A 144,179-nucleotide genomic window follows, 5' to 3' on the forward strand; every position below is an offset into this window, starting at 1 on the left:
TTAAATAAGATAGCGAAAACGATACTTATAGAATTATTTCAAGAAAATTCGTGACGAAATTTAAATTTTTAAATAATTTGGAATTTAAAAAGTATGAATAGAAGGATATTGGACCATCAACACGAAGAGTGTCAGCACTTCTTAACTTGTAAGGCATACTGTGACTCCAGTTCCCGAACAGAACAATGTGCCACCAAGCGTCAAGAAATTGATGTAACTGCTCTAACACCATCGACAATTAAGACGCTCCTTACGATGGCAACAATAAACAAAATTACATAATTAATTTAACAATCATATCCTGCTGTTGCAAAACACTTCAATTCCAGGTCCACCCTTCCTTGGTCATGATGTACAATATGTGCTCATTTTGTTTGATATAGAAAATGTTCATGGCACAAATAATAAATAATTCTTGTCTAAAGAATATTTTTCTTACTGATTTCATTTTCATACTTTTTTATGATATTACGTAAGAAAGAACAAACCCTCCCTACCGCTCAGATAAGAATTTGTAAGATATTTTGAAACTCCCACTCCCCCCATATGCCCTTACGTAATTAGTGTAAGACCCCTTACAGCGGGTTAGGGTATCGGTCGCCGAGGACAATCCACGGGTGAAGCAACCAAATAACAGCTGCGGAGCGGAAACATAGATTGTCAAAGTTCGTGATTTCGTCATTTCTCCGAATCAGACTCACTGATCGCGCTTTAATACGTTCAGCCAAGATACTGAACATTCTTTCTGTTCGTGAATACCAACGAAGTTAGAAGTTCGCGACGGTTCTAAATTTTTCTGTTTAAAACATTTTTTTAAGTATAAAAATTGTAACGAATAAAAGTAGGTGACAGATACATACGGTGTTAAAGGAAAAAAAAATTAAAAGTGTAAAATTGGCTAAAGCTAAAGACACGAAATTTGTTAAAAGCTAATTAAACAGTGTACTCACGATAAAAATGTTCCCAGTGAACCTTTTTGTCTCGGGCTTCGGATCAAGTTGGGAGGTTATTTCATGTAAATTGTTGGAAATTCCCATACAAACTTCGAACACATTGGTCCGGTAACTAGACTAGACGATTTCGATCAAATTTGGGGCAGACATTCCTGGTGGGACTATAAATCGACTCAGAATGTCCCGAAGGGGGCTTTTTCTCCTGTCACTAGTGTATATCCGCCTCACCAGAGTTAGTGTTAACTTATCGTATTAGGCAGGAATTTGCCTATGTTAATAATATTCGTCTTCGCTAGTGCAAATACAACATTCATAATCTCAAATTACTCAAGGAAAGCACTAAAGACCTTTGATAATTAGTTTATTGATTAACGCTATAACTTTATTAAACCCTAACAATTCCGAGAGATTTGCAAGAACAAGTAGGGGCTAGTTGGCGGTTGGGGTATGTAGGAAGAATCCCTTTTACTTCGTTTTTATTAAGCATATGGCGCTGTCTCTCGTTATGTACATCAAGTGATGTGAAATACATTTTCCGATGTGTTTATGCTACATAACGTTTTGTTTTGTAGAAGTTGTTGACGATATTTTCTTTTCGAGCACACTAAGTAAATTTTCGTTATTTTAAACATTTCGTGTTAATTAAGGTGATTCTTAATCTATTCCATGAATGATTATATTTTTCGATAGTGCGTGAAAAGAGCTTTTAATGTTGCTATAGATATTATACCTATCCACAAACGAAAGTTGTTTTTTCTACTTTTCTATAAAATATGCGGTTGGTGTAAGTTGGCGGCGACGAAAGTTAGCAATACTATTTGCAGTGCTAAAATAGTCATCAAATATATTTTATTTCTGGAATTCACCCCAATGTAAGAAAATCTTTCCTTGTGTATTTCGTCAACTCAGGGAACTTTTACTTCGTCCAATCACCTGAAGAATTCTAAAATTTGGAATATGAAGTACGCGTCTATGTCAAAATGCCGGGTATTAAGACTGAAATATAAAGCTAGTTAATATACAGTTTTAACGAGAAGACATTCAGCACATTGCATAAGAACGTTTGAAGTAATTGAATTTTTATTTGATTGCTTATTTTCTGGCGTACCGCTAACTTCCATACATAGCGCCAACTTACCTCGGGGTCAGGGTAAGTTGGCAGGTTATCGCGTCACATATTTTTGTCTATAAAAACAAAGACAATGCAACAAACACTTTGATAAAATCCATAGATGTTGCCAACAGTTTTCCCTTTTATGCAACGTGCTATATGTTGCACGATCTACCTAAATCAAAGCGGTAGAAAATGAATACTGAAAATACCGCTCTAGCTCCGGCCTCCCCTAATAATAAAAGCATTTCGAATGTTCCGGAATGAATTTCTTTTATACAGTAATGTTTCGATTATATCACGGTCGGTCAGTATTTTAGCGTGATATATTTGAAGCGTGATATATTCAAAACAAAACAAAAAATTACATTCAAGCATTAATCCATGTATTTCTATAAACAAAATGTAATAAAAAGTTAGAGTTAGTCAAAAAGAATAAAACATAGTAGGGTAATAAGCCTATTTTTGCCATGTTTCTATTTTTATACTACCCATTTGAAGCCGTTGGTTAGATCAGCGTTCGACATCTTTGCGCTCCCGTACCGTTTCTTAAAATTGTTGAACCACCCAAATCTAATCTAACATCAGTGTATTCGAAGGGACTACGATTCAGTTCTCGTTGTTTCAACATCCATATAAATAGTCTCATATTCAATCGTTGATGTTGTCCTTCCAAAAGAAAAGGTTTCACATCCATTCAAGAGAAAAAGCCATATCTCGGCATACCTACCATATCTTCCTATTTTGTTTTCCTCCTCATTGTTTTAGATTTTCCTGCGGATAACTAACAATTAAGCGAATAAAAAAGAAGTCGTTTTGTTACCCGCTACACCAGACGCCTTCTTAAGAACACGGCAATTAAGTTACGAAGAATTTAAAACAAAAATTAAAGGGTTGTGTACAGGACACGACCACGGTGACATTAAAAATGTAGCTTTTTTCAAGAGCGTGCAAATGAATTTTATCTATCACACATATCGACTCACGTTCTTGTTCACTCGCCTGTTTTCATATGTTACAATCAAAACATAATTTATTGAAGGTCTTTTAACGGTAATCTATTAATTAATCAAGTATCTCACTAGGTGATTGGCATTATTTGGCTGATCCATCTAGTAAAAATAGGCTGGTCTGTCCAGAAAATATATTCAAAAGAAAAGTTCCATATTGAGAGCTGTGATGAGGAAGCCCACGCCCGCCAACGGAAATATACAGATTCTCCATGAAATATGAAATTTCATTTTCCATTTAAATTTTCAATAATGTACTAATGAACTTAAGTAAACAATCTTAAGTTTAAGTATTTCTTGATCGATTAGTGGTGGAAAAAATGAAATTATTTGATAAATTACATTGTTATGCAACGTTTGCACTACCAGTTAAAAGGGGTTTTTATGCTAGCTTGGTGACATTTTTCTTGTTGCTAATTATTAAAACGTGTTATAACTCTGTAGTGTAAACATTGTATTACTAAACCAATTCTGCAGCGTTTTATGTTATATAGGTGTTTTATGTGGTAATAGGACTGACATAATTATATCTTCAGTACAGCGGTTTGTTTCATAATTTAAAACAGATTTATTTTAAAATTTAAATTAGTATACCCAACCGTTCTATTTGTTGTATACTTTAAAACGCAATTAGAACTGTGTTTTAAATACATAGGGTAGGACAGATATTCTGACTGGATAAACTGGGAAAACAATTTTAAGTCCAGTAACGCTTAAGACATGGCTTGAATTTGCATCGAAAAAGAACACCCGCTTCAACTGCTGCTGGGACGGTAAGTTCTGTTTTAAAATTTTCCGTTGTGTGCAGTACGAAACAAAAGTGTTTGAAATTAGAAAACAAAAAGTTCTGCTGGGAATGTGATTGTTTCCGATGCAATTAAACTCAGATTTTTCACGCAGGGGATACAGGCCGTGTAAATGAAAACCGCGTAAATTTACAAAAAACGCGTTAATGAAAATCGCGTAAATTTCAAAATCCGCGTAAAGAAACCTGAGTGTACTCTCCTATATTAAATACTACTCTGCTGAACAGTGCAATAACTACAGAAGCACGTTGTCAGATGCCTTACTGATAAAAAACATATAACCGAAATATGAAAACCAATAGGCTCTTTACCCTACGCAGCTACAAAGCACCGTAAACATGGATTAACAAGTTACAACGCACACGCATGCATAAAAATAAATATATTTTTTCAAACGCAACACTCTTAAGCAGCACACACCGTATTGAATTGAATCCAAACCACCCCGCCCACCCACTTTGCAAATCATTCTGTGACACCGTGCTGGTACCCGAAAAATCCGCACACGGCCACCGCTGCCGAAAATGCATAGCGTCTACCGCTTATTATAGTGCCCAGACGCTGCAGCCATGATCTTACCTAGGGTGACCATATCAGACGAGTAAAAAACCAGGACAGTCGAAAGGGTACTGCTTCCCCCCGTTACCTCTCAATCGACATTGCCTTCTCCGCATGTTTCCGGCAGTTAAAAGGTTCTGGGGTCTGGCAGGTAGAGCTTCGACAGTAAAAAATTTCTGGGAGTCTGGGAGAAAGAGCTCTGCCAGAAAGTCTTTCGTCGGAATTCGATCACCAAGAACTTTTTCGGATTTACACAAAGGCAGCTCTTGCTACACTACCATCAGCAAACGTTTCATGCTGAGATGGTCTGTGCAGGACCAGCGAGGTGTTTTCAGCACTAATAACACGACATTGACGTAAATTAGAAACATCAGCGATCCCAAGTAGCTTCCCTGCGCTATATCTGGCAATCTCCAATGACAACCATTATCTCTCGATCTTCGAGCTGCAAAACCTACCGCTGTTACCAAATTTCTCCGTTTTATCGATTTTTATAAGAAAAATGGCGGATAACATGGTGTAAATAATATCAGTTTGAGCCAGAGCTTGAAAAAAATTGACATCCCTGCATGAACTTGAAAGAAAGCAAAATTCAATACATGCCCGTCGCGATGAATGAAATGTTTGGTTCGTTTCCCTCATCATTCATTCTCCCGACACAGCGCATTAAGGTTCAGACATGTTCGGTTTCAGAAGCGAACTGGCTATGAGAGGCATTATTGAGCAAAAGTGAAGCAGATATAGATCATGTAGTTCACTTATACTCGAAAATATAGAAGATGCCAGCTTCTGCCTTTAAACTGTCCACATTATATCGAATGAATACTTTGGTTGGAATTTATATTTCCTCTGCACTCAAGCATTCGATTCTACATGAAGTTTCAGTCAGTTGGAAAGTTAATGAATGATGGAGGCGGTGAATCTGAATTTTGGTTACGGTAAATACAAGCAGAAATAAGTAGCTGATTTTGAAATTTCACAGCAGTGGTTTGAGCGCGACATTCCATACTCAACGAAATTATTCCACTATAATTGCTATTTTTCTTTTTATGGAATGGATTTCCAGTAAGACGAAAAAAAGCTACTAGCAAGAGAACTCAAGTAGAAGCAGAAACACCAAAACATCGATGTGTCTTTTCAGAGGTACCAAAGGGAATTCTTCGGGTCCCGGATTGAAAGACGATATAAGCCGAAAAGAAGCGCTGGTAATCATTGTTTCATCGATGTTGACGAGGCACTACTCTCGAGAGATTAAAAGAAACCATCGGAAGCCCAAGTAGCAATTTTGGTTTTATTGCACACTACAAGTGCATTCTAAGTTATATGAAGGGCTTCATAAAACCCCAATTGTTACTAGGGAGGTACATGTGACAGATTCGACTTATTAAGTTTTGTTTGTCGCATTCCGGTTGAGGATGAGTATACGTTGCAGTTATGGTTGCGGTCTGCCGTAACTGCGATCTGGAGCATAGTGCAAAGCGAAGACTCAATAAATAGAAATATATTAGGCTTGCAGGAGAAAAACCAGGACAAATTAAGTATTTTCCTCGACTTCCCAGGACACCAGGACAGTCAATGCAAAACCAGGACATGTCCTGGGAAACCAGGACGTATGGTCACCCTACTTACCCGTTCGACATAAGAACAAAAACTGATTCAAACGAGTACGCGTCACCTCTATTTATAAACTAACCGTATATGGTTTAGTCAAATAGGTGCGAGTGTGTGCAAATGCCAACGTTGCCGAAAATCGATAGCGCTTATTGCATCGCCCGGAGACGATGTTGCTCATATGGGATAAGAGGAACAACTGATTTGAACGGACATGCGTTGCTTCTATTTATGACTTTTCGTGTTTCATTGAGCAACTAAGCTGCCCTCTCTTGACGGCTGTGTCTGAGAAATCTGCCTCACGAATGGTAATTTTCCCGTTTTTCGTGAACTTTTTAATTTTACCAATTTCCAAAAGTCTACTTTTATTGGGGAGATATTAAATTATTACCAATATTTAAGTTAGGTGTTTCTGAATCGGTTGGTGTATGAATGATTAAAATCCAGCTAGTAATATCGGAGTTATAAGCGTGCAAACCTTACATAGTTTCGTTACATGGGAGATAGTTTAGATTTTAGAATGACACCTAGCCCCAGATAGTGGAGTAAGACATTTTTAATGTCAAAATTGGAAGCAGTCGAAAGATATTTCGACAATCCTAGTCATTGCAATAGCATGATATCGAGATTATTTACGTTTAAAGTTTCGCGCCGCGCCCTCCGTCCACGTAAAGGAACAAGATGAACAGCGCTATAACTACTGTTTCTACTACTTAGACCTCTAAAAAGATTTCAGATTCATTCTTAACAATCTATTCTTTAAGATAAAAGAATAAAAAAGTTCGACTTTTTGACCGACCCCATTGTATATAAACCTTTAACGAAATAGTCAGAAACCCAATAATAGGCTCATTACCCTACATGTAAATAAGCAAATCAATTGTAAAAATATCTTAAAAGTGTCAGGACATAATATGTGGCTTAATTGGATCACAACGTAATGTGGCTTGCCTTCCAAAAAGCGTGATATAATCGAGACAAAACCGTGATATAATCGAGGGTGATATAAACGAGTATTGATATAAACGCATAGTGATATAATCGAAACATTACTGTATCCTGTTCCAGAAGCACAAACTAAAATTTGTGAATACTTCTATGTAAAGTGTAACTGTGTTTATTTATATGTAACTTCGGGAATCGAATTTGCTTTTTTGATGCTGAATGTTGTAAAAATGTATGGAACGCTGGAGCGGATTTAGAAGAAAAAAATTCGGGAGGGGTCTGACATTTCGATTTTGGAACGAACATTGTACAATAAGTTATACCCAAAAACCTCATTTGATGATAATGAGTTATGGCGGTCAAATTTGGATTGAAATGATTTTGAGTTTGAAACTAATATAAAATTGAAACTAATTTAAAATTTCTCAACAAGTTGAAAATTTTCAGGGTGGATCCAGACCTCTAGGACCCTCCCCCTGTATCCGCCACTGAAGGAACGTCAACATCTTGTATAATAAAAATGTAAAAATGGTTCTATCTTTGGTGCAAATTTTAATTAAACAAAATCAGGATCTTATTGCTATGTAGTCTCGAAAATGACTTACTAGAATAGCACTGAAAAGTTACATATCTCTATATCTAAGATTCCACCCACTTGTGCAGCTTTCGTTTAATTATTTTTAATCACCTACATACATTTTCTTACGCTGGCATCCCTCAGCGATGGGTGTGTCAAGTTCAATGTAATCAGTTGCAAACGTATGCATATATAGGCAACAGTGAGTACACCGCAATCATCTTGACAAGTGCCGATAAAGATCGACGAATCAAGTTGTTCACCTTAAAACCGGTTCAACGCAACTAAGCGAACTTCACTTTTCTTCTTTCGTTACAGCATCGTATATGCGCATTTGCAATCGCGACGACCCTGAACTTGGACAGTGTATTAAGGAGTCCCTGCAACGGTTACTTCCGGAGTTGCATGTAAGTGATGGAAAGAGAGGGCAGAGAAGTGGCTGAGTATTTATCTATTGACGGCGTTGAGTTGTTGAACAGGTTTTACTGTAGTTCGAATTACTACGATGAAAATTGCAGGATATAGGATGTATCTAATGGAATTGTTTCATGTTACTAATTTCTGACAGGCCCGGTCCTGTCATACGTAATGGGAATGTTGAACAAATAAAAAACACCTTCTCATTCAGCTGGATCCTCGGGTGATACTTATAGTAGAAGACAATTGCAAGACTAGGTGCACAAAGATTTTCCTGACCTTATAAATTTCTTCGAGGCCTCGGATATTGCAATAAGATTTCAAATTCTCGTGAATGACATAATTTTAAGCAGTTCACGTATTTTCCAATATGGGCAAATGAATACACAAGAATTATTTTTGTCCTTTGCTTTTCTCTCAACAGACCGGAATTCCGTCAATTGATTTCCCTGCCATCGATCCCTTCAGTCGGGATAGCAGCTACTTTGAGTACAATAATCAGCAAATGCATGGTTCCATTCACATTAAAAATGCCAAAACCTTCGGCATGAGTAAGGCTCAAATTCGAAATGTTCGTGCCTTTGCCGATGATGACTCCTTCCGAATGGAGGTAGACGTTAGTTTTCCAAAATTAATCACTGAAGGCAAATTCAAGGGGGAAGGACGCTTCAACTCAATTAAGGTTGCATCAAAGGGATACTTCAATGTTACAACCAGTGAGTATGGTATTATAGCTTATATAATTCAGCAGTATCGAGAGAGCATTTACATTTGCAGCGGACGTTTCTACAACATGGAAAATTTCCGGCCGAACTGTTGACAGAAACGGCGAGCAGTACATGCTGATAGATAAATTTGATATGAGCCCTGAAGTGGGAGATATGAAGATCTACGCCACGGGATTGTTCCCAGATCCAGGACTAAGTATGAAAGCTGTAATTGTTTAGTGGATAATATTTATACAACCGATTATACTATTTTCAGACCAAGTAGCTCTTGATTTTGTTAACCAGTATTGGCCGTCACTTTACAAAGAAATGCTACCCGAAACGCGTCGATCTTGGGAACCGATCATGCTGGACGTAATCAACAAGATGTTCAACCGAGTCCCCTACCGGCGGATCTTGCCGAAAACGGAATCACTGTAACATGGTTATTGTATACTGACGTGCTATATAAAAACGGCGTGAATAAAGTCGAAGTTGATATTTTGATGTGGATGCGACTGCTTCCTTTGTCATTAAGGGGTTACATAGCTTTTGGGGAGAAAGTTTGAATTTATTTAAAAGCATAAAGAAATGTTTTTATTACATCAAAGTTATAGCATTCAAATAGTACATTTTTCAGTGAAAAAATAAGCATTAGTTTATAAAAATATATTGATAATTGATAATTGGCGGAATTTTCCTCCGAAGCCTTTTTGCCTTTCTCATATAAAGAAAGGCTATGCAATCACTCCAAAAATCGATTTTCCAACCGAGGCCTGGGGGACCGAGTGGCATATCCCATTCGAGTTCGTCGATATCGCAAAATGTCTGTGTGTGTATGTATGTGTGTATGTATGTGTGTGTAATAATGTCACTCAATTTTCTCAGAGTTGGTTGAACCGATTTACACAAACTTTGTTTCAAATTACCGCTCCCATAAAACGCTATTGAATTTTTAGTTGATCGGATTTGCGATTCCGGAGTTACGGATTGAAGAATGCGGTCACACAGCAATTTCCCATATAAACTGGTAACCCTATGATGTCCGAATGATGCAATACATATTCAAATACACATTGGTCACCCATGACGGATCTTGATGCCCTCGGGGAACTCGCCAAGTTCCCGAGCTTATGTCACACCTATTTTCCAGTAAACTCCTAACCAATTTTTACAAACTTGATTTCAAATGAAAGATGTAATACTCCCAAGGACTGCTGTTGAATTACATTTAGTTCTGACTTTTGGTTCTGGATTTACAGATTGGTTATTGCGGTAACATAGTAATTTCTCATATGAACCGGTACAATCGTAATACCTCATAGGTTAAAAATCTATTAAAATGAATATCAAATTACTTCGATTCGCAGGCCTAGATCACTGATGGCGAATCAAAGATTATTGGAATATATTATCTACTATCGATAATGCCGGAAGCCCCGGGTTCCGGTTATATTTCAGATCTAAAGCCACTTCGGTGATGACTGAACCAATTTTCACTAACCTAGTCTCAAATGGAAGGTATATTTTGAAGTTTGGTTTTGAACCTTCCATCTACTCCTCCGTCTCCTACCTCTCAACCCCCCCCCCCCCTCCCCTTCTCACACCATCCGCTCCTCTCAGACCAACCTTCCTCCTGCACTCCCTTCATCCACCCCGTATACTAAAATAAGTTAGATGATTCCCGACGCATCCTCCCCCTCCCACTAATAATACCCCTTCCCTTCTCCACCATGCAGTTAACATGAAGACAGCATTGAACTCACGCTGATTAAGCTATATAAATATTATATATTTGCTTATCAAGTGTGATAAGAATGTAATAGACATTTCCACAATGTTATTTTGAACCTAAACAGGTAATAAATCATAGTTTGGATAAATGAGAAAGGCACAATTGCACCGCTAGGTGGATTGAAACAGGTTTTTTATTTAAGATATAGCTTGCGGTGATCACGGTGGAAGTCCAACTGATCAACTAAAATCCCAAAACTCAAAAAAAAACTCATAAGTATTCCTCGTAACTTGACAATTAGTTGAATAAATAATATTTTTTCCTGCTCTCGGGAACGTTTTTCTTAAAAAATCAAAACATCGATTTTTTAGCTCTAAAAATTGATCAAAATTTTTTTAATTATAAAACAAAAATTTATACATTTAAAAAAAAGAGTCAAGGTGCGGGAAAAATTAATTACGAACAATTCAAAGAAAGAAGAAGAAAATTGGTTGAGTAGCTGTTCGGCAATCGTGATCACGGAAAGCCATTTTTGGAAAAACGAAATTTAGAGATAATCGAGTTTGAAATTTCAAGTTGCCACTGCTCTTGGTAGACGAAGCTCGCTTCGAACAAGCCAAGCAAAATTAACCCATTCATGCCCATGTTGTTTGTGGACAACAACGTTTTTAAACAGCTATAACTTTTGATTAAGGCAAGATTTGCTCACAAAAATAAGTAAGGCTAATAAATGTGACTATTGGCTTTTATTTGAGTATTAACGGTTACAAGGATCAGCTCTAGAACTGAAGTTATTGCAATTAGTCTGATTGAACTCCGATGGAGCAGTGCTGCCAGGGACCGTTTACGTTGACGACGGAAAATGAATTTTTCATATAACTTCGTTATGTTGCAATATTAGTGAAAACTGATAAAAATTATCAATTTAGACTATTTTTAGCTACGTTTTCCACGCAGTTGGACTACTTTAAATATTCTAGGAGAATTGTACTGAGCATTGGATGGTAAAAATTGAGCACCTTCTAGCACAGCAAGGAAAGTACCTACCTTTACGAAAAAAGGTTTTTCGAGTTTCTTGACCCCACCGTTTTAAAGGAAAAATAGTTTTGAAATCCTACATGCACTAGAAAAAAGTTGGGCATGAAAGGGTTAAAAACTTCTTTGTTTGATAGTTAGGAGTGTTAGCAAACTTTCATAAATACACGTAACATGATTGCCATCGAATGCAGAAATTACTAGGGAATATTATTATATAGTATAATGCCCTTGATAATGGTTTTTGAAAATTTGAATTTCGGCCACCTTTCTCGGTCAAATACTCCTCTGTGTGGTGGCAACTATATTGCCACCTTTTCATTTCGTTCATAACGCATGAATATGAAGTGATAAGTGTTTCAATCTTATGAAATCCATTTGTTGGGAGACTGGCAACTCTTCTTATTGCTTTTTATTGAGATGCAATGAAATTTTTTAGAATGGTGAAGAGTTTTTTTTAATATGGCGATTTCCTTTTGGACAATATAATACCACGAGCCAGCAGGAAGTGGTCTGTTGTTGAAGATTTCTTCTCGATAGCTGACATTGTCCCAATTTGTTGAGCTGTGCCGATTGATACAAAACAGTAGGCCTTCCAAACCAAAGAACAAATATTCAAGCTCTGGGCCTTATAAAGGGTTAATGTATGAACCCGTTAACAGCGTACTATTGACCTATCCATCGACTTCAAAATGTGCAGATCGAGATATTATCTGCAGAAATTGTATTGAAGAAATTAAATCTTGTAAAAAAATAAAAAAACGTTTTTTCCCGTATTCCCGAATATCGGGAAGTATTAAAAATAAAATCCAGGAAAAGCAAAAATCCCGGGATTCCCGGAAAGTAAATTCCTGGGTCGGAAGCTCTAATCGAGACCCGGTTTGGATTAGCATGTAGTAGAACAAACTGTGTTTTAACCCATTCATGCCCATGTTGTTTGTGGACAACAACGTTTTTAAACAATTATAACTTTTGATTGTGGCAAGATTTGCTCACAAAACAAGTGAGGCTAACAAGTGTGACTATTGCCTTTCATTTGAGTAGTAACAGTTACAAGGATCAGCTCTAGAACAGAACTTATTGCAATTAGTCTGATTGGATTCCGATGGAGCAGTGCTGCCAGTGACAGTTTTCGTTAACGACGGAAAATTGTTTTTTCATATATCTTCGTTACGTTGCAATATTATTAAAAACCGATAAAACTTACCAATTTAGACAGTCTTTGGTTTCGTTTTCCACGCTATTGGACTAGTGTGTATATTCTATTGAGCAATGGAAGGTGAAAATTGAGCAACTTGTAGCACTGCGAGAGAAGCACCTATCTTTATGAAAACGGCCTTTTCGTATTTCTTGATCTCATCGTTTTCAAGGAAAAATAGTTTTGAAACCCTACATGTACTAGAAAAAAGTTGGGCATGAAAGGATTAATTCAATAAGAAGGCAACTTTATCCTTCTCAAGAAGTGCGACCACAAACCAGCAATCTAAATGCAAGAGACATCGTTTTACGGGAACCTGCTGTGTGCATGCTACACCGTTCAGAATCTTCAACTTGTTCTTGTTACTTCACCCCAACTAGAACTTGGTATTTATCTCAGCGTAATGTTATTCAGCTCATGCACCTAGAAAATCGCATTCGAGCCCTTAAACCCAAGCGACGTATGTTAAGCATTTTACGCGGCACTATCATACATTATTAGCCTCTGTTACACTGAAAAACACAAATAGGCAGAGTTTGCATATTTTCTATTTTTTTTTTTTATTCTGCTGTGATTTTTATGCATTTTCTAGAATATACTTCTAGTAAGCATACAGTGAGTGGATAGACCAACGTTCAATTCATAAAATTTTACAATTTGCATAAGAATAAGCTAGAGGCAGATAGAACAATATGCTATCGATGATTAAATAAAGTTCTCCGTGTAGATGTTAATGTGCCTATAATATTCAGCTGGTTAGCACTACCTACACTCAAAAAATAATTCACTTTAATTTTACATGATTATTCACTTAAATACATATTTTTGCTTGTCAACATACATTATGTGATTCCTATAAATTACATTTGGCAGGCATCTAGATGTTATGTGAACACCACATAATCTTTATATGACGACAATACTTTATAATTCAGCTTACGTGAATTTCATGTGCGAAAAAATCAACCGTGAATATGGCCGACAACTTGCTGGTTGGTGTTTTATTTTCATAATTCTATGTTTTCAACGTAAGTTTTCCATTTATTTATTCTGATGATGGATAAATTTCATTTTCCTTTTCTATAATGTCAGGGATCGAAGGATTTATGGCCAAATTTTCGTTCAACAAGCTCCTGGATAAAATTTGCAAGTAGGGGATGGTGCTTATACTTTTCAACCAGTTATGTGCTATACGATATGTTTAAAGTGTAAGTTCTATTGTAAATAAATCAAAGAAATAAAATCAAGCAGTTTATTTTATTTGAAACGTTAAAAATTAAAACTTTTTATTACTTATTACTATACGAGTTTAAGTATCTGGTTCATCAGGTAAAAATTATCTGACTCATCAGATAAAAATAACGTGTTTTTCACATAATGCGCAACACAAATTCACGTAATGATTACATGAACACAATTATGCTTTATATGTTTGACGCCAGGTAATTGTTATGTGAATTTCCGTTCCCGAGCATGTGAAAAACACGTAACTTTGACCTGGTGGGTTAGATAACTATTATGTGATGCCCCAGATACTGATTTATCGGCCCATCCTATTGAATGTACGTGAAAAGTGCGGTGGATGAGATTCATATATGTTTTCACGTGAAAGTAACGTGATTTATTTTTTGAGTGTACCAAGCATTCATTCGGGAAGATTATTTCAATGCTTACCCGGGAGAAACGAGCGACGAACCTTGCGCGTACAGAATAAGGCGTTCCTTGTTTTGGTGAATGCATCGTCCGCAATTGCATCAGACTGCACAGCGTCTGTCGCGGCTGCTCTCTGCTAAACGGAATGAGTTGATCGAGGCTAGGTAAATAAAAACAAAGTGAAGATGTCATCGTGCTAATGCACTCATCGAGACCTATATTATTGAGCTGTCCGTCAGGTTGATTCTTTGCAACTTGCACCCTTTCGAGGATCGTTTGATTCACGGTTATGTTGGCATATGTATATTTAGTTGCATCGAACGATAAAAAAGAAGCATCAGTAGCTACGATAAATAGAGTAATACGCGTCATGAATTCTTAATGAGTTTCTCATATTGTATAATTTACTATTTTACAATGATTGGTCCTGTTATTCAAACAACTATTCAATATAAATTTATGTTATTATGCCCTAATATATAAACAAATGGGTGAATTCCTACTGTTTCGGTAATATGGGTATTCCCCATTATCATCACTCTTTAAATTTAATGTTATTATTCAAATCCATATCGTAAGCCAGCCAATGATAAACGACCTTGTCGGCATTCGACAATCGTTGACGTAAACGCACAAAAATGCTTCTACAAAGTTCAAAAACCTCCCCCATCCGCCAGCCACAAGGTATTTCTTTCTGCGACCGGCTTCTTATATATGGCAAAGTAAGTAACTTTCTGAATTGACTAATCGGATTTTTCCCTTTATAACAAAAGGCCACATTGAACAAAAAACTAAATTAACTCAACCTGTTTTGTTACTGCATGGTCCAGGAAGTTTATCTAGAGGGGAGTTTTGGGTAAAGGTGAACCAATTTGTCTACGCAATGGCGATAGAGTTGGTTCTCGACAGAAAACTCGTGAGGATTACTGTCAAACAATCTATTAACGATTTTTATTAAAAAGTAAATAATAGAAAAGATTGTCGATTGTAATTCTCGAAATACGAGAGAAAAATTGGTAATAGTCTCAGCGACCACATACGAGCTATTTGTTGCTAGTGCGCAAAATTTAAGCCATCAGTTGGCAATTTGTCTTATCATTTTTTTCTTACTTCACTTTATATACCGGTGCCGATTCCAGACTAATGAAAAGTCAAAACCGGGAAATAACAACTACAAGTCAACTTTTCGTCGTAAGCCTGGGCGTCTTTGTTCGTTGGGATGTTAAATGGGCCTTCTCATTCGTTGACGGTGCCAAGCCTTTTTTGAGATCAGTAATATGATCACACCGCCAATCGGCTTCCAATCCATGGTTGTTATATTGTAATAATATAGGTGTCATCTGTACAATCTAGCTACAACGGATTCTGCTGGGTGGATTTTCATGTCCATTCGTATCCCAATTAGACACGCATTCGATCCAGTTTGGCGAAATAGAGACAACTAGGGTGGTTTGTAGCCATTACAAAATGCTTAAGACAAACTTTATTGTGAATATTTCCTCGTTATGCAATTATATGTACAATCTTTGTTATGGCTTATATATATTGAAACCATTATATACAGGGTATGATATGGGTTATTGATAGGCAATGCAAACTAGGATAACAGGTATTTTGGCCACCTCATATATTTTGGCCCACCCAATCTCTTTTTTATGTTTATTAAACAAATTTACACAAAATTTTGAAAATCTACTAGTAGTTTTATTCAAAAACTCTTATTACCGTTATTGTATATCAAGATTATTGTTGCAGATACATATTACCATTATAAATTACAAAATTGTGGAAACTCATCAACCGCTATACGGAAATGAAGAAAAACCAGGAGGAAGTAGCAATACTGCGAACTACTTTCAAAACATATTGTAATTAAAATACGTCATGTTTTGTTGAACAAATTATGTTACTATAATAAAGAATATACGAAAAATTACATCACAGATCATACAATAAGCTATGACCACAATATATTGTAACACATTTCTGCCATATCTTCTGCGATTAACCTTTTCATCCGTTTCTTGACGTTATTGCTACTCAATGAAGAGTGTGGGCGGTGAAACTTGTTGTTTCGCATATTTTTTTCCTTCTTGTTTATTTGACACGGCTAAATCCCTGCCTATCAGGTCTTGTTGCCGCAGCTTGCCGCTGCGTGTTGAGATTCTCTTCCTTGGCTGTGAAACAATAGATGCGTTGTCTCCCGCACCTTGGTGGTCATTCGGTCCGTCTTGTCTCGCTGTTGTAAATCCGTTTCCATCGGCATTTGATTCTTTATTGATGGCGTTGGGTGGAGGCATTCGGTGTTATCGTTGTTACTTCACTCTTGGTAATGGCGGTTTGTTTAGTGGTTGTCGATCTCGTGTTTGTTGCTGACCGCGACATTATTCAGCTCAGATTTACCTTTGAATAAATACTGACTAAATGTAGAAAATACTTCTGTAAACAATTGAATGAATTCCCGTTGAAACACTTTCGCTGCCATACCAGTATATTCCAAAATAGCGGTATAAGCTATCCATACAGCAAAAAGCAGGACATTTGAATAATCCATTTGATCTTACACAATTCAATAGCTCGAGATGGATATTTACCCTGACATTTTTAATAGTAGTCCAGCAGCTGAAACTGACGTAAAATCGACAAAATTTGTGCAAATAGCCTTCTACAAGAAAAATAAGTATACATAGTAGATATGAGCATTTTTATTCAGTTGACGTCATCTTACAATGATCCATAGGAACTAAAGACGTTGAAGCTCTAGTAAGACGTCTTGTCATTTCAATTGTTTGTTTACCATTTACCTGACAGTATCATTCCAATCGAGAACGAGACGTGTCAATGGCCCAATGGTATCTTACGCGATTGGAATGATTTGACAGATACATGGTAAACGATTGAGATGGCGAGTCTTTATTCAGAGATTCAGTCACAGTAATAGGAATATCATGGATGAATCAAAAGAGAAAGCTAGTAGAAAGATAAAATTTGATAATTCTCTATTCTTTATTCTTATTATTGGTAGTTTACTACAACAATATTATATTACTGCGAGTATACCCGAAGTGAGCGATAATATGTTTGCCAAATTGTTACCATGGCCAAAACATATTTCCACCACGGGTCAAAATTAAATTTGGGTGGCGGAAATAAAAAAAAAATATGAAAAAACATTTTTTTTATTTCTTAGTAAATGATACGTTTTTAAGAGATCTGTGTTGATGGTCAATTTGTGCAAATATTTCAGATAACCTGGAAATTAGTTATAGTCTAGAAATCTGAAATTTGCGTATGCTCTAGACTGCCTTTTTAATGAAACTCTGGTCCTGTCTTGTACATAACCCTTTTCTCATATATCGAATAGCAGTTTTTCCATATATCGAATAGTAAATTATTATTCGACAAAGAATACAAGAAGAAATGTTAAAAAGATTACTATTTAAGTTGTAAATCTGACGTGGAATAACCTATATATAACGGCTTAATGCAACCCTTTCTTCTGTCTCTCTCTACACACTTAGTTTTGTTCTATCGAATTCCAACTTTTTTTGTAACTTTTATCGAGTTTTGCACATCCGAGCGCTAAGCTAACAAGGCGTTTTCGACATCTCAGTAGAAGTGACGTTTGTTTTGCTGAATCTCGGAAAATATATTGCTGAACATTTGTAAATTAAGAAGGGTAAGGGCTTCAGCGTAAAAAACACTTTTTAGCGATTTTTTAGAAATTTGGGTGAAGCGAATTGATTGAAAATTTTGTACATTATACTGCATAATTTCAATAACAGTCTGTAATTTTGTTTTTAATTTAATTAGTTGTTCGCGAAATCAACGTTAGTAGTACAGGGTGTTTGATTTATGGTAAAGAATCTCTCGAGGGGTCATAATTGAGTTTTCAAAAAATAGTTATAACGATTCTAAAACTTATGTTTCAATCCAAAAACAGAAATTCATTATTTCTTCCAACACCGTCAGTACACCACCGAAACCGATAGTTTTAACTTAATTAAATGAGAATGTAGTCATCGCAGAGACTTGGTACCATTGAATGAAATGCTCAGAATGAATTGGTGAATAACATAGATGTAGTCAGAAAATGAAAAGAAGAGGGGGGTGGCTTATGTACTCCCCAGTCCCCTTTTTAGATATTTTAGTATAACACAAGCAGTACATGTCAACGCAGGTTTATACCGCCGAATTAAAAATTAATCTTACGTGCTTGAGTGCTACTATTTAAGGACTCTGCTGCTATTTCATGTAAAATGGTACAACGGTTTATAAGTTTTACATATTTTGAAACTCTATTTCTTAGCCGTTCAGAGTCATATCCATAGATTCCTTGAAGTGTCGGATTTTTCTATTGACGTTTTCGTTTGAAAATCTAGGAACGAAACCAGGATGGTTACTTCGAACAAACGTTTTTGATTAAATTGAGTTAGGTTCACGCAAAATAGTGATGATGTTAGAAAAACTGAAATATACTTCAGGTCAGAACCCAAGACGATTTCCAGAACTGAGTTAGCAACAAATAAGTTTTTAGGTGTAAATCATAAATGTTGTTAATGTTATTTCCCAGAGCAACATATTTTGGTCTATCAAAATATTAAAGAAAACTTCAAAATGATTTAAACTAGCGGGCATAGCACTTTTTAAGTTCCTTTTGGGGTCCCAAATGCCTGTGCAAAATTTGGTCGCGGTTGATTGCTTTCCGGGTTCGCGCATTGCGTTCAAAGTTTGTATGGGATTTTATATGGGGAAATCAATTATGTTGCATTACGTTAATAAAGGCCGCTATTTCACTCAATATGAATAACCAGCTTTATAAAACTGTAGCTCAAACCTTGGCTAACAACTTTATCGAAGACGGTGAGTAGCTACGAGTTTTCAAAAAAATAGTTATAACGATTTTAAAACTTATGGTTCAATCCAAATGTAGAAATTTAGTTTTTTTTCAGCACTGCCAGAGCACCAACGACATCGACATTTAAAACTTAAATAAATGAGAATATATAATATAATACTATATAGTCAGAGACTTATTACATTCGAATGAAATGTTCAAAATGAACAACATAGACGTAGTCAAAAAATGAAAAGTAGAGGGGGGGGGGGCTTGTGTACTCCCCAGTTCCCTTTTTTATATTGTAAGACGAAAAATCATTACGTCCGCGTAAATATGAACGATTGAACTTTCATAATAATATGATAGACCAACATATGTTGCTGTGGGAAGTAACATTTACAACATTTAGGATTCAGGCCTAAAATCGTATATGTGTTGCTTTTGCTTGAGGCTAAAGCTAACTAAGTTCTGGAAATCGTCTTGGGTTCTAGCCTGAAGTACACACCAAAAAATAATGAAATTTAAACGACATGTAAATCAATACGAATGTAAACATACAATGATTGAGTCAAACATTTGATTGAAAACTACATTAAAATCTATTGGAGCATCAAACAGCATACAATTTTACATTTTCATTCGTGTAATATTACATGTCATTCATTTTACAGCAGTATTCGAGTAAAAATAATTTGAAGTGCGTTGGTTTTCCGTTTAAAGAAACAGTAATTTTCAATCCACGTGTAAAATTATAATACAAATCGTTGAAGAAAGCACGACAAGTCGTGTGTATTTGTGGTGGAACTTAATTTTACATTTATATTCATGCTCCAAATATGTGCATGAAAATAAACTTAAAATTACAAAAAATATTAAAAACATTTCTGTGTATATTTCAGTTTTTCTAACATCATCACTATTGTGCGTGACCCTAACTCAATTTAATCAAAAACGTTTATTTGAAGTAACTATCCTGGTTTCGTTCCTAGATTCTTAAACGAAAACGTCAATAGAAACAATTGCGAGTCTTCAAGTAATCTATGAATATGATTTTTTTTACATTCTGATTCTGTCGGCAAAGAAATAGGGTTCTAAAATATCTAAAACTTATAAACCGTTGTACCATTTTACATGAAATAGCAGCAGAGCCATTAAATAGTTGCACTGAAAAACGTAAGATTAATTTTTAATTTGACGGTATAAGCCTGCATTGAAATGTACTGCTTATGTTATTCTAAACAATCTAAAAATGGGGACTGGGGAGTACACAAGCCACCCCCCTCTTCTTTTCATTTTCTGACTACATCTATGTTATTCAACAATTCATTCTGAACATTTCATTTAAAGTCTCTGCGATGACTACATTCTCATTTAATTAAGTTTAAATTATCGGTGTCGGTGGTTGGAGGAAATAATGAATTTCTGCATTTGGATTGAACCAAAAGTTTTAAAATCGTTATAACTATTTTTTTAAAACTCGTATGTTTTGAAGCTTTAGTATATGTCGAAGAGTAGTAAAAAGTGATTACTTACAGTTTTGGACAATATTCTAATATATAATTATCGTATTAATCTTCCTAGCAGTGTAATGCAGTGCAAAAAACTCCGCGTTAATTTTGATTTCTTCAAATCTAACGATGTTATTGGAGATGACGGGTATCGGAAGGCTTCGCTCTTAGAGATTTTGATTTTATGAACGTTTTACCACGAATTAAAGCATTTTTAGGTCTTAAAATTGCTTAATTTGCGATCCAATTAGGGTAGTTTTTCTTTAGTGCAATTATTTTCTGCTTATTTTCTAAACTGCCAAACTTATCTTAGATAAACATATCAGGAAATTGTTCCAGAATTTGAAAACCATATCTTCTTGTGAGCCTTTGGTGCTTCTATCGGTATCTAGAAAATAACCTCGCTATGGATGGTTCAAAAATAGCATGCTTATAGGAATCAAAAAAATTAATATACCAATAATGAACTTTACAACATAAAAAAAGATTCAGATTGTAATACCGTTAGTCAAATGTTCGTGAGTGATCTACATAAAAATCTGAATAAACTTTCTAATTAATAGACTATGCACAAAAAAGCATCGATTTATAGTATTCAAATTCACAACGGCCACAGCCTGAGGAACATTTAGAACGTGTGTGTGACTATTTATATAGTAAGATTCGTGTTAGTTATATTTCCTATTCTTCAATAAGCAGAATGTGCATTCAATTATAAGTATAATTATCATAATGTATTGAATAGAAACTGCTATAAAAGCGATAATGGGATTAATTCGGAATGTTTTTTCGTGAAACGGGGAGACGAGAGCCCAAATAACCGTTTCCTTTAAACGGAACAGCCCGACAAGGTACTTTTCACTTTTGGCACTTTTTGCACCTAACTCAAAAGAGGAAAAAACATAAAAAATGGTCGAAGTTGTTGGTGTTTGTTACGAAAATCACGATTTTGTACCAGATGTGGACATTGTATACTTAGTTTTTGGACAATATGGAAGATTGTGGAATAATGTAATTCAAAGTTAAAAAAATCGATAAAAAAATCATCATTTTAAAATACTTACAAACAAAAGTTATCAATTGAAAAAGCTATTTTCTGAAGTCATTCATAAGAGTAAATTTTGAAAAACAATTAATTTTGTAGAAAAAAATGGGCAAAAACACAAAAAAAATCATTTTTGCTATTTTGGTCTGGATTTGGTAGTAGCTACGCCTTTGTGCGCCGTGCCGCGTTGTATTATGACAATTTGTGGCGGAACAATTTTTGGCCGATACTAATTAACATATTGCTAATACTGTCGTATCCCCCGAAATATTTTATAAAAATTTAAAAAATAAAGTATTTTCGCCAATAATGTGCCTAATATTTCAGACGGAACTCAAAGTTTCTTTTGCAAAAGTTATCTTCTGAAAATACTTCATTGCAGCGAAAATTGGCTGCAGACCACGGAACCTATCGGTTGGCTCATTGTGGAGACTAGATGTAGCACTGAAGACTACATCGAGTAGATCGCGACGAAGTGGCTCACTTGTATTGTGACAAAACTGGGAGCTAATTGGTTCACAAAACGGGCATCGCTACCGAGAGAAATTCTGCGGCCGGGGAACTCTCAGTCGGGGTAGGGTACATTCACCGCCTGGGAGCGTAATGGATAAAGAAAACGGGAATCAGATTTAGGAGAAATTCCGCTGCTGATGAACTCTCAGTCGGATTCAGGTTAATTTACCGCAGGGGACTATCCGAGTAGATCACAACAAAGCTGGGAACTAAATGGCTCACGAAAACAAGACCCAACCGGCCCACAGAAATGTCTTGCGGTAACTTACAGTTAGGTAATAACCGAGTGGAGTTCGTGGCTCAAGTGCGCAGAGGATCTATATAGCGTAATAGATGGAGAGAATGACAGAAAGCAGGAGGAATGATTGGCGAACACATCGACTGAGGAAACCTGCTGCAGCTCGGAGAAGGATGACAGGAGTGCGAAAATGGGAGACCTCTTTGTTAAGGCACTTCGACTGGAGAACGAAACAGAGAACGTTGATGTAGCTGATCTAACATGAAGGATTCTGACGGCTTGTGACACGGCACTTTTTTATGTGGTAAACCCTTTAATAGCGTTTTTCTCGAAACCGCGATTTTTAAATTGGCCAACACGATAACTCAAAAACTAATCAACGAATTGACTTGATTTTTTTAATGAGTAGCTTGTCGATGAACCACAGAAAATTGAATGAAAAAAATTCTCCATAGTATTTTGAAGAAAAGTGAGCGAATTTTACAGTAAAATATGAGATTTTTCGGGTTTCATGAAGCCACCCTAAGGTTAAAACCTCTTTCCACTTTTTTCGGTTCATCGAGTAACTACAAGTCTAAGCTTTACAAATATTATTGAATTTCCTGTGGCAGGCAATTTTATCAAGAGTTACCATGTTCGAAGCGGCGCATACACAGTGAATGTATAAATAGACATTATACAGAAGATCCATTGTTGCCATGCTTTCAAAATCATAAAACAAAATAACTATTGGTTTGAGTATTTTACAAAAGACGCCCCCTTAATGGACATATTATATGTAACAGTATCTTTTTTCAACTTAAGGCATTCGATATATTCTTCCTTTTTAACCGTTTTAATTGAATCGAACGACGAGTTTAAAAAAGATGCTTTTACTAATGATATATCAATTATCATAAGGCAACACTAAAAGCTACTGTTTTTGTTCGTAGTATACTATGGGTGTTAAAATAGGCTGAATAAATGTAATTGATTAAAAAGTTCAGCAAATGTTTTATTCGGCTTACACAGCTTATTATCGGCATTTAATCGATCTTAAAGCTCAGCTCCAAATCTTTGTTGGGTCGTAGTCAATGTTTGTAATAAAACCGGCATTATGATGAATAAGGTCGCTCTAATGTGCGCCGACACTTGAGAGGTAGTGTGCTCTGAATAACCAACACCTTTTTTAGTACTTTATTTCTCGATGCGAAAAAATGTTTCGAATTTTACAACCAACGCGGTGACGCATTAAATCTGAGAAGAATCCACTTTCCTTTTGACTATGCAATCAATTAGGGACATGTTTAAATTAAGTTGCCCAATATATGTATGTAAAAATGATGAAAATTATCAGGTTATAACTAACTGTGAATAGTATTTAAGGTTGGACAGAGAATACGCAAAATTCGCAAACGAAAAAAGCAGTTTTTTTCCACACCGTATATCAGATCTTCATAAAAATCAATCAGCGTATGTAGAATGTTGTTACAGTACTGCTGATTGATTTTTATGAAGATCTGACATACGGTGTGGAAAAAAACCTCCTTTTTTCGTTTGCGAATTTTACCCTTTCTCTGTCCAACCTTAACTGTCATAATAAGCTTTCAATAGAATGTTTTGATATATGTCGTATTATAGCAATTTATGTAATTCATTATTAAATCAATTTCCTCGGCGTATGAGTAATCCAATATAGCATCGGTGTGGCAAAATCGTGCAATTTTAATCCACCCTAGCACCACCGACCGTGTACTGGTGAAGCCGAAGAACGGGAACGCGGTAACGTGTGTATCCAAAAACAAGTAGCCACAACGGAGGAACATACCATGGGGAGCGTACTGGGATGGATCCAGGCGGCGACATCCCGGGAATATATAAATACATCATCAATAACCAATTCACATTACAGTTTGTTTTCAAACGGTTCCGAGCCAGTGTTGCGAACGGACGTCCTCGGCGGAACGCTGTTAGCAAGTCTTGGCGGTGCCACCATAGCAAAATCAGTTCCCAGTTCCCTCTTCCTGCTAGATACGAACGCGGTGCGCAAATGTTCGCCATAGTTTAGCCTATCAGATGGTTTTGATCGATGGATGGTGGAACACCGTTGGATGAAGAATATTTTCGGTCATTTTTGCAGTTTTATGTGATATTGTAAATTGTATAGTGCTTGATGTTTTGGGAATGGTTTCATACGAAACGAAGAAAAGTGTTGGAACTATCACATCAATCGTTTACAGTATTGTAGATTGATACATGTACAGTGACAATAAGAGGATTATATGAAAAAAAAAAATGAAAATTTTCGCGGATTTCTTCGTTGGACTTGTCATACTGAAACTTGTAGCAGCAGCTAGTTTGAATGAAAGTTTAGAGGATTCGGTAGTCGTAGAAGGTGGGTACATGGATTATGAACGCGTTTCTTGACTTCCCGTGTCTGATGAGTGATGGTAAAAATAATTAACACAGCAAGGTGATTGCACTAGTAATGAGTATGTTTCCCTGTTTGTTATTCTCAGATAGTGACTTCAATTTCATCGATTTCGTCGCGTTATGCAAATATGATCCAAACTAACACGTTTATTGGTTGTAAATATCAACAAGGTTATACCTGTTTTGTGTATTTGGTTTAAGAATATGTTTTTAACCTATAAGTAGAATACCGTGCTTTCTTGTGATTTTTTAAAGTATAAGGTAAATTAGGGAGAGATGCCGCACATTTTTAAAAATCGATCCTGCATCAAAGTAAACCATTCAATATTCGATGAAATCATTTTTATCAATTGTGACAAGTTTCTAAAATACTGTGAAATGGTTTTTGTCATGAAAAAAAATTCTTCGAATTTTCACGAACATTTTTTTAAAAAAAAGGTCATTGCGGGAGAGATGTCGCATGTGCGGGTGAGACGCAACACCGTGGTCACAAACTAAAAATGGTGCACAAAAGTATTTTTAGTTGATATTTTTTGTGATTAGGTGTACATCTGAGTTTCTTGAAGTTTGTTTATACCTATGAATCGGTTAGCACCTACACTTTTCTTAAGGGGGTACTACCATTTCTAGAAACATTTTTTATATTAAACTTTTTAAAAATATTTTTCTTTCGCAACCTTGTGTAACGGTTAAGTTTGAGTAACTTAATCAAGGGCACAATTTATCTATATGATTGTACGTGCGATATATATCTATGTGTTCGTAGGTGTCCCTTAAAAGCAGTTTTTGGCTGTTTCTCCCAACAATGAATTTATATGACTTAGGTTTCTTCTTGAAAGATTCATGTTGAAAAAAGCCTTGAAATTTTCGTTTTTATCCCAATATTTGCAGCACTACAAATCAATGCGGTCACAAAAATTAGTGCCTGAAACTTTAAAGAAAAAACCAAAGTAACTAATACTTAGATACCTACCGCCCGTTTGAATATATAGATAAATAGACTCATAATCCTATACGTCACTATGTTAGGTGGATATACCTTATTAAGAACCTATACCTAACGAAAATGTTCATTTAATGACATTCCGTTGTGAAAAAAAAAACTTTTTAGCTATGGATCCTCCGCCATCATGTGTGGCATCTTACCCGCAATTTTGATGTGGCATATATCCCAATTGTAGGGGAGAGATGCCGCACGACGACATTTTCCTCTGAAATTATGGATGACTGTACTCATGATCAGAATGCCTTCTAAAAGGTCCCAGTTATTCAACCGATACATGATACAATTTAAATTAACGAAATTTTAATGTGGTACTGAAAAATTTTCGACGCTCCGTGATGCAACTGGACGCACATAATTATTAATAAAATTTTCGTGAGTTGATAATGAGGATTATTTTACATCTCCAGTGCTGTAATTCTTCGAAATACAATCTCACAATACCGTATTACCGTATAAAATTGACCCCATATACGAGATATAGAGAGGGCGGCATCTCTCCTGACACGGCATCTCTCCCGAAATTACCCTATATCGATATCACAAACAAATCAACTGAGGCAGAGCCTCTCAATTTCCCATTTCGCGGACCATTTCGAAATCAAGCTAGGTTGTTGCGAGCCCTCTATAATTTAAGGGGGAGATAACGGTTTCAGCGCGAAAAAAATACTTTCTTGCGATTTTTGTTAGAAATTTGGTTCGAGCAAATTGAATCAAACTTTTGCACATTATAATTTATCATCTCAATAACATTCTGTAATTTTTCTATGCAAAAATGTTGACAAGCGACTCGGTGACGAAATTTCATATGTATCACAAACATTAATATTGACAAGAAAAATTGTTTGCAATTTTCCAGGATCCCCACATGTATTGGCTGTGTATGTAGGGTAATTTCGGGAAAGATGCCGCGTCAGGAGAGATGCCGCACTTTCAATATCTCGTATATAGGGTCACTTTTATAGGGTAATATGATATTGTGAGTTTGTCTTTTGAAGAGTTACAACACTGGAGATGTAAAATAATCCTTATTATTAACTTACAAAATTTTATCAATGATTTTGTGCGCCCAGTTGCATCACGGAGTGTTGAAAGTTTTTCAGTACCACATTAAAATTTCGTTTTTTTTTTAAATTGATCGATTTTTTTTGGTAAATCATGTATCGGTTGACTAGCTGGGACCTTTTAGAAGGCATTCTGATGATGAGCACGGTCATCCATAATTTCAGAGGAAAATGTCGTCGTGCGGCATCTCTCCCATACAATTGGGAGAGATGCCGCATCAAAATTGCGGGTGAGATGGCGCACTCGATGGCGAAGTATAAATGTTTTTTTTTCACTTCGAAATGTCATTAAATGATCATTTGCGTCAGGTATAGATTACACTAGTTTACAAGAAAAATGAAGCTTCAAGAAAAAGTATTTTTTAGACTAATTTTTGGTCGCTGAACACGAAAACAATATTCATTTTTTTGTTCAAAGAAACGATTTTGTGATTTTCTCAAAAAACTCGTTTTTGAGCACTTTTTGTAGTTTTTAATCAATATTTCGTGCCAAAATCATTCAATTAATTTAGTCAATGTGCAGGTCGAAAGGTGCCGATATGCCCTTTCCAAAAACATATAATATGTGTCGATCATATGTAAAATTTTTAATACTGCAAGCGACCAAAGTTTAAAAAAAGTGCGTTTTTGACCATTTTTAAAAGTTATTCATTTTTAAATGATTTTTTAACCGAAAAACAAATTTTTCTTTCGGACCTTTTAGAATCTAAGATGACAGATAATATGTTTACGTTAATTTTAAGCCTAATATCACTAGCATCGGATGGAAAATGTTGATGCTATTGCACATTGAGCGAAATGGAAATTTTATGATTTTAGCGGAGCCTGCCCTGGTGCGGCGGTTTAGAGGGTGTAGCACTGGTCTCATAAGCCAGTCGTCAAATATTCGAGTCCCTATCGGGAAGGAGTCTCAGTGTAGCACTAACCACGAAATATTCTGTGAACTGAGAATCTGCTGTGAAGCCTGTTGAAGCAGAAGGCGAAAATTCCTTTAATTCGTAAAATATTTACTCACCACAGAAAAAACAAAACTTTTCCAACGATATTTTCACATTTTAAAAAGAGCACTTAGTTGTACAATGAAAAATCCAAAACCATTCAAATGCTGCAGGATAGATAAATGCAAGCTCGAGAAGACAGTACCCAACACAAACAATAACTATCAAGTATTTCAGCCGAAAGTATGATTGTGCGAAAAATAAAAAGTTACAATTTTCACTCAGTGCTTCATACTATCTACATTTTCATCCGATTTTTGTGACCATTGGTTTAAAATTTATGCAAAAAGAATATTTATTTCATTAGATTCTAAAAGAATTTTTTTCTGTCCTTCATTTATTACAAAAAAATTACTGGAAATATGCATTTTTTTAAAAAAAAGGTCGAACATTAGACTATTTTTTACTTTGGTCGATTGTAATCATAATAAATGTACATTTCTGGACAAACATACGATTACGGTTTAAAAGCCAATTGTCAAAATTCTCTTTGAAAGGAAATTCCGGACAAACCGTTACTGGCTAAACGCAGTTCATAGCAGTTAATGCAAGAGAAAACTTTTTTTCTTTTGTTTACTATAATCATCTGTGATTGGCTGGTAACAGTTTGTCTGAAATTTCCTTTCAAAGAGAATTTTGACAGTTGGCTTTTATGCCGTAATCATATGTTTATCGAGATTTGATCTACGCATATTATACATTTTCGGAAAGGGCACTTCAATACCTTTCGAATTGTTTCAATCGGATCCTATATAAATACGATAATTGACAAATAACTAAAATAGTGCCCAAAAACACCTTTTTCAAAGAAATCTTGAAAATGCTTCTTTGAAAAAATGGACTTGGTTTTCGTATTCAGCGATCCAAAATTAACTGAGGAAAAACCTTTCTTCTTAGCTTATCGCGATTACCTTAAAATTGTTAAAATCTGTCACATTTGATTCTGAAAATATGAAAAATTCTTTTTCTCTAATAGAAAATAGAGCATAAACAAAAAAGCGGAAGCGAAAGAATAACGTTTTTTTTAAACTCGAACTTCTTTGAAAGAGAAATAGAGTATTATTTTCGTATTCAGCGACCCAAAATTAATCTAGAAAATACTTTTTCTCGTAACTTCATTTTTCTTGTAAACTAGTGTAATCTTATTTAAGGGACCACTTCAATGGAAAATAATGTGTTGAAAGTGAAAATATTCCAGGAACACTGTTGGTTACTTTGATTGCGTTGACAAGACAAGTCAAACAAAAATCTAGCGTTTCATTTGAAAAAGTCGTTTTTCACTAACGTTCTCAACATGCTCAACAACAAAATCGGTGTGCAAAAATAAGATTATATCCTATAATTTGAGTACTGCGTAACTGGAACTGGTAAAAACATCTTGTGGCTCATTTATTATGATAGTGCCATTAGTTTTATATTAGATTTTTCGGATTTATACAAGGCAAGGTAACGGTACACAGAATAGATGGTATGACAGGTACACGCAAAGAAACAGCAGAACTCTGCCCTTTTGGATGAGACAATCTTTATTTTATTACTGATCGTAAAATTGGAATCAGTATATATTGACTCGATTGGTACGCACCCCATGTTATTCGAAGATTTGTGCCCAGCCTTGTCCCCTTATAAGATTCCTAATAAGAAGGGAAAGGAGACAAAAGGAAGGGGAATGGAAAATGACAACACAATACAATCAACACAAAACAGTAAACAGCATGAATTCTTCATTCCCGGAGGAATAATTAACCCTACTGACAAAGCCTATAGCTCTTTGCCACACTGGGTTAGGAACTATAGCATATCCTTACTAGCTTCCTGTACAAAAGTTTGTGTATGTATATAGAACCAAAAATCCGATTACGTAATTGCGTTATTGTAGAGCAATTACATATCAAAAGATTTGAAGTTCCGTAATCGAATTCACTGTCACACAAATAATACTCAGCACGCTGAGTAGGAAACTTGTGATATTTGAGTTTACAATGTCCAGTCAGTGCTTTGACTAGAATAGTACAACCGACAGCAAAGTTTTTTTTGAAGAAGAGGAAATATCTAAAAAATAAAAGGTCTGGTGAATTTAGTGCGTCGATAAGGATTTTTTGTAGAATTTGCCATCGAGTGTACAGTAAAAAATATTCTGATGAAACACTCTTTGCTGTAGAGAGGAGGTAAGTTTTATACAGCCTCTGTTGTATTCAAATTATCATTTGGCTACCTAATTTTTATAAACGTTTTTTCACCGTCATATATCTAGTAATTTAAAAAAATTGTAACCATTTATTGTTATAAAAGATATTTGTAAAACTATTCAACTAGCAATCTAGTTGAAAAATGGCTTATGATCAGATGTGATTTCGTTTCTTTTGTAACGCAATGCTTATCTCTACGTTCTACTCATTTGATACCTTATAAACTGATATCATTTTATTGTCAAACATGTTATCGCAATATTTTCAACTTCTTCTAGCGAGGGTGGATTCATAAACTGTTTTTCATCAACAATCCTTTTTCTGTGTTTTCATTCTCTATTTGATTGCCCATTCTATGACAACCGCTGGCAGTTGTCTTTGTTTAATTTGATAACAGATTTCTCATCCTGATCCTATCTGATCCCACAGAACTTTTCTTTTTTGTGCTGAAAATAGTCCCGTAAAATTTTTGCAAATCTTTCCAGCAAAAGCTTACTTCGTACTTCGAAATTTTTTTTCTCGAAGTACCCCTTCTTACATCGATAAAATTTTATACCGGCTTTCACTTGAATGTGTAAGTTGCCTGTATAGCCGCTGCAAGCATTCGACTCACAGTCTGGATTTTCTCGTTTGTCGCTATTGGTCATTCAACGTTGATCCAGCCGTTCCACAGATGCCCTTTTGTATTTTTAACACTTTGTGACTGTAGTAGACCGCCTCGTGAACCTGATACCTTGCTGTGTTTAGTTTATCTCTTATTAGTAGCTCAATTATTCGTTCGTTGAGCTTTTCAACATATTCTTTAGCAGCATCCTGATTCAACAGTCACTGTTTGACCAAGCATGTAAATAGTTCTCTCCCAGCACATCATGGTTAGAATCGACGATTTTTGGAAGATACTAATATCGACGACATCAACGAAATAACCATTTGTCAAAACCTGGTTGTTTTGAAAACACGTTTCACCATTTGGATGTCTACAAATGCGTTTCCGAATATTTTGTTGTACTAAGTATTACACATAGCCATTTTTCTGCCTGCTGCAATATTGATGTTTACGCTGTCGTCGGTGGTTCTGGGGAGACTCTCATCACCAATAACTAGGCGAAAAAATTCTTCCCTACCGACCTTTGCATTTTCCACCCCGCTGATTAGCTTCACACTATGTTTTATGTACTCTTCGTACATCATGTCTACACGTTTGTTGAACTCCCTTTCATATCATCGGGTTTGTCGTTCGTTGGCGTATATACGTTGGTAGTTGAATAACTTGCTTTTTCTCTTCAATAAGTAACATAACTCTTCATCACACTTCTACCGAAGACTGTAATATATTTTTCACATACCATCGCCGGATGCGATCATTATTACCTTACGACGGTTGCAATCAGTTATTAGACTGAATGTAAAAAAATATTCTATTACAAATTCAGGCACTCCAAAAAACGATTGGCTACATTGCAAATGTTCTTTAGAGACAAATGATGTCTGCCTCATGCATAAGTTTCGATTATATACTACTTTTGGTATCTTTATTCACCATTGAATATAGAGTTTTACTAGAACCAGAAATACCGGCAAATGCATTTGTTCATGTTTTGCCGCATCGGTTCCATAAATTTGATATAATCCCTTTTCAATTAGCTCACTAGATAAACCGTTTGACAGCGATGAAAGTGTGTCAACAAATAAGTGAAACTATGGGTAGATGGCCATGGGATATAATTTTTATGAAACGTGTTTTCACACTGTAACAAACGAACAACCATGAATGGTCAAATATGTCAGCATGTTTCATTCATTAATTGAACGCAAATCGAAAAAATACGCTTCAAAATTGTTTTTTCATGACAAAATGTACTGTCGATGCATTGGTCCATGTATAAAGTTAATAATGTTTCGAAATTTATGTCTCAAAGGATTCAATATTGAATTCTGACCACATTACAACAAAATGCACACAGTGCGCGCTAACTTTGACAAATTCCATAGTGTTGCCGATATGAATGTAAACAAAAGGTTACTTTCATAGAACTTTCGGACAGGAAATTCCGATTCAAGGGCCTTTTTGATGGATTCTGCTGACTTGAAGAGCTTTCATTGGGTGTCAAAAAGGGATCAAGGTGAGTTGAGTACTATATATTTGGTAGAGGCTTAGATAAACTGCCCAGAAAATTGCGGCGTCATGTAATAATATGGCATTGCAATCTATACTAGGCCTTTAGTTTTCTGGACAGGATATCTTTGCTAATAATGAATTAATTAATTTTGTATTCATTTTAAAATATTTTCTATGCTCTATTTTAGGTATTGAAGTGATTTGAATGCCGTCAGCCCCGTATATACGGTGAAAAAAATCGTTATATGCAGTAAGTAAATATTCACAGTTTATTTTGAAGTGGTCCGTTAAGACCAACAGAGATATGTGAAAAACAGAGCAATTTTCACTCGATGCTTAATAACATCACCAGTTTTTGTCGGATTTTCGTGATCTTAGGCTTAAAATTCACGTGAGAAGTTTGTCTGTCACATAAGATTTTAAAAGATTTTTTTTATGTTTTTTTTATGGAAAATCAACCAAAATACTAGTAATTTTACCAAGCACTACTACTGCACTTAACCCTAAATTGTTGATATTTTATCCTAACATGTTATACAATTTTGAAATGGGCACATCAATACCTTTCAAATGGTGAGTCGTTTGTGTTTATCGGAAGATTTGTTCCTGAGATATTGACCAAATACTGCAAAAAGTGCTCAAAAATGCCTTTTTTAAAAAATCACAAAAACGGTCCTTTGAAAAAGAAAATGGATATGATTTTCGTGCTCAGCGACCCAAAATTGACTTAGAGAACACCTTTTTTCTTAACTTCATGCAATTAACCCAAAATTTGTAAACTAGTGTTATTAATAAGGTATATCCACAAACTAACGGACCTAAAACAGTGGCATATAGGAATATGAGTCTATTTATTTATATATTTGAACGGGAGATATGTATCTAAGTATTAGTTACTTCGGTTTATTCTTTAAAGTTTCAGGCACTAATTTTAGTAAACGCATTGATTTGTAGTGATGTCAATCTTGGGCTAAAAATGAAAATTTCGACGAATTGATGCTTTTTAAAATGAATCTTTCAAGAACAAACCAAAGTTATATAAATACATTGTTGGAAGAAACAACCAAAAACTGCTTTTAAGGAACCCCTACCAATATATCGCTCGTACAAACATATAAATAAACAGTACCCTTAATTCAGTTACTCCAACTAAACCGTTACACAAGGTTGCAAAAATAAAATATTTTTAAAATGTTGAATAAAAAAATGTTTCTATAAATGGTATTACCCCCTTGAGAAAAATGAAGGTGATGGCTGATTTATAGGTGTAATCAAACTTCACGAAACTCAGCTGAAGACCCTTAATCACAAAAACTGCAATGATAGTTAAAAATACTTTTGTTCGCCATTTTTCAGTTTGTGACCATGGTGCGGCATCTCTCCCGCAATGACCTTTTTTTAAAATGTTCATGGAAATTTGATGATTTTTTTCATAAAAAAAATCATTTCACAATATTTTCGAAACTTGTCGCAATTGATAAAAATGATTTTATCAAATATTGAACTTCGATGCAGGATCGATTTTAAGAAATGTGCGGCATCTCTCCCCTAATTACCCTACTAGACTAGACTAGACTAAGTAGTTTTTCAATAGCAGGTAACACCGCAAATCGTGATTTTCCAGAGACGTTCTACAAAAGCTTCGTCACCAAGTTGCTTGTCGATATTTTTGCATAGAAAAATTACAGAATGTTATTGAAATGATATTTTATAATGTACAAAAGTTTTGATCAATTCGCTCGAACAAAAATTTTAAAAAAATTCGTAACAAAAGTTCTTTTTTCACGCTGAAGCCCTTATCCACTCTCGATTTTAAATGCTATCAATACATTATTTTCAATCTGTTGACAAAAAATGCTTGAAAATCCAGTACACATATTCTTCTTCGTGTACTCCAGTAACTACTTCATTGTCTCCCAGAGGCCCCAGATTGAGAATAGCTGAACTAAGGAGTTTCCATTAAAACTTATTTACATGTTTTTGCACAAAACTATTAATGCAAAAAAATGAAATGCCCGAAAAAACCGATCCTGACTTGCTAAAGACAAACGGATAATTTCATTTGTCATCATTTTCCTTCTACTTTCCGAAATATTATTATCGTTGTTAATCACACTAAGTTTTTGTCTCAAATCTACGCGTTCTCGAAAAAATAATACATTTTTAGCAAATATTGAATTGTATGCAATCTTTCGGTTAGCAAGTTTATATTTATAAACATCAAACTGCGCTTCCCATTGGAAGCATTGTCCCTAATCCATATTTCAAGGCATCTTTTCAAAAAAGAGCTCGTGGTAATTTAACAAATTTTTTGTAAAAAATACAGTCTTAAGGCTTACCTAACAGCGAGCAAAACAAAAAAACTGACATAAATCGGATTAATACAACGGGAGATAATGCATTTCAATTATGAGTAGATTTGCTTCCATTCATTGTCATTTAATAATGCGAACATGTTTGCAAGTTTGGTCACCAAACGTGAACATTTTTCTTTCGTTTATATGAAAAAGACAAAGGTATATATACTGTTCTGACGGGAAAGAGGGACAAGTCTGTCTTTGCCATGAGACATGTTGGTAGACTTGAGCCATTCGTAGTAACTCTCCCTAAGCTCGACTCCTGCCAGAAGAAGCCAAAAGATTAGTCCGTAAGATTTAAAGCCTGTTTCTAAGAACTCTGCCAAGTCTAGTTCTCCGATCTGTATATTTCACAACTGTACTCTCGCTTGAGTACTATGACGCTAAAATTTTCAGAACTTTTACTACTTAGTAATCTCTAGCTAATTTAATGTCGTTAAAAAGTAAAAAAAAAAATATTAGTAAGAAATCATAAATGTTCGATCTTAGGTTGAAAATTCGTATTATTTCTAATTGAAATCAAATGACACCAATCAGTTTTTTCGCATTATTTTAACGTAAAGGTGAATGAGCTATATACCGGCGAAGTTTACGCCTACATCATGTCGCCCACAACAATAAAATCTCGAACTTGATTGTTTCCTAATTCACTGGTACTTAACATTTCACGTGTTTGATAGTGACCAGGCAGCGCAAACGGGCACCATCAACAAGGAAATGTTATAATAGAACCCTGTATGAAGTATAAAGAAAGCAGTTAATTACAAACAGCAACACCTCTCATTTCAGTTGAGGCCTTCCTTTACTATCGGTCTACCCACAAATGACTCATATATAGAGAATTCCATAGGTCGGGGTACCACTATGCGTAAAACGGCAGAAGATTCATAGTATATATAAGTCGTTAATAAAAAAGTAAAAAAAGATACATAGCAAATACATCGCGCTCCTTACCATAATGAATAACGCGGACAGGGAAGGATTAAAATTATCTTTTATGTGGTCGCCAACTACTCCACGTGGTTTCCACCTAGCGTATTCGCGTGTCTAAGCTGGTGATGCTAGCACAAGATTTCGATAGATATCAAATTGATATGAAATATTACATCCCGTTCTTGTAAATATTTACCTATTTTATGTCTGTCAGCTATGAAATAAGTAACAAGGAAGATTGAGATCACTACACGAACTCATTCTATAGGTGTCCATTTTGATATCAGTCACTGACATGTAAAGTCGTGCTTTCATCGCTATGAGGTTGGAAAAACCACGTAGGTTGCTCTCCGCATAGGGGAGAGCGACGTACGCACATGTTGAGTTTTTTCGAATCAATTGGTTCTCCAAAATTTCTTTAGCATTGAAATCAACTTTTTTGCTCATAATACACACTAAACATCAATTTTAATATTGTATGTTTCAATATTTCAAGACCGGTGACATTCCCCTATACAATACTGTTGTGAATGTTTGGTTATCCAGTAACAGCTCCCGTCCCGTCTCCGCTATGAAACTACTGTTTCTCGTGTCCGGCAAAATACAGCAGTTTTATTCATTGATGGCAGTAATTCGGTTGTTGGCGTGGTGCCTGTGCAAATTACTCCCCAGATTCGCATAATGATTAGTTTTGGTGGTTGACTTTTTGTCTGAAGCGGGCCGAGTATTGGAAAGTGGTATTCTCTGCGGAGCTTCTCGCGTACATGACATGAATTGAGTGGTTTGCCATTGAAAGTAATAAAACAATTTTTTTGGATTGAATTCAGAGTTAGAGACTGTTGATTTCTTAATAGCTGCATTCAAGTTCAGTTCAACGGAAATACTTGTGTGATGAGTAGGTCTCAAGGTGCGATTGATTTATGTCCATTGATCTTATCTGACAACGCTGATCGTTAAATGGGCGTATGGAACTGTTTCGGACATTCTTAATAACTGGCCTTAACATATTTCGAGAAATATGAAATAAAAAAGTCCAGATTAAAAACACTACTAAAAAGGTAATAACACTCATAAACTTGGACAGGGCCCAATATATGTCCATACTTTTGACCCAAATTCGAACCAGCCGTGATTAAATGAAAATAACATCTGCGCCTGTTTGAATTCCAAACCAAAAGTAATAAGGGACTGTTTGAAAGCAAACAATGAGCGTAATTAGTTTGGGTTCGCGAGTTCTACTGCACTGTCCGTTATGTGTCTAATTTGTATTATTTGTATTTGATTTGTTTTGATGTCGAAAAATAGAAACGTTACTGGTAAAAATATTTATTCATTATAACATACGAATGAATAATATATCATTATATTATTTATATTATTCACACCTGTTCCCAGCGAACTCTTAACCGATTTTTACAAAGTTGATTTCAATTGAAAAATATGATATTCCCATTGACTGAATTTGATTCAGTTCTGACTTTTAGTTACGGAGTAACAGGTTGTTTTTTACGGTCACATAAGAATTTCTTATATAAACTGGTATAATCGAAATACATCATAGGTTAAAAATCTATTGAAATGAACATCCAATTACTTCGATTCGTAGGACTAGATCACCGATGGCGAAACCCTTCATTTACCCCGCCCCCTCCTTCCTCTCCCAACCCCCCTTCTTCACTCTCTCACCCATCCCCTCTCTCAGACCTACTTCACACCTGCATTCCCTACATCCACCCAGTATGTTAAGTTAGTTGGCTCCCGACGCATCCATCCCCTCCCACTAATTATAACCACTGCCAGAAAGTGAACACATGTCAACTCAGACTCCTATCGGGTTAACTGGACTGTACTAATTGCAAATAATTGAGACACACAGCCTCCCATTGTAGCAATAAGGTTCACTGTGGGAAATGCTGCAGGAATCATGTGGAAGGGATTCCAAAAGTGTCGCTACCGTGAGGGAAATCAGCCTGATCTCCCGACATGTCCCGCGTACAAACAGCGCTAGAAGAATCATAAGCGTTTCCTTCAGGGGCGCTCAAAGCGATCTTTGCAGAAATCACGAACAAACGAAAAACCCATAATTCCTCCGTGGTCATAGTTCAAATTCTCCCCCACTCAGTTTGTCTTCACATCTCGCCCTGAGCAGAAGCTAAAAATCGTCCCGCACAAGTGAAACAGTCAATTCTACCTACAAGCCGATCGGTGCCTATCGCACAAGCAGTCCATATCATAGTGCACAAACAATATTATACGATTTCGATCAACTTTAATAAAACTTGTGTTAGACCCACAGTTCAGGAAGTGGAGCAATTAGTTAAAGTTAAAATGGAGCTTAATTTCGCTGAAGTTACGTACATTCAGCTACATCACGTTAAAAACTGTGTTTTGATCACGTTTAGAAGTTTAGCACAGGCAGAAAACTTCGTTGAAAAGAACAACATGCAACACGAGGTCGAGTTTAATAACACCAGATTCAAGATCCCGGTGCATATGGAAAACGACATGGTGAACGTGCGTATCCATGATTTGGCCCGGCGCACTAAGAAAGATTACATCAAACAAATCATGTCGCAATATGGAGAAGTAGAATCTATTACGAATGACACCTGGAGAAATTTTTTCACTGGCATTCCCAACGGCGTTCGTATTGTAAGGATGCGAGTGACTAAAGCAATACTTTCTTACATGACTATCGACTGCCAATCATCGAGGGCTGGCGTAACCTATAAGCAAACAACGCTAATCACATATCCCGGGCAGACCCCAAGATGTCAATTCTGTAACCATACAGCCCACTACGGAAAAACATGCGCCGAAGCAACTAGTCAAAACTCATCTACTACATCTAACTCTAACAAACAGCCACCGACATCTTCAGATAAACCAAAAACAACGATCCAATTAACCAATAATGCGAGTACAACGACCACGACAACCGCTCCCAAACCAACAACTAGCATCGCCAATAAAGAAGAAAATACCGATGAAGACGGATTTACAACAGCGAGCTGAAAGAACAAGAAACAAATAAGAACCTCTGATCGTGAACAGCAATAAAGCAGTACCGATGATGACATGATGACTTATTATAAAAAAATAAAAGACCCACGGCTCAATTGTGCTAACGCATTGAGCCGTTTCAAAAAAAATCTTTAGATTTAAAAAAATCCTCCCCCACTGTATGGTGTTTTAATAATGCTTAAAATAGGTTCAACTCATGAAAATACCGTCACCATGATCCGGAAAATCCCATAGGTATGAAAACCATATTCTGCTGCATTAATGGGTTTTTATGGTTTGATCATTTTATGGTGTTTTGATGGTTGTAAAATTTGCCACGGACCATATTCATGGTAGTTTTATGGGGTTTTATGTTGTTTGAGCCGCCGCACAGTGGCGTAACTAGACCAAATTCCTGGCCAATATTATTTTGCACGTTTTTAAGTCTTATTATAGGTCCAATAGTAGTAAAAAGTGATTCCTTGCAGTTTTGGACAATATATGAATAAATAATTATTGTATTGATCCTCCTAGCAGTGTAATGCAGAGCCAAAATAAAAACCTATTTTAATCCACCTAGCGGTGCAATTGTGCCTTTCTCAATCATGAATCACGAGAATGTGTGCGTTGTTTATATTCATTAAAAACTTTTAAATGCATATATTACATTTTATTATTATACATCACATGACAACTATATACAGGAAAATAAATCATTATTCGAGTTCTAAAATTTTGAAAAAGAAAAAACAGCCACGGTAATATTGAACTGAAAAAAGGTGCGAAATCGGCAAAGTCTCAAAAAGTCGATTTTTAAAAAAAAAAAATTTTCGAGATAACATAAAATCTCGACGATTCATGCATTTTAAAGATGTTTGGCATCAAAAATACGAATTCGATTTCTGAAATTTCATGGGGTCCCCCCATGAACTGAAAAAAGGTGCGAAATCGGCAAAGTCTCAAAAAGTCGATTTTAAAAAAAAAAAAATTTTTCGAGATAACATAAAATCTCGACGTTTCATGCATTTTAAAGATGTTTGGCATCAAAAATACGAATTCGATTTCTGAAATTTCATGGGGTCCCCCTTTGGGAAAAAAATTTGAGTTCCGGCTTATATGGGAATTTCATATGTGACCGGACGATTTAGTCTATATTTCCGGACCCATATAAGCGATCCGTACGAAATTTTATAAACTATAGCTATCAATTGGGACTAAGTTTGTGAAAATCGGCCCAACCATTTCAGGGAAACTGATGTGAGTTCGTAAATTTTGAAAGATGGCCGCTTTTCCCGGGCACTTCCGGAACCGTCTATGGTGGTCAATGTAGTCAACGAAAGTTTGTTTGGCCATCGGTGACCTAGAACTGCAAGTTATTTGAGAGACATTTTAGCGAAATTTTTACCTTTTTTGCTTCCATCGGAGTATCGGTTTGAATCACAATTTGCTATGTGATCGCACGCCACAACCAGTAACTCCGGAACCGGAAGTCGGTTGGGGATAAAATTTAATAGCCATTTACGGGGACGCAACATCTTTCATTTGGGACTAAGTTTGGTTGATTCAGTCTAGCCATCTCCGAGAAACCGATGTGACTGTTAGTCTGAATTTGGATACTTCCGCCGGGGCTTCCGGAACCGATGATGGTGGCCAATGTGACCAAAGAGACTTTGAATGGCTGTTAATGACCTAGTACTACAAATCGAAGCAGTTGTGGTCACATTTTGGAAAAATTTTCACCATTATACATTCATTGCAGAATTTCTTAAAATCGACATTTTCTGCGTGATCGTACTCATCACCCTGTAATTCCGGAACCGGAAGTCGGATCCATTAGAAATTCAATAGCAGCCTATGGGAACGTTGCACCTTTCATTTGGGACTAAGTTTGTAAAAATAGGTTCATCCATCTCTGAGAAAAGTGAGTGAGATTGTGTTCGCGTACACACACACAGACGCACATACACACACACATACATACACACACATACATACACACACAGACATTTGCCGAACTCGACGAACTGAATCGAATGGTATATGTTAAAAAGTCGGTTTTCAGAGCAATTGCAATACCTTTCTATTGAGAAAGGCAAAAATAAAAAAACTCACTTTAATTTTGATTTCTTCAATTATAAGTATAATTGTCATAGCAGATTAATGGAAAAAAGGTTTTAATTTATAATTATCTCGATTAAAAAAAGTATCCCCATCTCAATAGAAATGAAAATACTTACGGAGACAATAAATGAATAATTGTATACCTTCAAACAACCTAATCAAATTCTTCTTGTTCCTTGTATCGTATAGCCTCAACCAAGGCTTTGTTGCTTATTTAGCCTATATGTCAGCAAAATCATACGATTTTCAAACTGCTGTAAAAGCGGTGAGTATGTGTTAGAATTGAACGCTTGGTAGTGTGCGTAGGAAAAATTGTGTTCAGCTTTCCCACCGGATTATTCATTTGAACCTTTTCAGAACTCTAAAAGAAGAATATCAGTCGATTTATTAAATCATCACGATTTAAATCATGCAAAATAGCTGGTAAAAAAAAAACCATCAGCTTGGCTGAATGGTGCTTTTGAAAAAGTGGCTGTGGTTTTTTCACTACGCAGTTGTGTTGTGTGCCCTGGGACAGTGTGGTGGTGTGACGAAAAATCACAGTCACTTTTTCAAAAACTCCATTCCGCCCGATCAATTGTTTTTTCATCAACTATTTTGCATGATTTGAATCGTAATATGCTTTATATGGATAAACCGATGACAAAGTTGAACGCATTTTTCCAACGCATACTATCAAGCGTTCAATTCGTGTAGACGCTCACCGAAAGTTATTTGAACCTTAATTGGGAATGTTTTTTTTTGCGAAACGGGGAGAAGAGAACCCAAATAACCGTATCCTTTAAAAGGAACGGCCCGACAAGGTACTTTTTCCACTATCGAATTTTTAATATTGAAAAAAAAATTGGTACTTTTTGGCCCACCTCAAAAAAGCAAAAAGACATAACAAATAAAGTCTCCTTTACTCAAAGTTGTTGGTGTTGGTTACGAAAATCATGATTTTGTACCAGATATTGACTTTATATACTTAGTTTTCGGGCAATATGAAAAATTGTGGAATAATGTTATTCAAAATCCGTTCAAAATTCACCATTTTCAAATACTGACATACAAAAATTATCAATTCAAAAAGCTATTTTTGTGAAGTCATTTATTACAGTATGGTTTGAAAAACAACTTTGTTGACAAAAATGGGAAAAACACAAACATTCATTTTTTGCTATTTTGGCCAGGTTTTGGTATTAGTTACGCCACTGTGCGTCGTAAAGGCCAGAAGGTGTCTCTTCACGGCCCCCCTAAAATAACTAATCATAGAAGTACTGGTGCAAAACCGAAGCAAGTCGCTCCGGGTCTCAGAAACCTGAGCTCAGAAAAGGAGTTCCCAGCACATCTAGGAACATGAATAACCCCAAGTGTTTCCATATCTCAGCCAGAGAAAGAAACCAGCGCTGGCTTAATACATTTCTCTGACATTGTGGACTGTATTTTTACAGCAATAAATATCTCTGCCCCTCGTAAAAGTATCTTGATAAGCTTTCTCCCCGCAGTAAAAACATTTTTGTTACAGTTGACTGCGAAATGGGCCCCTTCTTTCAACAATTGTATCTTTCAATGGCTAATTCATCGAACGATGTTACGAATTTGATCACTGTTCTACTGTGGAATTACAGAAGCATTATTCCGAAAATCGATTCTTTAAAAACGTTAATAAATAATTAGAAATGCTTACTCAAGAAATAGATCTCAATTTCCACGATTTTAATATTATTTGCTTGGATAGAGAAGACTCTTAGGGAGGAGTATTTTTGGGGATAAAAATGTGCCATTCTTTCAATCGAATCGACCTCCCCTCGACACCAGGCATTGAAGTTGTCGCTTGCAAACCAGTATTAAAGGCAAACCTTTGCATTGCTTCCACCTACATCTCCCCTAGAGCCCCAGTTAGCCACAAACGGCTTGGAGATATTGCGGAATTCCTCCCCGCACCGAGACTAGTTTTAGGTAATTTCAACTCCCACGGTACGGCATGGGGTTGCCTGCATGACGATAATCGATCTACCTAGCTCCATGACCTTTGCGATAATTTCAATATGACTATTTTGAACATGGGTTAAATGACGCGGATTCCTGTCCCTCCAGCGCGTCCGAGAGCCTTAAGCTTGACCCTCTGCTCGACATCGCTGCAGGTAGTCCCTGATATCCACGGCAGCGACCATCTGCTAATCGTAATTACTATTGCTATCGGTTCAGGGCCACCGAATACATACAATGTTTCGTATGATCTCACACGAAATATTGATTGGAAGAGCTATGCGTCCGTGATATCCGGCAAAATCGAGTCCACACAAGAGCTTCCTCCTAAAGCCCTAGGGCCAGACAAAATTAATTTAATTTGTTAAAGAATCTGCCAGACTCTGCCAAGAGATTCTTGTTGAATTTATTTTACTTGAGGGTAACATTGTCGCTCATAACTGGAGGCAACTGAAGGCCATCACCATCCAAAAACCAGGAAAACCAGCCTCCAAGGACAACTCGTATCGACCAATAGTAATGCTGTCATGTATCCGAAAGTTGTTTGGGAAAATGATCTTGTTTCTCCTCGATAATTGGGTCGAAGTAAATGGCTTACTGTTAAATACACAATTTGGCTTTCACCAAGGTAAAAGGACAAATGATTGTCTTGCGTTGCTCTCAACAGAAATTCATATGGCCTATGCTAGCAAAGAGCAGTTGGCATCGGTTTTCTTGGATATAAAGGGGCCTTTGATTCAGTTTCTATCAAAATTCTTTCTTAGAAGCTGTACCAACATGGTCTTCCGCTGACACTAAACAACTTTTTTATAATCTTGTTGTTTGAAAAACATATGTATATTTCGTATGGTTTCGATGACGGTGTGGTCTTTATTACAGGTTCCAAAGCTGTCGATTTGCAAGGACCATTGCAACATACCTAGGACAAATTGTATGCTTGAGCCCTCCAACTGGATGTTGAATTCTCCACGGAGAAAACTGAGCTAGTCGTATTTTCAAGGAAACGTGAACCAGCGCAACTACAGCTTCAATTAATGGGTCAAACTATTGCTCAGGTTTCAACTTTCAAATATCTCGGGGTCTGGTTCGACTCTAAAAGTACCTGGGAATGCCACATTAGGTATCAGAAACAGAAGTACCAACGAAGGATCAACTTTCTCCGTACAATTACCGGAGCGGTATTGTCGGTGATGGAGTACGGGAGTCTTTATTTCAGCGCCGCTCCATACATTTCATCAAACGCGAGCGAATCCAATATTGTTGTTTGCGTGTTGTTTTGGGTTACATGCACTCGAATCATACGATGAGTCTAAAAGAGCTGGTGGGCGTTCTTCCGATAAAAAATCGATTATGGATTCCTCTCATATCGATTGCTCATCTGATACGATATCTTGAATCTGTTAGTAATTGCTAATCTCGACAGGCTTGTCGAGCTCAATTCTCAAACCCGACTTACGTCCTTGTACTTCGATTACATGCCACAAAATATCAATCTTTCTTCATATTAGTCCAACCGTGTCAATCTCCCTCATGCTTCTGATTCAACTGTATTCTTTGAAACATACATGAAAGACGAGATTCCTGGAATCTCGGATAACATACGTCCGCAAGTGATCCCAAGCATCTTTCATAGTAAGTTTCGAGAAGTCGACTGCAACAAGACGTTTTGCACCGCCGGGTCAAGCCTCCACGGCTCCACTGGATTCGGTATATTCAATCAAAACCTCACAGCCTCATTCAACTGCTTCAGTTTACGTCGCAGAACTTGCTGATATTCAGTATACCCTTGGGATTATTGATTCTTTGCCCACCGATCGTTACTTTACTGTCTTGGACAGCCTCAGCTCAATAGAAGCGCTCCGTTCAATGACTAGTAAGCACATTCCATATTTTTTAGGAAAATATGGGAGCTCCTGTACTGTAAGATCGTACTAGATTACCTTAGGTTGGGTTCCCTCGCATTGTTCAATCCCCGGTAATGAAGAAGCGGACTTTTTAGCTAAGGCGAGCGCTTTAGAAGGTGACATCTGCTTCAATGTATGCTTCAATATCTCTCTTCAGAAGACACTAGAATGTAGGCAGACATCGTGCAGCAATGGAGAGTTGGGACGGTGGCTACATCCTGTTATGCCGAAGGAATCAATGAAACCTTGATTCAGAGGAATGGATGTGGGTCTGGATTTCATTCGTGTTATGTCTCGGCTCATGTCCAATCATTATACGTTACACGCTCATCTCCGACTTATCGGGCTCTCGAATAGCGCTTGTGGCGACGGTTACCACGATATCGAACATATTGTCTGGGCATGCGCCGATTACTGTTCTGACAGATCTCAACTATTACCTTTGGGCCCGAGGAAGATCACCCAATGTCCCAATTCGAGATGTACTGGCAAGACGCGAACTCCTCTATATTTTCCACGTATACACCTTCCTCAAAACCTGCAATATACAGATTTAAATGCCTCTTTTATTTTCCTTATCATTCTCAAAAGTGCCCTCTTCCACCTGTTCCGTACACCCACGATGGTTTGATGCTACTCCAAGGCGACTACAGCACAAACATTACATGCGCAACTCGAAGTGTTACCGATCCGCATCTGAGTCGTACTACGAAATTGTTTGGAAGAACCCCTGCCAGCTCCGGCGTCCCAGTACATGATTCTTCCTGATGAAGACCGTTCGAGTCTTTAATCTATGCCGTTGATCTCCCGATGCTTAAAACTGAAAATACATTTTCTCCCCCCTGTCATCTTTCTCCAACTTATCTCCCTTGACTGAAGTATCAAACCACACCCCTCTCCCCTCGACATATCTTAGCATTTTGCTATTCCTATCGCTTCTAATTTTAACTATTATATTACATAAACTCGTTGAAAATGCCCAACTGTAATACTACTCATAAAAATTGCTGCAATTAATCTTCCCGCATCTCTACAAACTTCAATCGCGTCATCTAGTTATTCCTAGTTTTAAGATAGTTGTAAAATTTTCCCCCTTAGTTAATAATTATTTGCTCCAATAATCTCTTTGCTGAAAATGTCAAACCGTATTATCATTAAAAAAAAACTAAATGACTTCCCTAATCTTACAAAAATTATATTACCCTCTCGTGTATATAATAGACTGCCCAGAAACATGATGAATTTTTGAAAACTCAATCGGCCCACCCCTGGGTCGATTCCTAGTCCCACCAGGAGTACTTGTACCAAATTTGAAGCAAATCGGACAAGTCTAACTACCGGACCAACGTGCCTGAACTTTATATGGGACTTTTCAACAATTTACATGGAGAAAACTCACTTGCTCGTATTTTCGCCGCTAGGTACATCGTATTATCACTGTAAGTGAAAATAACAAAGATATTTCAATTGTCTACAACTTTGTCGAAGACTGCTAGTAAATCCGGCTATGTTAAAAGAAGTTATTAAACTTTTAAGGAAGTGATGTCTGAGTCAGTTTTGCATGGGGCCTAGCAGTGCATGGTTGTGTATCAGTACTCGAGTCCCGCGAACTATATATTTTTGTGAAATAATGGTTAGATTTAGCTGAATAGTATGTTTACAAGAATTATAGTAAATAATACGAGTTATGTTTTGGTTCGAAAATTTTAGTTCCACCTGTGACCGCACAGAGGGCGCCACTACTAACTTTTCATAGAAGAGAGATAGAGTATCAAGATGTTCAGAAGAAATACTGAAAAATGCCTGTTCTATAACTTTGTAGAAGACACCAAATTTCTATCTCTCTCCGTTGAAAAGTTGGCGCCCTCTATGCGGTATCAGGTGGGACTAAAATTTTCTAATCAAAGCATGACTCGTATTATTTACTATAATTCTTCTGAACATACCATTGAGCTAAACCTAACGATTATTTCACAAAAATGTTTAGTTTGTGTGAATCGAGTACTGATACACAACCATGCACTATTAGGCCCCATGCAAAACTGACTCAGGCACAACTTCGTTAAAAGTTTAATAACTTCTTTTAACAAAGTCGGATTTACTTGCAGTCTTCGACTAAGTTGTAGACAATTCAATTATCCTTCTTATTTTCACTTACAGTGATAATACGATGCATACAGTGCCACCTAGCGGCGAAAATGCGTGCTGGTGGGTTTTCTCCATGTAAATTGTTGAAAATTCCCATACAAACTTCAGGCCCGTTGGTCCGGTAGTTAGACTTGTCCGATTTGCTTCAAATTTGGTGCAAGTAATCCTGGTGGGACTAGGAATCGACGCAGAGGTGGGCCGATAGGGGTCATTTTTTTCCTGTCACCCTAATAAGATAGCTATAAAATCTTTTTAGCTTCATTACAAAAAATATGCATATCAATGTGTAATCCTCTGGTTTTAAGAATTGAAAATGTTAAAAAAAAAATTGTCCCCTTTAAGCTAACGCAAAAGTGACTTATCTAATAAATGAATTGAAAAAAATAAATAAAAATGTTCTTCCTATTAAAAATTAACATTTTTTCGTGTTTTTGTAGAAAATGATCTAAAATTCTAGTTATAGAAAACCATTGCTCAGCCACTCAATTTGAATACACCATACATATGACATTTAAGTGTGGCATCTTCTGGAAATAACGTGTTTCAATGAATTTGCGTTTCGAGTTCATCTCATCAGAATCTTAAACTAACTTAGTGATAGGTTTAAGGTAGTCTCGGAAAACGAAAAAACTATTTGTGTTTCTGAGCAAACCCCTTGTCCTGCATGATGTCCCGCAAGAAAAGGAGTTCTGCCTAAGCTGATGAGAACTGATGAAGTCGAAATTTGGTTTGCCTTAGCATAGCATAGTGCATATTGCATTGGTTTAAATATTCATTAACAAAAAATCACGATTTCGTGAAGTGTGCGGTTTACTGTAATCGTGACCAAGTTCCTGAAACCATGAATAATAAACCCCGTGTTTATGAAACTTTTTCCAAAAAACCCGTTCGCGCCAAAAGTATACCTGGTATTCAATTCGAATGTTTGGTTGGGTTAATGTGTTTGCTCATTAAACTTGTCTAGTTTTTGTTATGATCCTATTAATAATTTGTGGGTACACCGATTTGAAATATGTTGCGATTGTAGCGAAACTTTTGCAGATTTGAAAATGTTTTTGGTTAGAATTTAAACCATCAAATAATCAATTTCCCTAACCATGGTTAATGGAACCGTTTACTTGAAAGGTATAGGTAATGGTTATACAAACGAAAACACGTTTCGGAAAGTAAATCCACATTCCTTCCGTGTGTGCATTTTTCACTGGTCGAAGAAACTCGTAAAATTGCAATTTTATTTCAATGACGAGCACAATATAACGCCTCCTGTTTGGCCGAACAAAAAGAAAGGAATTTGAGGGTATTTTTAGTATCAATCAATTCGGGATTAATCGACACAGATAGAACGCACAGTTATGGCCATACAAAAATGTAACACCAATATTTTCATAACTGCCTCAGAGGATTTTGATAAATTAATACGAACTGAAATATTAACAAAACCACCAGTATGTCCTGTAAGTAAACATTGAGGTAATAGCACCACGTACGTGGTACGTCTACACACAAACACAAATTTTTGTCCATTATTTAATTAATGTTTATTCCAATATGCGGAGAATGATACATCAACCCTATATGCAAATAAAGAAGCGTTATTAATCTATCGCGCCTGCCAAAATGTCAATGGACTATTTTGGCCAACACTGTACCTATCGCTCACTTCCACCTTGTATACTTAATCTACATGCCCACGATACACAGAATAAATACAAAACCTATCGCTACTTTATATGCAAATTAATTCCGATAAATTCCAGACGATCGCGATGTAGCGAGAGTGAATGAACCCCGAAATCTTTGCAGTTCAGTTAGTATTTGACGGCGGTGAGATTGATGGCTCCGTGTGATTCATATAAGCTCTGATTGCGACGATGATTTATTACTTGTTCTTGTTGTTTTGATGTGCTCCTTTATTTTTCTGGTACTTTCAGCTAGCAGCGAGTTTAAACCACGCCAACCACGCCATATATGGCTGTCGACGCGTACAACCACATGGGCCCAGGCACTTGGAGACGGGAGCCCTTGTTTGACCTCAAAAGGACACCTCGGATTCTGTACGTCATTTAGAAAATGCTATCCTTACTTCAAGGTTCCTGATCTGAGTGTGTGGGAATCATGGGTGCTCGGGAATTACGATACCTGCAGTTATTTCAACGAAGAAGGAAGACAGGCATTCGGCGTATGTTGTACGAATCCAATCACACCGATCCCTTCTACAGAATCAAGTACCGAGTCTAGTATCACAACACTGGGTACCGCAAACGAAATAGGCGATGAATCAAAGCAGAAACCGCCAAAAAACAATAACTACCCAAGTTGGCCTCCACCAATTCCAACTCACCCGCCAGACCACACGCCCGCAACTCACCCGCCATCCTTTACCACATCGACTGTTGTCTCTCTGGTATCCGATTCGACCACCAAAAAACCAGCAAGTACAACATGGCCAACGAAACCGATGCGCCCTACAGGACCGAATCAACCTATGAATCCACCAATGATTTGGCCTCCACCGGTCCCCACTCATCCTCCAACGCCATCGATTGAGCAAACTACGACCAGTTCGATTGGCAGTCCTGGAGCTGGAAGTGGTTCGTTCAATGGTGGATGCGGTATGAAAAATGGAAACCCGGTGAGTAGGACTCATTTATACCTTTTATAGCTTACAATGGGCTTGAAAGCGCGATTTAAATGCGTCAGTAACGGAACATTTTATTTTGGTCGTATAAATTTGCACTACATGGGAAAATGGATAAAATTGTAAAACGCACGGGATAAAAAGCTTAAGAAACATTTTAAACGTTAAATTGACTGATGAATAACAGTAATACATTTTCGTGAAATCATTGTACTAACGTATGCGGAATAACATCCGTGCCAATGAATTGCAAATAAATGTTTGAAAAAAAAATTAAATTTCTTAAATTAGTTTTTATTTTTAAGAAATATTGCTCATATGCACGAAAAAATTCCCCTTTCTATATTTGGGGCCGTTTATAAACCACGTAGATCATAGTGAGTCTAGCAAAAGTTTACGTTTGTCTACGAGGGCACAGTGTTTTAAAATGTCGTTTTCGTGCTCAAAATTAATAGCGTCTACACCGTTAACTTTAGGAGTATAGTTTGTTCGGAGAAGTTGTTGTTCTTATGATTGTGCATCTACAGGAGTATACAGTTCAGTGATTAATTCACCTAGAAGTGACATACGAAATTTATTTACCAAACTAATTAAGATAGAGACTTTGTGTCTTTGGCAAAGTTGTAGCAAATATTACCACAAAAGAAATTGCTGAAGATACCATATATCTAACTTTAATAGTTTACAAGTTATGGAACATATTATATGGAAGACTCCTAAAATTAGTTTTTTTTATTATAACTTTTTTAGAAATTCTCCTATCTTCTTGGAATCTTCCACAAAGTTGTTTGCGGTATCAAAACACATATTTTTGTCGAACATGGTTACTTCCTATCTGTTGAATTTAAAAGGATATTCCAAATTTTACGATATTTTTGGGGTAACTTCCACCTTAAATAATTCGTTAAGGAGCAGAAAGGAGCAAACAACATCATAACATACTGAAAGCACTAGCTTTTTACTTTCATATAGAGGCCCGATTGTTAGTCTACACGATTCTCCCCGAGTGTTATGATCAATACAACATGCCATCGCAGTGGTATAAAATGAAATATTCAAGCGCACTGCGACAAACAGCTTCATGTTTTTATGGTAAATTGCATAGAACACGTTCGCCTATAACATGCAATGAATATGGTTTGCCTTTCAAAAATCGAAGTGTAGATTTGGATGTGTTTAATAATGTCGATATTTTCATTTTAAATTAGATAAATAAATTTATTTTTAATAATCGTTTTCTCCGTCATCTTCAAAGTTTTCTGCTTCCGCTAGAAGAGCTTTGGCGTCTTCTAAAAATCGTTTTATACTTTTCTTAGCCATCCCCGAGCTTCAGTCACGACAGGATCCACATTGTGAACAGGTGACGTTTATCAAACTCCATTATAAATGTCACGAAAGACATTAACAAACCTTCTCGTGGAATTTCCATCATTTTTTCAAGCGTACCAGTATCCACTGATTGTTTAAATTTCACTTGACACACTTCTCGAACGCACGATATGCTACGTTTCGTACTTTGATCTTGATTGTGGTCAAAGTTCCCTTTTCCTTTTTTTGGACATCGTTGAATATGTATTATGCAATTTACTATGAAAATATGAAGCTGCTTATCGCAGTGCGCTTGAATATTTCATTTTAAACCATTGCGATGGGATATTGTTTTGAACGTAACATTCGGGGAGAATCGCGTCGACTAACAATCGGGCGACTATATAAAAGTAAAAAGCTAGTACTTTGAGCATGTTATGATGTTGTTTGCTCCATTCTGCTCCTTAACCAGTTATTTAAGGTGGAAGTTATCCCAAAAATATCGTAAAATTTTGAATATCTTTTTAAATTCAACAGATATGAAGTAACTATGTTCGGCAAAATATGTGTTTTGATACCGCAAACAACTTTGTGGAAGATTCCAAGAAGATAGGAGTATGTCTAAAAAAGTCATCATGAAAAAACTAATTTTAAGGGGTCTTCCATATAATATGTTCCATAACTTGTAAACCATTAAAGATAGATATATGGTGTCTTCAGCAATTTCTTTTGTAGTAATATTTGCTACAACTTTACCGAAGACACAAAGTCTCTATCTTAATTAATTCGGAAAATAAATTTCGTATATCACTTATACGGAATTAGTTCGGAAAATAAATTTCGTATATCACTTATAGGTGAATTAATCACTGAACGGTATACTTCTGTGGATGTGCAATCATAAGAATAACAACTTCTCCGAACAAACTATACTTCTAAAGTTAAAAGTTTAGACGCTATTAATTTTGAGCACGAAAACGACATTTTAAAACACTGTGGAGGGGGAAGGTTTTTTGTTGCAAAAGTCTACGCAGACTTCGATTTTTGTTCTTCTGCTGTTACTTATAATAAATGGGATTGAAAGAGAGTTCTGTTCAACATAGCAACATACATGTTTAGCAAGATGCATTAATTAGATATGGAATTGGCGTTTCGCTTTCGTCTCATCAGAATTCGACACTAAATTAGTGACAGGAGTAAGCATGCGGGATCAGTGGTGCAAATTTTCATTTTCAAATGCCAACTTCTAGTTCAATTCAACCCCAACTGTGATTCAAAATCAAAGCCTCCCTTAATCATTCACTTTCAAGTTGGCGGGATTTTCATGACCAAACCGTACGTCTTCATTTCAAATTGATGCTTTTTCATTCACTAACCAAAGTTGTCATGTGCTCTGTAGATGCCAGTTTAGGTCAAATGTTGGAATGTTATGCGTTTTCAATCTTACATGAACAGCAAGAAGTATGTTCAGAGTAGTTTCGCTTGAAAAACCTAGTCGATACCCAAGTAGAGTGATATTCACAGGGTCGATGAAATTGAAAATGATTGGAAAATGATTGAGCAGCTCGGCTGTTTGAATGAATGATGCCAACTAAAGACTGCAAATTGAACATAGTAGGGCATGATTTGAGATTTGTCTTTCCATCAAGATCAAAACTACCTGTTGAAAATTTGCAGCTCTGTGCGGGATATCACGCATGACTAGAGGTTTGCTCAGAAACACAAATAGTGTTTTCGTTTTTTGGAGCTAGCATCAATCCGGCGCTAGCCTTGTCCTGTCACTAAGTTAGTATCGGATTCTGATTAGATGAAGTCGAAACGCAAATACCATAATTAATTTACTTATAAGTGTTGTACTCTTCACGCTCAAAGATGTTTTTAAAAAAAATTCTCCTTATTGGAGCAAACTTATTTTTTACCAAAATTTTTCTCCACTAAAGAGAAATATAACATAGTGCAAGATGTATTTATGCGGACACTTCGAAACTAGCACACTAGTACGCTCTTTAGGCGACCACTCGAACCCGTGATTTTTTGGGCAAAGTAACAACACCACATTGTTGTGTCTTGCGTATATTCAGATGTAAGTTTGATCTCCTGAAAAAAATCATCGGAAGAATGCAAAATGGCGGTTGTAAACATGATCTCTCAAAATTCATCTCCGTTTTACGGTAAAAATACTGCAGTCGCATATTATCATCTCAGCCTGCTTACTCACTTTTGAATTCACAAAGACTCCCTCCTCCCTTTCCACTTTATATTGTGACATATGTCAAAGAATGCTTAGATGCCAAATTTATCATCATTTGGACAATGTTTGATCCCCGCTACCTGCGATTGAAGCTTTTACTATTATCATTATAGGAAAATATGAGGAAAAACGGGGTGGGTAAATCGATTGCTTTGTACGCAGCGCACCTGGGTTTAATTCCCGACCCTACACATAGGGTTAGAAATTTTTCATAAACTATAACCCGAAGAGAAGAATAACCTTAAGGTTAAAACCTCTATAATCGAAATAAAAAATATGAGGAAAAAATACATTAAATGCTATAACTTACTATATATGAAGTAGCACACGGAAAATTTCGGCAACAATCTTAGTATTTGAATAGGGATGTGCTATAGTTCCTATTGAGCCACTGGAGTCCTGCTGCCATGTCGTAGGAGGCGACTGAAAGTAGGAGACCCTAAGTCAAGGTGTAGTTCCGTGCCGAGGACTTAATGATTGGAGGGTCTAAAATATGCCAGTCGCGCACGGAGCATTTTGGGTTTTGCCCTTGCTGTGTTATGCGAATCTCTGACACAGTGGACCATTATTTTCTTCGCAAATCGTGGGAATCAAATGATCATGTCCCATTTAAACCTGATATGGCTCGCTAAATGCGTTAACATCCCAACTCGCTTGGTGTCCTCTAGTTGTTGTGCAATTTGTGTTGGAGATGAAATGTACAGTTTTCTAATCAACAATGGTTAGAATAGCACAAGTCAATCTCCAACATAAACGTACAGCAACTATGAATTTATCTCGACTCATGCAGGAAGGTAAAGCTTCCATAGCATTGGTTCAAGAACCGTATTTCCATAAAGGAAACTTCTATTTTGGAAAGTTACTTAACACTGCCTTCATTGCTTACAACAAGACAGGCATGACTAACCCACGTGAAATGCCTCGTGCTTGCATTCTTGCAAATAAGGCTATTGACGCGTGTCTCATATCGGAGCTCACAACTCGCGATATCTGTGTTGTCACAGTTACATTGACTGTCGGAAACGTAGACAAAAAATATATATATTGTTCAGCATACCTACCGCATAACGAATCATCTCCTTCTGATGATTTCAAAAGCGTTGTATCATATTGTAGCAGAAATGGGCTTCCGCTCATTATCGGCAGTGATGCGAATGCTCATCACATCATTTGGGGCAGCTCAGACATCAATCTGAGAGGCTCTGAACTGATGGAGTACATAAGTAGTACAAATCTCCATATTCTGAATGTGGGAAACCGACCAACTTTTGCGAGGTCTGGGAGGGAGGAGGTGTTAGACATAACACTTTGCTCTGATAGAATTTTGCATGAACTGGGAAATTGGCAGGTTCCAAATGAAACTGAACCGTCTCTATCCGATCATAAATATATATTTTTCGAGCATTTTGATGTCACCTTCAATGTGGTGACATATCGTAATCCTAAGTCTACAAACTGGGACCTCTTTTTGGAAAACTTAGCGACTAAATTTCATGGATATTTTCCAACAATTAGTCATTTAGACGACTTAGATGACGTCGTGGATACGACAAACTCATTCATATTAGCATCCTACGAAGAAGCTTGTCCACTTCGTACTGTTAAATCGACTAGGGGAACCCCTTGGTGGAGGGCTGAGCTTGATAGAATGAAGAAAGTTATGAGAATAGCTTGGAACCGGCGTCAGCGTGATGACTCCAGGGCTTTCAGGTCAGCTCGTAGTGCATATAAGAAATGTCTTAGATCTGCAGAACGGGCTGGCTGGCAAAGCCTATGCACTAATGTCTCTAGTCTGAACGAGGCTAGCAGATTAAATAAAATTCTCTCCAAATCGAATGATTTTCAGATGAACTCCTTGAAAACCAGAGATGGTGTTTATGTGACAGACGAAAAAGATGTTCTTAATTGTCTCTTCGACACACACTTTCCAGGTTGTATCGATCCGGAGTTGATCAATGTTCACAGATCTCATTCTGGTGATTCGGACTCGTGGGCGTTAGCACGCACATTGGTTTCCACTGAATCGGTCAAGTGGGCAGTTGACAGCTTTGCTCCATACAAATCACCCGGAAAAGATGGAATACTTCCCGTGCTACTGCAAAAGGGATTTGATATTCTTAAACATGTCTTGAAAAAGATTTTGCTTTCCAGTCTTGCTACCAGGTATATCCCGAAAGCATGGTGAGAAATAACTGTTAGATTTATTCCCAAAGGGGGGCGCTCAAGCTATGAAGAAGCCAAGAGTTTTAGGCCTATCAGCTTAAGTTCTTTTCTTCTGAAAGCTTTGGAACGGATAATCGATCATCACATCAGGAACGTTAGTTTAGTTGAATATCCACTGCACAAAATGCAACATGCATATCAGTGTGGGAAATCCACGATCACTCTGCTTCACGTTGTTGTTTACAACATTGAGAAAGCCTTCTCGCTCAAGCAATCTAGCTTGGGTGTATTCCTAGATATTGAGGGTGCTTTTGACAATGTGTCCTTCCAGTCTATTCTGGAAGCGACGCGCGGTCATGGGATACCTGCATGTATCTCAGGTTGGATAAACGCAATGCTTAGTAACCGCATACTTTGCTCGTCACTGCGACAGGCTGAGATACGGAAGTTGAGTATTTGCGGTTGTCCTCAGGGCGGCGTTCTGTCACCTTTGTTATGGAACTTAGTAGCTGACGGCTTGTTGAAGAAACTCAATGAGCTTGGATTTCCAACCTACGGGTTTGCTGACGATTACCAAATACTAATTACTGGATTTTGCATCGGAACAATCTTTGACTTGATGCAACAGGCATTAAGAGCTGTCGAACAGTGGTGTCGACAAGTTAAACTATCAGTTAACCCAAGCAAAACTTCAATGGTTCTTTTCACGAAGAAGCGAATAACAACCGGGGTTCGTCCCTTGCAGTTCTTCGATTCTGAGCTGCTGTGTGCAGATCAAGTCAAATACGTTGGAGTCATATTGGATTCCAAACTGAATTGGTCTGCTCACATTGAGTTCAGAGTCAAGAAAGCGTGCATGGCCTTCGGGCAGTGCAGACGAACTTTTGGAAAGACCTGGGGTCTCAAACCTAAATACATCTATTGGATTTACACGACAATTGTACGTCCAATACTGTCATACGGATGCCTTGTGTGGTGGCAGAGGGGAGAGGTGGTGACAGTCCAGTCAAAGCTAAACCATCTGCAAAGAATGGCGCTCATGGCGTTGACTGGTGCTTTCACCACGACTCCGACTGCTGCTCTTGAGGCACTTCTAAATATCAAACCATTACACATACACTTAAAACAAGAAGCACTATCATGTGCATACAGACTGCAGGTTACTGGGCTTTGGAACAGTAATCATGTTGATCTTGCTACCAGTCATACACGATTGTGGTCACAAATGGTTACATGGGGTGAAGATATTCTTGCTCCCAGCGATATTACACTCACTTGTAGTTTTCCTTACAGGACATTCCATGTTAAGATTCCCTCTCGAGAGGAGTGGTTGTCTGGCTTTATGGAAAGACAACAACAAACGCAAGTGGTTTGTTACACTGACGGTTCTCTGATGGAGGGACGTGCTGGTGCTGGTGTCTACTGTCGTGAAATGAGACTGGAACAATCTGTCTCACTAGGTAGATACTGTACTGTATTCCAAGCAGAAATCTTTGCGATTATGTGCGGGGTGCAATCGGCCCTTCAACTGAGTTTGTCCGGCAGAGTTATAAACTTCTGCTCCGATAGTCAGGCTGCAATCAAGACCCTTAGCTCAGACAAATCCCGGTCCAAGCTAGTGATCGCGTGCCGAACCCAAATCGAAGAACTAAGCATTGTCAACACTATCTACCTTGTCTGGGTGCCCGGACATTGCGGTATTACTGGAAATGAATGGGCTGACGAATTGGCCAGGGCAGGTTCAGCGATTGACTTCGTTGGTCCTGAGCCCGCGCTGCCAATTTCGACAAGTTGGATAAGGGAAAAAATACGGTCCTAGGCTTCGTCCGAGCACCGCAATTATTGGAGAAATCTACAAACGTGTCGCCAAACAAAGGCGTTTCTAGAACAACCATGCCCAGTGGTTTCGAAAAATCTCTTACATTTTTCGAAGCTCCACTGCGGCATGCTGACCAGGGCTTTAACCGGCCACTGCAAACTCAATTATCACATGGCAACTATTCAGCGCGCTGAGTCTTTTTCATGTGATCTTTGTGAATCCGACTACGGAACCTCATATCATCTGATATGCAACTGCCCAGCGCTAGCGCAATTGCGATTACGAGTCTTCAGCCGTCCTTATATAGACGAAACCATGTTTGGTCGACTGAAACTCAGAGACATACTAAAGTTTCTTATCCAATGTGGTAAAGAGCTTTAGGCTTATTCGCAGGCAAGTTGAACTACTTGTGAGTTTAACTTACCTGTTGTTTATTTTTTGTTTTGTGCTGTTATTTTTCCCACCCTTCCAAGTCTACTTCCCCACACCTCCTTGTCCTTTCCTTCCGCTCAGGAAATGATGAAAACACACGGCAAGGCACAAATCCCCGACTATGTACGGGGAACGTGCCATTTGAGCCAATATATTCTGATTCCTGATAGTATTTGAATAGGGATGTGCTATAGTTCCTATATTCATAGTTAGACAGAGACACTGAGCGGAGCCAATTGAACATATCAAATGCCGAAGCCGATCAAGCATGACGTCACATAACATGTTCTTTTCGGTTTATATACAAAAGGTATTGGTAAGGTAAGGTACTCTTTCCTTGTGCTGTCGAACGTAGAGAAACGAAAATAAACAATATTTGTTCAGTAAGATCGAGAAATATTCGCACAAGTATGAAACCACATCATATCTTCCAATTTGTTTTGCTATTCGTACATGTAAAGTTCTTACTTACGACGATACAAATGAAACTATCAAACTAGAACTTGCACATTTGCATGGGATATCAGTGTATTCTTCCTGAAATAAGAGCTCCCAGTTTTCCGGCTTTTATATCCGCCTTACTATGAATATAGTATCTATAGGATGTGCTTGCTTTTTGCCTTTCTCATATAGAAAGGTTATGCAATCACTCTGAAAAACGTCAACCTAATCCCGGCCCGGAGGGCCGAGTGTCATATCCCATTCGACTCAGTTCGTCGAGATCGGAAAAAGTCTGTATGTGTGTGTGTATGTATGTGTGTGTGTGTGTATGTGTGTGTGTATGTGTGTGTGTATGTGTGTGTATGTATGTGCGTATGTGTCAAATAATGTCACTCATTTTTCTCAGAGATGGCTGGACCGATTTGCCCAAACTTAGTCTCAAATGAAAGGTGCAACCTTCCCATCGGCTGCTATTGAATTTTGGATCGATCGGAATTCTGGTTCCGGAATTACGGGTTTCAGAGTGCGGCCACACAGAAATTTCTCATAAAAACTATAGGAAAAATTAAAAATAGAATTTTTATTTTTGATGCTAAATGTATTCAAGGTGCATAAAACGTCGAGATTTGATGCAAACACGAAAAAAATTTGACGAAGATTCACTTTTTTGGATTTTGCACATTTTTGCCTTTCTCATATAGAAAGGTCATGCAATCACTCTGAAAAACGTCAACCTAATCCCGGCCCGGAGGGCCGAGTGTCATATCCCATTCGACTCAGTTCGTCGAGATCGGAAAAAGTCTGTATGTGTGTGTGTATGTGTGTATGTATGTGTGTGTATGTATGTGTGTATGTGTGTGTATGTGTGTGTGTATGTATGTGCGTATGTGTCAAATAATGTCACTCGTTTTTCTCAGAGATGGCTGGACCGATTTGCCCAAACTTAGTCTCAAATGAAAGGTGCAACCTTCCCATCGGCTGCTATTGAATTTTGGATCGATCGGAATTCTGGTTCCGGAATTACGGGTTTCAGAGTGCGGCCACACAGAAATTTCTCATAAAAACTATAGGAAAAATTAAAAATAGATTTTTTATTTTTGATGCTAAATGTATTCAAGGTGCATAAAACGTCGAGATTTGATGGAAACACGAAAAAAATTTGACGAAGATTCACTTTTTTGGATTTTGCACATTTTTGCCTTTCTCATATAGAAAGGTTATGCAATCACTCTGAAAAACGTCAACCTAATCCCGGCCAAATTTTTTTTTCGACTCGAATAAGGTTTCTGGATTTTAACAGGGGCGTAGTTGATGGTTTACGGAGAGGGGTTACACCCCCCTCTACTGTTCACTCCCCTCCTTTAAAAATCTCCTTAAATCACCCCTCAGACCACCACCTCATACCCCTCCCTTTCAACCCCATCATCTTTAAACCACCACTATATTACAAAGCATACCAATTTTAGCTGAGGAGTCGTTCGTTCATGGGACTTTCGCCCTCCTCACATACCCACCGCCGCATGACAAAATGAGTTAGCAAGCAGATAACATTGATCTAATGCTGATTAGGCTAATGGAGTATGATATTTTTTTTGTTTCAAGTGTTTCACCGTCGACACGTAGCTCATCAAGTTCGTGGCTGGCATGCCATTGTGTATAAGTACAAAGTGTACTAAGAATGTAATGGACATTTCCACAATTATGTTGAACATAAAAAGCCTCCGTGCCATAGTTTAGAGAAATGAGAAAGGCACAATTGCACCGCTAGGTGGATTAAAACAGGTTTTTTTAAAATTACGGTAAGTTTGGGGATATTTTGTCTTCAAAATCCTTTATATTTTATGATATTTCTGCCCTACGCCGCAAATCATACATTTTTGCGGTTTTTTTCTAATGTAAAAAAATCAGAAATCAAACATAACCTTTGCACCCTTAGTCAGAAAACGAGAAGTTGGGTTCCAGTGCCTTTTGTCAATCATATCATGATGAATTTAATTTTCTCGGAAAACTTGGTTCTGGGGTAAGTTAGCGGCACTCTATATAAAAGGTGTTCTCAATATACAAAAAAAATAAAAATTTTCCCAGCTAAAGTCCGAAGTAGAAAAAGAATTGGTTACTACTACTGATTCTGAAAATTTACTTATTACGTTCGAAGACACAAATATAGTCATCAGCTTCTAGAAAACAAAATGCAATACAATAAAAGCACATTGGAAAATGTATTTCGCGTTATTTGAAGTACACTGTGAGATACAGCGCCATATAACTACTCACAGCCAAATCATACAGCGAGATTCATAAGAATTACCTTATGATAAATAGAAAAATAACAAAACTATATTTTCATAAAATGATTATGAAAAAATACGACTTTATTGGGTATTGCATACGTTACTCGCTTGAGTTTCATAAGAGCATCTTATGATTCACATAAACATAAGAGAAATATATAATTTTGTCTTATGAAAAATCGAAGATATGTTATGGAAAATTAAATCAAAGCAAACCGATTTGACGATATAAATGCCGCTTCATATTCTTATGATTTACATGCGTCCTCCTTGTGGCTAATAAATATACGATATACTTATGAAGTTCACTGTATTTTTTGCTGAGTGTAATAGAAACAGAGAAAAGGGGTCCCCCAACCGCCAACTTACCCCAACCGCCAACTAGCCCCGGGCTCCCCTATATGATAATATTGGGTATGCTATTTCGTTAAATATGTAATTTACCGTTCTTCAAAAAGTGCTTTTTCAGGCGTTAAAGTTTTGGTTTTGAACTTTGATTTATTGGACGATTTATAATTTTCACCGATTGTCTTTTGACATGTTGTCTTTCTACCTTGCGTATTTTCATCCGTATGTCTTTCGACAATTCATCCTTTCATCCTTTTTGTCCTTTGATCTCCAGTTCTTTCGACCTTTTCTATTTTTGACCATTTGTCTTTTGACCGTTTGCCATAGATTCGTTGTTTTTACCAGGTTTTGCCTTTCTCATATAGAAAGGTTATGCAATCACTCTGAAAAATGGCAACCTAATCCCGGCCCGGAGGGCCGAGTGTCATATCCCATTCGACTCAGTTCGTCGAGATCGGAATAAGTCTGTATGTGTTTTTATGTGTGTGTATGTATGCGCGTATGTGTCAAATAATGTCACTCATTTTTCTCAGAGATGGCTAGACCGATTTGCCCAAACTTAGTCTCAAATGAAAGGTGCAACCTTCCCAACCTTCTGCTATTGAATTTTGGATCGATCGGAATTCTGGTTTCGGAATTACGGGTTTAAGAGTGCGGCCACACAGAAATTTCTCATATAAACTATAGGAAAAATTAATAATAGAATTTTTATTTTGGATGCTAAATGTCTTCAAGGTGCATGAAACGTCGAGATTTGATCTAATCCCGGCCAGGGCCAATATTTTTTTTGACTCGCATAAGGTTTCTGGATTTTAACAGGGGCGTAGTTGATGGTTTACACTCCCATCCCTTAAAAATCTCCTTAAATCACCCCATCATCTCTAAACCACCACTATATCACAAAGCATACCAATTTAAGCTGGGGAGGCATTCGTTCATGGGACTTTCGCCCTCCTCACATACCCACCCCCGCATGACAAAATGAGTTAGCAAGCAGATAACATTGATCTAATGCTGATTAGGCTAATGAAGTACGATATTTTTTTGTTTCAAGTGTTTCACCGTCGACACGTAGCTCATCAAGTTCGTGGCTGGCAAGCCATTGTGTATAAGTGCAAAGTGTACTAAGAATGTAATGGACATTTCCACAATTATGTTGAACATAAAAAGCCTCCGTGCCATAGTTTAGGGAAATGAGGAAGGCACAATTGCACCGCAAGGTGGATTAAAACAGGTTTTTACCATATAGGGTTACTGAGCCGTAATTCATCTTAGCTCCTGTATTCATCCCACCCATTTGAATACATTTGTTAGAGCAGTGTCTGCTCTCTCTATTCAACGCATTAGGTCAAATGGTAGCATGAACAAGGGTGTGTTGTGCTCGACATTTCACTTCGCTCAATCGTGAGTATTTTACATTTTACAAACCAGATTATTGATGTTACTGCTTCTTAAGAACGAAGCGAGCATACTGATACCTATTTAAGCGTAAACCAATCACTGTTATCGTATAACTGGCATCATTGGTTGTTATATTCCGTTCGGCAGTCGAGCTGAACTTTTTTTTTTCAAATTTTTAGTGATTTATTTTATTTTTGTGTTATCCATTTATCTTGTTTATCGGTCGTACGAGTGCATTGAAATTTTATAACTTCAAGCACGATTATATCTGGTTCGTGAATGCGATAATTTTGTTTGTCATGTTTGGTGATGTCATGACTGCGTACTACGTCATGCTCAATTTTTCCGCCAAAAGAGACATCTTATGTTTGTGACGTCCTGGGAACCCACCCACGGAATCTATTCTGGATGTGCAACGGCTGCGCTGATTTATTTTCGATTGATAATTTTCGCAGAATGGTTTCACGTTGTTGCGATTTGGTATTCGAGTTCCCTGAAATATTTAAAGAATGTCATAGCTGATTTGAAAGATGTCGTCAAAGCTCTCGGTTAAAGTTGACTCAAAACCGCTATCTCCAACCGTAAATACGCCTTGGAAACGGATTGAAACATATAATACACTTTCAAACATGCCTAAGCACAAACGTGAAGATGATCCGCTCAAAACAAAAATGCCTAAAATTCGTGGATCCAAAGCTGCGTTTGAAACAATAAACATAATTTCACCACCTGAGAAGCTGTTATGGGTTTACTTGTCAGCAGTCGATCCCAGCACGATGGATGATGAAGTTTCTACCCTTGTGAAAGATTGTCTGGGGGAGGATCTGCAACCGAGAATAGATCGTCTAGTTCCTAAGAACAAGTATCTCTCATCTCTGAGCTTCATTATCTTCAAAGTTGACGTTAGCATATCATACATGGAGAAGGCTCTGTCCAAAGACATTTGGCTGGAGAACATCTACTTCCGTGAATTTGTGACCAATTCAAAAATTCAACGACCAATCATGAGGATTGCTGCGGAGAAGAATCCATCTGATGGTAGACAGTTGCGCCAAGCTATCCCGGATAAACTAGTCTGTCCAATTTCTTGTACCCCGGCGAGCGACTTCGGACTACCTGACGAATCGGCGACTTCTTCAGTGCCAGGTAAAGCCAAGAAGGGTATATGTCCTTACGAAGCAATACAAGATGCTGCACGCCTTCAATGTGAATTTCACTTACAGTCTGCTGATGAAAACAACTCTACCGCCACTGTGAAATCAAAATGAAAATTTTGATCGCATCGTGACTGTCCGCTCAGCATCCAGCGTTATTTCATAAGCATACAGCTTTACTACGTCAGGTAGCATTAGAAGCAGTATATATCCTGTTGAAGCTTCGAATGGTACTGCTCGTGTCTCAAATAATGACAACTTCCAGGCGTACGGGTTATCAGACGATCATCTTTGAAATGATGTGTAGGAATTTCAGAAATCGAATTTTGACGCAGACTTGACTGGTAAACTGACGATTTTTTACCAGAACGTCCGAGGCCTACGCGCAAAAATCGATGAAGTTTTAGCAATCACTTCTTCCCATAGCGACATAATTCTTCTCACTGAGACCTGCTTGGATGAAAGGATACATTCTCGTCAACTTTTTGGCGATAGACATGCTGTTTATAGATACGAACGCAGTTTTGTGAACAGCCAGAAATCACGCGGAGGGGGCGTAGTCATCGCCGCATTATAGTTTCGTCGATCCGGCGATGTTGACGTTTCGCTGGAATAGCTGTTCGTTAAACTAAAGCTACCGAACCGTTTTGTCAGCATCGCTGTATTTTATTTACCACAAGATCGTAAAAGTGATCTAGTCAATGCAAACAACCATATCCGATCGATTGATGCTGTTTTTGCCTTGGAAGAAATAATTGCGCATTATTGTTTGGAGATTACAATCAGTCTGGCCTGATTTGGGACAAACATGACAATGTCGCACCTGTAGTCAATGTGCTTCACTCTTACATTGCTACCGCTATTAGATGGCTGAACTGTCTCACCCAAATTAATGGTATTGAAAATCGTTACGGTCGTATCCTGGACTTTGTTTTATTGAATGAGACAGCATTAGCTGACTGTCAGATCCACAAACCTGCTGAATCGATTACTGTGATTGATGCAAATCATCCTCCCGTAGAAGTTATTATCAGTCTGCCGAAACCTGTTATTTTTGAGGATATCCCGAATGATCGTGGTCTTGACTTTCATCGAGCTGATTCTTGGATCTTGCATGAGCCCTCCTTCATGCGTATTAGCATTCACTCGAGCATGCTGAAGATATTCACTGTACCGTTGAACATTTCACTGCCGTGATTAATGCCCACTTGGCTGATTATGTTCCTGTGCGTAGGCCATCTCGTAAGCCACCGTGGGGTAATGCATCATGTACGACACCTTAAACGACTTAGGGTGCTTACAGAGTGGCCGCGAGAAGCTGAGCTGGGGCTGGTACTGACATTAGAGTGCGAAATGCGAGAAACCTGCTTGCAGCATATCAAATGGAGCATGTCAGAGTAAACGCAGGCAGTCGGCGCAGCCCCAGCTCAGCTTCTCGCCGCCACTCTGTAAGCGGCCTTAGATTTAAGACACTTTGCTTGTGTTGCCGTACACGCTGGCGTTTCGCCAAACATTGTTTTGCGCTAGCGACTAATAATTATCGATCCAACATTTTCTTGTACAAACGCAACTTCATTCGAACAGAAGCAAACCTCGACAGTTTTGGAAATTTCTGAATTCCAAGCGGAAGGAGAACGGATTGCCTATTTTGAAAGATTGCTAGGCTGGTTTCGGAGAAGTGTAACCGATTCGCCACTTATTTTAAAAGCGCATTTAGTGATACTACTTCATCTGCTGATCAAATCGCTCGCACATGAAAAGACACACCATTAAATATCTATCCTCTGAGAAGATTCACGGTCACAGAGCAGCAGATTATATCAGAAGTCAGCAAACTAAAATATTCTGTCCCTCCTGGTTTTGACGACATACCTTTATGTTGTTTATTTCGATTATAGAGGTTTTAACCTTAAGGTCATTCGCCTCTTCGGGTTAGAAAAATCTCTTATAAAAAATTTCTAACCCTATGTGCGGGGTCGGGACTCGAACCCAGGTGCGCTGCGTACAAGGCTATCGATTTACCAACTACGCTACGCCCACCCCCATATACCTTTATGTGTACTCAAGAAGTGCGCTAACGTGTTAATTGCCCTGTTAACAATTCTATTCAATAGTTCACTTAGACATTGTTGTTATCCCTCCAGTTGGAAAAAGTCAATTATGTTTTCTGTGCTTAAAAAAGGAGATCGACGATGTTGAAAATTTTGAGAAATTACATCGTTGTGCGCATGTTCCAAAGTGTGTGTTCCAAGATCGTAGTGAACGATGTGCTCTTTGCATCCAGTCAAAGCTACATTTCCCCTGACCACTCAAAGCTACATGGATCAACCTCTACGAATCTCTATCAATTCGTCTCATTCTGCTTATGAAATATGGACGCTGGTTGAGCACAGTAAACTTTTGGAAAGATTGAAATTAATAGGCGTTTCTATTGATCTGATTCGTTGGCTCGAATCGTATCTGAGTGATAGTCAACTTATAGTGAAAATTGGAGGCGCATTTTCTGCCCCGTTTTCAAATAAATCACGTGTTCCTCACGGATGTAATTTGGGTCCACTCTTGTTTACACTATTTATTGGAGATCTAGCTACAAGATTACAACCTGGGTGTTGCATATTTTATGCTGATGACTGCTTGGACAGATTCGATGACTGGTGTTCCATAAACTAACAATCAGTACTCACAAATATCGTATATCGTATCACCGCAAGCATAAGTCCATTTCGTACGACCACTGCACAGTGGGCAAAAAGCGACCCCCAGAGGCACTTAATTAGTCGCCGCGGGATTCCTATCATAATTTATATATGAAAAGTTGCGGAATTTGATAAGAAATCAAACGCACCTAGCTTGGTCCACTGCACGCATCTGTGGCCAGAGCTAGGGGGGTTTGAGTACCCGGAGAACTCCCGGTATTAGGCAAAAAGTGATTTCCAGAGGCACTAAATTAGTTGCCGCGGGATTTCTATAATAATTTATATATGAAAAGTTGCGGAATTTGATAAGAAATCAAACGCAACTGGTTTGGTCCACTGCACGCATCTGTGGCCAGAGTCACGGGGGTTTCAGTACCCGGAGTATTCCGATATTAGACAAAAATGATTCCCAGAGGCACTTAACTGATCGCCGCAGGTTTCCTATCGTAATTTATATATAAAAAGTTGTGGAATTTGATAAGAAATCAAACGCACCCAGTTTGGTCCACTGCACGCATATGTGGCCAGAGCTAGGGGGATTTGAGTACCCGGAGAACTCCCGGTATTAGGCAAAAAGTGATTTCCAGAGGCACTCAATCAGTCGCCGCCGGATTCCTATTATAATTTATATGTGAAAAGCTGCGGAATTTGATAAGAAATCAAACGCAACTGGTTTGGTCCACTGCACGCATCTGTGGCCAGAGTCACGGGGGTTTGAGTACCCGGAGTTTTCCGGTATTAGACAAAAATGATTCCCAGAGGCACTTAACTGATCGCCGCAGGTTTCGTATCATAATTTATATATGAAAAGTTGCGGAATTTGATAAGAAATCAAACGCAACTGGTTTGGTCCACTGCACGCATCTGTGGCCACAGTTACGAGTGTTTGAGTACCCGGAGTATTCCGGTATTAGACAAAAAGTGATTCCCAGAGGCACTCAATCAGTCGCCGCCGGATTCCTATTATAATTTATATGTGAAAAGTTGCGGAATTTGATAAGAAATCAAACGCAACTAGTTTGGTCCACTGCACGCATCTGTGGCCAGAGTCACGGGGGTTTGAGTACCCGGAGTATTCCGATATTAGACAAAAATGATTCCCAGAGGCACTTAACTGATCGCCGCAGGTTTCCTATCATAATTTATATATGAAAAGTTGCGGAATTTGATAAGAAATCAAACGCAACTGGTTTGGTCCACTGCATGCATCTGTGGCCAGATTCACGGGGGTTTGAGTACCCGGAGTATTCCGGTATTAGACAAAAAGTGATTCCCAGAGGCACTCAATTAGTCGCCGCGGGATTCCTATAATAATTTATATATGAAAAGTTGCGGAATTTGATAATAAATCAAACGCACCTAGTTTGGTCCACTGCACACATCTGTGGCCAGAGCTAGGGGGGTTTGAGTACCCGGAGAACTCCCGGTATTAGGCAAAAAGTGATTTCCAGAGGCACTAAATTAGTTGCCGCGGGATTTCTATAATAATTTATATATGAAAAGTTGCGGAATTTGATAAGAAATCAAACGCAACTGGTTTGGTCCACTGCACGCATCTGTGGCCAGAGTCACGGGGGTTTGAGTACCCGGAGTATTCCGGTATTAGACAAAAAGTGATTCCCAGAGGCACTCAATTAGTCGCCGCGGGATTCCTATAATAATTTATATATGAAAAGTTGCGGAATTTGATAAGAAATCAAACGCACCTAGTTTGGTCCACTGCACGCATCTGTGGCCAGAGCTAGGGGGATTTGAGTACCCGGAGAACTCCCGGTATTAGGCAAAAAGTGATTTCCAGAGGCACTCAATCAGTCGCCGCCGGATTCCTATTATAATTTATATGTGAAAAGTTGCGGAATTTGATAAGAAATCAAACGCAACTAGTTTGGTCCACTGCACGTGTCTGTGGCCAGAGTCACGGGGGTTTCAGTACCCGGAGTATTCCGATATTAGACAAAAATGATTCCCAGAGGCACTTAACTGATCGCCGCAGATTTCCTATCATAATTTATATATGAAAAGTTGCGGAATTTGATAAGAAATCAAACGCAACTGGTTTGGTCCACTGCACGTGTCTGTGGCCACAGTTACCCGGAGAACTCCCGGTATTAGGCAAAAAGTGATTTCCAGAGGCACTCAATCAGTCGCCGCCGGATTCCTATTATAATTTATATGTGAAAAGCTGCGGAATTTGATAAGAAATCAAACGCAACTGGTTTGGTCCACTGCACGCATCTGTGGCCAGAGTCACGGGGGTTTGAGTACCCGGAGTTTTCCGGTATTAGACAAAAATGATTCCCAGAGGCACTTAACTGATCGCCGCAGGTTTCGTATCATAATTTATATATGAAAAGTTGCGGAATTTGATAAGAAATCAAACGCAACTGGTTTGGTCCACTGCACGCATCTGTGGCCACAGTTACGAGTGTTTGAGTACCCGGAGTATTCCGATATTAGACAAAAATGATTCCCAGAGGCACTTAACTGATCGCCGCAGATTTCCTATCATAATTTATATATGAAAAGTTGCGGAATTTGATAAGAAATCAAACGCAACTGGTTTGGTCCACTGCACGTGTCTGTGGCCACAGTTACCCGGAGAACTCCCGGTATTAGGCAAAAAGTGATTTCCAGAGGCACTCAATCAGTCGCCGCCGGATTCCTATTATAATTTATATGTGAAAAGCTGCGGAATTTGATAAGAAATCAAACGCAACTAGTTTGGTCCACTGCACGCATCTGTGGCCAGAGTCACGGGGGTTTGAGTACCCGGAGTATTCCGATATTAGACAAAAATGATTCCCAGAGGCACTTAACTGATCGCCGCAGGTTTCCTATCATAATTTATATATGAAAAGTTGCGGAATTTGATAAGAAATCAAACGCAACTGGTTTGGTCCACTGCATGCATCTGTGGCCAGATTCACGGGGGTTTGAGTACCCGGAGTATTCCGATATTAGACAAAAAGTGATTCCCAGAGGCACTCAATTAGTCGCCGCGGGATTCCTATAATAATTTATATATGAAAAGTTGCGGAATTTGATAAGAAATCAAACGCACCTAGTTTGGTCCACTGCACGCATCTGTGGCCAGAGCTAGGGGGGTTTGAGTACCCGGAGAACTCCCGGTATTAGGCAAAAAGTGATTTCCAGAGGCACTAAATTAGTTGCCGCGGGATTTCTATAATAATTTATATATGAAAAGTTGCGGAATTTGATAAGAAATCAAATGCAACTGGTTTGGTCCACTGCACGCATCTGTGGCCAGAGTCACGGGGGTTTGAGTACCCGGAGTATTTTGGTATTAGACAAAAAGTGATTCCCAGAGGCACTTAACTGATCGCCGCAGGTTTCCTATCGTAATTTATATATAAAAAGTTGTGGAATTTGATAAGAAATCGAATGCAACTGGTTTGATCCACTGCACGCATCTGTGGCCAGAGTCACGGGGGTTTGAGTACCCGGAGTATTCCGGTATTAGACAAAAATGATTCCAAAAATATTGGAACAACTTTAAACGTTATGTTATCGAAAATATATTATACATAAACATTTATTGTGGGCTTTTATATTACCAAATGAGATCTACTCAAAATTATCACTGAAACCCCTGAAACTTTTTCCTAAACTACTACATGCACAAATATTCTATCTAGTGATATACGCTGTTGAAAAGGAATTTGCGGTTAGGGTGAATCGTGCACAACCTGGTGGCGCAGGCAATTCAAATACGGGTAATAAGATGTCTGAATAACTTCTTATGTTTATTTGTTTTAATATTTTAAATCGCTATTATTACAGGAAATATGGCCAAACGACTACTATCTCAACCGGCATTATTTGCCAAACATTTAAAAATAGAAAATGGCGAGCGAATCGTTGAGGATATTAGTATTTTAAGTATACTAAGTACCACATCTCAATCACTAGACGATGACAAAGTTCTGCAGCTTTTCGAAACGGTTTCGAAGAATTTGCAGAAATCTTTACAACATGTTAAGATTCTACCGCCGTGTATAGAAAAATATCGTCACATGAAGGATATATCTGAGATGATGGTTGATATTTACCTTTAAAAATAATAGTAATAAGATTAATGATAATTACATAAACAATTTTTAGCCTCTCCCGTTATCGTTCTACTCCGAAGAAGCTGGAGAATCTGCTCATCGTAGGCACAAGATGAATCGATTGTATTCATCACGGAAGGCAAGTTTCCCAACAATAATTTAACAATAACAATAATTGAATTAGGTGTCGCCTGAAGCAAATCTCGAGGATATGCTAGTAGCTGCTCTAGCGTGGACGGATCCATGTATCGCGGATCGCATCATCTCTAAGTCTAGTAAAACCAAACGAACGAAGAATACGCAGTTTGATGAAAAAATTCGGCAATACTTAAAGAGATCAAATGATAATTTAGACACTTTGGTAGGATTAGACTTTGATGCCGGATTGAATTCAGATTCTGACTAATTTTAATCATTATATTTTTATTACTTTAAATTTTATATTTCTTTACAATTTTGACCATTTATCAGTGTTATCAGTGTTAGTTGAGGAGTTCATTTACGATACTCCTGTACCAGAATTTCAATCTAAAATTAGGGTAATACAAGTTTTAACTGTAATTTTCGCGAACATTTATCTGTCATTGAATGGTAACAAATAACACAAACCTAAAAAAGTCTCTAACTAAATTCTAGTTTGATTTTTTTTCTAAATTTTTTTTTCTGAGACACCTTTATGGGGAAAAACCCTACTACTGCCCTCATGGAAAATAGCAGCGAAAAAATAATTTTTATTGAATCGGAAAAAAAAAAATCAAATTACTCCAAATTTAGTTTATTCCTCACGAAAATACCCAAATACGCTACACTCTCCTATTACCACACTCTTCTAAATTCCATAAATAACATCCTCGAACAAAAATATTATCCTACCGTAATTGTTAACACTTGGAAACTAAAATGAAAATGAATAAAGTCGAATATTTTGGCAGTTTTACTACTTTACCCTAATACCAGGAATTTTTCGGATACTAAAACCCTGACTGGTGACTCTGGTCACAGATGCGTGCAGTGGACCAAACTAGTTGCGTTTAATTTCTTATCAAATTCCGCAACTATTCATATATAAATTATGATAGGAATCCCGCGGCGACTAATTGAGTGCCTCTGGGAATCACTTTTTGTCTAATACCGGAATACTCCGGGTACTCAAACACTCGTAACTGTGGCCACAGACGCGTGTAGTGGACCAAACCAGTTGCGTTTGTTTTCTTATCAAATTCCGCAATTTTTCATATATAAATTATTATAGAAATCCCGCGGCGACTAATTTAGTGCCTCTGGAAATCACTTTTTGCCTAATACCGGGAGTTCTCCGGGTACTCAAACCCCCCTAGCTCTGGCCACAGATGCGTGCAGTGGACCAAACTAGGTGCGTTTGATTTCTTATCAAATTCCGCAACTTTTCATATATAAATTATGATAGGAATCCCGCGGCGACTAATTGAGTGCCTCTGGGAATCACTTTTTGTCTAATACCGGAATACTCCGGGTACTCAAACCCCCGTGACTCTGGCCACAGATGCGTGCAGTGGACCAAACCGGTTGCGTTTGATTTCTTATCAAATTTCACAACTATTCATATATAAATTATGATAGGAATCCCGTGGCGATTAATTGAGCGCCTCTGGGAATCACTTTTTGTCTAATACCGGAATACTCCGGGTACTCAAACCCCCGTGACTCTGGCCACAAATGCGTGCAGTGGACCAAACTAGTTGCGTTTGATTTCTTATCAAATTCCGCAACTTTTCATATATAAATTACGATAGGAAACCTGCGGCGATCAGTTAAGTGCCTCTGGGAATCACTTTTTGTCTAATACCGGAATACTCCGGGTACTGAAACCCCCGTGACTCTGGCCACAGACGCGTGCAGTGGACCAAACCAGTTGCATTTGATTTCTTATCAAATTCCGCAACTTTTCACATATAAATTATAATAGGAATCCGGCGGCGACTGATTGAGTGCCTCTGGGAATCACTTTTTGTCTAATACCGGAATACTCCGGGTACTCAAACACTCGTAACTGTGGCCACAGATGCGTGCAGTGGACCAAACCAGTTGCGTTTGATTTCTTATCAAATTCCGCAACTTTTCATATATAAATTATGATACGAAACCTGCGGCGATCAGTTAAGTGCCTCTGGGAATCATTTTTGTCTAATACCGGAAAACTCCGGGTACTCAAACCCCCGTGACTCTGGCCACAGATGCGTGCAGTGGACCAAACCAGTTGCATTTGATTTCTTATCAAATTCCGCAACTTTTCATATATAAATTATTATAGAAATTCCGCGGCAACTAATTTAGTGCCTCTGGAAATCACTTTTTGCCTAATACCGGGAGTTCTCCGAGTACTCAAATCCCCCTAGCTCTGGCCACAGATGCGTGCAGTGGACCAAACTAGGTGCGTTTGATTTCTTATCAAATTCCGCAACTTTTCATATATAAATTATGATAGGAATCCCGCGGCGACTAATTAAGTGCCTCTGGGGGTCGCTTTTTGCCCACTGTGCACTGTATTGGAGATCAGAACCTTGAGCGTGTTCTACAAGTGCGCGACCTTGGAGTCACTTTGGACTCGGCACTCACGTAAGGTCGAAACGTGCTTTGCGTTGGTACGGTCGATTCTAGAATCTAACTCCATGGTATGGTGTCCGTATAGATCAACATAGGTAGCCAGGATTGAAGCAATACATAGGAAATTCGTTCGTTATGTACGCTGTGTACATAACGAACGAATTTCCTGTACTTAGAAGAGTGTCCCAGGATGTTTTCGTTGCTAAAATACTTCTTGGTGAGGCAGATTCTTCGAAGCTATTGAGCCAACTACATATATATGCACCCGAACGTGTATTTCATAAATGAAACTTTTTGCTGTTGGAACATAGGAACTCATTGTATGGAGGTCATGACCCTATTTATTTATTATTAAATTTCTTATTATTATTTTTTTACATAATTTCTAGTAATTTATTTCTAGAATTTGTATTGTTTTTTTTTGTGTAGTGTATGGTATTGTATTGTACTGATTATTTAACAGAAAAGATATGGGGTTTTTATGCCAATTTGAGAAAAATTTGCATGAGGCTTAATATTTCATTAAGACCAACAAGGTCACAAAGTAAGTTGACTTACAACCGAAATAGTGTGACATCCTGACTAGGGATAAGAAAGAGAGCTCGTCTACCCTAGATAGCTGAATATATTTTTTCGAAGTTTATTTAAAGTCTATACGTAAACTTGTCGTTTATATTTATTCCCACAGGACACGGAGCGGATAGTCGGTGGTCACAATGCAGATCCTAACGAATGGCCCTGGATCGCGGCACTGTTCAACAATGGACGCCAATTCTGCGGTGGTTCGCTGATCGACAACATTCATATCCTCACCGCTGCCCATTGCGTGGCTCAGTAGGTGCAACCGCAGTAACCATTAATTTGTAATTTAATCCTACGATTTATCGCCATTGCAGCATGAGCTCTTGGGACGTGGCTCGCCTGTCAGTGAAATTGGGAGACCACAACATTAAGTCCAACACTGAGGTAACGCACGTCGAACGACGCGTAAAACGACTCGTGCGACATCGTGGATTCGACTCGCGAACATTGGTAGATATTTTAATACGTTGATTACAGGATGCCAATACTAAGCTTGGATATTTCCAGTATAATGACGTTGCAGTGTTAACCATGGACCAAGCCGTACAGTACACGAAATCGGTTCGACCCATCTGCTTACCAGCAGGAGATAACACCAGAGCTTATAATGGTCTAACAGCGACTGTGATCGGTTGGGGAAGTTTGCGAGAAAGTAATATTTTTTGAAAGCTTATTCAATTTGATCAATGAGTTGCTTTTCTTATAGATGGACCGCAGCCTTCAGTTCTGCAGGAGGTGAATCTTCCAATTTGGTCGAACGGCGAATGTAGCCGAAAGTATGGGTCCGCAGCTCCAGGCGGTATTATAGAAACAATGCTGTGCGCGGGTCAATCAGCAAAGGACTCTTGCAGTGTACGTATGAATACTATGAATACATTGATACTAGGTATGACAAACAATATTTCTATAGGGAGATTCCGGCGGTCCGTTGATGATCAGCGACGGCAGATGGACTCAGGTTGGTGTTGTGTCATGGGGAATCGGCTGTGGCAAGGGCCAGTATCCCGGAGTGTACACCCGAGTGACAGCATTCATGCCTTGGATAACGAAGAATACTAAGGACAACTGAGTGGCTAGCCAAAACGTTTGCATAATAAATCAATCATTTTGACAAAAAACCAGCAACGATCCGAGAAGATTACAGCAAAAGTTTTTTTTTTATCAAAACAACATTTAACAGTAACGTCTAATTCCCTGCTATCTAACTAAGAACGCCACACTTGCACTTATTAGTTTTTTTAGTATAAACTTGTAATTGATGCCATTTTAATCATAATCAGTATTTTATAAAATCATAAATTTAGAAATCAAAATCTGTTCTGAACAGTAAACAATCTTAAATCTCGTTCGAACTTTTTTTTAACATAAATTCTGAAGAAAGCTTATTATTATTAATTATAACTGTAATTATACCTCATATTGAAGTTATCACAAAGGTCTTGCATAAAGGTAAATTGGTTATGATCGTGAATCAACCCTCTTACATACTGTGGAATTTCAATAGTATAGGTTGGCTCCTCGTTGAAACTTACTTCAACTAGGAGCCAAAGTTAACAAAGGTAACCTACTTTATATAGTAGGCAATGAAAATGAATTCTATTACTCAAATGAGCAACCAAAAATAAAAGTCGCAAGGACAAAACATGCTTCGTGAAACCTGTTTCAAATATATTAGATTATAAAAACCGGATATAAACTTCAAGCATAAAAATCGGACTAGGACTTTCCTCTGCAAGAGTCGGATGAAAAAACCTTCAGTAAAAAACTGGAAGAAAATATGTCCGATTCATACAAAGTAGTTTTTGTTAGCCGACTTTGAATCTTGAACATCGCGATATACGGATACTCCTGCGAACGATTTGTTTATTTTTATACTGGTGGCTCATTCTTACCGAGTTTTACGGGTGGACATTTTTAAGTGATTGTTATACTGAAGAATCTCCGTTCGATTTTTACGCTTGAAATTTACTTCCGATTTTTATATTCAAATATATTTAAAACGGGTTTTACGAAGCTTATTCTATCCTTGCGACTTTTATTTTCGGTCGCTCAAGTAAGAACGCAAAACTGTTACTTCGGCAACACCAGATGGGTGCAGCTTAACGACCTCGATCCCTGGCCACGGGGATCTAATGAGGGTGGACTCTACAACAGCCTCTTTTAGGGTGGCTAGCTCGGCCGTGTGTAGCGTTCTCGCTCTCGGGGTCGGCTTTTACAGGGAGAACCGATCAAGAGATCAATATACGTGGACAAGTTTCAATATGATAAATTGTATTAATTAACCTAACTTACAGTGTGTGTGTGTTGTGTGTGATTTGCCGGCCGGCGGGTGACAGGATGCTGATGTTGCTGCTGTTCTGCTGGCGATTCGACTGACGATGCTGATGCTGCCAACGTGTTTGCTGGTGATGCCGGTGCAGCAACGGTTCCTGCTAGCGATGTAGGCGGTCGGAATGCAGATGATGCTACTGCCGACGCTTCGGCGTACGGTGCTGACGATGATAATCTGCGGACTGCCCGTGCGGGTTGTTTTGCTGGTCTCAAACGATGCACCGGCGAGGTGCCTGAGAATGGCGACGGTTTCTCCGATGGTTATTGCCATCTTCAGGTAACGGACTATTGTATGTGGTGCAAAAGCTCCGACTCTACCTCTGCGGACATGCCAGTGGAATCATAGGGTCTATATCCGTGGGTACAGGAAAATATCATCCACGGTCTTTAATCCGCGTCCGGTTACGGCGGTCGATTTCTTGTAGATAAAAACTGCGGATGCTCCCGAGGAACTCACTAAGTTTCCGAGCTAATATCAGACCTATTTCCCAGAAAACTCAACCGATTTTTAACAACTTGATTTCAAATGAAAGACATAATACTCCCACTGACTACCACTGAATTTCATTCAGTTCTGACTCTTGGTTTCGGAGTTACAGGTTGCTCATATAAACCGGTACAATCATAGTACCTCATAGATTCGAAATCTATTGAAATGAACATAAAGTACTTCGATTTGCAGGCCTAGATTACTGATGGCGAATCAAAGATTATTGCAATATATTGTTCACTATCGATAGTGCCGGAAGTCCCGGTTTTTTTAGGGGAAACTTTGCCACTGCGACCACTATTCAGGTTATCTTTTGTGGCTGCCCCTGTTTGCTCTACATGTTACAAATTGTCCGAATCCAATGTAGTTGGAAGCGAGTTGTTTGTTTGTCCTCATGTGTCGTCATAAACGGGTAGTACATTATTAATGTACTTGAGGATCCGTTCGGGACAGGTATGCCATATCTCGTGAGGCGTCATAAGATGCCTTCCGAGGTATCGCTCCCTTCGAAGAAATAGTACTGCACACTGGTAGAGAATATGTTCCGAGCTCTCGGGCTGAGTACCGGGTTCCAGGCATATTCCAGAACTAAAGCCTCTTCGGTGTTGACACTTGACTGAACTAATTTTCACTAACCTAGTCTTAAATGGAAAGTAAAATATGCAGTTGGTGAGAATTTAATAGACATTTCCATAATGTTAAATATATTGAACGTAACCATCTGCTTCAATCATAGTTTGGATAAATGAGAAAAGCACAATTGCACCACTAGGTGGATTAAAACATGTTTTTTTTTTAAGTTACACGATATCTCAGAAAACAATTTCCTAATCATTCTGATATTTTTACCGGTTCACTATTATATCAGCTACTTTGTGTACAAAATGTTTTTTTTTTGAATGACCGCTTAACTCTCCAGCACTCGCGTCAAATTTTGTAACACGAAAACTCGCGCATTGTGCTTTGTACAACTCAGGTAGTCTTTAGAATACCTGTACTACTTTCTTCTGCAAACTTGGGTAGGATATTATGTTCTTTTGGATGAACGAATGTATATGTCGGAACTCGGCCGCCAGGCGGCGCTGGTGAGCATATATTTTGTTTGTGTTTCGAATTCATCTCGTCAGTAACTAGTACCATCTCGGTGTCTAGTTAGACGATGTATCTAAAATAGTACCCAAAAACCTGTTTTAATCCGCCTAGTGGGGCGATTGTGCCTTTCTAATTTATCCAAACTATGATTCATTAGGTTTTGTTCAATAAAATTGTGGAAATTATATACATTCTTATTATACTTAGCACGTATCCCACGACTACCATGAAAGTAGACGCTGACTCACTATACACAAAAAAGCATAATATTTGATTAGCTTAATCAGCATGAGTTCTATGTTATATTCATGTGATTATATTCTGGTTGCAGTTGAAAATCGAAAAATTGACTGGCGCCTTTCGTTTTTTCCCTATTTGCAGAGTGGGCAACTAAAGCGCATCTTGTGTACATGTTAGAGAATCAACTTGCGCATCATCTACACCAGTTGCGCTTTAGCTTCGCATGCTGAAAATAGGAGAAAAATCGAAAGGCGCAAGTTCACTATTTCGATTTTCAACTGCAACCAGAATATTTTGAAATGTTTGGGGAATGGATTTGGAAAGGGACGTGGGGAAAGGTTAACAGAGTTAGAGTGGAGGATGTGTCAGAAATTCTGGAAAAAGAAAATGCGGGTTTGATGGTGGTCCAAGGGAGGTGGGTAGGGTTGCCACCCCTCCGGGTTTGACCCGGAGACTCCGGTTTTCGGGAGAGATCTGCGGGCCTCCGAGTTTTACATCAATTTCTCCGGGTTTGGTGGGAAGAAGCATAATTTAATTTTTTGTGGAATTATTTTATTCTTTTCAAAATATTTAAAAAGTCTAAGTTAACTATTATTCTGTTTCACATTTATTTTGCCTGACTAACCCTTCGTTTCAAGGTGGTGAAGATGAGTTCACCAAATATTGCTGATTTCTTTCACAAAACAATGAGAATGAAATACAAATCAAATTTACTCCAAATTAAGGAAAGTAATATCACAGATAACAGACGTTTAGGCTAGAACAAAATGTCTTCAAAAACCTGTGTAAACTTTCAAATTGATATACGTTGAAAATCCGTGTTTCACTATTGCCATCTGCGCAACTGTTTGCTACACGTGTTTGACAGCTGCACTCTAAATGCATTGTAGTGATCACTGCGCCATCTGCAAACGTTTGCCAAACATGTTTCAGATGTCTGATTTATTCGGAATTTCAGCAGCGGGTATTTACACACGATTCAAATCGAGCCTAAACGTCTGTTATCTGTGGTAATATTTTGTTGCGACCTCTGGTGATGAATAACCGTCACCACATAGTGCTTCCCATGTGATGCCACAGACCCTGCCTCCTTTGCTCGCCTTTTCCTGTTAGTTGTGGAGGAGATCAATGCTCGTTCGACTTATCCTCCACAGCGAGAGTAGCTGGTGTTTTTGTATTCTTAACACTTAGTCGGGGAAGTGAAATACTACACCTGATTAAACCAGCAAAACGTGAAATTTATTGCTTTGCTTTAACGTAGTAATAAAAAACGATTAAACTGCTCTAAAATGTCGAGCAATCGCTTTTATTCCTTTTTCTGTCTAGTTCCACTCATAATCCTCCACCCCCCAGGGCATTGAAAATCTCCGGGTCGAAGCATCTCCAGAGGTGGCAACCCTAGAGGGGGGGGGGTGGAGAGATGATGAACGAGGGAAGTGTAAGGGCAAGGGGGGAGGGGTGGCGACGTAATACTCAATTGCATATTTTGCCTTTCATTTGAGACATGGTTTGAGAAAATCGGTTCAGCCATCACCGAAGAAGCGATGTGATTTTAATTGTAGAATATGCCCGGAATCCGGGACTTCTTCAATCGTCAATAATCGACAGGGTATGGTATATATTCAAGGAATGTTTGATTGGAAATCAGTGATCAAGACGTGCGAATCGAAGTAATTTGGTGATCATTTCAATAGTTTTCAGCCTCTGAGGTATTACGATTCTACCAATTTATGCGTGGGAAATTCCAGTGTAACCTTACTAACTAACCCGTAACTCCGAAACCAAGAGTCAGATCAGAATGAAATTCAGCAGCAGTCAATGGCATTACTGCATCTTTCATTTGAAATCAAGTTTGTAAAAATCGGTACGGAATTCGCTAGGCAATAGGTGTGATATTAGCTTATGAACTTGGCGAGTTCTAATGCTTTAATTGATCATTAGTGATCCAAACCCGCAAACTAGAGTAATGTTGCACCCATTTTAATGTTTTACATCAATTGGACACCATGGTTGTACCAGTTCTCATGTGGGAATTTGCTGTGTTACCGCACTCTTTAACCCGTAACTCCGGAACCGGAAGTCGGATCAACTAAAAATTCAATAGCAGCTTATGGGAGCATTGTATCTTTCAGATGAAACTAAGTTTGTGAAAATTGGTTTAGCCATCTCTCCTTTCTTTGTATGCGAAAGGCAATTAGCACTATTTAGACACAAAAAATTCCATTTAGTTCACACGACATATGTGAACGTGAAAAGCAACTGACTTGTCCCGAGTGATGTCCCGGGAAGCAAATTCAGAACCTCTGGTTTGCTTCTGAATTTGCAATACAGTACAGAAAAAATAACATGCTCACTGACGTTTATTGGCGACACAGTAAACTGAAAAAATAACATGCTCACTAGCGCTACCTAGCGGCAGAATTTTAATTCAAGCTATTTTACCCTCCATAGGCTAGCTCTTGATTTCCTGAACAAGTTTGACGAAAAAAGTAACCCTCTACATGATCGAGTTCACGAGATATGTTGAACAGAATACTACTTTGCTGAACTTTTCGTTTTCCGCGTTCTATTAACTTGGTGTCAATAAACAATTTCAGATTTTATTGTTGCACTTGTGGTATGTCAGGGTACAAAAATGATTATATCTCACGCAGAGCATGTTATCTGAGGAATACATAGTGGTTTGCAACAAAATGATAACGTAAAATGCCAAAGTGTTGTACAAAGTACAACACAGCGAGTGCTCGAGGGTTTTGCCTTTTTCATATAAAGAAAGGCTATGCAATCACTGTAAAAATCGACTTTTTAACCGAGGCCCGGAGGGCCGAGTGTCATACACCATTCGATTCAGTTCGTCGAGATCGGCAAATGTCTGTGTGTGTGTGTGTGTGCATGTGTATGTATGTGTGTTTGCATGTGTGTGTGTGTATGTGTGTGTCATTTAAACTCACACAATTTTCTCAGAGATGGCTAAACCGATTTTCGCAAACTTAGTTTCATCTGAAAGGTATAACGCTCCCATAAGCTGCTATTGAATTTTTAGTTGATCCGACTGCCGGTTCCGGAGTTACGGGTTGAAGAGTGCGGTCACACAGCAAATTCCCATATAAACTGGTACCACCATGATGTTCAAATGATGTAAAACATATTAAAATTGATGTAACATTACTCTAGTTTGCAGATCTGGATCACTACTGATCAATCAAAGCAGCTTTGACCACATCGGCCAACTATGACGGTTCATGGGGCCCCCGGGGAACCCGCCAAGTTCCTAAGCTAATATCACACCCATTCCCCAACGAATTCTCTACCGATTTTTACAAACTTGATTTCAAATGAAAGATACAGTAATACCATTGACTGCTGCTGAATTTTATTCGGTTCTGACTCTTGCTTCCGGAGTTACATGGGTGTTAGTAAGGATACACTGGAATTTCCCATATAAATCGGTACAATCGTAATACCTCAGAGGATAAACACTATTGAAATGGTCACCAAATTACTTGTAATCGCAGATTTAGATCACTGATTGCCAATCAAACATTCTTTGAATATATTGTCCACTATCGACGTTTCCGGAATTCCGGGCATATTCCACAATTAAAGTCACATCGGTTCATCGGTGATGACTGAACCGATTTTCTCAAACCAAGTCTCAAATGGAAGGCAAAATATGCAGTTGAGTATTGCGTCGCCGCCCCTCCCTCCCGCCTTGCCCTTACACCTCCCTCCTTCATCACTCCCCTCCTCTTGGACCACCCTCACGCCCGCATTTCCTTCATCCACCCCGTATACCGAAATAAGATGAAGGATTTCTGACGCATCCTCCACTCCCACTCTACTAACCCCCCATTCCCTCCACTTCCAAACCCATTCCACCAACATTTCAAAATATAATCACATGAAGATAACATTGAACTCATGCTGATTAAGCTAATTAAATATTATTCTTTTGCGTTTCTCATATAGAAAGGTTATGCAATTGCTCCAAAAACCGACTTTCTAACCGAGGCCCGGAGGGCCGAGTCTCATATAACATTCGACTCAGTTCGCCGAGATCGCAAAATATTTGTGTGTATGAATGTATGTATGTATGTATGTGTGTGTATGTGCGGATTTGTTAACAAAATGTACACATCGGTTTCTCGGAGATGGCTGAACCGATTTTTAAAAACTAAGATTCAAATGAAAGGTATAATATTCCCATAGGTTGCTATTGATTGATTGAATTTCATTTTCAACCGACATCTTGTTCCGGATTACGAGTTGAGGAGTATGGTTACAAAACAACACTTGTTGATTTGTCCACATCAGCTGTTGTTGAATTTTGTGTGGATCCGAGTTCTGGTTCCTGAATTACAGGGTGATATGTACGATCACGCAGCAAATCCCGATTCTAACGAATTCTGCGATGAATGTAAAAAGGTGAAATTTTTTCCAAAATGTGAACACAACTGTTGAATTTGTAGATCTAGGTCACCAACAGTCATTCAAAGTCTCTTTGGCCACACTGGCCACCACCGACGGATCCGGAATCATCCAAATTCAGAATAACGGTTATATTGGTTTCTCGAAAATGGCTAGACCGATTTGATCAACTTAGTCTCAAGTGAAAGATGTTGCGTCCCCGGAAACTGATATTAAATTCCATCTCCATCCAACTTCCGGTTCCGCAGTTACGGGTTGCGGAGTGCGATCACATAGAAAACTCCGATTCAAACCGATACCGCGATAAATGCAAAAAGGTGCTCTTATATATACTTACCAAGTGTAATAAGAATGAAAGACATTTCCATAATGTTATATTGTACGAATCTGCTATTAAATCATAGTTTGGAGAAATGAGAAAGGCACAATTGCACCTCTAGGAGGATTAAAACAGGTTTTTTTTGTTAGAGGAAACTTTACCACTGCGACCACTATTCAGGTTGCCGCTGCACAGTGGCACGACTCAGAACAAAAGGTGGACTAAAGTCCAAACGTTGCCGTATCGGTTCAAATAGGATGATTTTATGTAATTTTGGTACGCTGAATTCGTTTTTGATATTAAAACATTTCAAAAATAAGCGTTTACTAATCATTAGGGAGCCTCAAAAATATTTTTTGCGGAATCGTTCTTAAAATTTGTGTGTATTAATTTTCGTGTGCTAAATCGTTTTTGATATTAACACATGTAAAAAAAAATTTCATTATACGTTAGGGTGGCTCAAAAAATTATTTTGTTGCGAAGGTTCAAAAATTTGCTTAAATAAGTTTTTGTGCACTGAATTTCTATTTTAATTATAAAAATAGAAATTAACTTTACTATTTATTAGAGTGGCTCAAAAGTAAGTATTTTGTCTTTTATACTGATTTTTTTCAATAGTTATTTTGGAGTTTATTTTTCATATGGAAACGAATTAATGGACATCTCATTATGGGGCTTCAAAAATAACTATTTTGTTTTTTACGGATCAAATAAGATGTGTTCGACTAATTTTGGAAAATTTAATTCATTAGTGGGTTACTTGATATTAAAGCTACATTTTCTATCATTTTCAAAACAAACATTTTGAGCGTCTTAGTGGAATGTTTTATTACATTCACTAATTAACAAGATGGTCAACGATGTTTTTCGTAGGTGTGTTTTAAGTTACTTAGATTGCTTATTTCATATATTAAATGAAAATAAATGCAAAACCCTTTTTTCGTGTATATGGTTCATTTAAAAATGGTGTTATTTTATTTGGATAATATCGCATACCCTTACGACTAGAGCTCAACTGTTTTGACAGTTATTGCGCAAGTTAGCAAGAAATAGTTCCAGAAACATTTCATAACCTATTTCAGATGGTTGAAAATTTTTACTGATTTTCAAACATTCTTAATGCCTCTACCATTTAAAAAAAACATGCTTTCCACTCGCCTCATTACTCTTGATCACTAGTAAAAGCCTTGTTCATCATGCTCTCAATACTGTTTGACAGTTGTGTATGTATTCGTGTCATTATTCTAGCTATAAAGTGTTTATTCAAATTCAATATTAGTAATAACCTAGCGTCTCCATTCAGTTTTTTAAAATTTTGACTGCTTGTCGCAAGTTTTCGCAAAACTAGCATATACTCATTTTAAAGAGAAAATTAAAAGCTTTCGAATGAGTATAGTGTGTTCGCGGGCATTCACGGGCGTCGTTGTTGTTATCGCATTAAAGTTTGAATTCAATAAAAATTTATGACAAACAGTTCTCTAAACACTAACTAAACCAACTAGTGACTTATTGTTGGCGATTTTATGATGTAGTTTTATCACACGGATAATTTTGGTGAAGTAATGCAATGCATAAAATCAACCATTTCTTTGAAAAACTAAAATAACCGGATGTAGTTCCTATGGTCAAATTATGCAGAAAACACCTGAAATATGCTCTTAAAAAAGCTGCCAAAAATTCATTTTACGTTCAAATCACTTAAAATCTCGCAAAAATGTCTCTGATGACTCAGCTGATAGAAGAAAAATACTAGCGAGAATATCGCATAACATTCATATATGGACTTAAGTCCAGACTCATCCCACTGTGCGCTGTTTGCTCTACATGTTAGAAATTGTCCGAATCCAATGTATTTAGAAGCGAGTTTTTTGTTTGTCCAGGTGTGTCGTCCCAACCGGGAAGTACATTATTAATGTAGCTAAGGATCCGTTGAAGACAGGTATGCCATACCTCGTGTGGCGTCACAAGATGCCTTCAGAAATATCGCTCCCTTCCAAGAAATAGTACCGCACAATGGCAGATAATATGTTCCGAGCTCTCGGGCTCGTTTATCAATTAAATTTTCTCGACCGGTAAACTCAATTTGTGTTGCGAATGAAAAATAAGTTGTTAACATACCCCCCCCCCCTCAATCTCCCTATAAAGAAATCACTGAATTGATGCTGAATATGCTAATTATATAATACAGCATTTAATTTTAAAAAGTATTTACTGACGTCGCCGGCGGTTGAGTGGTGTGTCTGATTCTCACCCCAATGGGTTTAGGTTCAATCCCAGCGAAGGTCGTTGGAATTTCCTGAGTTGAGCAATTTCAGGTCCCAAAAGTAAAACCATGCGTTCATGGCAGCTAGTTTTCCTTGTAGATGCCGGAGTCCCCGCTCTTGCGTTGGTGATACGCACTCAGCGATGCCAACCTTCCAGTTTAAACTGGATTCTTCCAGTTTTTTTTACAACATCCAGTCAAACAGACAATCGGAAAAATCTTCCAGTTTTTTGAAATTTTAGCCAGTTTTATCCAGTTTTTTTTAATATTCATTTATTTAGTTTTCTTTCTCACAAATTGTAACTCGATTCACAGAATTTTCAAGCAAGCGATGGGATGATGCAGAGTGCCGCAGAATAAGATTTAAATCCACCGTGACCTGAACTCTTTTTATACTACTTGTGAGTAAAACGGTACAAGAATGTACATTTTGATACGATTTCAAATGAATTTTACTCAAACATAAAGGTGGCAGTACATTGTGTCAAATATTTACATGAACATTTGTTGTATTCGCAGCTAATTGCTATACTATCGTAAGAAAGGATTAAGTGCATTCTCAAGTTTAGTAAAGGGTCTTAAATTTACGATTTTGTGGATTCTGTGTAGATTGAAAATCTTCAAAACAGTAAAATTCGACTGTAACTATTAGAATTACATTCAAATTCAGATGTTTCAATATTTTTTGAAATTTGGACAGCAATATCAAAAACTGACTCAAATTTTCAATAAAAGGTTTGGAACATACGTGTTTACTTAAAATTACGTTCATTGAATCGTTGACTTAAACATAACAAGAGTATAGTAGATTTTTTCGAGCATCCAGTTTTTTTCCAGTTTTTTTTTCTAGAAAGGTTCCAGTTTTTTTGAAAAAAAATGTTGGCAACGCTGTACGCACTCTCTGCGGACATAGATCGACGGAAAATAAAAATGAAAGTGTATTTCCTGATGAACCCTCCGGCGCTCGCGCGAATGGCTCCCCGAATGAACAGCCACTGGTGCTGAAAGAAGATTTCGCTAGATTTTCTGAAGGTGTTGCACAAAATACAACGACGCGAGTGCTGGAGGGTTAAGCAGCCATGCATTCCTCGCGTGTATTTGCTGTACCACACGCAGATTTCAATCTATTGGCAAATTTTTTCGAAAAACAGGCAGCGATAACAATACAGTGTAAACAATACACTCTAAACTACTTCTACCCATATTTTCAAGAGAAAACACCCAATGGGTCACTTTACACCAGACGCCCCTTTAAAATACCTATTCGAACGGCATTCATATTTCTACTACAGGTCGCGCACCTGAAAACTTTGATTTCAAATGAAATGACAAACGCGTACGTACTTTGCTAAATCACCATATCTACCAAGATATATCCTGATTCATTTCCCTACCTACTAAAACCAATTCTATCCTATGACACTTGCGGATGATGCAGAGAATTTCTCGGTCATAATAGTCACAACTGTTGAACTAACATTCTTTCCCATCCCAAAATTGACCTGCATGGGCGTTGCCATCTAATCTTATTTTGTTTAGGTTGCACGTTGAGTATGATGTACTACTCCCAGCTTTCTTACAATTGGTTCAATATGCAATTTCAACAGGCTTTGATCAATCACGGGCGGTCAACTAAGCTAAGCATGACGAAAGGCGTTTGTAAGTTAATGTGTTCTATCGCGTGGGCGTGTGTGTGTGTAGCGTGTATGTAACTTCGCATGTTTAAATTCGATTTTATAACCGTGTGTCCATTCGCTTATACGCGTGTATTCTTGGATGATCGCGCGGACCGTGAATCTGATACTTAATTTTCAGTGTACGTTTCAGATGATAGAAGAAAGTGAGAGTTGTCTAGTGAATATGAGCGTCATTTTTTAATTGGTCCAACTGGCATGGACCTTAGCTGCTAGGGCCGAGACAGGGACTTCCGGATGTAACCGATTCACGATCGCGCGAAGATGGGCATTTCTAGGTTCACTATTGAGAACGCGTTTGTAAATTTATAATTGCTAAAACGTTCGCTTAGTCACCGGGGTGTAACGGTGTGCGTGGATTATCGCAAAGGACTCGAACGTTTGTATGTTAACGTGTTAGTCGCGTGTGCTAGCAAAAACCCAAAAATTACATAAAAATAACGAATTGGTTAAATCTTCAGTTTTGTGTGTTTAAAATTCATGATAAGTTTTAGATAGTTTTTCGGAATCAAATAAAGGCATACAAATATTTTACAGTACGCTTTAATAAATTGTCTTAGTAAAACTGCGCTGATTTTTTTTAATATTTTCCAATTAATAGTATTTAAAGTCTCTTTTTAGTCATTCGTTTCGTTTCCAGTTTGATAGTCCACATCTCCATTTTGATCCTACTGTTGATGCGTAGCAGCTTCAATCTTGTTACGAAATGCATAAATAATTGATTCATTTTACATATAGCATTACTTTTGAAGATTCACTGGATTCGCACTTAACTAAGCTGAATTGAAATTTTAAATGAAAATAATGAATCTTGTAAAACCAAAAATACAGACTAATTTTTAACAGAACGCACCTACATAAAGAGCTAAAATATATCACTTACAGCGCAAATCACAAGACACATGCATTGTATATTCAATTTTGGTTATATAACACTAATTAAAGATTGACTCATAGCGCGTCGTTAAACATGAAAATATACTGTATCTGGATTAAATAAAGTATATTTTAATAATTTTGGAATACGAGCTGAGTGATGTTATTTTTCATTCAAAATTGAATTTGAGAAAACTATAGAAACGAGACTTGTGTATCCAGCAATCAGTTTTACAGATCGAGCAACGATTTAATAAATTAATTATGAGTAACACTATGAGAAAACACAGTCATCGACGTAAGGAGCGGAGTTGTAGAATTTTTGTCGTCGGAATAGCGTAACAACCAGTGTCCATCAATTACTACTTTGGTAAACCTAGGACAACTTTGAGTACGACGGGGGAGAAAATTTCTTCCGCAAGAACTTTAGAATGTATAGTGGCAGACAGGAGACGAGCGTAATCACTAGGACTTTCCACAGGAACTCCCACGACCAGATGAATTCCCAGTCTGATAAAAGAGGAACATATGAATTAAAATTTAGTTTGTACAATACAATGAGCAGAGCTTACCGAAATATTCGTGAAGTAGAGCTAGCGAGATTATGTACAGCACTAAACTAAACAGTTCTGCGAGCACCATGAGTCTGTCCGAAAGAGAAAAGGCTATTAAAATACAGTACTTTTGCATTGTTTTCCTGAATGTACAGTATTCCCTCTAGGGGCTTTTGCGTCATCTGGGCGCAAACGATGAAGGACGCTTGGCATACTAATCGCACAGACTCGCGAACAAAAAGGCTTGATGCACTTTTCGTTCGTTTCGCAACATTGGGTTAGCAACTACCTACATAATACACGGAGTTTCGTGGAAGTCGCATAAGGCGTGAGACATACTTACTTGTGCCACGTTCTGATAGTCAGTGCTACCATGATTAGCTCAGTTAATATCAACGCCGAAAAGCTGATTGCAACTATGTGAATGAACTCATCCTCGAACAGGATTAACGCTCCATACATTATTACACCACCTGAAACGATATCAAATACTTGAAGGGCTATGTTATGTTAGGTTTGCTATTATGATTCCTACCTTGGTAGACACTGATCAAAACCCACATGAAAAAGGTTTTGTAGCTTAAACTCCGGCCCTTTGAGAGTTCTTTGTATAGTTCCGGATAGGTTAGCGCAATGTTCGAACTAATGTCCTGATCCAGCACTAGCGAAAACACCGGGAACATCGTATATACTGTCGCATAGCCCACCATCAGAAATCCTTGATATAAGGCCACGGAGGAGAGATAAAATACAGCCGAAAAAACGGCCTGCATGGTTGATATGATCAAACCCCGATGGATGACAAACTGCGACAAGGCGGCCGATCGCTTATATGAACGTCGACCGTGCACGATCAACAGTTTGGCAATGTGCGAAAATTGCGGAATACTAAAATCTCCCGCTAGGGATGCTTGCTTGCCTTCACGACCTTCAATACCAATACCGGCATCCGCTTGTTGGATCATGCTAACATCGTTTCCTCCGTCTCCGACGGCGCAAGTACGTTTGCCAGAATATTTTTGAATCAGAGACACGACTTGTGCCTTTTGTGTGGGACTACACCGACAGCATACTACCGCTGGACAAGCGGTCGCCAGCTCCATAAACTCTGGTTGGTAATACTGAAGACAGATCTCCAGGCTTTCGCCCGATACAACCAAAGCACAGTCTTGCTTTCGTCGAAACTGGTTCAACTCTAAGTGAGCGTCGGTTCGAGTTAGGACACTTTTCAGAACATGAACATTTTGGTTTCTTCCCACTAGATGGGAACTTTTGGCGATACATGTTGCCGTTTCGAGTTTATCTCCCGTAAGCATCCAAATTTTGATGCCGGCATTTCGTAGCAGTTCTAGCGTTGGTCTTACACGATCCTGTAACCTATCTTCCACTCCCGTTAGACAAAGCAACTCCATCTCTCGTTCTAGACTTTCGATTACAGCCGCTACCTTTGTTACCCTATCGGTAACGCTGACCTTTGCCGCATTGTATCTCGTCTCAAAATCACTGTACTGATCCTCTGTAAGTACTTTTTTCGCCACCACGAGTGTACGGAGACCTTCGCGGGCCATGTTACCGCTCTCTTCTGCCAGCCAATCGTTGTACTGCACAATGGCAGACATCACAACATCCGCTCCTTTAAGGTAAAAGGTAATTTCGCCGCTATTCAGCTCTTTTACTATGATACCCATCCGCTTATTCTCGCTTGTGAAAGGGAATGTTTGAAGGATCTGATACTTCATGATACCTCCGGCAAGAGAGCTGAGTGAGGCAACACTGCCCGAGCTCGAGGGTGAGTTAAGTTCAGTTTTGGAATTACCTGACAGATTTGTGACCGCAGTATTGATTGATGCGTTTTCGTTCATTGAGGCGCTCTGGGCATCTCTTTCGCGAATCTGTAGAGCAAAACAGAATGTATTCAGAATAAAGATCGGTTATAAAAGCATTTAAACAGTACCTGTAAGGTCATATGATTTAAATCACGGTTGATCAGGGTCATTCCAACGGCTTCAGTCCATTTGACGAGCGCAATCTCATCTGGACTGGACGCTTGATACGTCTTTTCTAGCAACTTCACCGATTCTTGTGCCTCAATCGAAATCGACCTGGATGGTGAATTTCTACGCTCCGGGCCACCATTGATTCCATTCCCTGCATTTCCATTATCATACACTGGTGTTACATTGTGGCACAAAGCCAAAGCTTTCACTGATTCCCAAATACGCCATCCGTCTGGCTTTCTTAGTCGAGGTTGATATTCGGTCGGTTTCGCAGGAGATCCATCAGCTTGTGTTGAGATACTGGTGTATACCGATAGGATGGCGGCGGAAACCATTGGAAAGGTGTCCCTTCCATAAGCTGCTGTTCCCACATGAATCTTTTTAAAAATCATTTCATTTTGAGTTAAGGTACCGGTTTTATCCGTTAACAGGTAAGATATCCGCCCTAATTCTTCGGGTATTGTTGTTGACCGAACTACAGTTCCCTGTATCTCTTCGTCATTTTGAATTTGCCACGAGTAAAATGCTTTACCCATATCCAGATTGACTCTCAGACTGATCGGGATAATGTAGGAGAACAGTAGCACAAATCGGAACATATAGCGGTACCAGGGTCCATTGAAACCTTTCAGACACATCATTGCAAAAGAAAGCCCGATGACGGCACAAAATAGTACTTTTGTGAGGCCATTTATCTCCAAATCCAGTAGACCTACTTTCGAGCGTGGCTGAGAATTGTTCATAACACTTCGTGTTTCCGCGCCCGTGTAAATGACGATCCCAACCGCCGTCCCTGAAGCGACTACTGTGTTCGCCCATAGCGTACTTTCCACGCTGAGACCTTCGTCTTCGGAACCTTCCAACTGTAATAAAATAAAATAATAGTATCAATATTTAAGCAATAAAATATTAATTGACCGATCACCTTCGAAAACGTCCCAATGAATGTATGGATATCTCGTTGTGGTTTCTCCACGTATAGCGAAGCGCCAATATTGAACAGGTCACTGTGCGATGCCAATTTTTGTGTAGCCGGTACAGCCAAGCGAAGTTTCCAATCCGTTTCACCTGGAAGATTAGGAACACTAATTGTGATTATCGAAAGGTCAATCGTTTAATATAGCTTACCGTCCAACATATCAGTTCTTACAAATACAGCTCCACTTTTGTCGCTGGTGCGCAGCAGTATTAAATCTGCAGGAACACGTTCATCTTTCTCCACCATGATGATGTCGCCAACCTTCAGCTTTGAAGAAGATACCAACTCCGGCGGTTTTTCCGAGTTCACGAAACGTTTATACTTTTGTGAATTGACCTCCCGATCCCGTTTATGCCTTCGTAAATCATCCACCGCTTCACGGCAGATTGTGACGGCCAGTACGAAACCAAGCGGTCCCCAGTAGGTGTACAGATAGCCGATCCTAATGTCCGGAATAAACTGACTGACGGCCATGATCAGGAAGTACAGGTTAAGGAAGAACCGAAACTGTTCGAATAGTACCAGCGGGAGAAAGGTGAAGATGTTGTACTTCTGATTGCGGATTTCGTTCGGGGGAAACTTTTCCATCGACGGTTTTCCGATCATGATCGTCCGAGGTTTCAGTTCCTTGGAAGCGCACCATCTTCGCCATGCCCAACACCAGCAGCTGTGAAAGGATGAAATTCCCGGTTTGATTTAAGTCAAGGTATATTTAAACTTTATCGGCATGAAAAAATTGTGCAGAACATTACTTTCGCATATTGATCTATGCTTCAAAATAGCATATTTTATGTATATTTAATTGGAAGTACCTAAAAGTATAATTTTTTGCACAAAGCAAGAATTTGGATAGTGACTAAATGGTCCCTTTGAAGAAAAATTGTACTGAAGCAGCATAGAAATGTTCATCTATTAATATTGGTAACAAGGTTGGGCTTAGTTTTGACATTTATGTGGCCTACAGTTACAGTAAAACTATGTTCCACCAAAATTTCTGTAGTCATTAGATTTACACCACAAAATCAAATACTGAAGGCTCATCATTGATGTATTGATAATAAAGATGTAGGAGATAAAAAAGACAAAAATCGATATAGATTATTTACATTTATTTTTAGGTCATCAGTCAAATTATAAACACTCATTTTAGGGTTTCCGTAGATTTGAGACAAGTTTACATGAGCTAAATGGCTATTTTAACAACTTCAATTCTAGTAATTGAATAGCAATTTTAAAGGTTTCCAAATATCTATACAGTGGAACGCCATCATTGATTCGTCATCTGCCTGTTGTCGGGGGCGAACCTACTTTTTTCGTGACATTACACCTACCTCAGCCAGAGTCGCTTTTTGCGATTTTTCTCAATCAGTGGAATCGTTTCCTTGGTGGTGACCGCTGTAATCGATGGAACGGGTTGCGATGCGTCTTCCATCGCGCGGATTACTTGTAGCTCATGAATTTTGAAAGATTTTTACTTTGTTTAGGTCCCAAACGAAAGAAAAAATGCCAACAGTAATATGAATAGCACTTTGGTGAATCAAACTGTTTGAGCACCTTTTTCCAAACGTTCCTTTCCCGTACTGAATGACGTTAGAAGAATCAACGGTACCTGAAGTACGCATACATGCGCATAAATGTTCATGAATGAAAGTAGATGAAAGAAGCGATGACAGTCAATGGGCAAAAGCGGCAAAAGCAAGCGGAATTTTTTGTTATTGTTTTGCATGAAATAAATTTACACGCACACGTACGTGTACGTCTTCAAGGATGCCAGGAACGAAGATTTTTTGGGCAATTCAAGAAAAAACCGACCAACGCAATAAAGGAAAAATTCAATATTAATTCTTCAAAAGGGCTAAAGAGATTTTTGTAAACAAACTTAATTCATTATTCTGCTGCCGAGTTGAATTTCATGAAAAATACACATGAATCAACATTTTTACCCTTGGTAGAAACATTTTCAAACTTTTTCTGGGTTGAAATTATAACGAATTAAGAGAAATTAGCAAATCAAAAGTTAGTTTACAAATCTTATTAGTCCTATTCAAAAGTTGATATTTAATTGAGGTCTTGAATTGACATTTCATAGATTTATTCACTCGTTAGTCGATAATCGAACGAAAACTGATCATATATCATGAGCATTAGTTCATAGATCATTAGCTATCTACCGGCGAGAGAATTAATTTAATTTTGTCAACAAATAATATTTTTTATAGTGTGCTCAATATTTATTTTATTTTTAATCGGTTTTGGGCCCCTCTGGAAAATGCCCTACACATGGCAAAATCCTCCAAGCCTTCGGTGGCATAAAGAGCACCAAAAAGGGTAAAAAATGAAAAATATACTGGTAAAGTTGGATTATTGTGTCTCTCAGGTCCCCACAAGTGGCCATTCACCTCTGATATAGAACTTCTATCCCTACCGCCTCGCGATACGAGCAAGCTTAGCTAGGATCGGGTATTCAACCCTGGTAGGTAGAGGAAACTAGATGCGCGCCGTTTCCTACGTCAAAAGGCGGCTTTTCGCTGCACTCCAACAATGGAGATAGGAACAAGAAGAATTTTGGCTATGCGATCGCCCGAGGAGGGCACCCCAACCAGAGACTAATAGTCTCTGCCCCAACTACAACTGGTCTCGACGGTGCTGGTGGTTAAGTGGTTAGCGTGTCCGCTACTCACTCCAGTTGATCTGGGTTTCAATCCCAGCCGAGATAGTTGAAATTTTTCCGAGGAGAAAAAAAATCTGTGGTCACGCCTTCCTTCGCAAGGTAAGTAAAGCCGTTAGTCTCCGGTCCATGAGTTTATGGGTCGGTATCTAATCTAGATAGTGGAAGTCCACCTTTCTGGTTTCGGTTTTTGGCCTCGTAACGGGAATAGGCCAATGGAAAATAACTAGAACTTAGAAGAAGAAGCAACTGGTCTTAGTATGAAGTATAATGCGAACAACCAGCGACTGGAGGTGGGACAGCAGGTTTCCAAAGGGACGCGTTCCAAGAGCTATGGCTAAGAACGAACGGAGAGAGCAGCCATGGGACAACATACAGCGAGGAACGCGCTGCACCCGTGATCTCATCCTCATGGCAACACTGAGCCGTGTACGATGTGGACGACGTAGATGAGAACATATTCGTGATCCACGCATACTATCTTTTGCCCAGCGCTTTAGAACTGACATGAACGGACGACCTCAGATACGCGAGAAGTGCAATGTGGCGTATCGAAAGTTTGTCGGACGTCTGTGTCAGAACCTAAGAAAAGAGAAGACAATCGCGTAGCCTATTTGATCCAGTCCTAATCTCAATATTGAACCAGCTTTTGAATAATCGTTTTGCCAGTCAAGAGCGTTCATAATATTTTTAAACGGGCTACTTTTTATACACATTAACATTTCATGCAAATTCAATAAATACCCTGCATGACGATATAACTAGGTGTATTGTGTGCATTGACACGAATAAACAAATGAACATGCCTCCTAAATCTGTAGCCTTTTAAAAATATTAATAATTTATTTTGAAAATGTTTTTATAAACGATGTGCTCGGTGATTTCATGAATGATACAAACAGTTCTCCCAACGAAAATCATAATTTGCTTCATTAGTACTATATATTTCCTAAAAAGTAGCAATATTTGGAATCCGAGATAGCGTTGATTAGAACACGATTTTCACAAACGCAAGCCTCGTAGGTGCTTTCCGAGTTTAGCTTTGACCAAGTACAAATGGTTTTCATAGTTTCCTATTGATCGTTTCATTTTATTTGCTATTCTTCTCACTCTAATTCTGGTGCAAAAAGAACCAGATTTCCGAATGCATCTGACATGCTCACGCAATTGCAGGGTTGTTACGAAAGGTGACAAAATCGACACAGATTTTTCATTAGGGCCTAAGTCGCAATGTACTCAAATGGAGAAAAATCAGTTTCAATATTCGGCCATGCTTTTCTAAATGTAGTTTTAATTGTAGGTATAAATTACTTTATGATCATGTTTTCCCTGAAGCATCTTTGGTTAAACCTTATGACAATACAACAAAGAATTTAATTCCTATGTGCTTTTAGTGGGTAGAAACTAAAAAAAATGCTTACGCCCAACTTGCATTCCAGTCGTGATTTCGCCCTTCAGCAACCACCATTTACGAAAGGGCTAAACCGTGAACACAATTTTCAGAAGGGCGCGGTAAATGGGCTAAACTGACTTTGTCTTGCTGGGTAGGGCTGGGTAAATGGGCGAGCTTGACAGTATACTTTTTAATAGGGCTCAGCAAATGGGCGCATATAAACCCAATGCAAATGAAGAGGCGCGTGCATCTTTTCTCCGAATTTCATGAAAATATCGAAATATTCGAATGTTTATGTACAATAACTAAGAGTAGACATGATCATAGTAGATATTGCTTATCATTTATATAATAGAACTGCCGTTTAAAGAATAATTTTGTGAATAATAACCATACGCCCCGGTTCTGTCTAAAAATGTAAGTTTAGCCTTTATATTCCATATGAGAAGAAGGGCCTAAGTCGAAATCTCGAAGAAAATGCATGTTTCGCCGTTTTGTTTTCTTTAATTATAATTTTAGTTTTTTATTTTTTTTTTTGATGTCGCTAGCCGTGCATTGAAGAATGCCTAAAACTCTTAACTAGGCCCCGTCGAGTCCAGTCCGTCATCTGTCCGTCTCGTCCTGTCGTGTCTGGGGCTTCCAGGTTACATGCATTCACCAGACGAGACTAGCTTATGTCAGCTTAATTGTGCACTGGTTTCGTAGAATCGAGGCGATCATCTAAAGGATAGATCCTACGAGTGAATGCACTTGGCCCAGTCACCTGTCGAGCATTTGTATATTTGCGTGTGTGAATGTTTACGTGTGTATGGGAAATGTTGCATGTTGAGATATGTGTGTTACCTGTAAATAATATGTTTTATTCAAATATGCATGATGTTAAAATAAGACATGTGTATGCTACTTACAGTTTGTTGTTCGTTCCTACTTATCTGATTCAATTGAGTATGAAAGTACATCTCAATTTTTCTAAAACCTGGCGACGTCTGATGGCAGCGAATAGTCATTGTTGACAGCAATGTTGCCCTTTTATGTTAAATTATCTCGGAGAAGTCATCAGAGGAATATGACGCATGAGATCGAAAATAAATAAAATAAAATAAAGAGTAGAGTTAGTACTGTTATTGAATATTAATTGAACAACACATGTACCATGCAATAAAACTACTTGGAATGGTCCAAATGCCAGAAAATATATATATATATATATATATATATATATATATATATATATATATATATATATATATATATATATATATATATATATATATATATATATATATGTATATATATATATATGTATATATATATATATATATATATATATATATATATATATATATATATATATATATATATATATATATATATATATATATATATATATATATATATATATATATATATATATATATATATATATATATATATATATATATATATATATATATATATATATATATATATATATATATATATATATATATATATATATATATATATATATATATATATATATATATATATATATATATATATATATATATTTACCATTAACAACAATTAACTCCGTTAGAAGAAGTTTCTCATGCTATGCTGGACGGGAATGGATCATTGACGTACATCGGTAAATCAATCGTACCTTCATTTATCCAATCCGAATGAATCGAATCGAATGCACGAATTGAACACCAGTAAAAAATGACCAACGAATCCCAAGAAGGATCACCCACTATTCCATCATATAAGTCAGTTCTGCATCCATTCCCTGGTCCACATGTCACAAATACTCAGACGCCCACATACACAGATAGACACACGGCTAGCTAGTACACTAGTACCAAAAACCACAATTATTACAACACAACACAACTAATAGGGTTCTACTGTTATTTTTTTTAATGCGCCTGTGCACGTTTCCACTGTGAGCAGTGCTCACAAAGACTGCCTTAAGCTGTTGAACAATGTCTGCAAACACAGCCCACAGAAAAAGTCAATCCGCGGCGACCCGCCAATCGGCCACGCCAGTGTGCACAGGCTCTTAGTTGACTGTTAGTTTGGACTGGTGCAGAGTATGAAAAAACACAAAACATAAAAAAGGTCCATAAGCCGTCTCGGTCTCCTCGATGCACCACTATCGAGGCGCAATGCAATAACCATCCCAAAGCAGGTGTCTGCTCAAATATGCTTGAAGATGTTTGCAATACCGTCAAACCCGTCAACCTAGGAGAGGGTTTTCTTTAATTATAAATCGAATTAAAAACCATTTTAACAAATTTTCACCTCAATCTTGTAGTATTTTTGTCGCATAATGTCATAATAGCGAAAACGCTGTTAGTTTACATTTGCGATTTAAGCCCTAATGAAAGATCTATGTCGAAATAAGAACGCGCCAAATCCGCGCGCTATTTAGCCCGTTTCTCAAACCAAATAAATAAAATGTATAGGCAACCATTTTCAAAACTTGCAATAGTTTTTATTTGAAAATTCTAGGAAATTTCTCATGTACTGTCCATCTATATCTTTTATTAATAAGCTAAATAAATTGTGCCCTAAAATATTCCTAGCTTTTAGAGTTATTTTGAACAATTGTAATCTAAAATACTTTCGACAAAATGTCGTTATTGAAAATTCTGATTGCCTTCTTCTGACTGCACTTAGTACAAAAATGCGTCCGGAACTAACATAATTTCCTAATATTCGATTAGATCCCTTAGGCGCACAACATTGACGGCTCTACCTGAAATAGACTTCAAATTTTATGGGTTTCCTCGTCGTTTTCGAAAGGTTTTGCGTTATAGACAGTAAAAAAATTAATACAGGATTGGTCAAAAGTTACTAGTAATGATTGCATTCATTTTAATAAATGCATGGTTTTTGTGAACTCAGTTGACTATGCTTTGATTGCGCAGGAATCCATACACTCAGAACACATATTCAACTTTAACCAACTTCCGTGTATGAGTTGTTTAGAGGTTGTAAATAGCTGTAAGTCATGTTGTTGTGGTCTGATCTTAATGAAATGTTAAAAAAAATTGAAAAAGAGTGCAAACCAAGCCTCGGAATGGAACCTTATACAGTCAATTACAGTTGAAGGTCATTCGGATATAATTCGGCTAAACACATCTAATCGCTGTACTCTGTGGCGAATCCGTCTTCGAGTATTTTCGAGCAAGTAAACAACTCATCCAAATTCTCGAGCAACAAACGGTGAGGGGCCATACACAAATGACGTAGCTTTTTTTCGGCGATTTTTGACACCTCCCTCCCCCCTCGTAGCATTTGGTCACAAAATTCTAACCTCCCCCTCGTAAATAACGTAGCATTTACCTACCCCCTCCTCCTCGTCCCATACAAAGGTGATGAAAAATTACATATGTTTTTCAAGTATTTTAAATATATGTCCTTTCAAAATGTTTGACGACTTTTATCAACATTTTCATTATAACAGCAAAATGCGTGCAAAATAAGCCCATTTCATGACAACTATAGCGTTGATATTTTTGTTTTGAATTTTGTATGTCAAGGGGAGCATGAAGACAAGTTCTCTCAGTTCACAATCGTGCAGCTGCCAATGATTCTAAGAACCATACGTTCATCTAAATTACTAAATTTTGTTTGGTTGAATCCGAAGTGAAAATTTGATTCAGCTTCCAAACTAAGTCTACTAGTTAGCAACATTAGCTAACTAATGTAGCAAGTTAAATCTGCATACAAAATCTTTTCGTATTTTTGCGAACTTGTAATTCCGCGAATCGTAAAATTTACCTCATGAAAAACCGCATCAAAAGTAACTTGTTTGAATTTAAATTAATTTCTCTTGGGAATGGAGGATCATTAAATTGTTTTCTCTAAACAATGGGTTTTAAACTTAATGCTACGTCGCACAACTTCTGACCCTACCCTCCCCCTCGTCACACTTCGTCACAAATTTGGTATACCCACCCTACCCCCCAAAATGCTACGTCATTTATGCATGGCCCCTAACTTGAACCTTGTTCATATTATTTGTAATCACTCTAAATAGTAAGAAAGCGGCATAACGGAGTCCCATATTAATTTTCATAACCGTAATTCGTTTCTTTGAGGAATTAGTGATCCCAGTGATTCATTCCAATCGTTAATGAACATGTTAGGACAGATCCTGATAAAATAAAACATTGTCGAAAATTGAATTCGCGCCAAATCTGCGCGATGCGTCAAATTAAAAACATGTACAACTGGTCATGAACGGCAACGCTCTTCAAATGTACTTAATGTGTGCAGATCCTGGAAGATCTGCAGCTAATAGTATTTTGCGCTGCAGTGGTAACCGTCAGATGTTTAGGATACCGACTTACGTCTAGGGACGACTCGCCTTATCATCACCGGGAATGGCGAGTACCTCTATGCCAGTGGAGATTGGAGAGTCTGCTCTCGAACAAACGTGCGCTAATGGAAGGTTGGCCGCGTACGGAGACGGTTCAAGATCGGTGAAATTATGTTGTCACGTGGCTGCGATAATTGCACCTACTAAGCTTCGCATGCAAGGAGTTCATCAGCTGACAGAGAAACTCGACACAATAATACAGCCATTGTGTGTCTTTTCAAAAATCCCAAGGCGTTACACTGACTGCGAAGTAACGACAGCAAAAGCGGATGTTCAGTGATAACAAGCGAGCATCCTATGACTAAACCAGCCACAAGAAGCCCGATTTCAGCAAAGATCTACCGGATATCGGCCATAACACTAGCTTTTGGGTCGGTGTTTGGAAGGCCTCTTCACAACATCGCGAGCGGCAACCGTGGCTAAGGCGCAATGAAAATAGGCCCATTGCGAGCAGAATAGCATCCTGACAGAGAAGCATAAGGAATGCATTAAGCTATTGGAGATGTACAAAGTTGATCCTGTGGTCGAGTTTCCTGCAACTCAGAAGCAGGGAAATGTTTTGCGGCCTAGCACGCTCCGCACATATCGAGGCGGCTATTCTAATATATAGATAAAGTTGGATACTTCAGTCGCTATAAGCATAATAGTCGCATGTTGCTGCCGCGAAAACATAACTATTAAATGCCAGTCGTGTTCGAGAAATGCAACAACAAAAGGCGTAAGAAAGGTTGAAGTCGATCCTAAAATCCCGAACATGGAATGAAAAGAACAAAGAAAAAGGATCACTTGACTTATTTACTAACCTCACGTACAAATTTACTAACCTCACGCACAGATTTCTTAAAGTAAAAGCTGTTCCGTTTAACGAAATCGCATTCACAGTTTTAAATGAGAATATTTTTTCAGATTCTTTCGACTCGGCCCAAAGCTTCATATTCATTGCACAGGAAAGTTATTGCAATATGTTATATTTGATGGTTCTTCAAATTTGACAGATTTTCAAGCTATTTCAGACTTGTACGCAATAATAAAGCATAAAAGTGTCAATATAATGTTTGATTATGATTGTCATCATGTTTTAAACCTGATGTACGTGTAAAAACTTGTATAAATTACAATATGATTGAATCATCCTAAAAATATTGCCATTTATCAACTCACCAGCACAAATTCTTCAGAAAATTCCCCATTTTAAAAGGCTGCTTCCTCCGGCCACGCAAGGGACGACCTCCGTACGTCACCCGATTGGACGTGCGGCCACTGTTTGACGATTCGATTAGCAGTTCTGTCTCTGAGTCACTGAATTCGAAGTCGCGTAATTCCACATTCATCCCTCAATACGCGATTTCCGCAGCAAATTGTCACTCGCTGTTTGTTTGCACTTAGGTAGTTTTTTTTTCCAGCACCGATTATTTTTGTTAAAAGATTCAAGATTTTACATGGAGTAATGACATTTTGGATATATTGACCTTATTCCATACATTTTTATATGCGTCGACATTCGCTTAAACACTAGATTTTTGTTAATATTTATATTCAATCCAAGTATTTTTATCAGTCCATCAAAAATATTATTTTTCGCACGCTTATAAAACAACTTTGTGCCTGCTGCAGTGCACGCACGACGTACAAAGCAACGAATGTATGGAACAAGCGTTCCCTTCGAGATAGCGACGATAGCAAGTTCCTTTTCTCGCGTTCCTCGTTTTAGGCACTATTTTGACTGTTTTGTTTTGATTTCTATTCTTAATTTTCAATACACGGTTAAATAAAACAACCTGCAGAAAAGTTCTTTTAACTTACTTTTGAGTTGTGCGTCGCTTTCGCACTTATTAGTGTTGTCAAAAACAAAACGAGAGGTTCGACTCAGTCGAGATCTTCCGTGGGGGAAGTTACTTTTGAGTTGTTTGGGGTGAACTCAAAATTAGGTACATTCAACTTAAATTTGAGTATAAAAAACATAATTTTTGCCGTGGTTAAATGGAAACTACCTTCAACACGGTTTACCTAATTTTAAGTTCCCCCACGATACCACGAGATTGAGTCAAAGGAACTCAATTTTAGGTAGTTTTTTGTTTCCGTGTAGTGTGCGTTATGACCTTATCGGCCAAATTGATTCAGAAATGAACGGTACACGGTTAAATAAAACAACCTGCAGAATAAGTTCTTTTAACTTACTTTTGAGTTATGCGTCGCTTTCGCACTTATTAGTGTTGTCAAAAACAAAAAGAGAGATTCGACTCAGTCGAGGTCTTCCGTGGAGGAAAGTACTTTTGAGTTGTTTGGGGTGAACTCAAAATTAGGTAAATTCAACTTAAATTTGAGTATAAAAAACCTATCAATGAGTTGTAATTTTTGCCGTGGTTAAATGGAAACTACCTTCAACACGGTTTACCTAATTTTAAGTTCCCCCACGATACCACGAGATTGAGTCAAAGGAACTCAATTTTAGGTAGTTTTTCGTTTCCGTGTATAATAAAGCACACAGAATTTTTTTTTATGCATCGATAGAAAAGTTATTATAACTACTAGAGGTCGCATGTTGCTGCTATAACACTAAAAATTTATCATCTCGCTCTCACATATGCTAGGCCCATTAGTTTGACACCTATTGCCCCGGGTACATACATGTCAAAGTAATGGGATACAACATGCTAGAGCGAGACCCCATGTTTCGGTGCTTGAATACATGGAGACAGTAGCGCTTTGCTCTCTCTAGTAGTTATAATCTCTTTTATCGATAGCATACTTTTCTATCTGCCTCTCGTTTCTTCTGCTGTAAATTTTAAGCATTGGGCATATTCGGTCTATCCACTCATTGAATGCTTACTAGAAGTATATGCATGGAAAAGCATAAAAATAATAGCAGAAGAAAAGAGCCAGGAATAGAAAGTATGCTGAATATGCATATTTTTGTTTCTCAGTGTATGCATAAAAATCGCAGCAGAAGAAAAAAGGCGGGAATAGAAAGTATGCTAACTATGTAGATCTATTATTCGAGCACTTTTTTGGATCAGATTTAGAACAGCTCGAGTATTCTGCTTAAAATTTTCCACAATTTGAAACACGAATAGAATAGAACCTAAGCAACCAGAAGTTCGGATGATACTTAAAAAGCACACTTTAAAGTTCACATAAAGTTCTTAGCGAACTTTCAAGCTGCTTAAGCTTTCATGGAACATGAAATCTGCTTAAGCCGCTATTAGAACATAAAACGTACTGAAAAATTACTTAAATCGAGAAGCTTATGCAGCTCGCTTTTACGAACTTTTGGTTGCTTGGGAACACTGTTTTAAATATTTTTCATTAGTATGTGTGACGACTGACAGCATAAAAAACAATATGTGTCACATAAGTGATGAAGTGATGATAATTCAAACAGGTGGCTAAATCATCGTATTGGGAATACTGTATCCTAGATGTATTTTGATCAGAGCTGCAAATTTTCGCCAGGTTGTTTTGAAATTGAAGGAAGAACAAATCTCAAATTATGCCCTACTATGTTTTTCGTTTGCATCATTCATTCCAACAGCCGGGCTGTTCAATCATTTTCCATTCATTTTCGATTTCATTGACCCTGTGAATATCTCTGTACTGGGATATTGACTAGATTTTTCAAGCAAAACTATTCTGAACATACTTCTTACTGTTCATGTAAGCTTCAAAACACAAGATATGTCAACATTTAACCTAAGCTGGCCTCTACAGAGCAGATGACAACTTTGGTTGGTGAATGAAAAAGCATCAATTTGAAATGAAATCGTATGGTTTGGTTATGAAAAACCCGCCAACTTGAAAGTGAATGATTAAGGGAGGCTTTGAATTTGAATCATGGTTGGGTTTGATTGAGCTGAAAGTTGGCATTTGAAAATGAAAATTTGCACCACTGATTTTGACAGATCGAAACTATCCGAACGCTTGTCATTTTGAGCTTGTCATTTTGAAACAAATTTACATCACAGGATTGCAAACAGCCTAGTGGACTTTGTGTGTTGATTGACGGCTGCAGTGGACCCTACACGAGCAGAAATATTATCAATAAATCGATTATTGATCAATATATTCATGGTGTAAGGGCAAATGAAAAATATTGATCAGGTAGAAATCAAATGGGATTGACGTATTGAAGTAGTTATGTCAATATTTTTATTGATAATAATCCTTGTCTCGTGTAGAGTCAATGATAAATAATATTCTGGTTGTGTAAACATAAAACTTTTTTTCTTTCGGTTTTCTCTACCGTAAACTTGCGTAGGGGTGGAAGTTCAACAGATCAAGCACCTGGGCAAGGTAACATTTTTGCTTTTCTCATATAGAACGGTTATGCAATCACTCTGAAAAACGTCAACCTAATCCCGGCCCGGAGGGCCGAGTGTCATATCCCATTCGACTCAGTTCGTCGAGATCGGAAAAAGTCTGTATGTGTGTATGTATGTGTGTGTATGTGTGTGTGTATGTGTGTGTACGTATGTGCGTATGTGTCAAATAATGTCACTCATTTTTCTCAGAGATGGCTGGACCGATTTGCCCAAACTTAGTCTCAAATGAAAGGTGCAGCCTTCCCATCGGTTGCTATTGAATTTTGGATCGATCGGAATTCTGGTTCCGGAATTACGGGTTTCAGAGTGCGGCCACACAGAAATTTCTCATATAAATTATAGGAAAAATTAAAAACAGAATTTTTATTTTTGATGCTAAATGTGTTCAAGGTGCATGAAACGTCGAGATTTGATGCAAACTCGAAAACAAATTTGACGACGATTCACTTTTTTGGATTTTGGCACATTTTGCCTTTCTCATATAGAAAGGTTATGCAATCACTCTGAAAAACGTCAACCTAATCCCGGCCCGGAGGGCCGAGTGTCATATCCCATTCGACTCAGTTCGTCGAGATCGGAAAAAGTCTGTATGTGTGTATGTATGTGTGTGTATGTATGTGTGTGTATGTATGTGCGTATGTGTCAAATAATGTCACTCATTTTTCTTAGAGATGGCTGGACCGATTTGCCCAAACTTAGTCTCAAATGAAAGGTGCAACCTTCCCATCGGCTGCTATTGAATCTTGGATCGATCGGAATTCTGGTTCCGGAATTACGGGTTTCAGAGTGCGGCCACACAGAAATTTCTCATATAAACTATAGGAAAAATTAAAAATAGAATTTTTATTTTTGATGCTAAATGTGTTCAAGGTGCATGAAACGTCGAGATTTGATGCAAACTCGAAAAAAAAATTTGACGACGAGTCACTTTTTTGGATTTTGGCACATTTTTGCCTTTCTCATATAGAAAGGTTATGCAATCACTCTGAAAAACGTCAACCTAATTTTTTTCGACTCGCATAAGGTTTCTGGATTTTAATAGGGGCGTAGTTGATGGTTTACGGAGAGGGGTTACACCCCCCCCCCTCTACTGTTCACTCCCCTCCTTTAAAAATCTCTTTAAATCACTCCTCAGACCACCACCCCTTCCAGCCCTCATACCCCTTCCTTTCAACCCCATCATCTAACCACCACTATATCACAAAGCATACCAATTTAAGCTGGGGAGTCGTTCGTTCATGGGACATTCGCCCTCCTCACATACCCACCCCCGCATGACAAAATGAGTTAGCAAGCAGATAACATTGAACTAATGCTGATTAGGTTAATGGAGTATGATATTTTTTTGTTTCAAGTGTTCCACCGTCGACACGTAGCTCATCAAGTTCGTGGCTGGCATGCCATTGTGTATAAGTGCAAAGTGTACTAAGAATGTAATGGACATTTCCACAATTATGTTGAACATAAAAAGCTTCCGTGCCATAGTTTAGAGAAATGAGAAAGGCACAATTGCACCGCTAGGTGGATTAAAACAGGTTTTAACGATATTTTTGCAACCGTTTCTAGATAAAAAGGCTAAAGTGAAATTTGGGATTTACTGTAAACCTAGAAAAGGATTTGCCAGCTCTATCCCTGGCTGTCGAACAAGATCGTGATTGGATAAAATTGACATCAACAGGCGTATGGCTTCGATTATGAGGCTAAGAGGACGGCACTCCACGATTTGTTGATGAAATGAACTTGATTAGTTCGGAATGGATTTGCATTTCCAACGCTGCCTGAGAATGGTTTGAAATGGCCGAGGATGGTTTGAAATATGTCATGAAAAAATGGAACTGCTCGAAATTTACGTTTGAATATCAGGATTGTAGAATCAACAATCATTATCAACAAAAATGTTTGCTAGCCCTCAGATAACAAACATGCTTTTCGAGTTTGACCCAACTTTTTGTTGAATATGCGATTAATTTTTCTGCGTATTCGAGCAAAATGGTAATACGACCAATTGAAAACTCTTCGAAAACATTCGCGCATATGCGTTTGGCCGTTGTGGTTCGTCAGTTGTCGTTGTGACGTATCGGCGTCAAAAGCGCAGTCGCACAAGAAATTCCAGATAGTAAACAAAAGGTCCACTAGCATTGTAATTTTTTATGCAAGCAACTTTGCACATAAACAAAGCTACCTACACGAGAATCAGTCTGGTTTTGCACGGCAGAGGACACATTCCAACATTGAAAGGTTTCCCGGGTAGTAGCTGACTTGTTCAACGAAAAGTTTGGATTTGTCTTTCTGGAGTTCGTGACCTTGCTCAAGTATAGTGATTTTTTACAAGTGAAGACTATGCTAAACTTTTTGTCGTCGAAAAAATCCTCCAGTGCTGGTCCACTGATTGGATACAAAATCACCAACATAGAGCGGAGCAAGAAGTATGGCGTGGCCGCCGATTCACTTCGGATGCTAAAAACGAAAGCTTCCGAAAAATTCAAGGTGAATGACCTAGATAATTCTGTGTACTGGTTGTTGTGCAATGTCTAACTTTAAAGGATGTAGCAGCTTGTGTGGTGTGAAGTCTCGGGTATCTCCTTATTAAGCCCTCGTCATATCCACTAAGTGACGTTGGGGTTTGTAGGAACAATATGCTATTTTGTGTTACTCGTTAACATTTTTTGATGGTACATTACATGAATCAAATTCAAAAGTGTTTGAGTCATTCTCTAGGAAGAAAAAGCATTAGATTACTATATCTTATTGCACCCCAAACTCCTGTACTATTGTATATTGCCCACTCAGACGAACTACACACTAGTACAATCCTGTAAATGGGCATTTGCAAAAATGCACAATAAACCCAGGGCGGCTTGTGAGCGCAAGTGCAAATTGCATCGTAATCAAGGACACTAGATGGATGTAGATGCACAAAGGATTCATGAACACGAAGGCTGGTGGCATTGACCCGGTTGAATGTACTCTAAAGAGCATGACTGGAAAACGCCTACGGCAACGTATGATCCTTGCAATTTAAATGTTAGAGAAATATAATTGTACACAATGTTTCGATAGAAACGATTCCTGTTTTTGAAATTTTAGGTTTTTTTTGGAGAAAACATAGCAATAAAATATTAAAATTCAAGACTAATAAACTATAATAGAAAGAACAATTCAACTAAAACATTTGTTATTCATTTTGTTTCAGTTGCAACACTGTCGTGTCTACCTGGCCCAGGACGGCGTCGAAGTGTTAGATGAGGACTATTTCAGTACGCTTCCGGCGCAAATCCTGTTCGTAGTAGCGGAGAAAGATATTATAGTGAAAACTGGTAAGTAACTCACCTTATAATTGATAGGTGAGTTCTTGGTGACATTGACCTAATTTCTTTATCGCTAAACATTTGTCTTCTGGGTGCAGATTTCGAGCTCATGTATGACGCAATCAGGACCACTCATAGCGATCTGCTGCAGGCCGGCACCATGGCTAAGGAGTTTGTGAGCAACAATCAGAGTGAAATTGCTCGACTGTTGCAGGATGCGCAGCGATTGCAGGATGAACAGACGGCTAGAAGCTTACGCAGCGAGCATGGAGAGTGGTTTGAAGGTTTGCTAAATAGGGTACGATTTATATCTAGTGGTCACGAAGCTCATTACATATTCAACTAGAGTTGGCACAGACTGAGAATGAAGATGTAGGTACCTACAACGCGGAGCCTAACGGTAATCATACTTGATACAGACAACTTTCTATTTAGATCGAAAATTGAACGAAATGATTCATTTTATACAGTTTGAAGTCGACAGCAAGCAATTTCGTTAACATGGAAATCATATGAGGGGCGACCGATCTAAGCCTATGCAATATTTAAAATCTTGTGCCCTTAATGCAAAAATTGGTTAAATTCATTTTTTACCTTTTAGGAATAAATATTGCATAGTGCGTTTGGTTTTGCTTTCTCGTCAGCAAACCAATGCCTCTGGCTTTGCTTCCCAGGGCATATCTCGGGGCTTGCTAGGCGTCATGTATGTCGTGTGACTGTTTGCATATAGTGTTTAACTAGTTCTAATTTGGGTACTAGTTTAGATACATCTTCTAACTTGGCATCAAGTTGGTACTAGTTACCGACGAGATGAATTCGAAACACAAAAATTCAACTACCTAAACCTGTCAATTTCCTGTTTTTTCCAAAAATGAGATTTACTGTGTTTTCTAGAACATTTTTGGCATTGTGTTAATATGTCGCATGAAGAATGGAAAAGTTGCACAATGTACTAAATAGATTTAAAAAACATGCATTTCGGTAACTACAGCCCTGTTAACTACTTACGACGTCTTTAGAAAATAACCGACTTCTCTCAAATGATCTCTGTTTGCTCGAAAAATAGTCCTGACATGTGTGCGTAGAAGAATATGTAAATGGCAAGGGTTTGTGGTGGCAACCTTCTGGGTTATTGCGATGTCTGAAAATTTACCCCGGGGACCTTTCCGCTCTTACGTTTTCCGTAAATCGGATCTCGTACTATCGGTAGAAAATACATAAAATGAAAAGATCAACAAACTTCAAAAGCTCTCTCCTTTAGCTTTCTGAATGTCATCTCGTGGATTATTTTACTGTTAGGTCTATTTTGAAGTAAAGTTTTTTATGTTTTGGGCAATTCGTACTGTTACTTTAGTTGTTTTTTCCACCAAAATGCTTAGAATGCTTGTTTTTTCGCAAAAATCGAATCATATTTTTGACGTTGGTCTACTTACGTCTCACAGTGGGGGCAGAATGCTACTTTCGACGCTCAAAACCTCTAGCGCCCTGGGTATGTATCCTGGAGGATTAGTAGGTTCAGTAAAGAATCTTGGATGGAAATGAGTATTATTTTGATAACTTTGGTTTTGATCTAGATAAGTAGAAACTGATCTAGATCAGTTGCATCTTTTGACAGGCGTTCTATCAAAAAACTCTTCGGTAAAATTGTTTGTTTTCGTATTTTTAGAGATCTAGTGAAATCCTTTGGCTTTTTGCTCTAATGTTGACATCCATGTACTTGTCGCTTCGTGACAACACTTTGAATGGTCCATCGTATAGCCTCTTCAATTATTCTTAACGGCATCGAATCGGATGAAAACATGAGTGCACTTTTTCAGATCGTTATGAACATCCCTTGGAATGAGATATAGTTTTGATGGGCTTAAGATTATCGAAAATGCTATGAAGTAAATTTGAAAACTTGGTACGATGTCCTGGTTTGGGTCGTCAAAGCATTCGTCAGACACACGCAAGGTTTGGTCGTATATCAGATCGGCTGCTGAACATTTAAGGTCTTCGCTATAAGCTGTTCTGATTGCCAGTAATATTAGTAGTAAGAGAAAAAACCACCCCTGTCGAACATATGTAAGATGGAAAGGTTTAGAGTTTCCTTTCCTGATACTACTTCCGCCCGGAAGTGTCCACTGTTTGACGTAGTCGCCAGCAGTCGTTGTCCTTTTTGGTCATTCGGTTTCGTCGTCGAGCTTTCGCAAATCGTAGCGATCGTTGGGGAAGAACTTTAATGATCTCGTACGGTCCAAAGAATTTTGGCTTAACCTTCTGGTCCACACCGAATTGGGTTTTCGGTATCGCCACCAGATCTCCAACCTGGTACCGCGTCGCCGGCTTTCGCCGCAGACAGCAACTCACGCAGGATTTGGTCTTTCTTTGTTTGCATTTTCACACCAGTCAGCAATTCAAAGCGAGTCATATCAATCGTTCTCTGCCAGCTGTTGTTCAAGCACTGTTGATTCTACTCGTCTTACGAATACCTTCGTAATAGGCACCGTTGATTACATATAACTATAGCCTTGTTACAACACCTTCAGAATTGTTTTCGCTCTCTCGTCGTCAATCTGTGCCGCACGAGCTTTTGCAACAATTGATGCGGACACAACCATAACGTTTGCTATGGAAAGCGCATCCACATGGACCAACTTCTCTCCATGGCGATTTTCACCTTCATAATCGAATTCAGATAGATCCACGACGCATCTAGCAATGCGAGCGTTTAACTTTTTGGACATTGCATCCTTGAAGGCCATGCTGTCCGTAACGATCGTGAATTTTTGACCAAGCAGGCAACATCGGAACTTCCTAACCGATTCAACAACAGCCAACTCGTAGGAGTGTTAATTTTTTTGGGCACAATATCTCCTTAATGCGTTTAAAGGCATTCACCGCATCATCATCAAACTGCAAATAACATCCCCTTTTTAAACATATCAGGGAGCACTACTAGCGAACGCCGGAACAAACTTTCTGAAGTAGCTGACTAATCCGTTAAATCGTTGCAATTGTTTCACTGTAGACCGTTGCGGGAAATGCAACAACTTATCAACCTTCGCCGGTGCCGGTTCAACACAGCCACCGCAAATCATGTTACCGAGATGCTTAACTCGACGCTGCTCGAAATCCCGTCGTTAATCAATTCTTTGAATGCAGTGATGATGAACCGACCGAACGCGTTACCACTGGTACATAACCCGAACGGAGCTCGCAGAAACTCAAATTGTCCATCACTCGTTACGAACGTGGTGTACTTGCGACTGTGTTCTTCTACTAGCACATGAAAGTACGAGTTTTTCAAATCGAGCGTAGTGTAAACACGATCTTCCGACAACTTGCAGATTTGATCCTCTACGTTGGGCATCGGGAATTCGTAGCGCACTACTTTTTTGTTCAACTCTCCGTAATCGATACAAACACCCCTCGGCATGATACTGTACCTTGACGTGGTCCGGGGCTTTTCCACCAAAGCAGTATTACAGTGATGATATCACATAGAAACTTGGGATACGATTATTTTATTTTTAGTTAAGCTACATTATGATCAAATTTAGTACTTTACTTGGCGACCTTTATTACCAACTTATGCCATGGTCGAAATAATGTACAATGTGGGTTTGGGGCCAAGTACTCTCTGGAGGCACCTTGGGCTTAGCGACGAGCCCCGTCCTGGGACTCTCCTAAATATGGACTGTGCCATGTCAGGGCTCCCGAAGATGACAATATACCAAACAATCTTTAAATAACTCTACGCGATAACTCATGCACATCTACGCCCGCGATCTCCAAAGCACGATAGTACCTCGTTGATAAAATGATCGTGATAACATTCACAAATTTACAAACGCTAACCCACAGGCGTCGGTGTTCGCGCGGTCACGGGTCGATCACGTCCGGAAGTCTGCTCCATGGATGCACGATTGCAGAACCGAAACTATACTCGCGAAGCTGCATACACGCCATCACACGCAACGCTCACGCGATCGAATACGCTACCATACAAATGTCTGAGTCCCTCGTCGTGAATTGGCCTTGGGCGAACATGCAAATGCGAGCGTCCACCAATGCATCAAAAATCTCGAATACGCGAAAGTGATATGGAAGAACGTATCAAATTTACGGCCCGCGCGCGATCATCTAAGAACACACGCGAATATGCGAATGGAACACGGTTATAAAATCGAATTTATACATGCGAAGTTACATGCACGCTAGCACACGCGACATACAAACGCCCACGCGATCGAACACGTTAACGGACAAACGCTCGAGCCCCTCGTGATGATGCACGCGATCGTGACGTCACTGTGTTTGCACATGTCTGTATCGTACAACAAATATCATTTAGAATCACGACCCACTGCAATTGATCTCGTCTGCAATTGTAGCGAGTGATTCTGACGGGTAGCTCTTCCGACACCCTAGCTGTAAAGCTCCAGTAGAACAACTCTCGAAAAAACATCCACACACTCTTACGCAATTAGTGAGCATCCACGCCAACTCAGACAAGTATGCACCCCTGGACTCGAACGTTAAAACTTACACATTCCACGCACACATACATAATCACACGTAATAATTACAGGTATTCGTCTGGCAACCGGGTGAAGTACATCTCAAACGCAGAACTTATCATTTCAATGATGGCCTTGGATCTGGGTTGCCTGTGTTCAAGGCACCATAGCTTCATCCGTCAGGTCAAGGATGTATGAAACCCGCTAGCCATCACCCTCGGCCCTAGCTGCCCATAAAGGGATAAAAAAACTCCGTAATCGATACAAACACGGTATGATCCATCCTTCTTCGGAACAACCACAACGGGACTCGCATATTCCCTTTCAGATGGTTGAATTATGCCATTTTCCATCCTTTGACTAATTTGCTGCTTTATACTACTTCTTGTTCATGGTGCGCCAAACGACGTGGGTTTCCATAAACGACGCACAGTGGGGAAGAAAGCTACTTCCGACAATCATTGTTTGCAACTTTTTTTTAATGTTGTATATTTTCGAAGATCGAGAAATAAAAAAATTCTTAAAGAGATTTTTTCATCAAAAAAAGTTTTTTTTTGATAGAACGCCTCTTTCAAAAGATAAAACTGATCTAGACCTTCTCACCGTTGCACCAATGACAGTGTGTGCAGTGTTTTTGGTCACACTTATGACCGCACACTCAGCTTCCCATGAGCGGCGGCTCAGAAGCTGACCTTCCATGTTGCTCAGGGATACATTGCTTCTGTACACATCCATGCATACATACGGGCTTACATTCATACATACATCCTATTTGGCACAAGTTTAGAGAGTGTAACGTCGTGTCATCTCGTCTGTGTAATCCTATGGAAAATCATCCTACCATCGCCTTGGGGTCTACGTCATATTGGCAAATTTCACATTGAGTCCGTTCCTGTCTCTTCCTAATCTCCTTTTTGTCTCCTAGGTCCGAAGCGGATGAATCGACCATTAAATGATATGGTAAACATACTAGCAGTATTAGTCCTTACTCGCGAATATTTTTCCTACAACTGTGCTGTTTCATCTCTATCTTATAACAGAATTCGATTATCCCTGTTCTAGTCAATATACGTATTCATTACGTTATGAACTAGGCAAACCCTCAATTTTCTCTATCATCATTATGCTGAGTAGCTAGACGAGTGAAGGCATTTTAGGGTTTCACAAAAAGAATCACTGCCCATAAAGGACATAAGAAATATTTATACACTATTCCCCATAAAGTATGCTTGAAACGAATGTCCACCTGGTTCGATTCGAACAGATCACACCGACCCGGAAGGGCTGCTTATCATTTCTGAGAGCTGGTGTGCTTGGTCGAGTTGAATAATCATATGAACAAGTCCTGAATACTAACTATCTCTTTGGTGCCAGTCCTGCACTTCTTTCCTGAACCACCCACGATCAAAAGAGTCGACAACTAGTAGGATCCACATGTCCCTCACCCAAGCGAATTGATCCACTTGCAAGTAGAAGCACATATCTACCAACCAGGCAAAAAGACTTCCGAATTAATGAGAATGGACCATGACAGTCGAAGGCCACAGGCCCAGCGCCATCTCGTACAGTTCCTGAAATTAGAGTTTTGTTAGTGATACAGATTTGATTTCAGTAGTAGTAAGTAAGTGTCTCATACCCTCTTGTTATACTCGCGTACACTACTCATCTTTTCCGGCATTTCGACGCTCTCGGTAGACCGTCTCATAGAAGAGATCTCATTTTCTGTCGGAACTCGTATATCAGATGCTAGAAAGAGTTCTACTGGCTCGAATATCAACTATCTGAAGCGAAAAAGACATTATTTATCACATTAAACATATTCCCTAATCCTATAATCAACTAAGGCTGTCTGTCAATTCTAGCGTAGAAACGCTAATACCATCAATAATACGTCAGACAACCCTAATCTTGGCTTGTAACGCGGGTGGCAGCGTGAAAACTGCCGTTCATCCACAGTTTTACATCCTGGTCGTCATCGCCTCCAAACGCTTCGATGCTGACTTCGACATCGCGAAACGAGTACGGGCGTTGTTCCATCTGTGTGAGTTGAATTGGGAACGGGGTTGACATAATTCTTTTTTAGCACCCACCGGTGTAAAGAATTCGGTTTCGTCGTCACTGTCATGGTTAAAGCCGTCAGGGATGCATGAAGCACAGCACGAGAGACTAACACGAGCTGAGCAGCCGCTTTGAACGAACCAAAAGCAATGAGCACTGACACCGCTCGTGCTAGGTAACCTTCGTGCTCGAGCTGTAGGATTCGAAGAGCTAGCACAACGAGTTAGTACGATGAGCTAGCACCATGAGTTAGCTCGGTACGCCGGCACAAGCAAGCTCGGTGAGCTAGCTCAGTGAGCTAGCACAAGTTAACTCGTGGGATTTTCGATTGATGTGCACCGGTGTAGTGGAGTGCACTGGTTTTGCACTTTCTAGCAGAAGTGTCAGTGGAACATACCCAGTATTCTGCACTTCTGCTAGAAAGTGCAAAAATGGTGCACTCCACTACACCGGTGTCAATCAATCGAAAATTCTATGAGCAGCACCGTTCTTGTGCATGCCTGGCCATCGTCATCGTTTCCAATAGAACCGTCGTCATCGGTGCTTCGGTTATCATCGTTTTCATCTTTTTAAATTCCATCGATCTGGCTGCCATCATGTTCTCCCTCGCTGGATGCTGGATCAGCATCGTTTGCAACCGTCGCCTTGTCGTGATGGATAATTCGTTTAGCCAATTCCGTCTTATTGCCGCTGCTCGGCAGTCCTCGTTTTTCGCATTCACGTTGAATGCCAAGCTTAGCGAACGTATCGCAAAAAACGCAATTTGCTCCGCCATCTAGAAACACGTTCGAATAATTTAATCAGTATATCGCCACACTCTACGAGTGCTAGGAATGTCGCCCGTGGTCCAATAACATGCAACCACGGTGCACGGTGCTGACTACATAACGACACCACCCTGATAAACCCCACCAATGTTCGTCTTTTTGCCACACGTTCTCCGTGCCGGAAAGCCGCCACACTTCGCCAAGTGATAGGAACGTTACTCGTGCTTCAACGACGCACAAAACTCAACACATTTAACAACTGCACCCCGCTTAAGCGGGTCTTCCGCCAGTCTGAAAGAGGGACTGGCGAGGTTTTCCACGGCCCAACCCAACAGAATCCACCCGCGGACCAGCACCAAACTTCGACCAGCCCACCGGAGAACTTTACAATCTGCAACACTTAACCACAATGGTTAACGCCTTAATAAACAATAAAACAGTTTTTCTGGCGTCAGGAGGAGGGGTCTTCGCAATGGCTACCTTGTTTCCAAGGGGTGGGTCAAATATGTGACGAAATCGTTCGAGGGGTGAGAGTGGGATCGAAGATCGCCGAAAAGCACCGCCATTTGTGTATGGCCTATAAATACTAAGCCCAGGCCTGAAGAAGACAGGTCAAGGTTGCAGGGTCATGAAAAAGAAATGGAGTATTCTAACCGCATTCTCGCTACTTGAACACCTTTGTGAATACCTGGGAAAAATTCTCCCTTTGGTAATATCGACGTCGGGTATTTCTGGAGACAGACCTTGTAGTCGGAGCTCGATTGCATTATCTTCAACATGTACGGGGATTTGTACGTTCACATTGTAACGTTTCATGTTCGTACTTTAAATTTGGAAACCAGCATCTAACAAGACTTCTATTTAACTGAATAAGCTAAGTTCAATGAAGATTTTCTGTTTTAATTTTTTTTCTCGGAAGGAATGGACGAAAAATTAGGCCGCACAAAGGAGGAAATCATGCAGCGCCGCGGTCAGGATCGAATTCGGGGTTACTTTTACAAAACTAAAGACGAACTGACCAAGTGTGCTATCTATCGGAAGAACTTGTTGGCTAAGGAGTTGATCGACGAAATGCTGGAGTTGTTCCGCCAACTGCTGATCGGTTTCGATTATTTCAGCTTCATATTTGACCGAAGCCACCCACAGCGTTTACCGGATGCTATGATTCCAAACTTGGTGCTAACTAACGAGGAGAGTAAGCATGAGCAGGACGAGGTCGATGCCCAACGGATCATGCCAAAGCGTATGAAGTTGGCAATTAAGAAATCCCTGGAGGATGACGATAATGCAATTGGCAAGTACAGGATGGCACTGTGCAATAGTATCGGGGAGTTCCGCTGCATGGGACTGTGGAACGAGAAGCAATGCAGATATGGGGCACACGTTATCAACCCGTATGCCAGCAGGGAAAATATGATTCTGTTTCAAGTCTGGAATTTGGACCACCAGGTCGAAATAAGTCGCACCGTACTACCTTCCATAGTGGAAAACGTGACGCGAGTAATTGCGAATAGGGCAGATGCCATATGTAAGATACACAACCGTAAAGGTAAAAATCTTTCTGTGATAACCTATTTTATCGAGTTGTTTACGCTCGGGAACCTCAAATTGGTTCACATCGTTTGTCATGACAAAAGTATGCATGATTTGATCTCAAGAGGGGCTATTATCTGCGACAAGTGCGCAGAATTTAAATATATTACACAGTTTCAAAGCAAAATGCGCTTCAATAAAGACGCTTTAATGTAGTATTACGTGTGGTAGCTTGTGGATGTTGTAAAATATGAGAAAGCTTTGTGTAGGATTAGGATCGTGGGATTGCAGATATGTACGTTTCTTACAATTTGGAATTCGAAACAAAAGATATAGCAAAATGGATTAATTGTGAGATATGTTTATTAAACTAGCACTTGTTTACATGCTTCAAACAATGCGCGAGCCCAAATCGAAACAGCATGTGCCCCAGGATCGGGATACTTATAGACTATCGGCGTTGCTGATGAAGCAGCGTATGACGCACGGCCTGCCTTGGCAACCATCTGCTGAGTCTTCCGAGCTGCTTCCTCGCAACCTTTGGTAAAGCTTTCCACGCAGTCCAACACCGGTAGTCCCTGACTAACGGACGACGCAAGCCTTTGCTCGCCTTCTTTGAGTGCGTCAAGCATTGTGCGATCGCCGATTTCCGTGAGGGCATACTTAACTATTGTATCGATTCCTGCACATAATGCACGACTCCAGTGAGCAATGGAAACGGTTTGGTTACCTTCGGCAGGGTATGTGAAAACCGTTGAGGCACCTTGAAAGAATAGGCTGTACAAGGCACCCGATGAGCCTCCCATATCTTGCTGCAGGATTATGCTTATTTGTTGCAATAGGTGTCTTGGATGGGCTAGGTCTAATTTGCCCGCATTTAATTGCTCCAAGATTGCACCGGACCCTTTTCCAATGGTAGTTCCGGTATCACCATCCCCAGCTTCTCTATCGATGATGTTCAGCATATTTGTGCAAGAAACTAGCGCTTCACAAACAAAGTTTAGTATGGTTGAAGCAAGCTTGACACCCAACTCTTCGCTGATTGTATACATGTTCGAGATGTTTAATGGCACTAGTGGTTCAGGTATACCAATGTGAATAGTAGTTGATATTGGTAGATATGCTGTATTAGACTTTCCAAAAAGTGTTGATGGAGTGTTAACAGCAAAGTCCAAGTATTCCAATATTTTTTGAGAGTATCCAAGGTTTAGAACTGTAACTGAAATGCCAGCTTGATTTAGTGATGATAAAAATGTTCCACAATATATTCGGCGAACTGAATAAACTGGTTTGATTTTTTCAACTAAACTGTTCACAAATATTCCCATCAAAAATTCCGAAGTTCCCCCGAGGTTGTTTATTAAAAGCACAACATCGGCTGCCTTCGAAACACGATTGGTCAGTTTGGCGATGGCAAAATCGATGATACTACTAAAATCTTTGCACGCTTTCATAGTGTACACACCTGGTTCACCGTGGATGCCTTTTCCGATTTCAATGTTCTCCAAAGTATCATCTTTCAGATCAAAAGTGAATCCAATCGTTGCAACGAAATTTCCCTGTATCAAACGTTCTCCAAAATGGTATATCTCTTCAATGTCACAACCTATTTCGGCCATAGCACCCAACAGTTTGTGAACCAGGACAACACCGGCCAAGCCTCTCTTTCCAACAGATTTCCGAATATTGCTATCTTCAATAGCACAATCCTCGCCCACCAATAACATCCTTAGGTTTTCGAAACCCATCGCAGCTTGTGCCCTTTCAAGTGCCATCCCAAAGCTTAATCGATCACCAGTGTAATTTTTAACTATAAAAATTACACTATCTTTAAAGCTTGCCACCGATCTCAAACAGTCCAGTATAGCGGTAACCGAGGGTGAACTGTATATATCACCACATACAGCTGCGGTCAGCATTCCTCTACCTACATATCCGGCATGGGCTGGTTCATGACCACTACCGCCGCCTGAAATCAACTTCACTTTGCCATCGGCTGCAACATTGTCCGCCCGAACAACACAATTGCGATCAACGAGTAGCTGAAGTCCAGGGTGGGCCTTTATTAATCCCGTTAGTGAGCTTCCAACGTTGGAGAGGGACATATTCTGTAATGAATAATTTTGTTACGAAACACATCTGTTACCCGTGTATCTGTACCTATTACGTGTCACACACAATTTAGTTCACTTAAATCAACAAGCACTGAAAGTACTGCGTGATGAGAGCATTGTTTGTACACTGCATTCTGTCACATTGATAAGTACGCTCGAAAGATGCTATAGAAATAAAATGGCATCTAAATTCTGCATTAGTTTCTGTGTATATAAACGTTTTCATGTGGTGAAACAAATCGACAACGCAATTTAGGGACGATCCACGTTCAATTCATTTGGTTGGTTTCCGGCATCACCGGTAAAATTTCAAGTCCTGACAATTTTTTTTTCCCAATTTCGTGAAAATTGTCTTACAGCTGCCTGTAAACATTGCGCATTTAAGGGTAATTCGCCAAAAATCAAACCGTATTGAATTCTAACACAGCCCGATTCCCACAGTCAAATCAACAAGTGACTAGAAGACAGAATAATTGAAAAATTGATGTCATTTACAATTTACAAGTCGTAGGGAAATATTTCTTTACAGATGAACATTTTCGTTATTTGTAGGAAACTCAGTCGTTCTTTCTCATATTAACAAAGTGAATTGATTACAAATACAAGAGAATAAATTACAAATACATTACTATTCTACATAATGAAACAGATTGTTACCCATTTCGTCCGTTGGCTAACGCCTCTTTATAACATGAAATCCAGATCTGGCAATTCCACCTCCGGTAGGCTGAACAGAAAATTGCTAGGCAAATCCTTTGGTGTCGTCGCAGACTTTGGGGTCTTCTGTGGTACATCGAATTCCGGCAATTCGAGCTGCTGAACTCGGAGCGGTTTCATCGGTTTGATTTCCCGTTTGTATACGCTTCCGGTGAACTCAATCATCTGCTCGAGCAAATCTTCCCGCAGACAGGCTTCCTTTCCCCGGTTGTATTCTGCATCATGTGGAGTGAAGATTGTGAACGGTAGCTGCTTCTTGGTGGTCTGTTGAGCAATGCTTTCCGGAGACTTCTTGCGGTGCAGAGCCGAGGAAGCAATTGATTTTTGCTGTAGAGGTTTTTTGGTAGTTGGTTCTTGTGATTTTATGGCGAAATTTGATCGTGAGGAGGAATTGTTTGTGAGATCTTTTAGAGCTAGTTTGAATGGCGCGCGAGGTTCATTTTTACCGATCAATGGCGTTTCTGCAAAGAACAATGAAATCAAAATGAAATGCTAACTTTGCCTGATGGCGGTTGAATAATTCTATACTTACTGCCAATATGTTGATTTTCGTTAGTGTTCCTCTGTTCCAAAACGTTGAAGGCTCGCTTGGTAGTCATCTTGAGCTGAACGAATAGAAAATCTTTCTGAAATCATACAATAATGTATAAAACAGGCAAATTCGTTGCGCTGCGTTGGTTGCTTTTTCTAAACTAAACGCCGCGAACTATGTCGGTAATGCAGGTGTGTCATTTGCTCCAAAGACGATGCTTTAAATATAAAGACACGCGGAGAGAAAACAGTGAATTTGACTGCACGGTTTATCAAGTTGTTTTAGCCACAGTTTATAAAGAACAGTTGCGCAAAGACTGAAGCAAATCTACCTATTGAACACTCAAAACGTCTACCTATCGGACACGAAGAATAACAATGCTCGAATGCGTGGGGAGTATCGTTATTATGCGATTATAATTATGAGAAAAAATTCAATGATGTAATATTAACATTTAAATAATGTTAATATTTCGCTTAATGACAATTATTAAAAAATATATGTTCACTGATATTCAAATTTGGCACTATTTCAAACACCGGAACAGCTCTGGGTAGTGTTAATAATCTTCCACCGACAGTGGAAATATGAAGGTATTTCTCATAGTTAAAGTGCAGCGAAAATTTTGACAAATTTGTGTATGCATTCCACTTATACATATGTACCTGTTTCAAATTTATCTTACGCTGCAAATTCGACTGTTTTTTGTCACACACCAATCAGACGGCAAGCGGCAAAAATCAATGCATTTCGTTCTTAGTTGCGGATCAGTTGAGAATCGGAAAAAGCTTAAATTCTTTATACGATGTTATTTATCGTACTGATTTTTAAACACTTAATTTTAAATTTTTAAATGCACAAAGTTAACTTCTAACTGAAGCGTTCGGGTTAAGTCATTTGAAATTTAACTAAAAATAAAAGGTTGCCAAAATTTAAAAAAGACCAATGATTGGTCCAATGTTGCCAATCCTCTTTACGCAACTCTACTATTAAAAACTCTGGTTTTAGCAACCAGGAGTTTTGTGTAAACATCGAGTGACTTTTTGTTTTAATGAATGCAACTCGAATCGCATTGATTCATGTAACTGAGCCTGTGTAAATGTTTTCGTTGCACTTCACGCAAAAATAAAATAACACACAGAATAAGATCTTTTAACATAAATTTAGGTACTTTTGAGTTGTGCGCTAGGGGCAGATCACTTGTGATGCATTTCTAAAAATCAGCCAAATTAAATGCATTTCTTTCCATCAAAATATAAATTTGTTATGCATTTTGAGTTGCGTGCAATGTATTTTGCGTTGCGTGCACTGAGAAACAAAAATATGCATTGTTAGCATACTTTCTATTCCCGTCTCTTTTCTTCTGCTGCGATTTTTATGCATTTCCATGCATATACTTAGCATTCAATGAGTGGATAGACCGAATATGTCCAATGCATAAAATTTACAGCAAAAGAAACGAGAGGCAAATAGAAAAGTATGCTGTCGATGCATAAATAAAATTCTGAGTGTGTAAGACGTCAAAACCCTACAAAAACAGCCCTACATTCAACAAAACATCGAACAAAGTGGATCAGCGTAGAACGATTGTTAAGTAATCTTTTCTACGAGGGAGTGCAAAGTTGATGCAAAAATGGAAATTATATGCATTTTTTTTCTAAGTTGATGCAAATTTGTTATACATTCATAGAGTGATCTGCCCCTAGGTTGTGCGTCGCTTTCGCACTTATTAGCGTTGTCAAAAACAAAACGAGAGATTTGACTCAGTCGAGGTCTTCCGTGCAGTAAGGTACTTTGAGTTGTTTGGGGTATACTCAAAATTAGGTAAATTCAACTTAAATTTAAGTAAATTCTCAACAAACATATGATTACGGCTTAAAAGCCAACTGTCAAAATTCTCTTAGAAAGGAAATTCCATTCAAACAGTTACTGACTACACACAGTTCATAGCAGTTAATGAAAGAGAAAACTTTTCTCTTTTGTTTACTACCAACAACTGTTATTGGCGAGTAACGCTTTGTCCGAAATTTCCTTTCAAAGAGAATTTTGACAGTTTGCTTTTAAGCCGTAATCATACTCACTTAATTTAAATTACTGGGTACAGTAAAATTTTGCTGGGGTTTTGAACAGCAAACCGTTCGGTAATCAATTCAGTAAAACAATTTGGTACCGAACTCTCCGCAATCCGTTCTATCCAAACGTCAAAAAACACTGGTCAGTCAGCAGTTTCCTCTGAAAATGGCGACTTGACAGATGATTTGCTGTACCTGTTTTGTAAGTTTTTGGCGAGGTTCGGTAACGTTGGTACAATTTTGCCGACCCATCAGTCAGTATTTTACTGGTTAATGTTTATGTACCGAAAAAAAACAGAAGAACTGATAAATTCAGTGAAAAATATTGCAGGTTTCAGTAAATTATTCTAAAAATTACTGAAAATCGCCAAAAAATGAAAACTATTCTGTAAATTTTTAAACAATTTGCTGACGGCTCCTTAAAAATATTACTTTACTGAGCAAGTCGTCAAAAGAAATTACTGATCAAGTTTGGGCTGGGTTACTGTGTATGTTTGTCGAGAATTGAACTCAAGGTTGGGTTATGATTTTTGCCGTAGTTAAATGGAAACTACCTTCAACACGGTTTTACCTTCCTGCACGATACCCCGAGATTGAGTCAAAAGTATTAAATATTAGGTAGTTTTTCGTTTGCGTGTAGAGAGGATGTATTGAAAATACAATTGATGAGTAATAGCGATACTGTTGCATAGTTAGCACTTTGCCGAAGCCATTTAAAATTAATATTTGTGACGAATATCACGATAATAGGAGAAAACTAGTCGATAAGTTTATAATGTTCAGACTGGTAGATGTTATATAAAATGAGGGACTAGATAATCGTTCAATGGCTTTGTAATGTTTAAATTTACTCGTACTTTATTGGTATCATAAAAGTTATTTAGTATGTATGTATATAAAGTTTACACTCTTCGTATGGAAACATAATTACATGCATTTCTTTTTATTCCTATCTCAATACTCCCCACGAGTTATTTAATAAATCCGCCATATTTGTTTACATTGCTCGTTTGGAACCGTTGTTTTAGGTTCGATTGGAATTTTCGGCTTCAGTTTTCGCGCATCCCTATTTGCTCAAACCAAAGATATGATTGAAGAACATCGGTCTATCTGTTTTTCTAAAGACTTGACATTTGAAAAAAATTCAACGAAATTTGCGTCTGCTAGAATTTTTTGACACATTTGTTTACGACATTAAATCAGGGATGCCAGGTTTTTTTGTGTCACATCAACACTGAAATTTGAAAATTCGAAACATTTTCAAAGGTTTGTAAAATATCTCAAACAAGAAAATCGTACCTTAATCAATTTGATTTTAAGTAATTATTTCTCGTATTCCTCATAAGCTTTGTATGTTGTAAAGAAAGTGTTTCTTTGAATTAAATCTTTTTGCGGTACTCCACTTGACACAATATAAATATTGTGTCAAGTGGAGTACTGCGAAAAGAAGTTCTGTGATATATAAGAATACTAGTTATTTGGCAAATAATTTTATAGAATTTCCTTTCCAGCTTCATCTTATTAGAATCCAACACTATTTTAATTAATGAAAAAATAAACGTTTTTATCTAAATTATAGCATTAGTACATAGTATATTGGCTTGCTAAGCCAACCCAAGTTTCGACTTTATCTAGCTTTTTACGTGCCATAATGACGGTCTAAATTGTTCAGTTCATAATACGTTTAATTGCCCTTTTTTGACAATAATCGTTTACGCCAGCTTGACAGCAACGTCCAGTTTTAGATTGAAACAAGAATAAAACTTGGGTTCTACAACTGCTTTTCATAATCGTTCGTCTTGAAATCAAAACTTTAAGTGAGTATTACGAAAACGGGGGCGTAGATTTTTGAGAATATTGTTTGGGGAGCAATGTCAGGAGAAAACAGTGGGTATCTAAGTGTACCGCAACGACGATGGCAAATTGCACACTGATTTAATTATGTTTTTCTGCTGAGGTCAAATGAGAGTAGATAGGAATATGATATTCATAATAGTTGATTGTAATTATACTTGCAAATCAAATAAGGCGAATCTGGGCATTGCGTGGAAATATTTTATTTTTCATTTTCAATTCAATAGCAAGGTTTGCGCACTTTCCACTAACTTCACAAACTGACTTGTGGGGAATAGTTCAGATTACAGCGCACGAAACAATCAAATTGCCCACATCACATGCTGTGTTAATGATAGATAATCCTTCTTGCTCACATAGTGTAGATTCCTGCAAATAAATCTATACATTTCTCGGAATTCGGCGTCTCTTCCGTTTGATTAATGGTTGTTGTTAGTTTCTGTGGTCTATAATAATCACTTACGCATACCAATGCACCGCCATGTCAAATACATGAAAGTGTCAAACTGATGGTAGAGTTCAAAAGATCGCCACCAGGCGGTGAAAGTATGCAAAGCGAAATTAATTTCGAAATGATGATCACATTTTTTCAATGAATTGTTCATGTGTCATGTCTGGTAGGTCTGTGCTAATAATAGGTTTGTTCCAGTACCAGGAGAAACTGGAAGTACTCCGGAGCAAACAGGGAGAAAATCGTTCCTGTACTATCTTCTTCTCTTTTTTCTTCTTCTGGTGGCAAACCGGAGTGAAAAGGAGCAAGAATTTTTTGCTCCGGAGCAACAGGGAGTAACTTCCATGTACTGGAACAAACCTAATATAATATATTTTAATCTAGGATAGGATCCGCCAGCTGGCTTCTTCTTATATTTTACTAATCCCTGTTGAAAACGACATACCCCCACTCGACCAATGTTGCCAAAATATTTGTTTTGTTTCGGTCGTATATTTGTTCTGATTAAAATATTCTATATTATGTACCAATTTCATGCTTCTGGAAAAATCAAAGATTTAGTCTTTATGTCTGCATTCAAACGATCATAACGGCTTTTTCCATCGGAATACAGCAAAACAAAATAATATATATTCGTTGTTGGACATTACGAAAAATATCTTCATGCCTCTTCATTTTTGTAAGTTGCTTTCTGAGTCAAGCAACCTCTGCCACAAGAATAATCTTCTCTGTTCGGATTTATTTTAAATATTCTAAAACTACTTTTCTGCAAGGTTTAATTTTTGTTTTGGAGCAATGTATAGGTTTGTTCCAGTACTACATGTGATCGTTTCGGAGAAAACAGCAGTAGAAAATACACGCTCCTATTTACACCGATGATCGATTCAGTTGAAAACTGTAAAATTCAACTGTATCGATAATACCAAAGGAAGAACAAGAAGCGACTTCCGTTCTCCCTGTTTGCTCAGTACTTTCAATTTACTCGGTACTGGAACAAAGACAATTTTTACATGAAGTTTAAAATATTTTCATACTTACGCTACACAGCCTGTTGATTTCGAAAAGAGGCATTTCCGCATTATTCCGCACACAGAACAGAATCCATGATAACCGTGCTACCTGATCTCTCGGGAACTTCAGTTCTGGATAATATATTTGATTTCGATGTTATAGAAAGAAAGCGGTATCTCGAGAAAACAAAAAAATCAACACAGTTAACAATCGTCGTTTTATGGTTGATATCACAATATGACAACACTTCCAAGCAGCCCTTTAGTACTTTTAGTTTCCAAGCCGAAGGTTTGCCTATGTCACTTTCGTCCAATCACGAACTGGTTCAGAATTGGTTCAAAAACAGGGGACAGAGCTGGCGAATCCTATCCTAGATTTTAATTACGCTTTTCGGTTTCATATCTGGTAGCACTGAAATTATAATCGATAAAGTAGAAACTTGGCATTTTTTGCTGGCAAAGCTCATTGGCCAACATCGACATCTACAGATTAGTAGCGCAAATAGGATTGACACTTTTTGCTGCAAAGCTCAATAGCTGCGACATCTACGTATTAATGGCGTAATCCACATTTGCTGCCAAGCTCAATTACCTGCTGCGACATCTAGAGATTAATAGCATAAACAAGATAAGGTGGATGTGCGTTTTTCATATCTACGATAAGTAATTCATGTAATTTTTTTAATGTTTCTCCGTAAATACGCATCAATTATAATAAATAATGGACTCAGAGGGGAAGAAAAACAATTTGGAAGTTAATGATAATAGTGTTTACTAGATACACTCAAGTTAAACATAAGAAATCTTCGAAATTGTATATATTGTGCTTCTAGGTTAGTGTTCAAAACCGCCCGAGTTAAGAATATTTAAACAACTAATCAGAGCATAACCAGTATAAATTCACTTTGAGCAAGAATCAGCTCTCACTTCGAACATACACAACTTTGTACGAAGTGGTTTTATACCGGTTCAGAAAGAAAAAAATAAAAATTGCTATATTATCCCTGTTTTGCATAATAAATCCATTACCATCTTGAAGGAAATTAGTTTTGTTCCTCTTCACTTTAATTTTTTGATACAACTAAGACTAAAATGCAAAAAATACGTAAACTTTTAAAGATTTGCTACTGATCCGACAGTTTTTTCGCAAAACATCCACCCCGAGCATGTAGCTGTCGTGAATCGATGAGAACACTGTACGGACGCGTCTATTCGCGGTAAACGTGGTTGGGTGAATGACGTACGAGGTTTATATATTTTCGCTCGTCGATCTGTATGCATCGTACATACTCACACGCACACACTGGCCTCTCGTTATTCCGATCTCGGGTAATAGTTCTCGTGCATCAGAATATTGCTCTCGGCCGCTCTATCGCGATTCTTCCATGCACGATGCACACATACCATTGCAGATAGGATGATGAGACGGCGACAGGCTCTGCGGTATAGAAGCAACGAAATGCTTACATGCACACATCAGCCAGTTGCTATCCCGATTCGAGTATCGAGCGTCTTTTAATGTTTATTTACCGCTCTTTCTCTCGGCATGGTTTCGCTTTCGTGCATGCATAAACATGTAGGTAGAAAAGTGAACGAAGAATAAAATGTTCGCTTCGTACATCTTCAACATATGTGTTCGTTCGTTTATTCATTCGGATCATAGTTGTATATTTTTAGGAGAATGCGATATCAGAGGCCATTCACCAGGAGTGAAATAAAGTAAAATGATACCAACATTTTACGCTTTCCGGTATGACTCATTTATCTAGGCCTTATTCTCCACATTCTTCCCCTTCTCTACTCCTAGCAAAAACTACGCTTTCGAATTTATCATCGAATCGTTTGGGTTCTTAATGTTGTTTATATAGAGTAATAACCATTAAACCAGCCATATATGTGCTTGTTCTCTTGCATTATCATAATTATCTGACGATACCATGTTTATGGAGCGTGCAACGTACTCCATGAGATGACTACCTTCATTCAGAAGGTTATTCGTTGAACTAAATGCTCGATTTTGCTTTCAGTTTGAACTAACTTTCTCTCGAAGAGCTTTCAAACAATTGTTTTCAACGCAGGCCTTTTCTATTTTCGTCGTTTTTTTGTATTCACCAATAACATCCGTTTGGTCGTCTCTTCATCGGAAATCAGTTTGATTTTATAAACACTTTGTTGCATCATCCTTGCGTTACATAACTTCAAATTTGAAAGCCTACTTTTTCATACCGACCTATCAATTTATCTAGGTCCGTCGAAATATGCATTTTACAACTCATGTGTCCAAAACGTTTCTTTTTTGTTTTGTTATTCCGTCCTTCTGTTTGAAAACAGCCCTTTCATATAAAATTTCAATAGTTAATACTTCAAGATTCTACGAAACACTCAGTTGGAGCTGATGAAACTGCAATTCTTAAACACCAGTATTGAAAGGAAATCATCTCAGTCGTAATACTGGGTACAAGACACTTATTTATCGATAACTCACATAGTAATTATTCACAATTCATGACGAACTAGATAAGCTAGCTGTGTAATGAAAACAGCTTATCCTAACTGATAACTATAAGATCATCCCGATTCATCGAAATCGACGGCTTCTAAATTTACTAAATATTCGTTGATCTCATAGCTTTTGAATCTTACTTTCGGCACACTAGTCTCTCAACGCACCTACTTGAATAACCTACAATGAATACAATGAATAATGTACTAGTCATTGCATCGTGAGATTGAGCCATCTTTTCTTCGGCCCTGTGTAAGTAAAACATTAAAATATGAAAAATATTCCACAACTTTCGATATAGTTGAACAGTCCCTTCATAAAAATACTAGCAACTACTTATTTAAAAAAGATTAAGCGCCTTTCTGTCGTTAATACGCTAATTTATCTAAACACAGCAATACTGCCAACTTACGTGATCGTCATATTTTTCCACCCCCTTTCACAAAAAAAGTTCAAGAGCAACGCAGAGCTACCTATGCATCAGTAAATATCAATTTCTACTTCACATTGCTTAGCTGCTTTTCCGCCAGCAAGCACTTTATTTTATTTCAAATCATCTTTTTTTTTAATTTCTACTTCGCTCTTCCGTCGAGGAGAATACACACATTGCTTTACTGCCATGCCGTCAGCAAGCATCTTCCTTTTTTTAATTTCTACCTCGCCCTTCCGTCGAGGAGAATTCACACATTGCTTCACTGCCCTTCCGTCAGTAAGCATCTTTTCTTTTTTTTTTAATTTCTACCTCGCCCTTCCGTCGAGAAGAATTCGCTTCGCCCTTCCGTCATTAAGCATATTCTTCTTTTTTAATTTCTACCTCGCCCTTCCGTCGAGGAGAATTCACACATTGCTTTACTGCCCTTCCGTCAGCAAGCATCTTCCTTTTTTTATTTCTACCTCGCCCTTCCGTCGAGGAGAATTCACACATTGCTTCACTGCCCTTCCGTCAGTAAGCATCTTTTCTTTTTTTAATTTCTACCTCGACCTTCCGTCGAGGAGAATTCGCTTCGCCCTTCCGTCATTAAACATATTCTTCTTTTTTAATTTCTACCTCGCCCTTCCGTCGAGGAGAATTCACACATTGCTTTACTGCCCTTCCGTCAGCAAGCATCTTCCTTTTTTTTAATTTCTACCTCGCCCTTCCGTCGAGGAGAATTCACACATTGCTTCACTGCCCTTCCGTCAGTAAGCATCTTTTCTTTTTTTAATTTCTACCTCGCCCTTCCGTCGAGGAGAATTCGCTTCGCCCTTACGTCATTAAGCATATTAATTTTTTTTTAAATTTCTACCTCGCCCTTCCGTCGAGGAGAATTCATAAATTGCTTTACTGCCCTTCCGTCAGCAAGCATTTTCTTTTTATTTGCATAACTTCTCTCTTCCCCTAATCGAGAGGAATTTCGTACACTTACCACAAAAATGCACCATAATGTGATATATTTTCTCATTGTGATATATTTACAAAAGCACTGAACTTAATTCTTTCGGAAATGATTCTTTTCTTACCTAATTGGAGCATTTGCTGCGCCATTGTCGTGAATCGATGAGAACACTGTACGGACGTCTATTCGCGGTAAACGTGGTTGGGTGAATGACGTACGAGGTTTATATATTTTCGCTCGTCGATCTGTATGCATCGTACATACTCACACGCACACACTGGCCTCTCGTTATTCCGATCTCGGGTAATAGTTCTCGTGCATCAGAATATTGCTCTCGGCCGCTCTATCGCGATTCTTCCATGCACGATGCACACATACCATTGCAGATAGGATGATGAGACGGCGACAGGCTCTGCGGTATAGAAGCAACGAAATGCTTACATGCACACATCAGCCAGTTGCTATCCCGATTCGAGTATCGAGCGTCTTTTAATGTTTATTTACCGCTCTTTCTCTCGGCATGGTTTCGCTTTCGTGCATGCATAAACATGTAGGTAGAAAAGTGAACGAAGAATAAAATGTTCGCTTCGTACATCTTCAACATATGTGTTCGTTCGTTTATTCATTCGGATCATAGTTGTATATTTTTAGGAGAATGCGATATCAGAGGCCATTCACCAGGAGTGAAATAAAGTAAAATGATACCAACATTTTACGCTTTCCGGTATGACTCATTTATCTAGGCCTTATTCTCCACAGTAGCGTCCCCTACATATATTTTCTGCGTAAAGATGCCAGTTAGCTGCTGCCGCATCTACAGATTAATAGCTTAAACAAGATAAGGTAGACGTTTGTGTGTTTTTCATATCTACGCTAAATGATTTGATATGATTTGTAATTGCTGCTAATAGAAACATGGCGAAAATGGGCTCATCAAAAAGTTATGAGCATTTTTAGCAAAAAACACAACCTTTTTAAATGTTGACATCTCAAAATGAAGCAAATGAAATTGATTTCTTCTTTTTGCATTCGAAAGACCACAATGGTTACTGTTTTTTAAAAAGAAATGTCCGAGGTTATTTTTGTTTAACTCATTTTATTTTAGTTTGAATATTGTGAATATTATTACTCCCTGGGCTTCGATAATGAGCCTAAGGGCACGTACTCTTGAATGGTGGATAAGAGTGGGAGATCCGAGCGAGTGCTGGTTCCTTGATCTCTGAATAATCATTAGATCGAGTCTTTGGGCGGACAGCTGATGTGGATGATTCTACTTTTAAATGGAGGGACATATTAGTTCAGCTGGTCAAATACTCATTTGATCTTGGGCATAGTGATCGATTCATTCGATTCGGATCAACGGACTGTCATCTATAAGAGATGATCAGACTGAAGGTGGGTGTTTCTATCTCTTAGATTGCTCGAACTGTAGCTCTGTCTCGTGAAGATGGCGAATAATACTCGTCTAACACGAATCGGATTCGCTGTTTTCAGAAACAGGGATGACAATCTCTTATTGATAGCATCTCTTTCTTAAACACACTTTCAGTCACTAGTTAATGCTCAACTAACCCAACATAATAAACTGAAACACGTAGTTTTTGAAGAAATCCAATCCACGCGAACCACATCATCAAACACCTAAAAGTAGTTTAATTGCATGTAATATCTATTTCTATCTGTAGCTAATATATTTTTATTTACTCAATAGTATAGAAAATCTCTATTTCCCGCATTTCTACATTTGTGTTCTAACTCCATCTATCTTTGCTTGACTTATTTTTCCTTTTATTGCTATATCTTAAATCATATTCATACCAACTCACTAACACAACAAATTGCATCGTCTATCCCATTTTTAACGTTTTTCTCAAGCATTAACCCTCGCGCGATTAAGAATCACTTCCGTCCGAAAGTCTCTACCCTCGATCCTAGCAGCCCTGCCTCATGCCTTCTGTTGAACCAATGAAAAATTACGCTTATATACACTAGACAACACGTTCCATGGCAACATGACCGGGAACTCTGGTGATATGGGAGAAATCATTCTCTTCTAGCATCTGAACCGTACACTGAAAATTAAGTATGAGATTCACGGTCCGCGCGCGATCATCTTAAAACACACGCGAATATGTGAATGGACACACCGTTATAAACTCGAATCTATACACGCGAAGTCACATACATGCGATAAACACGTTGCTTCGTATCTTTGACCCACCAATTATTTTTATACACTAGCCCGATCAGAAACACATAACAGAATTTCTTCAAAACTATATCTCGCATTGTTACTTGTTATAAATTTCTGTTATTTTAACTACTAACAAGACCTAATTTATAACACAATATGTTACAAAAATTGTGTTCTGTTATAATCTATATACATAATAATAATGATCGGGAGGGCACTGAGAGAGCCGAAAAAATCCTCAATGGGACGGCACTGGGGCAAGTTGGTCGGGTTCCTTTCTTTCGGCACGTACGGTATCTCTTTCTGCTCAAGATCCTCCAGCGTCTTCTTGGCGTAATGGAAAAACGCCTTGTCCGGCCAGAAGACGTACTTCCCATTCGCACGATGTACCTTTAAGAACGACACAAGAATTTCTCAAGACACTCCTCCTGTTATACTTGTTGATTGATGGCCAGACCTCTCAGCGTGAACCACGGCTTCGAAACCCCTCTGCCCGATATGACAATGTACAGCATAACTTTTACTTCGGAATGTGTGGCCGATCTGTCGCTGGAATAGTAGCTGTCATTCCCTGGAATGTGTGTGTTCGAGAACGGCTATCTGCTCGTCCGCGTACTCGGGCGACCGAGTCTTCTTCCGACAGATGATTTCCTCTGTCTTGAGGGTTCGGTGAATCTAGGTATGGGAGCAGTGATATTTTCGGCCGGCATCACGCAAACTCGTTCTGTCCTTGTTGTCGAACAGCTTTTTCAACGCTTCCTTCTCCTTCTTCTTCTTCGCCATTATCTTTGCCGGACGGCCTTCCGCGCCATGCTCAGGGATGCTAGCATCCAGTAAACTGTACTCACGGGTACGTTTTCGTCTCGAAAGTGGTCTACCGTAAACTTTTTTCCACGATGACCATGCGTTTCGTAAAACCGTACAACACGCTTGCGGAGTGCTTGCTGTTTTGACGCCATTTTCGATTGAGCTGACAACACCCGAGCGAAGAAAACATGCCACCCATTTCTAGGGAGTCAAGAGAGCAATTTTCTTGGAGAGAAAAAAATACGCTCTTTACTTTAATTATAGAATGGTATGGAAATCATTCTTTTTTTTTTTTATCTTAAAATACGTTTATTTAGGCCCAAATGCTGTAGCTTAACGAGGCCGATAATTCATTTTTTTTTATATATTACATGTCACATGTTAGTGGGGGAAGGGAAAGCCGTATTTAGGGGCGGCTTGCTCCCCTCTTATGTAAGTAAAGGAAAAAGGTAGGAAGTGGGATACATATTGTGTAATTGACATCGTCGTTTGCTGATTGATCATTGTGGCGGATATGCACACTTTGTTGTAGTGTTGTAGTTTCCAGCCTGTAATCGCAGGGGCGAGGGGAGGGTCGATATTTCGGATAATTATTGGCACTCTATATCATCTGCATGTGCGGTATGTCATGATGTTCTGGATAGACGGTTATCAAGAAGAGTGTGCACCGAAGACTCGTGAAGCAATGCCATATTGTAGATACAGGGACAGGTTGGTGAGATTCTACTGTGAATGAGAGAGGGTAAAATGTATTAAACTTGGACATCAATGGTTTTCAAAAAGATATAGATAAGAAAAATATAGGGGTGGTCACGGCTTGCCAGGACGTCCCGGACTGGCACATAGGGTGATCTACCTCGGGCCCGAAGGGAATCTATTAGTTGGGACCTGGCAACACAGTACTCTTCGCACAGCCAAACAACATGCTCGATGTCGTGATAGCCGTTCTCACAAACACAATGATTATTTTCAGCAAGCCCTATACGACGGAGATGCGCGTCAAACGAGTAATGGTTGGACATGATCCTTGACATCGTACGAATAAAGTCCCGGTTCACATCCAACCCCTTAAACCAAGCATTCGTTGATACCTTCGGGATAATGGAATGTAGCCACCGTCCCAGATGCCCATTGCTCCATGAGGTTTGCCAACTATCGAGCGTCCTCTGACGAGAGATACTGAAAAATTCGTTGAAGCAAATTGGTCTTTCGTAAGTGTCGCCTTCTAATGCGCCCACCTTGGCTAAAGAGTCCGCCTTCTCATTGCCCGCAATAGAACAATGTGACGGGACCCAAACCAAGGTAATCTGGTAAGATTTTTCAGATAAAGCACTCAGATATTCCCGTATTTTCCCCAGGAAATACGGTGAGTGCTTTCCAGGCTTCGCCGCACGGATGGCCTCAATGGAGCTGAGACTATCCGAAACGATGAAGTAATGGTCTGAGGGCAGGGTGTCAATGATCCCGAGAGTATACTGAATGGCAGCTAATTCTGCGACGTAAATTGAAGCAGGATCATTGAGTTTGAATGAGGCAGCAAGATTTTCGTTGAAGATACCGAAGCCTGTGGACCCGTCGAGAATTGATCCGTCAGTGTAGAACATTTTGGCGCAGTCGACTTGATGGTATTTGTTATAGAAAATATTTGGGACCACTTGTGGGCGAATATGATCCGGAATTCCACAAATCTCTTCCTTCATGGATGTATCGAAAAATACAGTTGGATCAGAAGTATCTAAGAGATGAGCACGGTTGACGTTATATGTAGATGAATTGATGTTCTGTGCCATGTAATCGAAGTACAAGGACATGAATCGAGTCTGAGAATTAAGCTCGACAAGCCTTTCGCAATTTGCAATCACCAATGGGTTCAGAATATCGCATCGAATGAGCAATCGATATGAGAGGTCCCAGAATCGATTTTTCAGCGGAAGAACGCCCGCCAGCACTTCGAGACTCATCGTATGGGTCGAGTGCATGCAACCCAAGGCAATACGCAAGCAACGATACTGGATTCGCTCCAGTTTAATGAAGTGTATGTTCGCAGCGGAGCGAAAGCAGAAACATCCGTACTCCAACACTGATAATATCGTTGTTTGGTACAACCTGATTAGGTCTCCTGGATGGGCACCCCACCATGTTCCAGTTATTGTACGGAAAAAGTTGATCCTTTGTTGGCACTTCTGTTTCAGATACCTAATGTGACATCCTCAGGTACCTTTAGAGTCGAACCATACCCCGAGATATTTGAATGTTGAAGCCTGAGCAATAGTTTGATCCATTAATTGAAGCTGTAGTTGCGCTGGTTCACGCTTTCTAGAAAATACGACTAGCTCAGTTTTCTCCGTGGAGAACTCGATACCCAGTTGGAGAGCCCATGCAGACAAATTGTCCAAGGTATCTTGCAGTGGTCCTTGCAAGTCGACGGCTTTAGGACCTGTAATAGAGACCACACCGTCATCTGCAAGCTGCCTTAGCGTGCAGGAATTGACAAGACATTCGTCAATGTCATTCACGTAAAAATTGTAGAGAAGAGGGCTTAGACATGAGCCCTGGGGAAGGCCCATGTAGCTAAATCGTGATGTCGATAAATCGCCATGCGAGAAATGCATTTGTTTTTCAGACAACAGGTTTAGCAAAAAGTTATTTAAAATTGGCGAAAGACCATGCTGGTGCAACTTCTCATAAAGAATGTTGATCGAAACTGAATCGAAAGCCCCCTTAATATCCAAGAATACTGATGCCATCTGCTCTTTGTTAGCATATGCCATTTGAATTTCTGTTGAGAGCAACGCAAGGCAATCGTTCGTCCCTTTGCCTTTGCGGAAGCCAAATTGTGTATCTGACAGTAAGCCATTTGTTTCGACCCAATTGTCGAGCCGAAACAGGATCATTTTCTCGAACAACTTCCGGATACAGGACAGCATTGCAATCGGACGATACGAATTGTGGTCGGAGGCTGGTTTTCCTGGTTTTTGGATGGCGATGACCCTCACCTGTCTCCAGTCATGTGGGACAATGTTACCCTCAAGAAACCTATTAAATAAATTCAACAAGCGTCTTTTGGCAGAGTCTGGCAGATTCTTCAATAAGTTGAATTTAATTCTATCTGGCCCCGGGGCTTTATTGTTACATGATAAGAGAGCAAGTGAGAACTCCACCATCGTAAACGGTGTTTCGTTCGCGGTATTGTAAGGCGACGCGGCGCGGTAGATTTTCTGTGCCGGGGCGGAATCCGGACAAACCTTCTTGGCGAAATCGAATATCCAACGGTTTGAATATTCCACGCTCTCGTTAGTACTGTTTCGGTTTCGCATACGTCGGGCCGTGCCCCAAAGAGTGCTCATCGATGTTTCTCTTGTTAACCCGTCGACAAACCGGCGCCAGTAACTGCGTTTCTTAGCTTTCATTAAATTTTTCATTCGCTTTTCTAATATCGCGTACACTCGATAACTAGCAACTAACCCGTCGTTCCGGAAGGTTTTATACGCGGCAGCTTGAGCACTCTTTGTCCCACCACGGGTTGGGAGAACGTTTTTGGGTGTTCACGTCGGGTACTCGTTTCGTCTGAGTTTGAATCGCGCTATCGAGAATCGAGTTGGACAAAAACTTATATTCTTCCTCCGGGGGAAGTATCTGTGTTGAATCGATAGTTTTGGATATCACAGCAGCGTAGCTCTTCCAATCAATGTTTCGTGTGAGGTCATAGGGAACATTGATTGGTGTCAATGGTCTTGAACCAGTGGTGATTGTAATTACAATTGGTAAGTGGTCACTACCGTGGGGATCAGATATTACCTTCCACTTGCAATCTAACCGTAGTGATGTCGAGCATAAAGATATGTCCAGTGCACTTGCTTGCGCAGGTGGTCTAGGAATTCGTGTCATTTCCCCTGTGTTCAGAATTGTCATATTGAAGTTGTCACAAAGGTCTTGAATTATCGAAGATCGATAATCGTCGTATAGACAGCCCCACCCCGTACCGTGAGAGTTAAAGTCTCCAAGAAGCAGGCGGGGCGAGGGAAGGTGTTCAATCACGTTGGAGAATCTTCGATATCCCATCATGGCCCTAGGAGGAATGTAAATAGAAGCAATGCAAAGATCTTTGCCTTTGATTGTTGTTTGACAAGCGACAACTTCAATGCCTGGCGTCGAAGGGAGGTTGATTCGATTGAAGGAGTAGCACTTTTTGATCCCTAAAAGTACCCCCCCATATGAGTCTTCTCGATCCAAGCGGATAATGTTAAAATCGTGGAAGTTGAGGTTTATATTAGAAGTTAGCCATGTTTCACATAGGGAAAATGCATCACAATGATTGTAATTTAGCAAGTGTTTTAATGAATCAATTTTGGGGATAATACTTCTGCAGTTCCACTGTAAAACAGTGATCAGATCCCTGATTCCGTCTAATAAGTTAGCCATCGAAGGATACGATCGCTGTAAGGAGAAATCATTCTTATTTTCTACGCAACATATAAATCTATACGCGATCGAACACATTGGCGTACAAATGCTCGAGTCCTTCGCGATGGTACAAGCGATCGCGAAGTCTCTACGCCTGCACTTATACGAACCGTACAATGAATATCACTTTCAGAATTATGGCCCGCTGCAATTGGCCTTAAGCAGTATTTTATTGGGTGACATTGCCTGTCTCGTCTGCAGTTATAGTGTGTGATTCTGACGGGGAGTCCTTCCAAGGACCTAGCTCTACAGTAGGACAACTGTCGAAAAAAAAAGATAAACTGAGTGTGGCGAAGGGCCCGCTGAGTTGTTGTTTCCAATGTATTTAGTTGCGTCTGAGCAGCGGAAAACCTTCCCAGCACTAAGTGTTATTGTGGCGAAAGGCTTGCTGAATTCTAGTTTCCGATGTAGTCGTGTAATTGTTATAGTTTCCGATTATGCCGCGGAGAACTTTCCCAGCGGAGAACTGCGCGAAGCCATGTAGCAAGTCGACGAGAAGGAGCTTATGGTTTAGCTCGTCACCCTAAGCACGAAGTGGACGTTCAACGCATCGGCCGCTCCACATTTTGGGATTCATGCTATTGGGGATCGATATCGTTCTGAACTCAAGACCACTAACTGATTACTTCCAATTAGGATCAGCAGACGGGAGTAGGCGCCCAATCCTTTTCGATAATGAGCCGAGCGCCATCGAGCAGTCATGGACGATATATACGCCAAAAGGTTTTGGAAAAGATGTGCGGCGGAGTACCCACCCACGTTGACATGCAAGACAAAATGGGTCCAACCGGTGAAACCCATCTAAAAGGGTGATCCGCTGTTAATCGGGGACTGCAATCTTCCATGGAGCAGTTGGTCACGAGGACGTGTGGTCGAAGCAGTCCGATCCAAAGATGGACAAGTTCATTGAGTCACCGTGCAGGCTGTGAATGGACTTATTGAGAGGTCAACGACCAAGATCGTGGTGTTGGACGTCGGTGCCAACTGCGGTAAGTCATTTGAACAATGGCGTACTGGAAGGAGAGGGGAGTGCCACATTACTATGGATTGTGATGCAACTCTTATTGCAGCTCATTGATCGCCGTCTCGTAGAATTTCCGTGTTTCATTATCGTTGTATAGCTGCATAGTCTCGTTATTAAGATCTGCAACTTTTTCCGTCGGTATAACGAGTTTTGTCTAATCCGCGCTTGTCTGTAGCTTTCCTCGTTCACTCTCGTACGGTTCTGTACTATCCACGCCTAGGCTGTATTCTTCTCTCTAACTCAGTAGTGATACCCGTGGTAGTTCATATGTTACCCCTGCCATCCTCAAGAGTAACCTCGTCGAGCAGGGGTGGCATTCCGCATCTCGATTCGAGTGACTCGATTCGAAACGTTTTGAAGTCGTTTCGACTAAATTGCGGCATTACGTATCGCATTCGACAACGCGTTCAAGCTTGTTAGATTGCGGTATTAGATTTCGACTGCCTGTTCGAGCGCAAACTGTCAAATAAGAGTATACACCGAGAAAAATATTTTTATTTCTGCCTCAAATAAGTTTCATAAAACCAACTTTGGTAAAATATAAGAGTTGTTTTAATTTATTTAGTTTTTAGTTGATTGTTATCGAAATATATATGGATAAGTTTTGCAAATATAACAATTTTTTCTAGTATACAATAGGGGTGAGCACTTTGAAATAAAATCGATGTTGTCATACATCGATCCAAAAAGATCCGATGTAATATATAAATACGACTTCTTTTCCTTTTATGTAAGGAAAATAAATTTACCCTTTCCAAAAATATTTATACTATATAAAACAATTGATAAAAAAACGACGAGTTTAGACAACGATGATAACTTTTATACACCGTACGGGCCAATCAACGTCAGATTTACAAATAAAATTTTTGCTCATTCCAAATTTTTTTCTTGCATTCTTTAGCTATAAATATTTGACAGGTGTTTTTATTATGGCTGAATATAATATTTACTTCAAGGTATGAGCTTTCAACTTTTTAAGCCAGAAAAATTTAACATTTTTCAATCGCTGGTAACTCGGAAAGTATTTGATGTATAGAAAAAATATTAAATTTAAAAAGTTGCATTTTCGTATGAGCTTGCCGGAAAAATTGAGAATTTTTTTTTATAGTTGGATCAATTTTTTTGCTTATTTTTTCTTTAAATAATAAAAATCATGTTAAAAATATTGTGTAAAAATTTTGCTGTGTATCTCAAAATGTTTTGCGAGATAAAACAATTATAGCATTAAAAAAGGCAATTTCACATTAAATGCTATGTTATGGGCCAGCTGTAATTGAAATATCTCGTAAAGTAATAAGGTTCTCAATATAATTATAAATGTTTTCATAGAATAAAAAACTTATTAGTCCAAGCTTGTTGTTTCAATATGTTTCTAAAATTTGCAGAATTCATAACATAAATAACAAAAAAACTATATCAGATTTTTATTGGTGAGCTCATTCGAAAACGCACTTTTTATTATTAATAAATTTTTTGTTCAACTAAGAGATTCCGAGTTATCAGTGATTAAAAAATGGTCCAATTCATAAAATTCAAAAACTCATAACTTGAAAAAAATCTATAGTATTCAGCCAAAACATAATATAGATGACAATTATTTTGTGCTAAGAATTCAAGAAATTTTTTTGTAGAAATTAAAATTGTAGTTGTAAATTTGACGTGGAAAAACCCGTACATTAAATATGTAAAACTACTCAACTTTTCGTTCATCAAGAAGCCATTTTTTCAGTTCGTGAATTAGACGAAACGAACTATTTACAATGCACGAAAATGCTTCGTTGCAGAAAACGAGTAATGATTTTAATCATCGTATGATAATTTTAATTCCACCTAAGAATTTTTTTCAGTGTAAACAAAATTGCAGTTTGTTTTGTTTTTTTTTTCTGATGAGCGTCAATTCACAGAATAAAAATAGTGATAGTGGTAAATAAATTGACCCAAACATGTTCATAATATGTTCACGTCACTCGCCCTCACCATCTTTTTCAATGCTTGGGTATTATTTTAATTTGATATAACTGTATTGTTGAACTTCTTACCACAAAATTTTGATATATCTCACTGTTTAAGTTGAAGTACCGAAACATCGTAATGGTAGTGTCTCTTATTCGGACCTCAGTCGCATGATGGAATGTATTATCTGCAGAAATCGCCTTTATCAAATCTTTCGGAAAATAATCATAGGGAGCAAACTGCCCTTTTCAATAAAAATGGCTAATTTTCAGGGAACTGATAGCTTCCAAAAACAACATTTTTTTTCAGAAATTGATGACGCAAAAATTTAAAAACTAGTTCGTTAAAATAGCCATTTTTAGATGAAATAGTCAAGACTAAAATTCGTTGTCGTGTTCGCTCGAGTCACTTTCGAGTTCGATTGTTATGGTTCCATAATGCCAACACTTCTCGATAATCTAGTACTTCTTCGAGCGAACTCGAACGAAAATTTACTTTCGAGCTCGGTTCGAAATACATAATGCGAAACAAGGTCGAGTCGATAGAATTTTGATCGAATCGAGATGCGTAATGCCACCCCTGTTCTTCCGTTGGTAGTGCTGTCTTCAGCTGACTCGCGTATTTCCGCAGCACGATCACAACTGCTAGGTTAAGCTTCGTCGTCCATGTTCGACGCGTGTTGTATGCCATCGATTGTTTTGAGTGCACGCAGATCATTACATATGCGGAAAATTGCATATGTCATTTTCCGCATATGTTTTCTCTGATTTTATCTGTTATAATTTAAAAATTCCTTAAACTACAAGTTTTCATAAACTTAAACTATTTTTTCAAAAATATTTGAAACTAGCACTAACTTAAACTAGAGATACAGATTGAAGTACAAGACCAAACCAAACCAAACAAATTGTATAACGACTAAAGGGAGTATGGACTAGGGATACATACATTTTATCGAATCGGACGCTTATACACAGTACAAAACACTTATCGCCACGGGGACATGACGATGATTTATTTATTGACTGTTTTGGATTAAACCTTGTTAATTTATTAATTCCCGAACATAACATTTTTAACAAGCACCGCCGAGCGATGCGAAATATAATGCAATGGTCCCACACCGTATTCGTTTCATTGTCGTAGCCGACCGAAAGAGGACAGTTGAAATGGAAAACCCGCAAGAAATATAAACATATCACGGAAAAACAACATTACATCCATAAAAATGTATAAATCATGAAAAGAACCATGTAAATACAACAGATTATTGAGCACTGTCATTTGCACGCGATTCAAACCGTTGTCGGGGCAAAAGATTGGCGTGTGAATTGGCGAATTCGATTTGTCGAACTGAGTGATTTACTGGGTAGTGGAAAATAGATTGGCATGTATTAAATAACGCATTTTGCGATTCGAGAGTGCAGAATTGTGACAGTGCTGAGAATTGAGTATAAAAAAATCAAATCACACATATTCACTAAGTATGTGAACTGGCGTGTGAATAATGTGGGATGATTTACCTCTGATGTCAAAACTTTAGAATGAAATTCCTTTAGCATTTCTGACATGAGTTGAAGTGATCTGATAAATTAGAATCAATTTATTTTTCCTTCCTTCCTTTGACGTTTGCTATTCCACGCTTGAAATTCTTCACTGACAACTAACACTTGAGCGGTACGTGACACTTTCATATGTGCCAAATACACGCCACGGCATCAGAAGAGGGTTGGTACGAGATCTCACATCCGTTGTGACGGTTACCCGCTGACGCCCGTAGAGTCATAGGGGCAGTGGATGAAAAGCTACAACAGCATCGAAAACACGGCGACGGGCGGAAAACTGAACCGTGAAAAGTTCATATCACAATCATAATCCGACGGGTACTTATGCTTTTCTGAGAAGACGAGTTATCAACAAGACAAACTACCCCCCAAATAAAGCATCGCATTACGTTTCCTCCAACGGCGACGGTGGACGTCTTACTCGGTATTTAACAGTAGAAGCTTTGAAACAGGTACTGAAAATTATAAAAAAAGTAAAATAATAGGGTTAAGGACGTATAGAACCTTTCTTGCGATTTGGAATATTTTGAAATACCCTTTGAAGGAATTCGAAAAATTGACAAAGTTGCAATTGTTAGTACCTAGCTCCGCGTAGACAAATATAGTAAACTTTTTAAAGAAAATAGATTTTTACATTTTCTAAATGAAGAATATTTCAAAAGTATTTTCTGAGAAATTCAGATCAATTGGACTATTATTTGTGGTGTTAAAAAACTTTGAATGAAACCGTTTTTTTATCATTGAGCAACTCGCACACAATATTTTACCAGCGTTTTTCTCGGAACAATATCTTCGAACGCGGTACCATATATTCTGGTTGCAGTTGAAAATCGAAATAGTGAACTTGCGCCTTTCAGTTTTTCTCCTATTTTCAGCTTGTGCAACTAAAGCGCAACTGGTGTAGATGATGCGCAAGTTGATTCTCTAACATGTACCCAAGATGCGCATTGCCCACTCTGCAGAATATATATTACTAGAACCGTTTAATTTATCCCCTTCAACTGTTTTAAAAAGCTTATTAAATTAACCAGTCTTTGACCCAACCTTTTAGCGAAATTTGAAAAATTATTTTACGATTTTTAGGCGAAAATCGATTCATCAAATGTCCACCGTTTTGCTTTTAATTTAAAATTTTAAAATTAAAGAGTTAGGTCAAACACAAGACTCTATATGAATTTTTCATTTTCGAGTAACGTATGAGCGCCAATTCTTAATACCGCATTTCATCTATTTTTCGCATTCACAACTTTAAGGAGTCGGAGGGCAATGCCCTTGTACCATGCCTTTCGCATACCACTAAAAATTAATTCTCAAGACTACAGGTTGATTTGCAATGTGCAAAAGCCTTCAATAAATTTTGTCTTCCGTTTTCAAAAAAAAAAAACTTGTGAAAATGGATCAGACAGCATGGCATGGCAGTTGTTCGGCATTTTTTTGACGATTTGAGTGGGGTTACCAGTAGTGTCTTTATTTTGAAGGATATTCTCTTAATTTCATCAATTTTGGGAAGCGTTCTTTATTTTGCTTCAAACGTCCCACAGTGGCGTAACTATATCAAATCCATGGCCAAAATTATTTCACATGTTTTTAAGCTTTTTATACGATAACAAGTGATGAAAAATGGTTTTTCGTGGTTTTAGACAATATTTGACCAAAATATGAAAATATTAAACCTCCTTGCAGTGTGATGCAAAGCCGAAAATAAACGAATTCCACGAGCATTATTATTTTTCAATGTAAACGTGTTTTTAGAGTAATCTATCAGTTTGAGGAAACCTTGCATTGAGATCAAATCTGTTTCAACTGTTTTCATAAATTTAAATATTTTGTTTCAAGTTCATATGTTTATTTTGCTTTTCTGGTTTTCTTATAGTAGAAAAAATATTCAAGCTTTTGTAAATTCGGTAATAGATCCAAGTGATTATCGTATTCAATCTGATTATTCACGTTAACACTTGCAATCCGGAGACAAGGAGCTGGAATGAGAAGATTGCATAATTTATTTGATGCTTCTCTTACGTTTCCAAGGTAACTTCTGTACGTTACGTTTCATATAGCAAGGTTAATAGAAGTTATATTTAACACTCTTTTATATGGCTATCGTGGTCATAATAGCTCAATTTGGTTAATGGACTCAATCAAATCATTCTTGTCATATAAGCTTGAGCTTGAGCTTGTGAGACCACCTCTGGCCGCTATTCCGTTATCGATCTGGACTAGCTGAAGTTGCACAGGGAATAAGTAGATAATTATGCTTGGAAGTAGCGAAATATCTTTCAATGTGCAACTCCTGTAATCCTAAAGTGTTATTGATCAATACCAGCGCCGGCCAGTCCCTAACGTAGATCGCGGGAGGAAAGTGAAGGAATGGTTAGTCCGATACTTGCTTTTCCTAGAGGCCGTATACACTACTGCGCACTACACAAGTATCACGGGAGGAGGATATTTGTTAGTAAGTATAGAAGTTGGATACTACTTCTTCTTTACCGACGCCAGAGAGGTGACTTTACTTCTGGACTAGATATCGATCCATCAACTCATGACCCGGGGACCAACCGCTTTACTTCCCTTTCAAAGGAAGACGTCATCACAGATTTTATCACCTCAGAAAAATTCCAATGACCTTGGCTGGAATTTAACCCAAGCCAACTGGAATGCATATTCTCCTTAATTTGAGCAAAAACACGACATTTTCAAACAGCTGTAAAAAAACGAATGAGATTAATTGGGAATGTTTTCTTCGTGGAACAGTGAGAGGACACTCCAAATAATCTTCTGCTTTTAACAGATTTACCCGACATTGCCCGACAAGATACTTTTTTTACTAACGAATATGTCGAAAATTGCAAAAAGTGAGCACGTTTATAAAATCTACCCAAAAATGACAAAGAAAAGCTAATATTGACCCCAATTGATTGTAGTTTCTGGAGTTTGCCATGAAAAGCACGATTTTGATTTATATATTGACTTTGGGTAATTAGTTTTTGAGCAATCTGAAAAATTGAGGGATAATGGCTTTCAAGCTAATAAAATGTGTAAAAAATCACTGATTTCAAATAATTGCATACAAAAATTATTAAACGAAAACGCTTTTCTTTTTAAGCAAAACTTTAGAGTATGTTTCGAAGTTAGTTACGGCACTGTGTGTTCTTAAGTTTAGTCTCGACTCTTGGAATATTTAAAAATTTTCATATTGAATTTTTTCCGAGAGGAGGAAATTTTGCAAACATCATTTTCAATATAGTAATTATATTCCAACACTCTTTCCAATTAACCAAACAAATTTTTACTCAAATATGATTGAAATTTGTTAGATACATACTGTGAGGTAAGATCGAAGTGGATTATTGTATCTTCATCCTGCATTTGATTCCACGTTCCTTTAATTTGCTTTCAGCGCATTTGGTTACCTTAGCTTTGAGCAGCAAAACTATATTTTTGCGGATATATCATTAGTTAAAATAAAAATTGTGGTAGCTTTGTCTTAAAATAATTACAGTATTTTATGCAAGAGTCCATAAAATGAGTGAAAGTGAACTTGTGTTGCAAAAAGTGAACTTTTGTGTTTGAATATCACAGCTAGGAAGTTTGATCATGGCATTTCGAGCCTCATATAAATATTATGAGGATTATGATTTTCATATTCCGTCGCCGCGAAAAAATCCAGTTGAAAAGTCAAAACAATCCAAAGAGTATTTTTTTCGAGTAGAAAGTGGGAATGTTCTGCTAAGTTTAATATTACTGGTATTTTTTTCCTGTTAGTGGAAACTTTGCCACTGCAACAACTATTCAGACTATAATATTTTTGATAAAGTGCGGTTTTGAACTTTTGACTAACTCCTACTTTGCAGAAGGCAAAGAATTCTTCACATTTCCTTTCGATCATGCCCATATGAGCCTGCCTAATTCTAGTTTTCCGTTCTAAGTTTATAACTGATTCGCTCTAGAATACCTATCCGTCTTTCAATTTCATTGCTTTCGTTTCTCTTAGTCTCAAATTTGCCGAAAATAGCCAACAAAATCGATACTGAACAAGGAGTTCTGTGTACAAGATATCTCAGCGCTCAACAATCTCAGATTGCCGGCTTGTCTGGTTTCATACCGGTACACAGCTCTTCCGTACACAACAGTGCTACACAGGTACTGCGGCGTCATTTCATTTAAAACTCTGAAGATGAATACAAGTGTGTTATATTCAATACGTTGCTGAACTGACATCCATTGTAAACAATTGAACATCAAATGTCGCGGAGGTAGTCTGTCACATCGTAGTAACAGTCGCATCACCTTGTTTTGTAAGATCTGCATTCGCTTACGCTGTTTCTTGGATGCTAAACACAAAATAGAAGCACAGTAATCACAATGGGAAGCTATTATGGTCTTGTAAACAGTTATCTTTGAGTCAAATGTGAGAAACCTATTAATCAAACAAGTTTATTTCCGCATTTTCTAAAATGTTTCTCATGTCATTAATGTATAGGAAAAACAAAAGTGGTCC

At 38.4% G+C, this 144,179-nt stretch overlaps 6 protein-coding genes across 10 annotated transcripts in view; 3 read left to right on the top strand and 3 right to left on the bottom strand.

Annotated features, from left to right (window-relative positions):
* LOC131681879 (putative beta-carotene-binding protein) overlaps positions 1-9,208 on the top strand; it is a 12,340-nt gene extending 3,132 nt beyond the window's left edge. The window contains exons 2-5 of the mRNA XM_058962969.1: positions 7,890-7,978; positions 8,413-8,704; positions 8,766-8,912; positions 8,973-9,208. Coding sequence (XP_058818952.1) covers positions 7,890-7,978; positions 8,413-8,704; positions 8,766-8,912; positions 8,973-9,136 — 692 coding nt within the window. The 3' untranslated portion in view covers positions 9,137-9,208. The remainder of the gene's footprint in view (positions 1-7,889; positions 7,979-8,412; positions 8,705-8,765; positions 8,913-8,972) is intronic.
* A 15,154-nt stretch (positions 9,209-24,362) lies between these two features.
* On the top strand, positions 24,363-74,134 carry LOC131681880 (transmembrane protease serine 9-like). The gene is made up of 7 exons (XM_058962970.1): positions 24,363-24,834; positions 48,614-49,314; positions 72,966-73,111; positions 73,174-73,309; positions 73,367-73,511; positions 73,566-73,711; positions 73,770-74,134. Exons 1-7 carry the CDS (start codon positions 24,735-24,737, stop codon positions 73,926-73,928), a joined length of 1,533 nt encoding a protein of 510 aa, XP_058818953.1. The 5' UTR covers positions 24,363-24,734; the 3' UTR covers positions 73,929-74,134.
* Positions 74,135-86,243: 12,109 nt separating this feature from the next.
* On the bottom strand, positions 86,244-100,195 carry LOC131681881 (probable phospholipid-transporting ATPase IIA). Of its 2 annotated transcripts, none has more exons than XM_058962972.1 (8): positions 99,717-100,195; positions 90,272-90,789; positions 90,069-90,211; positions 89,101-90,006; positions 87,682-89,038; positions 87,490-87,619; positions 87,165-87,238; positions 86,244-87,102 (listed from the first exon to the last, which is right to left on the bottom strand). In XM_058962972.1, the coding sequence occupies exons 1-8, from the start codon at positions 99,884-99,886 to the stop codon at positions 86,969-86,971; spliced, it is 3,432 nt and encodes a 1,143-aa protein (XP_058818955.1). In that variant the 5' UTR covers positions 99,887-100,195; the 3' UTR covers positions 86,244-86,968. The 2 variants fall into 2 exon arrangements, with proteins under 2 accessions (XP_058818955.1, XP_058818956.1); XM_058962973.1 differs by lacking the exon at positions 99,717-100,195 and adding an exon at positions 91,454-91,701.
* Positions 100,196-104,968: 4,773 nt separating this feature from the next.
* Positions 104,969-115,263, top strand: LOC131681883 (DNA fragmentation factor subunit beta-like). Of its 2 annotated transcripts, none has more exons than XM_058962977.1 (4): positions 104,969-105,361; positions 106,068-106,191; positions 106,281-106,466; positions 114,429-115,263. In XM_058962977.1, the coding sequence occupies exons 1-4, from the start codon at positions 105,215-105,217 to the stop codon at positions 115,256-115,258; spliced, it is 1,287 nt and encodes a 428-aa protein (XP_058818960.1). In that variant the 5' UTR covers positions 104,969-105,214; the 3' UTR covers positions 115,259-115,263. The 2 variants fall into 2 exon arrangements, with proteins under 2 accessions (XP_058818960.1, XP_058818961.1); XM_058962978.1 differs by lacking the exon at positions 104,969-105,361 and adding an exon at positions 105,786-105,898.
* A 124-nt stretch (positions 115,264-115,387) lies between these two features.
* On the bottom strand, positions 115,388-117,342 carry LOC131681882 (PTS-dependent dihydroxyacetone kinase 1, dihydroxyacetone-binding subunit DhaK-like). Of its 3 annotated transcripts, none has more exons than XM_058962975.1 (2): positions 117,203-117,342; positions 115,388-117,150 (listed from the first exon to the last, which is right to left on the bottom strand). In XM_058962975.1, the coding sequence occupies exon 2, from the start codon at positions 117,145-117,147 to the stop codon at positions 115,408-115,410; it is 1,740 nt and encodes a 579-aa protein (XP_058818958.1). In that variant the 5' UTR covers positions 117,148-117,150; positions 117,203-117,342; the 3' UTR covers positions 115,388-115,407. The 3 variants fall into 3 exon arrangements, with proteins under 3 accessions (XP_058818958.1, XP_058818957.1, XP_058818959.1); XM_058962974.1 differs by having other exon boundaries at positions 117,210-117,309; XM_058962976.1 differs by having other exon boundaries at positions 117,221-117,279.
* Positions 117,343-117,756: 414 nt separating this feature from the next.
* Positions 117,757-118,588, bottom strand: LOC131681884 (uncharacterized). The gene is made up of 2 exons (XM_058962979.1): positions 118,406-118,588; positions 117,757-118,334 (listed from the first exon to the last, which is right to left on the bottom strand). Exons 1-2 carry the CDS (start codon positions 118,470-118,472, stop codon positions 117,841-117,843), a joined length of 561 nt encoding a protein of 186 aa, XP_058818962.1. The 5' UTR covers positions 118,473-118,588; the 3' UTR covers positions 117,757-117,840.
* Between the last annotated feature and the right edge of the window lie 25,591 nt (positions 118,589-144,179).

Source organism: Topomyia yanbarensis, chromosome 2 (genome assembly GCF_030247195.1).
Source record: "Topomyia yanbarensis strain Yona2022 chromosome 2, ASM3024719v1, whole genome shotgun sequence".
NCBI lineage: Eukaryota > Metazoa > Arthropoda > Insecta > Diptera > Culicidae > Topomyia > Topomyia yanbarensis.

Bases quoted from the DNA above. Each gene is read 5' to 3' on its own strand.
- LOC131681880 (XM_058962970.1), top strand. From the start codon at position 24,735: ATGAAAATTTTCGCGGATTTCTTCGTTGGACTTGTCATACTGAAACTT. The intron at 49,315-72,965 runs GTGAGTAGGACT...TTATTCCCACAG, and splicing joins GTATGAAAAATGGAAACCCG to GACACGGAGCGGATAGTCGG. The intron at 73,712-73,769 runs GTACGTATGAAT...ATATTTCTATAG, and splicing joins CAGCAAAGGACTCTTGCAGT to GGAGATTCCGGCGGTCCGTT.
- LOC131681881 (XM_058962972.1), bottom strand. From the start codon at position 99,886: ATGAATGTGGAATTACGCGACTTCGAATTCAGTGACTCAGAGACAGAA. The intron at 90,212-90,271 runs GTAAGCTATATT...CTAATCTTCCAG, and splicing joins AAGAACTGATATGTTGGACG to GTGAAACGGATTGGAAACTT. The intron at 90,007-90,068 runs GTGATCGGTCAA...ATTTTATTACAG, and splicing joins TCATTGGGACGTTTTCGAAG to TTGGAAGGTTCCGAAGACGA.
- LOC131681883 (XM_058962977.1), top strand. From the start codon at position 105,215: ATGCTAAACTTTTTGTCGTCGAAAAAATCCTCCAGTGCTGGTCCACTG. The intron at 106,192-106,280 runs GTAAGTAACTCA...TTCTGGGTGCAG, and splicing joins AGATATTATAGTGAAAACTG to ATTTCGAGCTCATGTATGAC. The intron at 106,467-114,428 runs GTTTGCTAAATA...TTTTCTCGGAAG, and splicing joins GCATGGAGAGTGGTTTGAAG to GAATGGACGAAAAATTAGGC.
- LOC131681882 (XM_058962975.1), bottom strand. From the start codon at position 117,147: ATGTCCCTCTCCAACGTTGGAAGCTCACTAACGGGATTAATAAAGGCC.
- LOC131681884 (XM_058962979.1), bottom strand. From the start codon at position 118,472: ATGACTACCAAGCGAGCCTTCAACGTTTTGGAACAGAGGAACACTAAC. The intron at 118,335-118,405 runs GTAAGTATAGAA...TGTTCTTTGCAG, and splicing joins CGAAAATCAACATATTGGCA to AAACGCCATTGATCGGTAAA.